This window comes from Sturnus vulgaris, chromosome 8 (genome assembly GCF_052056855.1).
Source record: "Sturnus vulgaris isolate bStuVul1 chromosome 8, bStuVul1.hap1, whole genome shotgun sequence".
NCBI lineage: Eukaryota > Metazoa > Chordata > Aves > Passeriformes > Sturnidae > Sturnus > Sturnus vulgaris.
Genome location: NC_142250.1, coordinates 33,897,320 through 34,025,354, shown reverse-complemented (window position 1 = coordinate 34,025,354; position 128,035 = coordinate 33,897,320). Strand labels below are relative to the sequence as shown.

Sequence of the window (128,035 nt, the reverse complement as noted above, 5' to 3'; positions counted from 1 at the left end):
TTACTGGAGTTAATACAAGACAATTAACAGTGGGCAGCACCACGTATCTCCCCCGCTAAAGTTCCAAAGTGACATTTCTCATCCTGGCAGAGCTATCGGGAGTGTGGCAGATATTAAATGAGTGCAGGATGTGTCCTGCCATCACACTGCACGTGGGAGAGCCTTTTATGAAGTTGTACACCCTTTTTGCACTCAAAAAGCCAAGCAATCAAAAGCCATTCCACAACACATGAAAACTACAGCAGCCTACGGTCTGATATGCCTTAACTTGCAAATATTTTCTCCAGCCTCCCACATATATGGTTTGAAGAACCACATATTCTGACAGCAGGACTTAGGAAAGGCTAAAGACATGATTACATTTAAAAGAAGGAGCATATTTTATTGGCATTTGGTAGCAAACCTCATATTTGAGGTTTCTATAGTTTCCATAGTTTCTATCATGAAACACTATGGCAACTTTGTGTTTAGGATGGCCTAATTCTCCCAATTTAGTGAGGAGACAATCAGGTATATAAGGACCTCTCTTTACTTAAACTGAGGCACAAACACTTTAATGTGACATATTCTGTCATTTGTGCTGTTCACAAAAGTATTTTCAGGAAATTCACATGTGGGGAACAAAAAGATGAAGACTTGTGAATCTTTGATGTAAAGACATAAATACAGTTATCTCTAATGCCCCAATTTAAAGCAAAACTTGCTTTCAGTAGAAAGCTTCTCATAGTTCTGGTGTCATGAATTGTGATGGTACAGAGACTACTTAAAGCTCATCGGAGCTCCCTGACTTTGAAACAACTTAATATTTTCAGTATTCCTCTCTGTGGAATGTGCAAATGCAACAGTTGGAAGTGATTGTGATGATAAACAGGTGACCCAGGGAGACTTTCCTATTCTGCATGCAGAGATTACAAAGGACAGAATCTATATTTTACCTACCCTGCCGTGTCTAAAAATATTCAAGCACAAGGTCTGCCCTGGCTTCTTCTCCGTGCAGTGTCACTGACTTCAGTGTAGGAATTGGTTCAGAGCCAGTATATTCCAGCAGAATTATGAGACAGACACTTATTTCCTCTCCAGTTGTCTCTATTCATAGTTTTCAAGAGCTGGCAGGTGTCCCCACAACAGTCTTCTTGTCTGGCAAAAAATGTTGGCAGGCTCCTGCTGTGCCAGTCCTTTACTCAGAACCTGCTTGTGATTCTTGTCACTGAAACAGGTAGGAGGGTTTGGACATCAATTCCTGCTGGGATTTCAGTTATTCAGAATACAAACTATAATAAATAGCATTTGGTGAGGAACCTGCAGCAATATGCACCCTTAAGAACAGGTGTTTATTTCACAAGGTGCAGAAAGTCCCAGTGGAACAGTAGTACCAGTGGAGCAGCATTTATTTATCCATATGAATGCAAACATACAAATAGAAATGTGCAAATCACATACATATCTTGTAAATATCCCTACACAACCTTGCATATCTTGGCAAAGAAGCAGAAATATCCAAAAATTCTGAAATACAATTTTCTAATTGTATTTTCATGATGGATAATTTTACCCAGCAGAGGAAGTTCAGCAACTTTATAGATATGCAGAAATAAAGAGCTAAGAACAAAACCTCACTTCATTGCTGTAAAGAAATTAATTCGGCCTGGGACAAAACTGTTTTGTTAAAACTAACAGTTATGTTGCCGTGGAAAACAGGAAAAAAGCCTGGCCAGTGAATTACTGAGTGCAGAGCAAAATACTGTCACTATATTCTGTTTTTATGGGTTCAGTATTGCAAATTCCATCCACATGCAGTATGCCTCCTGTGCACTATTTTAAGAGGGGTGTTGCTGACCTCAATGGGACTACTTTCCTTAGAGGCTGTGACCAGGCAGGGTCATTACTCTGCTGACACCTTCAGTGTTAGCAACCAAGGAAAGCTTTTCAGTCATTAAACTCCATCCCAGAGGATAGATGTCTGAGTTTACTGCAGTGGCATGGGGCTAATTAGGTAGTATTTATTACCTAATTAAATTGTTTGCCAAAACGGAGAGAGAGGGACCAAAAATTCTCCAGCCTGTGTGACCTGGGGAAGAACAACCCTTGCTATTTCAGGGTTTCCAGTTCTGTGACTAAAACACGTGAGAGCAAGACAGACTCTGAGAAATGAGGCTGTCCTGTCCACCTCAGGAGCAGACCCTTGCCTATGGCCGGTTTCTGAAGGTGGAGAAAATTCCTGATTCCTGAGTGAGCCTGACAGGTAATGAAGGAAAAAACATCCTCTCCATCCCTGCAGGTGATCAGCTGAAGCCCTGCAGAAGATTTTCCTCCAGTCAGTGCCTTTCAGCAGAGCTCTGCATGTGATGGGCACCTTGAGGGCAACACAGACCAAACCTCTCCGTGCCTCCCATGGGAAGGAAAGGAGCAGGAGCATTAAAATCCCTGCACGTATGAGCAGATAGTCTAATTCAAAAGCTGCTTTAAAATGCATTTTAAAGCTAAAACTTCATCTCTTCCAGTGAAATGATTTTGACAGAGCTTGGAAATTTAATCTCACGTGGAGGTTGAATTCGTTCAGCTTCAGCTGCTGGATCTTGTTATTAGTTTGATATTGAAGTAGAAAAACACCCTGATGTAGCTGCTGTGGATAAGTACCGATACACAGCGATGAAGTAATTTCCCAGTCTTTTAAATACTCTGTTTCCCTGAAAGCCATATTTAAACACTTGGAGTTCGTTAGGAGTTTAATATTCTTATGTTGCAGTTGTTTTCCTCATTCCTATGTGCATAGCATTATACTAAAATACATATGATGATTCCTTATTTTCTACCAAACAGTGAATTTTTATTTTGCTTCCTTCTTTCTAGATATAAAGTTTATTAGCAAAAAAACCAAAAAAGCCTTTTCCCCCCTTTTGTCTCTTTTAACCTAAAACCATTCCACATTAAAAAAAAAAAAAGAGAATTGTCTTTAAAATACAGCGTCCCTGCAATAAAAAGATTGAAATACTTTCATTTCATTTCAAAGCTTAAAAGATGAGAGCTTAATCTTCTTCAGAAAAGGGCGTATTCTGCACTGAAATATATGCAAAGTGCCTGGGGGGCTTTCAGCTCACACTGCTGCAGTCAGGTCAGGACAGTGCCTTGCTGCTGTCATTGGGCAGGATGGGAGGCAGAGGCTCACTATTCTGTGTGTTTTATTTGTTTAATATTTCACTATGCACTACGTTACAGAGGTAATTTACATTTATATTAGCCAGTGCAGTGCAGGGTAAAGCTGGGGGTTGAAGCTGCTCTCATTTGTGCTTTTACCGGGAGCTATAACATTATACTTTGCTGCAAGTCCCAGTCCTCAAAGGACCGAGGCTGGAGATTGTACTGGATGTGCCTTTTAAATTGTTATAAGCCATGACTGGAGTTGTATTTCACAGGAGCTGCTACAGCAGGAACAACCTGAACCAGTGGAAGAGAAGCCTTACAAGAAGCAGCTGCAGGACAGCAGTGCCCTGACCTGAGCTGGCTTTGGGGCACAGGAACTCCCTCCAGGCTCTCCTGTCCTGAGTGACCTCCACAACAGATGGAGCCCTAAGTCATGCACTAGATCCATTTCACAGACATGCTTTTACCCTTTGGATTCTCTCCCCTGTCTCTCTCGTGGGGTTTGGTTGGTGGCTGGGGTTAAACCACGACAGAGTGAAAGTAAAAAAAAAAAAAAATTATTCAGTTATAGCAAGATCCCCAAGTATGTGGCAATGCCCTGCCCTTGGCACACCCTTCTGACTTAGCTGTGGCTGATATTTCCCAGGCTGGGGAATCCCTTGGTGATGGCACTCTGGGTTTCTCAACCTGGTCAAAGCAGTGTCCCAGGTGGTGACAGTCTCATTGCTGGTGCCACCAGCCCTCAGCCCCTCTCTGGTACCCACACATGATGTATCCCATGGGGATGCCCACACAGGTGCCTAGACCAGGGTTTTTCACAGGGAGAACAGCTCTGCAGGTGGAGATCCAAGCAGCAGTGTCTAAAATGTGGTGTTTAATATCAGAGGAGGAATTACAGGGACTCTCAGTGCGAGGTAAAAACTGCCACAGGCCTGTGACACACAGGACAGCACCAGCACAACCTCAGCTGATAATTTCAGATGGGGTTAACATTTTCCCCAGCCCACTCTTGCCCTGGCAGGTGCTGTGCCAGTTCAGATATCACCTGGAAATCTGAGCTGGCACAGAGGCAGCATTCAAGCCCAAAACTCCAGAGAAAACACCTTGGCTCATCCATTGGCATGTGATTGTGTCACCCACACAACCATTAAAAAAATGTTCAAGAGCTGGAGTATGGAGGCTCTGGCTAACAGCTAGCATTGTAACTTTTATGCTCATAAAATAAAGTAGGCTATTAATAAAGATTTATTTAAAAGATAGGGATATCTCTATAGAATCCACCATATTACATTACACAACTTGAAGCAGATATCCAAAAAAACCCAACCAAACCCAAAACCCAGCTCTTTGCCTACACTCAAAACGGAAAATATAAATATTTGCTATCATTTCAGAGTATCTAGAAGGAATGCAAAAATATTTGAATGTTTAGATTTAGGAAATAAGGGAAAGAATGAGGCCCTGGAGAGATTCCCAAATTACTTTTTAGCTTGTTGGTGTCCCTTTCTCAGGTTGTTCCTTGAGTGCTGTTCTACCTCTCCTTCAGAGAAATTATTTTGTAATCTCTTAGATTGGTTTTTGAGCTGAAAAACTGAGCTCCCTTCAGCCCTGATAATTCCTATTTCTTGGGTGAAATGCCTGCCACCCTTTTTGGACAATCTACATTTTTCCTACCTCATGGTTTCTTGAAGAGCTCCCAGGAACTCCCAGCATGATATGTTTTTTACACCTCCTTGTGTACCATCTCAAAACCTCTGCTGCCTTCAGGAACATTCCTTTTTATTTACATTGGAGGAAAGATTAAAATTGATAATTGGAATTAAAACAGCTCAAAATTTGATCCCACACTTGACCAAAATTTCAGTGTTTGTAACTTCCAACTGCTCTGATTTTTAGTGAAAAGAAGGAAGCTTAGGGAAGCCACAGCCTTTGCACATGGTGCACATTACACAACAGGTTACTGCTTGTAAATCAATTGTGAATATTTTGCCATCAATAGCTACCCAAATTGAGTTTTACCAATTAAAAAACTTTTGTCTTTATTACATTCTGTCTTGTATTTATACTTTTTTTTTTAAGTCAGTGTAAGAACAAGGCTCTCTTAGTATGTTCTTATGATGATAGATGCAGTTATGACATGATCTATAAAATCCCCTGCTGCCAACAGTTCCTATCCAGAATCCACCCTGGATTTATCACTGATGGAGGGAAACCTGGAGCCAGGACCAGCTGAGGTGGGGAACAAGATTTTACATGGAGATAGCAGCCCCTGTGCCTGGGGCACAGCCAGGGCCTGCCACAGGGCATGAAGACAATCCTGGCCTCTCCTTTTGGTCCCCAAGGATGCTTTAGGAGACAACAAATTTCCTCTGGGCCCCTTTTCCCAAGCCCTGTTGCCATCAGCCAGTACACTCAGGGCTGAACACCGATGAAATTGAACTGCTGCTGAAAATTATTTCACTGACAATGCGCCCAGCGCCTCTCCAGATATTGCTCCAGCTTGTCTGGCTTTTCAGCATTTCCTTGCTCTCCACAGATTTTTCCAGCGCTGCTAAAACCAGCTCCACAGGTTGTGGCAGTAGCTCGGAGGGGTTGTGCAAACAGCAGCAGTGCCAGCTCAGCTGCAGCTCTGCTCAGCCGGTGACAGCGCTGCTCCCGGCGTCTGCCACCCCCAGGGGGACAGATGTTGACAGCTGTCCTCATGCCAAATGCTACCTTTGCCATCCAGCTGCTGTGCTCATCCAGCCAGAACATTTATCCAAGTTAGCCTGGTGGATTTGTATTTCAAAGGTAGAGACCCGTTTTCCATGGTAAGGGGGTTGGATTTTTGTTTCTCCTGATACCCGGAATGGGAACATTTCTTGGGCTGTTCTGTGGCATTTTAGAATTTTTTTATTATTATTCTGTAGATAGCTAAGCTATGAAACGCGTATTTCTTTTTTTAGTGCAATTCTGATATTAATGGTGAAAAGATTACTGCTTCTGTCAGTCCTACTTCATCTTGGGGAAAAAACCCACAGAACTGACTTATCCTTTAGATCATTCAATAGGTTAATCACACCTTAGAAACCTTTACAAGTGTCTAGAGTGGCATGAGGCATGTGCCTGACTTCATTTCTAGGAAAAATACCTCTGCAGATGTTAAATAATGTCTTATGAACCACTAACACAATGATTAATTAAGTTTAGAAAGGATAGACATAGAGCTGATTCAGCGTTAAAAAATGAAATAAATATTGATGGCAATTAAGAGGCATAGCTTCCTTTTTACAGGGATTAATTGAGTTACAGTTTTGTTAAAAGCATCCTTCAGTTTTGTTAAAAGCAATATGAACTCAATAGAAGTATCTCATTGGCCTGTTTTGAATTAATTATTAACCAGCAAGAGTAATCAAAAATCATCAAATAAATTTGTCTCTCTTCATTAAAAGCATATCAGGGTGATTTGCAGTGGCAAACCACAGTCAGACCTGACATTTCTAAGGGAAAAAAGAGTGACCAAAACAAGAACAAAATAGAGCAGCTGTGTTTTTGTGGCTGGGAGAGAACAGAACCTTTGCTATGGTGGGCACAAACCTGCCCTTTAGGGAAGAGCCCTGCAGGGTTCCCTCCTGTAGTTGCAAGTTTATCTCTGGGTCCATACATTGTTTTACAGCTTTAGGGATACAATTTTCTTTTCGTTTTAAGGATACCGTTTTTGGATAAAAATACATCCCAAAATCTTAACAGCACGCAATTCCCTTGTTTGGAGTTAAACTATAGTTTTTTTCCTTTTGCACCTTTTTCCTTTGAGACATCAGGAGTGGTATTTTCTGGAATTTCAGCATGGCTTCTCCTGGGGGAAGGCTGGGAGCAGGCTATGGAGGTGGCTCCTTGATCTGCAGGAGTGGTGGTACCCAGAGTGAGGGGAACCCCCCTGGACCAGTGCCTGTCTGCTGGGGGAGCATCCTCCTCTTGTGGGGTTATGGAGCCAGCCAAGCATTTCCTGACTCCTGTGTCCTAAATTTGAGTTCTTTAAATGAAGAGACTCCTGTGAATGCTATAAAATTGCAGTTTGAGAAATCAAGGACCTGTGGGCTATGATAGGGAGCCAATTCAGTCCACAGAATGCAAGATCTGAGATAAGGAAGAACAAAGGACAGAAGGAAAAAAAGGCAGAAATCATGGCTAACAATTCTATGAGTAACCCACTCACTCCTCTGCAATGATTAAACATTAAACTCCCACAAGCTAAGCAAACAACAGCAAAAAAATCGTCTAAATTCCCCCAAGGCTTTTGTCTTTGTAGCAAGGTTGGAACTTGAGGGTAAGCGCAGCTGCATCCTCCACTGAGCTCCCTGTGCCTGGAGGTGCTCTGGGGATGAGGTGTCTGCACAGGGGGGTCTGTACAGGGGTGTCAGTGTCAGGGTGTCCCTGGCCAGGCTGCCCTCAGGTTGGGGTGATGAGCACTCTGTGCCTAAAGCTCCCACACCATCCCTCCAGATGCAGCAGGGTGTCGGAGTTTCTGTCCCCCTGCTCCACATTGCCTGCGTGAGTTCAAGTCCAAGGAGGCTGAATTGCACCTCTTTATTTTCCCTACAAAGGAAAAATCTGTGTTTGCCTCTCCTTAGCGGTTATAACCCCAGCAGCTTGTCCTCCTTTAGCTTCACTTTATTCACCAGCAGATCCCAGGCACATGCAGACTGCCTGTAGCCCAAAATTTGCCTTTTGCTGCTTATCGCCTCTCAGCAACTTTAATTGTTCCAACTAACTTCAAAAAGCAGAAGGAGATTTTAAAATCATCCCAGCTTACAAAGCAGGGATCTCAATTTACTTTTGCAGAGCCGCCTTGCCAAAACAAAGACCACAAAAGCAGTGCTCTCCTAGGTGGACTCAACCACTGCTTTATCAAAGCAAGAACAGAGCAGCCAGCTTCCCACAGGCTCCCTGGAGCCCAGCTTCCCTGGGGAATGCAGCACAAGCAAGCACAGGCACGCCAGGGCGAGCAGCAGGCAAACAAATCTTCCTTTGCAGGGTCCCACAAAACTCTTGCTTAACGCAAAGCTCGGCTTTCCACCTCCGCTTTGCTCCGTGGTTGCGTTGCTGGAGGTAAACGGGGTCAGCAGAAATTGCTGAGGTTGGGATTCGGGGTTTTTTTTTTATCCTGTGGACAGCACAGGATGGTAGGGGATGAATTCCCAGCGAGGAAAGCTCTGAGGTGGTGTTATCCCAGGGGCAAAGGCGATTGAAATCCCCAATGTCACAATGAGATTTTCCCACTGGAGCATCTCCCCACTGTCTGAGCTGCACTGAAGCCCAGGAGGGTCTGGGGTCATAGTGAGAATCTGTGAAGGAGCTGTGATATGATTCCAATATGATTTTGGGTATGTAAAATAGCCAAACAGAGGTGCCCTGGCTGCATACTTGTTCACAAACACAGCAGCTTTGTGAAAACACCAGGATTCATCCAGACACACCAAAGTCACATGTGCAAACAGGATTCCTGTTTGCAAAATTTGAGAACATCCCTCTCCTGCAGCTCAGCTCTGTACACCTTCACCTGGAAGAGAGTGAGGCATCTGAAATCAGAATGGGAAGTATGCTATCCTAGGTGGTTATTTATTCAAAGCTCTGGCCAAAACAATAAGACACTCACAGTCTGTGTCTGGCTGAAATAAATGGGGCTTTATCCTGGTAGGGCTGCTCCTCAGCAGAACTAAAGATAAGGATGGGCAATTGCATCTGGTTGAGTTATTGTGTCTAATAAGTTAATTCAGCCATGTGAAAGGATGAAAGACTTAAAATACTTGTGAGGGCATTTTTTTTTTAATGTTTGCAATAGGCTATGGGCCTGTTTGTAGCTGGGGAATATGATACAGTGAATGAGGAGTGGCATTTTAAGCTCAGCTGCTTCAACAAATGCATGTGTAAATAACAGTGGTGGATTAAGGACTTAGCTTTAAGGAGTAGAAATGTAGAGCTCTAAGGGAGTTAGAGTTGGACAGAGGAAAGCTAAATGAAAATGGTAAAATCAGAGAGGAAAGGAGGAGAAAGGAGAAGGAAAAACAAAAAAAAAAAAAAAAAAAAAAGAAAGGAGCAGACATAAAAACAGAGGCGATCACCAGGAAGAAAACAAAAACAGAGACTGGCCTGTCCCCTCTCAGATGGTGATTGTGAAATGAGAAACTTCAGTGGAACCTAAAGCAGTCACTGGAGTTCATCTCCTGTAAGGTCAGCACAGCGTACCCAGAGATACAGAAAACGGTGAGTGCTGCTGTGTAATCTGTTTTCTTTCATTTGATGAAGGTCATGACTTTGATATTTTCCACCAGACTGGCCCCATTTGGGTGTCGGGCTGTTTGTTTGTTTACAGACGGAGAAATGTTTCCGACATCTGTCTGCATTCTCCCAGCAGCTACCTCATGTTTCTTGCAACTTCCCAGCCTTGCCCATGGCCTGTTCTTGGAAGGTTAGTTTAGTTTGTGTTGGTTAGAACACCCTTTAGCTGAACTCACTTAACACCACACTGAGGACTGTCTTAGCCTTTATGTAATGTTTTGCTAATTTTAACAAACAGGCTGAGTGGTAGGAGCCACTGGGGTTTGCTGAAGAGATTAGTCAGTCAGATATTTCTGGAAACGTCTAGATTTCTAGAAATACAGATGAAATCATACCCAGATCAGAGTACAGCTGTGCAGAGAAGAGACAACTCATTTTTCAGCTCCATTGTCAAGCCCAAATTAGTCCAGCCCTGGTTGGAGAAGTGATGTGGTCGCTCGGTTTCACAGCAGCTTGAGCAGAGAGCTGTGAGATGGACACAGGCTGGTCCTGGAGCTAGGGATTAATGAGTCCTTGAGCCCTTGGAGCATCTCCTGTCTCATCCCTGTGTGCATGACACAGCAGGGTCAACCTGCATCTCATTTCCTGGGCCATCCCTTGGGGTTACCTGGTGCAGGAAACCAAATTAGTTTGGGAAATACACAGAAACCACAAAGTCAATGCCTCAAGTGGAAATCTTGTGAAAAGCCAAGCTGTTCTCTGCACAGCTTGAGTAACAACAACAAGTAATCAGGCTTACAGAGTTTGTGTCTGGCCCTCATTCCCACCCCCTGTGGGGCTCCCATCTCCTTCCCACGTCCTCCTGGCCATCCCCTGGGGCCAGCCAGGGCTGGGGTCAGCTGCCCAGTGGGCAGGACAGCAGCCAAGGACCACGTGTCCTCTCCACCAGTGTCCAAACTCACGTCCCTCCTTCCCTACCTCTGCTGATTTTTATCATACGGGCAGGCATGTCCCTGGGTTTCCTAGGCTCTTTCAGATTTTTAGTTAGCCAGCAGGCTCTGAATTCTGACAGAATGTTCTTTAGCCTTAATTCTGTTTTAAAATTGGCTTCTGTGTAAGAAGACGAGAAAATCAATGTGTGTGAACTTGGGGGCTTATTACCTGTGCAGTTTATCTGCTAATAGCTATTCCTAAATGTTTTACAGTGCCTACAGTATATCAATGTTATAACTGTGCAGCTAATTGAATTATCTCACTGAACTATTTCACTGAACTATCCCTAGGAACAGTTTACACTTTAACACTCAACCAACCATTACTTAAAACTTTTACAGAAATGATTACCATGAAATTCCTTTCAAAACTGTGATTTAGTGCAAACACACTGCCATTTTTTTTAGCAAGCAAAAAAAATAAACTTTATGCTGTAGAAATGTGCACATGGTTATTGGCAGACTGGCTCCTGACCTCAGAATTACTATGAAACATGTATTTCAAATACTGAGAAACTAGAGAATAAATGTATTTACAGGAATGAAAGGCTGACCAGAATGATAAATGAATCAGGCTTAATCAGGAACAAACAGTGACCTATTCATAGCTCTTTCAAAAAGGCAAGGATTTTGCAGATGTTGTTGGGTCAAATTATATAAAAAGACAGTTTATAAGGAGCAGAATGTGTGTGCTAAAGTCAAGGGAAGTCTTCACAGACACATGTTTTTCCCATAGCTACGTGACTTTATTCCCCAGCGGCGTGGTTTCATTTTGATACATGCTCCTTTTCATCTCTGACCAAGGCACCATCCCCGTGGTGGAGGGATTGCTGCAGAGTGCAGTGGGAACTTGGAGAGACATGAAAAAATGAAGTTTTGGACTTAGCTCCCTTGAGACATCCCAATCCATGTCAGTGGGAGCTGTGCCCAAACCTGTGCCGGGAACCTGCGCCGTGGGCAGCACGGGGGTGGTGCTGCACTGCCCACATTTTGGGCAAGGTCAAATGTTGCTCTGACATATCCATCAGGGTCCCTGGGGTGCTCACAAGTGTGTGGGAAACACTTTCTTGGACGGCAGCTCCAGCTCCCATGGGCAAAGCTTCTCCTGGCTGCGAGGGAGGTTTTGAGAGCCCTGTGTTTAGAATCCAGCAGGACTAAGGAGCTCATCAAGAGCTGGAGCTCATTTTTCTCCCATCTCAAGTGGTGGGAGAGTCAGGCAAAAGGCTGCAATTCAGCTGGGGAAGAGCCAAGATGAGCTTTTAAAGGGCTCACAAGCTGACACTGATTTGCCTTTGAAAACCCTGAGCATCTGCACTGAAGCCCAGAAGACCAGAACCCATTCACTGGCCTGGAGCCCAACAAACGCTCCATTAAACCACATTTCATTTCTTCTAAATAAATAATCAGCCTCCTTTATGGCACCATAATATATCTGAGGTAGTGTCTCTGCTGCTATTAAAGTAGAAGAAGAGGGGAAGGAGATTGATGGCCAACATTTCATGTGATGAAAGGCAGAATTAATCATAACCCAAGTACAGGATGGCACTGCTGCATCAGTTCTGGCCCGAGCCTGCCTCTCTGTGTATCACTTTGTTGCACAATACTTCATAAAACACAGAAATGTTGAAATAGAGTCATCCTGGAAAGAACTGTTTATACCCAAATTGTGGATCTGATGGCCTTAAAGAAAATCCCTTGCTTTGAATCAGTCTGTTTTGTCCCCTCTGGGGTTACATGGGTGGCTGCAGGAGAAGTCAGACCTGCAGGGTCTAGAGGCTGTCAAGAGTTGTGCACTGAAACTTAAAGTGCAGAAGTGGTGTAGGACAAAGGAACATAGGCCAGAGGGTCAGAAAGGGCACAGAGTAGTGTGTAAGCTCAGAAGGATTTACAAAAACATCTGCACAACTGATCTAGAATAAGCTCATTCATGTTCATGTAAAATTAGAACCCACTTGGAAAATATTATTCAATCAAACAGAAATTAGAAAACATGTGTGGATCTGCAGGAAATCTGAGAGTTGAACATCCCTAAACTTTTTCTTCCTATAGTCTAGAGCTGAGTTTTGCCATCTAAGCCCATCCCTTAATACAGTGGAAATTGCCAATTTTCAGCAAGAACCTGCAGGTAATGGAAATGAGCTGCTGATTGAATTTACTCTTCCAATGAGCATGACAGGAGGAGAGGCTGCACTTGCTTATTTTCACTCTGTGGCAAACATGATTAATGGGCTAAATGGATCATTCCAGGTCCCATTTCACCATCTCCACCAGGTGCTAAAATCACTTCATCGAGATAGGAAACACCAGGACTGACTCCAGGAAGAAGAAGAGCATGTGTGGCATGGCTTTGAAGGGATGCTAGCCATGTTTCACCACCTACAGCCAGACCCGAACCAGGATCCATATTGGAGGAATCAATCTGATTTTTCGCAGTTTAAGATTCTCAGATGTCTTCTGGCTAAACATTTGGCTTGGAGGAAAATCTGCAATTTCATGGCTGTGAACTTTTAGCAAAAAGACATTTTCTTTTTTTTAATGTGGAAGGGGTAGCTCTAAGCCCTTTGTTTTCCTGCTGTGAAGCAGACAGTTTTTATCTCTACCTGAAATCTAAGCTTTGCAGACAAGTTGAAAAGAGATGTGTTTGACTCCTGTGTAACTATTCAAAAGTCCCGACACAGACGCACACAGGTGAACCACAGACATCGTCTCTTAAATAACTTCTTGCAAAAGCTGTGCAGGCGATTCACAGGTCTTCACAGGAACTCGGTGTTTTGCTGGGGAGCATAATCTTTTCTAATACTGTTAATTTTAATAAGCCCTTTCTTGTCTGGTGGTTAAACCACAGGTCTGCAAGTCACAACACAGGCGTGTCGTTCCTGCCCCTCCTCGTGTCTCACCTCCAGCGAGACACAATTGCATTGTTACGTTTTTCTGAACCTTGAGCCCTAAAAAGATATTTGCCCATCAGTATTGCTTCACTGAAATAGCATTTGCAGAGCACTTTGGGTTGTCCAAGGACAGACATTATTTATTAGTGTAATTTCTGATTTTGGCTACGCCCACGTAACCTGCTTGTTGGTGTGGAACGGCGTCATTTCTGTGACTTCCTTTCTGTGAGAAGGCTCTGTGTTATCTGCGTTAGGAAGTGTGATTAAGGAAAGAACTATGCTTCTTTTCAAAGGTTTTTTTTTTTTTAGATAGATCAACTTAACATGTGCTTTTCCCTTCACAGAAGTAATTTTGCTTTTTTTTTTCCTTTAAGCTGAAAGCCCTGCAACAGTGAGCAACGATCCTAAGATAACAATGAGCATTTTCTGTGATGACTTGAGTCCACGTGCCACCAACATTTTCCTTGAGGTGCTAAGCCTCTCCTTTCAACACCAACGTCAGTAAAATTCAAGGGAACTCCAGCAGTTCAGAACTGAACCTTGGCTGGAAAAATTCTTGTGGAGGCTGTACATGCTCAGGCATCACTTATAGGAAGGACTGGCACTGATGCACGAATATTATATTTACAGAATCTGTGCTAATGAACTCGCTAGCTAGCTGTGACCCTTGAAACACTCTGCAGCTTCCAGAAAGTGCAAACTGAGATAATTGTCATGTGTGGACGTGAAGATCAGTGGGTAAAGGCTGAAGAAATCTAGCAAAACCCCATGTCAGCAGCCTGTTGATTCAGCTCTTTAAACAAGCTGCTGGATGTTGATGTAGGGTTTTGAAGTCTTGTGTGCTGACAGGCCCTTGTATTTGCCTACTGATGGCAAAGGCATTATATTTGTCATCAACTGCACAGCAATAATTGGAGACAGCATTTTTGTCACAGGCTCAATAGGTGTTGCAACAAGCCTGGTGCGTTGCCTCTGTGTCTGTTGCCGCATTTTAAAATTCATGGATTATGCTTGTTTTTTCCCTAATATGTCACATCAGAGTCCAAGCTGGTTTATGAGCAGTAAGCATTTGCTTACCACAAATACCACATCAGCATCCAGACATAGCAAGAATAACTGTGGTTGAGTGCATCCTTTCCCAAAGGCCTGTTGCAGGAGGACTGTGTCACTCCGGATTTTGGGTGAGCTGGTCAGCACCCATCTGTGTGTCTGATTCCCTGAAGAGATAATTAATAAAATTCAGGCAAAAACCTGTGATGGATGTGGGAAAACCAATGGCCCAATATTGCTTGTGTCAACTGGTAATTGCAATTCAGGTTGGGAGACTGTAGCCACTGGTTATGCGCAGACTTTTTCAAGTATAAACAGAGAAAAAGTTCTCTGAGATTTTCAGGAAGAGTCAAAATGCTGAGTTTCATGTCAAGGTTTGTACAACACATTTGATTTCCCTCCCATTTTTTGCTGTTAGCTCAAATGAATGGGATGCTCTGGAGTTTTGACCTAAAATCATGGAGTTCTGTGAAATTGCTTGATGGAGGTTAAAGTAGGATGTGTTTCTGTGAAAAGTAAAGAGATCCCATGGTAGGGATGGCCATTCCTACAGCAGCAGTGGAAAACAGGCTGGAGAGGACCAGGCAAGCACTTCCTCTGCCATCCCAAATGAGAGATGCCTGCTTCAAAGCTAGACCGCTCACTGCTGGTTCCAGTGCTCACACCCCACCCAGGCTTGTCCTTGCAAATGCAAATTATTAAATGTTTGGGCGAGAAGGAAAATCGATTTTTCTTCAGAATATCCTCCACACTGCCTTGATGTTCAGTTCTGAGGGCACTTTCCAAGCTGCTCCTGGGCCAGCCCAGCCCTGGAAGCACAACTTTTGTCTGAGTGAGAGCTGAGGCTGAGCCTGGTGAAACACCAGCAGTTCTGGAAAGCCCCAAGCAGCAGCAGCAGCAGCCAGGCAGCACAACCTGTGTGCTGCAAAAAAACCCCTATTCACCACCATCCCCAATATTATTAATCAGCCCACGGTTTGCTCAGACAGGAAATTGTTACTGACCACTTTAATTTTACTAAACAAATGAAACCACCCCATTACTCATTCAAATCTAATAAACCGCAGCACACAGAGGAGGAAGTGAGCACTTCAAAATGGCTTGGAGAAAAGTTCTCACTTTGTTTTGCCATTTAATTAAAGCCAGGCTCTTTACAGGAAAGGGCATAATTAAATGGCAGCATGTGTACTATGATAATCTTCTTCATTGGCATCTCAACATGCAGCTTGCTACTGAAGGCAGACAAACTCTTTGTGCTGCTCTTCACACCCCCAGAGCCTCACCTGCTCCTCAGGAAGAAAATACATTGGGTACCAGCACAGCTCTGCTCTTCATACCTTGCTGGATGATACAGGGCTTCATTAGGATGGTGCCAATTAAATAAATTTCCTCATTGCTTAATGTCTGCAGATGTTCAGAAAGCAACTTCCTGAAGATGGGCCCTGCAAATCACCTGGCAGCTGTCGATTTTATCAATGCCTCCGCATTTCCCGATCATCAGGTCTTCAAAACACAAACAAAATAGTCCAGCTGTAATATTTGCAGTCCTAGCACTAGTTCAATATGTGATGTGATTTGTGTGCATATGTAAATATTGTCTTTGCAGTCAAGGCAGACAAAGCATGAATGTACTTGTACCACAGAGAGGGATTGCTGTAATTGTTTGCCTTTCTTCTCAACATCAAATTACTGCTTTAAATGAAGGGAATTTCACAAACAGGCAGAAATGCCATTTTTGCTATGGGAATTCTACTTACTCCAGCTGCATGATGAAGTTTCACCTAAAAGAAGAGCTCATAAATGGGAATTATTCCTTTGTGGTGTTTTGGCTCCTAAAAGGTGATTAAAGAAGAAAAACACAGATAATCTCAAGAAAGGGCAAATATCACAATGAAACTTAACACCCAGCATGTTTTTGTAGCACTGCAAAGGCCATGAAGGCGTTTTCAAGCACACACGAGTTTGTTCCTGTCTGTACAACACCCACTCTTTGGGACTGCTGGCGTTTGGCACCTCCACACTCAGGGGATGGACAGTGTTTGCTGGAAGCTCCTTGCCAATTTCTTTGGTGTCTCACCTGGTTTGCCCTAGACAATCCTTAATCCAATGCAAACAGGACTAAAGTCAACAGGAAGATGTATTAAAGAAGCCTGCATACTTAAATAAATCCCCTACTAGTCACCACCAGAATGAACTGGTGTGTGATAAATCCTTTTTGTCACCCTGCTCCAGTCCCATGCCTGGACCATGTTATCCACATGAAACCAGCCCCTCTTCTCTTCCCCATCACAGACGTGCTGCAGAACAGGATTCAATCTGCTCTCCTCACCATTCTTCAAAATGTTCTCCCTACCACTCTCATTAGTCTTACTTAATTTGTTTTGCTCTATGGAAGGAATTACAGATTTGCCATCCTAGAAAACAGCTGACATTTTCACAGGAAAAGAAGTACGTGATTCATAATTTTCCAGAAATCTGCACATTACATACGAAGCACATCAGCACCTTCTGAGAAGCAGGATAAATCTTGAAACTTGTACTGTATTGTTCCTGTTTGTCTGCTTTATGTACCTGTTCAAGCACCACAACAAATCTCACAGCCAGCAAGGAAAACATATCTGTGGCCTCTCATGCCATCATCATTCAGCTGAAAGGAAAGTGGTTGCACCCTGAGAAGAAAATTATTTTAAACAGTGCCATTTTGCAATGGCATTTTCCAGTGGTGCAGAGGACTGTGGAAGATCCAAGGAGGTGGAATTTTGGGAGCTGTAGGATAGACCATTTTTCTAAGCCAGAACATTCACAAGAAATTCATAATGTAATTCTGATTCAGTGTTCAATTTCAGTTGTCACTTTCTGCTTGTCTCATTGGTTGGGTTTTGTGGGGTTTTTGTCCTTTTCCCTTTAAAAAACAGCATCCTCAGCTTGTCTTATCAGGAACCATGGGGGGAAATAAATGCTGTGATGAAACCAGACTGTCACCACAAGGGTCCTGAGGAAAGCTGGCAAGAAATGCTATGGAAAGGTGCCATGGTCAAGGGGACATTCAGCTCCATCTTTCTCCTTGTCATTTTGAGAAGTGAACTTGCACATGTTGTACAGAGCAGAAAAAACTCTGAGATACTGGAAAAAATATTAATAATTCAATTCAGTGAGTGTTTTATGTCAGTGAATGCGGTCTCAGGAGGAATAGCTGGATGTTTTGAATAATGTACTCCTCAGAAATCTTCAGAAACTCAAAAAATTATTTATGAAGTGCATGTGAGGACAACAGTGGTCTATCCAGTAAGCTTAAAATGTCTTTCTATCTCTCCTCTTCTTTTTAGCATCACTCACAGGTACATTATATCCCAGAAGGTGTACCACAAAATCTATTTTTTATCTGCAGCAGGGAAGCCAAAGCTTTGCAGAGCAGAGGTTCTTTCTCACACCCTTCTGACCTTTATCAGAGCAGGGTTTCAAGGCATTCTTTAGGATGTCATACCCTGCCTGGAGTGCTGCATCCAGCTCTGGGCCCTCACCCAGGAAGGTCCTGGGCCAGAGGAGGCCACAGAGGTGACCAGAGGGATGGAGCAGCTCTGCTGTGAGGAAAGGCTGAGAAAATGGAGATTGTGCATCCTGGAGAAGGCTCCAGGGACAGCACAGAGCCCCTTCTAGTACCTAAAGGGGCTCCAAGAGAGCTGGAGAGGGACTGGGGACAAGGGATGGAGGGACAGGACACAGGGAATGGCTTCCACTGCCAGAGGGCAGTGATGGATGGGATATTGGGAAGAATTCTTCCCTGTGAGATTGGTGAGACCCTGGCACAAAGTACCCAGAGAAGCTGTGGCTGTTCCATCCCTGGAAGTGTCCAAGGCCAGGCTGGACAGTGCTTGGAAAAACCTGGAATAGTGGAAGGTGTCCCTGCCCATGCCTTGTTATTGTCCCTTCCGACCCAAACCGTTCTGTGATTACAAAAAGCAGCAATCTGAGATCCAAGGAATAGCCTCCCACATTTTCTCTTCTTGTTCTGGAAGTGATCCCTGCAGCTCCCTGCAGGCTGGGGCACTGGAAGGATTAATTCCTCAAGCCCCTCCAGCTGCAGGAGCTCTCCAGGAGCCACTTGCCCAGCCCCACGCCACCCTCAGCCCCTGTCCCCTACCCACAGCACTGTGGGGACACCGCTGTTTCCTGCCCTGGAACTGCACATTCCTGTCGCTTCCTCCGGCAGGATAATGGTGCAGTGAGCAAGCAGCAGCCTTCACAGGGAGATTGCTCTGCAGGGCCGATTCCCTTGGCTCACACAGCTCTGCAAGTCCCCGGCTGGCCGTGCCACCGAGGCGGCTCCTGGACAGCTTTTCCCTGCACATCCCACTTCCAGAGAAATGGGACAGGACCAGCCCTCCTCTCCAGGGACAATTCCCTCCACTCAGGCTTTTGTGACATCCCAGGGCTGCAGGGCTGGGCTGCAGGAGGTTTTAGGATGACAAATCCCCTGCAAGAGCTTCCCGAGCAGCACAGAGAGGCACTGGGCAGTAAAAATCTCTTTGTTATACAAGCGCTGAGATTCCTCTTTGTCCCCCAGCACCTTCCCACGAGTTATGTGAAATGGTATAACTTTATTAAACAAAAAAACCCAAAACACCGAGCTCTAACTTTCAGAGCATTTTTAGAATCCTTTCCAGTGTACATCATCCTTCATGTTTGCTCCAACCACTGTTTAAACAGTTTGTGTGTGCTTAGGCAAAACTAGATTTATATCCCAGATCAGTAAATAAACCTGTTACTGTGGGCTTTCCTACAGACACTTCTACCTGAGCACTGCAAAACACAGCAAGCAAGAGAAAATGACATGTGCACAAAGAAAATGATGTTTTTAAGGAAAAAGACCAGGAATTATAGCTCTGGTTTGATGCATGGAAACAGACACACAGGCAGTCGTGGCTGCTTAGCTCCGGGATTTAGGTTTAGAAGTGTCTCTCTAAGCAAAATGATGTCCAAGCAAAAATGTTAGGGTGGATGATAAAATATGAATCCAGAAAGTCTGTGGGTTAGATTTCACTGAGCTTTGGCTGGAGTTGCTGGATTGAGGAGCTCTGTCTCCTCTGGCTTAGACATTACATAGCAAAGCTTGTAATTTTTCATCTCCTCTGGAATGCAATATTGCAACAAATACTGATCCTAACTACTAGGTGCAGAGGAATTTTTTTTTAAAATAAACTTTTACCTTGTCCACCTGTGTTCAGAGTAGGTCAGAGTGTGGAAGGAAGGTGCCCCCCTACCCAGGAGAGAGGCCCTGAGGGGAGCTGGGCTGCACTTAGACCTGGCACTGGCACTTCAAATCCTTCCTTCTGAAAATAGGGGCTGCTAAGGTTTAAATCACAAACACACAATAAAACCCACTTGAAATGAGTCCACGTAAACGAAGGGATTGAAAAACAGCAATGTATCTCTGTCCTATTTCCCTTTCCAGGAAGGAACATCTCTTGGGTAACCTAAAAACAAAACAAAGTAGCAGAAAACTTTATTTAACCTCCAGCTAATTTCCTATCCGGGCTAAATTTAGCAGGTTGGATTTTGTTTGGTGGATGTGCCTCCCCACACAGTAAATTCAGGGGGATGTTGCCATTCCCCTAAAGCAACTGCTGTAGTGCTCTGCTTAAAACCGGCTGATTTAATTCCACATCACAGCATACATTTTTAGCACGAAATGTCACTTTCTGTTTGAACACGGGGGTCTGGTGAAGCTGGTGGCTGAATTCTGCTCCCTGGAAAAGCCCAGCCAGCCACACAGCAAACAGCTGTGCCTTCCAGTCACTGCTGCCTCTCCGAGAGCACAGGAGGATAAAAACATTGTCATGAAAGCTTCTCCACGCGTGTTTTGAAACAGACAGTCCTTAATTGAAGGAAGATCAAGTCAGGGACCAGCCCAAAACACTTAGATTATTTTTCCATGAGTCAAGGGTTATACTCAAAACAAAAATTAGCCTACAAATACCAAGGCCAGGCTGGTGCACTGAGCATTTCCCAGCACAGGTCACTGCTGCCAGCCTCCTGCGACAGAGAAAAAACCCTCTGACAAACTACTTGGAAAGTTTGTAAAACTTTATTCACTCTGTCTGCCTTTGCCTTTCTAAAACCTTTAATTTTAGGGCTTGCAATTATTTGCACTGCCGTCAGCTAGAGGTGTAGAAATTGTGGAAAGAGCATAAAGGGATAACAAATACATTTAGAAACGCTCTAAAACTGAGAGCAGGAGTTTCTGCTGTGTGTTTTGGGGAAGCTGGAGACCAGAACGAGGTGCTTCTCTTACCTAACTGAGAATTGCATTGTCTTTGTGGTGAAAATCTTTCCAGGGTAAGGAGACACCAGGTTACCAAACTGTCACAGAAATTATGACTAAGAAGTGTCTGCTGCTCACCTCAATCCTGAGATACTGGAGGAAGAAGAGGAAAGGAAGAAATAATTTTTAAGCAAGTGAATAAAAAAAAAAAACCACAAGAACTTGTACAAATAAAAAGCAACACCTTTATTGAAGTAGTGCTTGAAGTTAATGTTTGAGCAGAAACTGTCTTTGATCCCATCAAAGTGAAATGATTGAAAGGGAATGACAAATGCACCACAGACTGGCTGGAAAAGGTGATTTCAGGATACTTCCCTGCTCCACATCCCCCCAAGGCCCACGAGAGCCCCTGGTCCAGCCCCTGCCCAGCCTCAGCCCTGGGCATGCAGAGCTTCTGTGGCTGATTGCTTTTCCAGCCTGGCATCCAAGGTCCCTGTTTTGTTACAAGCCAGAATCTGAATGCCTGAAATGACACGAGGAACCTTGGTGTGCTCATAAATGCAGTGGCAGAGGCTGCAGCCCTGTTCTCCTGCTCTGCTGGGAGGAGCAGCACCTGGCACTGGGAAGGGGCATCTTGCTCTTGACACATCTGTGGTGTTTTATTTTATTTTATTTTTTTTTCCCCCTCTTGTTTGCGGGCAGAAAGTAAAATTAAATTGCATAACCCACCCTTGTTAAATTGGACCCTTATTTTCTTCATGAACTAAAAGGTACATTTGAGATCTTACTACTCACACTAATGAACTGGAGGTAAATGAAAAGAAAGCTGGCTTGCACGTAATTTAGCCTTCTGTAACCATTAACACTCTTTTCTATGCCCATAGTTGATTCACTGTGACATTTTTTGTGGGATTTACAAAACCATTTAGCCTCTGTTGGACAAATGAGACAGTGCCAGATGCAAGCCAGGGCTGAAGATGATTTAAGATTGTTTCCACTCTTACAGCAGCAGTTTCTCCTTCTGTCTCTAGCATTAACAAATAAACACAATTTCAGGCAAGGCAAGAAAAAGAAGTTGCTTACTGTACCAAACAAAGCAGCGAACCTTTAGGAAGAAAAAAGGAAAAAAATAGTTTTGTTTGTATTTTTCATCTGATGACACTCAGCTCTGGCAGAGATCTGTGAAAGCTGATTCAGGTTTGCAAAGTTCAGTGCAGGTGGTGTCAACGACTTCTTAAAAAAATAAAAATCTATGAATAATGAATAATACATAACCAAGCTTTTGTTGAGTAATTATTAATAGGAAGCACACCATTTGAGATAAAGGGGACTCTCAGCTGGCAGAACATTGTAGGGATCACCATAACACTAAGTGGCCATCCATGGGGTTTGCTTGGCACTTAGCAGAAAAGGAAATGTATTTTCCCTGCTATTTCCCAGAATAGTTGAGAGTGGAGCAAATCACCATCCGCAGAAAGCAGGAGAAAAAAAAATCTGTTTCTGATGCAACTTCCCATGTTTTCAATCAGCATTTTCCATAAGTTGCCTTTTGGTGATGCATTTGAAAGTGATGTAAATGCTCTGATTGCAAAGAGTAGACACATATAAAGAATGCACAAATAAATATAAATATAAATATAAATATAAATATAAATATAAATATAAATATAAATATAAATATAAATATAAATATAAATATAAATATAAATATAAATATAAATATAAATATAAATATAAATATAAATATAAATATAAATATAAATATAAATATGAATATAAATATAAATAGTTGGTTGAACAGAGCCACTGTCATGGCTTCTGGATGAAATGGAAGAGAAAGATTAATTGTTTGCTTCTTCAAGTATTTGTGAGCATTTGTGGGCCCTGGAAACCCAGGTACTATTTTGCAAAGGGCTCATTGCAAATGAGAAATGAGCTCCAACTCCATCCTATCTCCTCCCCCATGCTGTGAAAGGTCACAGTTGGCTGAGCTCCTTTGTAGCTCCCCTCAGAAAGTGGTGAAGGAATTCAGAAGTGGTTTTTCCCACCAAAAATGAAAAAGAAAAAGAAAGAAAAAAAGAACAATTGTACACCATTTCCATTTTCTGAAGAGGAAATGGTGATTTGTCTCAGCCATGCTATTGCCTGGGAATTCAGCAGCCTTTGGTATTAAAGGAGTTAAACTGCAGGTTTGCCTTAAATCTTGAGGAAAACATGTTGTTTGAATTGCTTTTTTTCATGGTAAATAAACATGAATTCTTGCTAGCACCTTCTCTGTTTGAGGTGCACCCTGCCTCTGGCTTGGCTGGATTTATTGAATCCCACCTCAGGTCTCACACAAATAATGTGCCACACCTGAAAGATGCTGGAAAAATCTCAGTGAAGGAAAACGAGTAAGAAATGCACTGAAATGCTCTGAAATTCCATCTCCTGAGCAGACATGAATTCCAAGGCACCAATGAATTGTGTTCTGTGGGCTCCATCACCCTGTGGGTCATGGTGGAAAGCCAGATGAGGATCCAGCAAATGGATTTCTCACTGTGACCTTTTAAATCATCTCAACAGCGTGGCTGCCACTGGAAAAGCCCCAGATCCTCTTTTGTTGTGAGCCAGCCCCTCCAAACCATGCTGCAAAATTTCCCTCCGGGTCTCATGTCCAAACACAAACCCTTTCTGTCTCCTCAGCATGAAATTCTGTGCTCTGGGTGAATCTTGGCCATATTTTTTATTTTTTTTGTACATGACACCTGCGTGTTCCCCTCCCTGCAGAGGATGGACCTTGTCTGGGCACGACCCAGCCTGTGACACTGGGATGATTTGGGCTAATCAATTCCTCACACAGGCACCAGTTATTAATGGGCTGCTTTCTGGAGAGCTCGGATTTCACGGCTCCAGAGCTGTCAATAACTCATCCTAATCAGGTCAGCTAAGGTTGCGTGTCAAATAAACAAATTTGATGTTCAGAGGCAAAAAAATGCCTCTGAATCCTCTGAGAGAAACCCAAGTCCAAGCAGCATCTGAGCAGAACAGGGAGGCGCTTCTGATCTTCATTTCCCTGTCCTTCTTCTCCAAGGGGGTAATTTAGAGGAGCTGTATTTTCACACCTTGAATTCATATAAAAATAAATTATTAATAAATTATGTTCACTGGCTAAGAGTGAGATGAGAATCATGACAAACCTGATGGTGACATTCAGTATCACAACTTTGAAAAGCTGTTTTCAACAGAACATTGCAAGATGCAGCTGCCAACAAGAAGACAGAACATGCAGACACCTCATTTTTGCATGGTTTTCCACTCTGCATCAACGATGTGATGACAGAAATGGTTCTTATAACTATTTATTTAAGGCTTTATTATAATGCTCATGCCAGAGGGCCCTGGATTAAGATGAATTGGAAGTTTTAATCCTGTCATTTCATTGTTTTTGTGGACCTGACTTGGCGTTTGCTCCTGGGCAAGCGCCGGCTTTACAAAGAAAACTGTGTGAAAAGTCTGTATTTTTCACTGCCCTAACAATGGACAAAAACCCCAGCTCACAGAGGCAATATGTATCTACTGTTCTGCACATTGTTCATGCTCTGCAAAGGAAGAGGAACGGGGCTGGGCTCCTCCAGAAATGAGACAGAAATGCCATTGAGGTCTCATTTCCTGCGCAGGGGCTTGCGAGAGCTCCGGCCGGGCAGAGTTGTGTCATGGCTTGTGAGAGCTGCTGCATCCTCCTGAGATCACTCACCCAGGGTGAAAAAGGCTAAGAATGGGTCTGCTTCTCATCAAGGTAAGAGCCCAAAGAGCTGGGGACAGTCCCTTTGAGTGGGGAGCAGAGATCCCCCCATCCCCACGCCGAGAAGAATGGGAGCAAAGCCTCAGGACATCCCAGAGACCTTCCCTGGCGTGCCCAGTGATGGCCAACACGCTCCTGGCCACCAGCAGCACGGCATATGCCCAGCTGGGCTTCAACCCTGCTGAAGTAATTGTTTAAAGTAGCCACAGCCAAGCAGAAACTGGAAAATGTTAGAGCAGTTTTAGGTGCTGGTTGTACACACTGCCACTCACACTCATTAATCAGGCTCCGAAAGTGATGGATGGCTTCAAATGTTGTTGCTTGTAAGTGGAAGTTTAGGGGCTCTGGTTGTTTGACACTGGCTTTGTGCCATCTGAGGTTTTTTAGGGTGGTACACACCGATCCAGCTGCTTCCAGGGTGTGAGGCTTTCAAACTCATTCTTCTTCCCAACTAAAAATCATGCATTTGTGAAAAAAAATATTGCAGTTTGGCAACACTGGGTGTATATTGGGTGGCTTTTATGGGACAAAAAAGCATTGGTAGCTTCTCCTTCCCCCTGTGTGCTTGAATGGAGCATGGAGAGGCAGCTTCATCTCAGTGGTTGCAAGAATATCAGTGAAATAGGAAACACCAGCTGCACTGGAAAACCCCTCCTCATTTCCAGAAGCTATCCTGGGACAACAGCATGGATGATGTTCATTGCAACCTAAAGAAGACATTCTGAACAATATTTTAGTTTATACATATATTTTAAAATATATTGTGGCCTTTTCTGGGAAGTCACTTTCCTCAACTCATCTTCTTCCTCCTTCCCTTTCACCTGAAGTGATGGACATCATAACAGACATTTCTTGATGCCAGATGTGTTCCATTTCCTGCAGCTGAAATTGAAATCATTGCTTTCTTCATAAATATCTGCCAGGAATGGAGATGCACTACTTAAGAACTTTCTGCAACTGCTTTGGTTCGAAACAAATAAATCAGAAGGATTTGAGGAGGTAGACAGCATTTTCTAATTTGTTTCTACTGGCAAAAGTGAGGTTACATCCAAACAAATTTGGTGGCAGCATCTGCTTTATAATGACCTAAATGTCTAAATCTAACTTAAGAAAGTGACTTGCAGCAGGTTCAAACAAGGCTTTCAGAGTTTTATTTTCACTCCTGTAAGTGAAGAGCTGGTCCGTGGGGTTTCTGTGATCCCTGATCACTCAAACCTGATTTTGGGAACCCTGGAGGGATCCTAAGCCCAGCAGAGCTGCTGTGAGTGGACCAAGACCCTCACATGTCCAGAGGAGCACATCAGGGCTGCTTGTGCTGGACCACAAAGGGTTGGATACAACAAGAGATGGCCCTGGAGAGAGAGAGGATCTGTTTCAATATCCCCCCTGACAGCACTGGATTGAAATGAGCAAAATTTATATATATATATATATATATATATATATATATATATATATATATATATATCTAGATAGATACATATATACATATATATATATACTATAAATATATATTTTGCAGACCTTTAGCTCCTGTATGGTCCAGATCCTGCCTCTGGGCAGTGACTGGGCTTTAGTGCAGACTGCTCTGTTTTTATACATATATATATATATATATATATATATTATTTTTGCATCCTGGCTAAGTAGATGTTGTAAAGAATGTTTTATTATGTTGTATCACACACACATTAAAAAATATGAATGTATAAACAATACCACCTTTCTGAGCTACACAAGAAAATATGCTCTTTAGGGGTATTTTAAATATTTAAGATGCCACTCTGGAATAAAATTAGTCACATTAATAATCCTAATAAAATGTAAGATCAATGTCCAGAGATGTGAGGGATTATTACTGTATTTGATGTAAAGAAACAATTAGAGTATGTAAATGCCTTCTGTCTCATGTAGCTTTGGCCTTTTAGGTATTTTATTGCAGGATTTTCTTTTCTCTTAAAGTTAGTGGTAAAAACACATCTCAGGTCAAAATAGTAAATAGTGAATCACCCACAAATTCAGCTCATTTCCTATCTCTCACTGAAAAAATGTTGATTCCAGGCATGGGAGCAGAACTTTGAGCCAAACAGTAATTTCTTTATGGTGTGGATGACTCATAGGAAAGAATGCCTCATGGGGATAGCAGAAGAAAAAACTAAAGAAGAAAAAAAAAAAAAAAAGTAAACTTTCTTTAAAGAAACAGGCAATCAAGTAAAGGGCAGAAGGTCAGAAAAAGCCTTCAGCTGTTTTTGTGATGCTCCTGTGATCCTCTCCGTGCCCTCCAGCTGCTCTGCCCTGAAATGCCATGGTTTGTCCCCAGGAGCTCCGGGCAGGGGGCAGATCTGGAGAGGAAAGGTGTGAGAGCCAGGGGCAGACAGGGCCAGGCTGAGCCCATCCCCACATCGGGATTAAAGCTCATTTCTCACCATTTATCACACACTGGGAGTTTTCTTCTAAAGCTGCTCCTGGTGGGAATGCTGGGAGCTGATCCTGCACATTTTGTGATCCCTGGTGGGAGAATGATGCAGAGCCAGCCAGGTACCTCAATTTTGGGGGGGTTTTAAGGTTTTTAATGTTCAATCCCTCTGTAGGTATTCTACTTAAATGTCTCTTTTGCTTATCACGTTTTCCTTGTTCACAAATGTGAATAAAAGCAGTTTAACCTCCTCCATAAGTTGCTTTGTGATCTCTTGATGGGCCTTTAATTATTACAAATATTCCTTACCCTCCCAGGGAAGTGTCTCCTCCCTCAGGCAGATTTATCCAGTGGGGTGAATCGATATTCATCAAGCACATTTCATGAAGGCTGATTGAGAAATGAAACAGAATTTCAGCTCAGCTTTCAGCAGCAGTATCTCACCTCATTGCCATTCTTTTTTTTTTCCCACAGTGATAATGAATGATTAATTTCAACAAGCATTGCTATCTACATTTACATAATTATTTATGTGCAATTAAAAGCATCTTGCCTCCTGTTTCAGAGTCAATATCACGTGGCCAGGAGTACAAAACAAGATAATGGTGCAACATTAAAGTGCAGGGTAGCTCGTTCCTGTGGGGTAACCATGTGCTTCTTTAATGTCACAAATTTAAAGCCACGCTTAGGACCAATTAATTTCAGTCTGTGAAGACTAAGAAAATGATTTGTGTTATCTCAGTACAGATCATTACCCTCTCCCACGCATTTTAGGAGCTTTCAAAAAAATGTGATTCAGGTTCCAGCAAGATATAATTTGAGGCCTGAGGCAAATTTCCTCTTCAGCACCTCTCTTTCATAGGGATGCTACAGCAAATGGACTGACAGTTATGTAATGTGATTGCTGTAAGAAATAAACCAGATTTTCCATGGACACCTAAAATATGAAAAAGAAACGTGCCCTTTGGAAGAATTATTTAAGAGCTAATTCTTGGCTGTGTAGGAAAATGCATTACAAAATTGAAGTTTCTATTAAAAAAAATAAAAAGCTTTAATTGGAATTGAATTCATTTCTTTCCACTCCAATTCACTTCTTCAGCTACTAAAACATAGTAGAACTGTTTCAGGAGTCAGATTTATCCCTAGGAGCTGTTTCCAGAAGGTAAAATTCACAGAGTGTAAATAATCTGCAGGAAGAAAAGAGTTGTTAACAACAGATTGGCATAAATTATTTATTCCGTATTCCCAGGCCAGGGAGAGCTCGGCCCTGTGACAGTTTCCAACCACGTTGGGAAGCACCAGGTGGGGAGTCAGAGCTTCCACAAACATTTGGGAAATAATGAGACTGTAAATCCGGAGTGACCTTTGCTGTTGGGATGGAGAGGAGATCAAAGGGCTGATTTGCCTCTGCCTGCTCCCAGCTCAGGGCTGAGCCCTCTGAGCTGCACTGGGTGCTGGGCACGATGCTCCCCAGCCCTGAGCAGCTCCCCACAGTCCACAGGGGAGAGCCAAGTGCTTTCCCGGGCTCTGGGTTGTCCTGTTTTTATTTGGGTTTGGGGTGGTGATGCCTGCTGGAGCAGGATAACAAAGCTCTCATTTCAGAGAGCACTGCAGCCCTGCCACTTGCACCACCCCTTGGTGCTCCCAGCAGCTCTGGCAGCTCACTGCCCCTGTCCTGCACTGGAGCTTGCAGAGGACTAAAATGAGTCCAGAATCCTGTTTGTCAAATGTCTTTATCAAAATGATAAGTGCAATAGGTCTATGCTGGGCCTTCCTAACTACAAACACACCGACCTTCCTCACTTAATGTGTTTTCTTTCAACGTAAGAAATAATTACTCTTTTGTACAGATCTGCCTGATTAACAGGGAGGGAAGAAAGGGCAGATTATTTACTCATTACTAATACAGCTGGAGTAGGGATGCTCACACCATGGCTTCCTATGGGGTGTGAGGATGTTGGATCAGCCAGGGACCAACAGCTGGAGGATGAGTTCAGGCCGTGGGTCATCCATTTTGGCATGGATAGGATAGAGGGAATTGCAGAACAGAGGTTCTGAAACAATCTTGGGCTGCAGGACATGGAAAACCAGGAGCCCCGTGCTCCAAAACCAGCCCTCACCAGAGAGGCAGAGCCCAGGACCTCACCTGAACCTGAACAGCTTCTCCAAGACAGCAGCCCCAAGCCAGAGGATGGAAATTGTCCCTGGGAAAACCCCTGCCAGGGACAAGGAACGTGTTGAGGAGGCTCTGAAGGTGATCAGACGTGTGGAGGGATCCACTGCCACGGGTGTTTGTGATGACAGCTGGTGGGAAGGAAAAGTCCTGGTTTTGCAGTGGAAAAGGCGATGTCAGAAGTCAGGAAAGCACACTCTGTAGTGCAGGAGCCCAACAGGAACAGCTGTGATTTTCTGGTTTTGCTCAACACTTGACATGGAAATTGAAAAACTCGGTTTGGGAATGACAAGACAATCAGTGTGACTGGTAACGAACACCCCAAGAACCCAAAATAAATGGCAACCCCTGCAGAGGGAGGCCTGGGAGGTGCACAGCAGGCTGGGGGTGATGGTACAGATGTGTCCTGCTGAATTAAACATCTGTACTGGGTTTGCCTGTGATTACAGCAACCCACACTCGGTGCCTGTGGGACACCCACACCCCCAAACACAGCAAAACAACACAGCAAGGAGAGATGGGATGGGTGAAGGATCCAACTCTGCCCCAGCATCAGCCCTCACTGAGGTACCACCGAGACATCAATGGGCATCTCTACTACAGCTCTGTTAAAGTTTTGCAGCCTACTCTTTCATTTCGAGTTAATTAACAGCAATGAGAATATTACATGGATTAGGGGGTGGCTCTTGTTTAGCAGAGCATCGACTTTGTTTGTCTAACAGGACTATTCTCATTTTACTGACTTTCAGATCCTCATTAGATATTAAAAGCAGGAACCTGCAGGGGAAAAGCCCTTCATCACATTTCTACTAAGTCAGTGTTTGTGTGTGTGTAGGCTATGGTACTCTCTAATTATTCCTAACTTTCATTAAATTTGAGGTTTCTTTCTTATTAAAACATAATTAACTGGATGGGATTGGAGAGAAACTATGCTTAATATCAAAAAATTGCAATGCAGCTAGTGGTGGAAGAGCTTAGGAACAAAAGTGGGGAGGTGAGACTGTCAATATTTTGAACCTTCTGACAAATCCCCAGACTGTTTCATTTTAAAAGGGCAGCAACAACAAACCTTCCAGAAAATTTGCTTTCATGTTTTCGTGCCCATCGTCATTTCTTTGCTGTTTGTTTGTTTTAAAATGCTCTGCTCCACTGGTGGCCATGGTATGCTGGGTTACAACACAGTGTTTCCAGACACGGAAGAATGTTTATATATCTGTGGGGAAACATTTAGCTATCTTTTAAAAATAAGCTATTTATGTATCTGGGTGTCAAAGACTGATGTTCAGTTCAGAGCCTCGTCCCATCAGCCTTCCTTCTGCTCTGGTCACTGTGATCATATTTACAGGGTAGATCTGGAGTTATTTTTTTATGGTTGTCCCTGTGGCTGGAAGACACCACCATGAACTGCAGAGTCTCCATAACAAGTAAACTCTTAACGATGCCAATATCACACACAATATTAGCAGAGTTTGAAATAGATCTGGATAAAATAGCTGAGCAAAAAGAGGTTTTAATATTCTTTTTTCTAGGTGATTTTATTGCAATCTGTGTTTAGTGTAAGAATTCTTACTTAGTGCACAATGCATTACACCGGTCTTACATATTGATTTTTGGGTTTTTTTGTCATTTCACAGTGTAATTGCCTGATTCTGCTCTGTGCATTGGCATAAAGATGAAGTCATTCTGTGTAAGTGAAAAACTAGAGCTTAACTAGTCCAGACACCAGCCTGGTGTCTCTGCAGAAAACAGAAATTCCAAAAAGGAGCAGGACAAAGCTCACAGGTCTGTACTCATCCCGCGGGAAAGGCTGGTGCGTGCTCCCAGCGCTGCTCCGGAGCTTCCCGACTGCATCCCCAGGGAATCGCTGTCCTGCCTGTCCTGGGGGCAGGGAATGGGGGCTGGCAGAGCCAGGCTTTGCACACAGGGAGAACTGGCAGGGGAGCAGCTTTTCACCTTTGCAGAGACTGACAGCACAAGGGGAAATACCTTTAAACCAGAAGAGAAGGTGTTTAGGTTGGATGTTAGGAAGGAATTGTTCCCTGTGAGGGTGGGCAGACCTGGCACAGGGTGCCCAGAGCAGCTGTGGCTGCCCCTGGATCCCTGGGAATGTCCCAGGCCAGGCTGGATGGGGCTTGGAGCAGCCTGGGACAGTGGAAGGTGTCCCTGCGCTTGCCAGTAGGTTGGAAAAAGACGATCTTTAAGGTCCCTTCCAGCCCAAACCATTCTCTGATTCTATGAATAAAAACAAATCTGCAGGTGCATGGTTTAGGAAACAGATTTTGATTTAACTTTCACAAGGGTGCTTGTAAGGTGACCCAGGGACAGCACAAAATGGTTTGTGATGTTATTTTCATTGTTAATGTTATCACCATCCTCCTAAAAAAGGCGTGAACCCCTACAATTTATTTTAGGATTTATTTTCATTTAGTGTAGAAATGCAGCGTACATGGGGGTGTATGTCCCTCATTCAGCCCAGGTTTGAACTGGAGGCTTTTTCACGGCTCCCCTCGGGCTGGCCATGGCTGCGATGATTCCTCAGCCCAAATTTCGCTTTTGCGGGACTCACAGGTGCGGTGGATGCAGCAGGAAGCACTTTTGGGAGGTCGGTAAAATAATGTCACACCTAAAGTAGGGGGTCCTGCCATCCTGTCCCAGCTGGGCACGGAGCACTCGGGGCTCTGAGGAGGGGATGGAGCTGCCTTTGGGACGGGCTGTTCGCTGCTCAAACACAGCGGAGCTGTTCGTAAACGCCGGGTACCATCTGCTGGCGGGCGGGAGCAGTGCGGGATGGAGCGGGGATGGAGCGGGGAGAGGGATGGGGCGGGAATGGGGATAGGGAAGGAGAGGGGATGGGAATAGGGATGGAGCGGGGATGGGGATGGAACGGGGATGGGGATAGCGATGGAGCGGGGAGAGGGATAGAGCGGGGAGAGGGATGGAGAGAGGAGAGGGATGGAGAGAGGAGAGGGATGGAGCGGGGACGGGGATGGAGCAGGGAGAGGGATGGAGCAGGGAGAGGGATGGAGCAGGGAGAGGGATGGAGCGGGGACGGGGATGGAGCAGGGAGAGGGATGGAGCAGGGAGAGGGATGGAGCAGGGAGAGGGATGGAATGGGGAGAGGGATGGAGCAGGGAGAGAGATGGAGAGGGGACGGGGAATGGGGATAGAATGGAGGGAGGGAGGGATGGAGCAGGGACAGGGACGGAGCAGGGACAGGGACGGAGCAGGGAGAGGGATGGGACATCATCTGGGACTGGAGCAGGGACAGAGGCTGGGAGCATCATTAGGGATGGAGCAGGGACAGGGATGGGGCAGGGACAGGGATGGGGCAGGGGCTGGGATCATTACCCTGGTTTCAGAGCATTGCCCACTGACAGTGGGAGCTTAACAAACAGAGTCCTGGTGTCAGGCTGTCATCATTCATGCCCATAGAATTCAAACCCCACAGAGAGTAAATTAATTGTCTGAAAAATTCTGCAAGAGAGCTGGAGCCCTTTTTGCAAGGGTGTGGAATGACAGGACAAGACGAAAGGCTTTAAAGTGACAGAGGGCAAAGTTAGATGGATTTTGGGAAGGAATTCTCCCTGTGAGGATGGAGAGGCCCTGGCACAGGGTGCCCAGAGCAGCTGTGGCTGCCCCTGGATCCCTGGAAGTGTCCAGGCCAGGTTGGATGGGGCTTGGAGCAGCCTGGGACAGTGGAAGGTGTCCCTGGGGCTGGAACAAGGTGAGTGCCAGGTCCCTTCCAACCCAAACCATTCTACGATTCTATGACCTCATAAATTGACCTAAATCAATGGGCAAATTAATCAGCATCTTAACTTTGTGTAGGTGCCAGAGTTCACCAATTTCAAGCCTGGTTTTTATCAACTAACAGAATAAAAGCCACGTACAGAGATGTTTTATACAACCCAATGCAAACATGTTTTTTCCAAGAGCTCAGGGGTGTCCATCAGCAGTTTGGATGTTTCTGAACCAGTCCTCAGTTTAGTCACTTTGAGACCTCCTACCCCAGGGAAAGTGCCCAGGCCTCAGAGCAGTCTCTAGCTACAGATTCAGCTTGGCAAATTCCAGATTTGTTGAAACTTGTGATGCAGAGAAAAATATTTTTAAAGCATATAGAAATATCTCGATTTTGTAAAAGTCAAAAGAAGTGAGTCTAAAAGGCCAATTAGTTTCAACAGTTAAACTGGAGTGGGGTGAGGACTGGTTGCTAACAGCTGTTTGCCAACAGAACATTCGCTGTTTTCTTTGAGGAAAGCTCAAAAGATCTTTTCACATTAACAGTCCCCAGAATGGGTGTTAAGTTTCCTATTATTGTAAGAACAGCCTGGGAATCTCGGTGCCCTGCGTGGGAGCCAGATGCCCGGCCAAGCACAGGCAGCAGCTGGGGAACAGTTGAGAAGTGCCCAAGAACTGCTGCCAATTGGAAGGAAGAAAAAATTCCCAAGGAAAAAGGAGTTTTGAGAAGGAATTTGGAGTTGAGTTGGGGTGACAGAAACATGAATAAGAGATTATTTTAGTACATGGAGGGGTGGAAAAAAAAGGGGGAAAATATGTTTTAGTGATTCTGAAGTGACCAGAGCCAGCAGGGATAGCAAGAGAGGAGCTGGGGAGAGGGAAGAGCTGCAGTGCTCCAGGACAGGACAGCTGCTAATGCCCTCCATAATCCCTGGGAAAACAGGAGGTCTGAGCTGGGAGTGAGGTCTGGATGGATCCCAAATCCTCAGACGAAAGGGTCTTTGATTTTTGTATAACCTTGTTTCAAAAAAAAATTTGATTTTGATATCGTCGGTACTTATTCCCTCAATTTCATTTTGATCAGTAAGAGGAGGAGCACACTCCAGGTCTGTTGGGTGATACCAGCTTGGAGAACATCAGGCAGCTGTGAAGGAACTTAATGAGCCAAAAAAAGTGACTCTGATCATCCTAATCAGCCAGTTCTCTACTGCTCTTTGATATCTTGCTCCATCAAAGGAACAAATCACATGCACAAATTAAATGCAATTTAAGGACGCTTAAATATTAACAGAAGGGGGCTGCAGATGAAATTGTAGTGGCTTTGAATCTTAATTTTCAACATTACTGTCAATCACTGTCATTGCTGTCATTACTTTGGATGTGGAAAACCAAGTTTTTCAAACATGTAAGATGAATAAATTGTATACAAATACAGGTGTATATTCCTGTCTGTAAGAGGAGTTTGTCTGCTTGCTGCTTTCCAAGACATTTTTGTATTCTGATAAGTCAAGAAGAACTAAAAGTTTAAATATTTCAGCTTTGCTTTTAGTTTAAATAGCTAACCAAGAGGACTTTCTTCATGCCTGTGGCTAATATTTGTTTTCATGTGCTGCCCAAGATAATAGAGACAAATTTTTGCTGTTCTCTCACTCTGGAGATGCTGTGGAGGAAAGGAAAGGAAAGGAAAGGAAAGGAAAGGAAAGGAAAGGAAAGGAAAGGAAAGGAAAGGAAAGGAAAGGAAAGGAAAGGAAAGGAAAGGAAAGGAAAGGAAAGGAAAGGAAAGGAAAGGAAAGGAAAGGAAAGGAAAGGAAAGGAAAGGAAAGGAAAGGAAAGGAAAGGAAAGGAAAGGAAAGGAAAGGAAAGGAAAGGAAAGGCTACAGAGGATTGAGTGTGATGGTGACCAAATTTTGCAGCCTCCTGGCTGTATTTCAGTTGGAGAAGCTGTGACAACTCAAAAATGAGATAAATACTGCTCACACTCACTTGGATTTATGTGGTTATGCTGAAAAACCTCCCCACTCCTGTGACAGATTCCTTCCTCGATGGCCCTGCTGTTCTTCAGCCCAGCAAGGAGTTCTGCAGATGCTCTCATGGTAAGCTATGCAAAAATAGGCTCATTCTCAAACGAATTCAGGCATTAAGATAAGCTGAGAGTCTAAAGCTTTATCTGAATCTGCTCACTGCATTCAGAGTGCACAGGAGCAGTTTCCACTGATACCTGCACACTACAGATCAGCTCATCCCTGCCTTGTGCTTGACATAATTACCTTAAATCAAATGACTGACAAGATGCAGATTCTCCTTCTAGTGCTGCCACTTATTATCAAACTTAAGTTGTAATTACGTTTTTTTTTTAAATTCAAAAGATTCCCCATCTTTCAGAAACAAGATATTTCATCCCTACAATTCAGGAAATGAGAAGCTGAGAGGAGCAGACATTATGGCAGAGGTTTCTTTTCCTGCCTGTGATGTAGTTCTGTACACTGCTCTTGTTCCTGGGATAGCTTAAACCACACAGCAGGGATGGATGGGATTTTGGGATGGAATTGTTCCCTGGGAGGGTGGGCAGGCCCTGGCACAGGGTGCCCAGAGCAGCTGTGGCTGCCCCTGGATCCCTGGCAGTGCCCAAGGCCAGGTTGGATGGGGCTTGGAGAAGTCTGGGACAGTGGAAGGTGAAATTATGCAGCAAAGAAATGAAGGTGATTTTTCTGCAGAAACAATAAAGAACAAGAGCACTGATGCTCAACAAAAACTCCTTAAATGAGCCCCTGATTTGGCTCTGCAGCCTCTTCAGGCTTTTCGTGCAGAACTAGGGGAGTCTAATCTGATTTAAAATGCATCCAAATTCCCAGCAGCAACCAGCAGGGAAGCAGGACTAAGCTGACATCCAGAGAGGCAGCTCTGAGAGGGGACCTGGAGCTGGGACAGGCTGGGACACCTGAGGGTCAGTGTCTGTCTGCAGGCACCTCACTCCAGCCAGGGCAACCTTCCAGTGCCACCAGCATTGTCCCTCTCCCAGCCACTGGCTCCAGTCCCATCTCCTCTGCCTGTCTGGGGCTCGTGGCCACCTTGATCTCAGTTTCCCAGGTATGGAAATAACAGGAATTAAAACGCTTCTGTAGGTGCTGGGCGATTCTAGAGCAAAAGTGGTTAAAAAAATAAAATTTAAAAAGAGAACTATTTTAAGCCTGTGACTGACTGTGTTTCTTGGGACCAGTGCAGCCCACAGGCCATCTGTCTCCTGGAGAACTGGTCTCTGAGACTGGGCACAGACAGATCCCCGAGCACAACTTGGCTTAGAAATCAGCTCCAAGATGGGCAGCAGTGTTTTATTTGCTGGCTCAGGACACTCACCCATGGGCAGTAATCCCCTCCTCATCCTCCTGAGGAGAGCCAGCTGAAGGAGAGGTCACCAGGATTTGCCCTGAATAGCTGGGTGCACAGTGCAGGCTGGAGCCAAGGTTTGGATAAGCATAAAAAGCTTTGGATAAGCCATATTAAAGCAAAGGTCAGATGAGATCACTCGACTCCTGATCATTCATGAGCAAAGTATTGTTTTCAGTTTCCACAAGGGATCCAGGCTTTGGAGGAGATGGGTTTTCCAGGGACTGCTTCTCTCTGATGTTAACAGGATGTGTCAAATCAAAGCAGGTTTTCCCCCCACCCCCTGCTTGTCATCATCCTCAGAAGGGTCCCATCGAGGCCAGCTCTGAAAAACTTCCAGGCTTGCACAGTCCCTCATTTATCACAGCTGAAATCACCAGCAACTGATGAAACTCTGCAAACCCTTCCTCATTTAAAGAGCACCAGACATACCTAAGCTGGCATTCAGGAGAAAAATCTCCTCAATCTAGCAAAAATGGGTTGGAAGTTGTTGGGAAGATGCTTTAGGAGAAGCTCCTCCTTTCCTAAGCCTCGGGATGAGTGAACCCAAACCAACCCAGGGACAAACCTCTCCTTCTCATCTGCTGCATAAAACAACCCAAAGGAGCCTGGTAGATCTCTCCTGCTCACACCCCTGATTACAGGAATGCTGATAAACCTCTGCCCGTGCCCCCCAGGCACAGCCCTGCTCGGATGATTTCCCCATGAACATTTTTTCCTGGCCCAGTTCACTGCCCCACTCGTGGATTTGCTTCATCTCAGTAACTGATTTGCTCTTTCCAGAGTCCTAATCACTGAAACAGAATATTTAACAAAACCAGACGTGTTTATCCAATATGAGGAGTCATAGTTGGCTGGGAGAATGTGGAAACAAGTGATGGAGACTGCCAAGTACTCATGAGCACTGTTAATGGTACAGTGCAAGAGAGATGTCCAAAAGGACAGCTCCAAAAAGTGAAAATTAACCCTTAAGGACTAAATGAGATGAGGGTAGGGCTTGTCCCTGGCTGCTGTCCCCACCCATCTGACAGATGCAGTGCTTCAGAAGGGAGACTCCAAAAATCTCTGAGGCCACTGGATACTGCAGAGGTGCTCATTTTCCTTCTGTGACAGCAGATTTCTTCGGAAGTGTGTCCTGACCCCCAGCCCTGCAGCCCCAATTGTGATTTGGATGGATCCTGGTCCCTGGCAGACACCAGTGGGGCAGGAACTTTCCTCTGGAGCTGGCTTATATGAGCTTTGGCCACTGAGTCTCCAAATGCTCAGCATAAACCAAAATTAGAGCAAAACTTACCCTGTAGAAAAAGGCTGGTGATCACCAGAGTGTGAAAAGGAAATTCAGATTAGCCTCCTATCAGAAATGTCATTCCAGTGACACGTGAGGATGAGAACGTGAATTTAATAACTACACATTTGTGGAGATTTTACTTACATTGGAAAGCCCTACAAAAATTGTAAAAGGGGTTAAAGAAAGGTTGCTAAAAGGAGATGAATATCCTCAGGATCTCAAGAATATGTTGCAAAAGCTCTCTTAAGGTTGGGAGACCACAGGAGCAAATCCAGAAATCAAGTTTCTTTAGGGAAAATCGGGCTCTGATCTGGATGAAGAGGCTCAGCCAGTCCCTCTGAGCTCCAGATCTACAGACACTGACTTTTTTTTCACTGAAAATCAGAAACTGAGGATGACTGACATTGCTTAAAACACACCATTGAATGTCTCCAATGAAGGCAGTAGCAATCAGTGATTTGGATACCAGTCTTATTTTTTTTGGCTGAGTCACTGCCAGTATCCAAATATGTTCCCCCCTTGAGCATTCAGAAGAAAAAAAACCATTTTGGTGAGGATGAAAGGCAGGAAGTCCTCAGAGAAGGGGAATGGCTTCAAGAGAAAAATTCTTCTTCACCTGTCAAACATTATTTCATACTTGGAAATCCTTTGGGTCTGCAGCTACAAGGGTTGTTTTAAGAGAAATATTGCCTGTGGGGCTAAGTCAGGCTGCTATAAAAGATGTAAGGAATTTTAGGAAAAGTGCACTCCTTAAGGGATTGCTAGTGCTAAGTGTGGAAGAAAGGACGGTAGGGTGGCTAAAATATCGGGCAGGGTTAGATGGGATATTGGGAAGGAATTGTTCCCTGGAGGGTGGGCAGACCTGGCACAGGGTGCCCAGATTTGCTGTGGATCCCCTGGATCCCTGGCAGTGCCCAAGGCCGGGTTGGACATTGGGGTTGGAGCAGCCTGGGACAGTGGGAGGTGTCCCTGCCATGGCAGGGGTGGCACTGGATGGGATTTAAGGTCCCTTTCAACCCAAACCATCCTGGGATTCTGTGATAAAATGCTCAGCCCCATCCTCCCACCCTCATTCCTCTGCTTTAGTTTTGTTCCAGAAAAATGCATCCATCACCTGTCTCCCTTGGAAACCCGTCCCTATGGCAACATGCAGGAATATCTCCATGCAGATAAAGTGTCAGAGCTTTGACAGCCCCTTCTTTTTGTGACACTTCTCATGGCACCGTCCCGAGGTTGTCGGGGAGATGATGGGAGCTCGCCTGTGTCAAGACACCACTTGGAAAGATTTTCCACTGAGAACTTGTTTTTGCAGTCTTTCACTCTCCTGGCTCTTGAACTCTCAGTCTGTGTATCACGACTGTGATTTTATCTGAAATGTGTTGCAAAATCCATGTATTTGCCTTTATCAGCAAAAACCCAAGCGAGATGTTTTTGACAAGTCCTACTTTCCATGAAGCCACCCTGCCAAGCACCACGAGCTGCTTCTGTGGTTCTCTCCAATCTCAATCCCACGCTGGCTTTTCACTTGTGGGGTTTTTTTTTTCTCAGATGCTAAGAAAGTACACCTGTACCTACACCACCAACACAGCGAATTTCTCACTACACTCTTTATGGGATTAACACTGCTATCATTTTTCCCCTCTGTTGGGAGTAAATAATCCACATCTGAGCATGTCACAAATTAACCAATTAAAAATACCCCGTGCACTGCTGGCTGTGGGTGATAAGAGGGAGTGTATGTGCATGCAGAGTGATAACCTTGGGCTCCAGGAACTGCCACCAGGAATTCTGATTTCAGAAGCATAAAACTCCTCCCCAAGGGCATGTTAGCAACCACAGCCAACAGTACAGGGCTGTGTCCTAAACATCTGCAGGTCCAGAAAGGTCAAGACTCTTTGGAGTGATGCTCACAATGAAATCTGTCACAGTTGGGCTTTCTTTGCACACAATGCATGGTAACACAGGCTGCAAGCATGATTTTTTTGTTTAATCCCTAGTGGACAGAAACGCATGACTAAAATTTCACATGAGGGAAAAAGGTTAAAAAATAAACTGTGGTTTGTGATACCAAGATGTACTTTAAACTTTCATCAAATTGCACAGCCAGTATTGAGCTGATTGTGTCTGACCTAGATTTTAAAGGCCATAAAAATTGCTTCTTCCTCGCCAAGAACAAGGGAAACTTGGTGCCTTGTAGTCACTGTGGAAAAGCCAGGTGTGGATGAACACTGGCACAAATTAAATGGCAAATTCTCACTCTTACAGAGCTCAAGGCACTCTGCTCAGCTGTGCCCTCCTGAGAAGTTCCAGAGGCTCTTGCTGCCCTTGAGAAGACCAGGAAAACAAAGGAATGCTATTTGCACAGCAAAAACCGAGAATATTAAGGATCAATACCAATTATAATTTGGGGCTGTAGTTACAACTGAGATTTTCTCTCACTTAGAAGTCATGAATCTCTTTGGAGGGCCTTCCTTAGAGGTGAGAGAGCAGAGTTACACTTAAATCCAGCACTTACCCCACTGAGCCACTACATAAATCCAGCTACTACAAGAGCTGAAAAAGAAGTCCTGTCATTCTGAGTTGCAGCAGAAAGCATTTCGGTATCAGCCTCTCTGCTGTTGACATTAAGGAAGGGAGGAGCTTGTGGCTGCAGCAGGAATTACCCTCAGAACAACCAACTTTCTGTTGCACCTGTGACTGGGAATAGCTCTGCACAGTCATGGCAATAAAAACTTTAAAATGTTTTCTGCATTTTAAGTGGAGTTTGAAAAATATTCCTTCTATTTTATTTCTTTTTTCTCTGTGCTTGTCTTCCCGTCAATGCTTATGCCAAGAACCATCATGAAACTGCTCTGAAAACACCAATCCACAAAAGTGGTTTATCCTTCCTCGATATCCACAGGCAGGCACACTTCAGGGTCATAACTGGGCAGGAAAAATATATTTTTTTTTGCTGTAAAAAGCAAAGCAGGGCCCGTGATGAGCTGGGAGGCAGAGCTGGATGGAGGCGGTGGGAGCTGCCCCAGGATCCCAGTCCTGGCTGCCGTCAGGAATGACAGATGGTGTTTGTCAAGAGGATAGAGATTTACCTTCTTACTTTACCATGGAGATGTAGCAGCAAGAGCACTACCAACATCCACTATTTTATCCAACAGATTTAAGAAATATATCTCACATCAAAAAAAACAAAACCTAACAATGAAGCACAACAGGATTCCTGCAGGAAAACAGAGCGCCAGATGCAGCTGGAAATCCCAATTAAAAGAAGCAGTTTTGTTTACCAAGAGACAATGTCAGCCATTGCATGTAATTTATTTTCTCATTAAGGAAATGCAGTGAGCATATATAGAGATTACATTCAATACAGATTTATCATTACAGAACCATACAAAGATAAAGATACAATCAATACCTGTTTCCTGTAGCAGAAGGGATTGAAGGAACTGCTTCAAGCTGAGAATGAAATGAAAAATACTGACACCAATTTAAGTGTTTTTTATACAGATGAGACGCTGGAGTCCAAATTAACATTCTCAGCCAAGATCTGCTGCATTGTTGCAATCTTTCTATTCAACAGCTTTATCAGACTGGTGCCTAGAGACTAAAAATAGACCAAACTGCCTTGCCTAGAACTGATTTTTCAAAGAATTATACTGAAAAAAGTCACAACACAAAGCTAGGGGAAAAACTACTTTGCCACATATTTTGTGAGTTCCATAGATTTGATGACCTAACCTTTTTCCTACTAGGCAACTAAAACTAGAACTGGAAAGACCACTTCTACTTCAGTTACACCAGCTGGACTTTAAGCCAATCCTGTGCATGTTGTGTGCCAGGGGTTGGACCAGATCATCACAGCTGGACATTAAAATCTACAAATACCACTCATCTCCTTGCCTGGTGCTCTGAGTTTTGGATCAAAGGAGGTAGTGATGCACAATGCCTTCTACTATTTGATCCTTTCTGGATCATTTACTTGGTAAAACTGCCATGAATGGCTTTATTAAAAATATTGACTTAGTCCCTTATGCCTCTGAAGACCTCCAAGTAATTGCATTCACTTTGCAAAATGAAAAGGATACATAAACCATCTCAACTCAATCACATCACTGAAGGGGGAGGTATATATAGATACATACACTCTTACTCCCAAAGACTGCACTTTTGGACAGTGGAGAATTATCTACACAACTGAAACATCAACAAGAATTATAAACTCAAGTTATAATTTGCCTACAAGACAGGGATTAATCACTTGCTTTTAAAACCAGCAGGGGAGATAGGGGAGCCAATCTTTGGATGGAGTTCAAAAACAACTTCCAAACTCTTCTTTTTGCTTCTTCTGATGCTGTGGTAAGATTCTCAAAGGATCAGAAAAAAGAAGACTGGAAGGTGTTTTTTTTTCCCAGGGAAATACACACAAGCATAGACCCATGGAATGGTTTGGGTTGGAAGGGACCTTAAAGACCATCCAGTTCCAGCCCCCCTGCCAGGAACACATCCTATAAAATACAATGTACCTCCATGCATTATTCTCTTCATGACCTTCTCTTACCAGTTTGCATTAATACTAAATTATCTGTATTTCAAGTTTCCTGGTTTCCAGTATGCCAATGCTCTCTCTAAGATTAACTTGCTTGCTAGAATTTTCAGTCACTTTGTGCTTGAAAATTTTAGCTTGCTTTTGAATGTCTGCCTACAGTAAACAGCATTTGGCAGACATTTTCCCTTTACCTCACTACCAGGCTACCTGCAGCAAAGATTTCTCCTTATCTAAATTGCAGGAAAATGTTATATATTCGCACAATCAACCCCTCAGGATAAACAACAGGGCACCATTTCTTACACAGAGACCAAGACCTATTTAGCAGATGAAACAATTTTTATCTAAACATCTGTCAGGTCTTCCTACAGCTTTTTGCCTAGTGAGATATATGGTACATGGAGCACGATTAGGAGATATCACCATCCCTTGCTAAGAAGGCAGAGTTGTTGCTTCAGGATACTCTTATTTTTTATTTTTGTTTTCATTTTGCCCCTCATGTCAGCTTCAACAAGGGGTGCCAGAGCAGTGTGAAGATGAGGAGGGAGCAGTAGCTGCTGGAGCTGGTGACCCTGGGAGCCAGGCTCTTGGCGTTGCAGTTGTTGGAGTAGCAGCAGTGGACGCTCACTCCGGGCGCCCTCGACCCGTCCCTCCGGGCGCGCTCGCAGAAGGACCTGAACGAGCAGGACTTCATGATGCCACCTGCAACAGAGCCACAGTGAGCCCAGAGGGGCTGCAAATGGCCACCTGCTCCCACCTGCACCCCCTCAGCACCAGCACTGAGCCTTGGCTTTGGCTGATCTTCACAAGTAAATGAATACGGCCACCACACACGGCAGCACACCAAGCTCCCGCTTAAATAACTCTGATTTTTCTTAGAGGCAACTGGTGCAGCTTAAATGTCTTTGGATGTGCCCAAGTGCAGGGGCTTCTTTTCCATTCTAATTTCCAGCTCAGTCATTTAAGTAAGAAGTGGGCACTACTTAAAATGTTTCCTCCCAGTTTTCACAAAGAATGGGTGCAGCTCATTGTGGCACACCAACAAATCATTGCCAGTGGGATTTTGTGTCAGCAAAACCAGGATTGAGATTTATTAATGGGGTTTATTTTGAGAGGAGACATTTACTCTCGGTTTTCCTCTTACCTTACTATGGAGACTAAGTTATCTTTCCAACACTGGTTATTTATTTTTTTTGTGACAAATGTAACGAGTCTGACACATTTGTGACACTTACTTGCTTGTCCTCTAATGACTGCACAAGCATCTGCATGGCCTGGACACTGCTGACTTCCTTGTCTGTTGCAGTCGTCATCACTAGAACCTACACAGGTGTAACACTGCAGTGCTTCACCTGGATGGAGGGAGAAGAGACCACTTAGAGTTCACAAGAAATATTTTAAAATACCAATCTTTCTAATATGGTTTCGAGCACGCATCAAAAAATTGCAAGAAATTTTGGGAAAATCCAAAGAGTCTGCAAATCTTAACAATACTTCTTTTTAGAAATGGTTCAGATACTGATTAAAAAAAATAGAATCAACCACAGATTATTTAGTTGTTATAATCTGCACTTAAAATAATAGAAGAAACATTTGATGTTCTGTAACTGCATCCATATCTTCGTGTAACATTTTCAGAGCAGAGCCCACACATTGTTTTTTTCCCCCTCCATCATGATCTTTGGTCGACAGTACCATGAAAAAGCACATTGTATACACATAAAATCTTACAATCCAATTTTCCTTTTCTCCTAAAGTATCAATTCAGTTGGAAAGTACAACAGTGTATCTTGAGTTTTACTCTTGCTTAAACATTACAACCACACCTCAATCCTCTTTCTTTTCCTTGCCTCAAACTACACTGACTACACTGCACTACACTATTTTTAAAGGTAAGCATGAATTAGAAAGATATTTAGAATACCACACTTGAAGCTTGCAGAGCAGAAATCCCACCCTTGCTATCAGTGGGAACATTTGAATCTGTTAGTACACATATTTATCTTTACAGAGGTGCAGTTCTTTGCTGCTAACCACACACACAAATTGATCTGAAACCAACCCAACCCAGGAGAGGACCCCAGAACAGCAAAGAGGCTCAGCCATGCCTGAGGTAGGAAAAGCAAATGAAGTAAAAAAGAAAAGAAAAAGGAGTTGACTTACTTTTGAGGACAAAAAGGGAGCTGACAAGAACCAGGCTGAAGACTGTCCACATCATGGAGATCCAAGAGATGCACCATTAGCCAGAGAAAGCAGTTTGTTTGCTATTAGAGCCTTAATGCTTCTCCTACATCCCTAATCCTGTGCAGAGGATAATTTACAGGATAAAGAGGTGTTCGAGAGTGCTACTTATGGAGCTTGTTCCGGCTGCACCTCTGATCACACCAACCTCAGCTCCACCAGCAAATTCTTCCAGGAGCAGGAAATGCATTCACCTTCCAGTGCCAGACATGCTTAAAAACCATCCTGTCACCACATGCCACAGCCTCCGACTCCTCCAACAGCCTCATTACATTTGCCCATGGGATTTGCTGGATCAGGGTCAGAGCATTAAATATTTTGGAGGATTAAGCCTATGCTTGAGACTTGAGTGGTCCAAATCCAACACTTATACACACATATATATATTTAGAGAGACAGTAAGATATAGACCTAGATATGTGCACATAAGCAGCAGACTCTTGTGACCCACAAAGTGTTCCAGGCAGTGACCCATGAAGTGCTTTCTGTGGAGGAATTAATTCCCAAGAGCATCTGGTGATGAAATAAGCAAGTGAAGGACAAAAAACAGAGCCATACTTAGCTTCAACTTTCAACGAAAAAAATTTATTTACAATAGAGAATTTCATTTGTGACATGCATTTTCCTTTTTTTTTTTTTTTAGATTTTTATTTTACAAATCAGCAAATGCAGATAAAGTTTACATTCCTTAAGGCAAGAGTCCCCATGCAAGTAATACATGTTTATATTAAATCCAAAAGACATCCAACATGGGAACTCATGTACAAAGGGAAGGCTAGGATCAGCAATTTGTAATTTCTTAGAGAACTTGACAATCTCCCTGATACAGGAACTTTGAGATCAACTTGCTATGAATTATACTATGAAAATGCAAACAATAGCAAGAAATTCTGATAGTCATCTTAGTACTGCATACAATTAAATCAACTTTATTTAGAAAGAAAATACAGTAGTGCATACGAAAAAGTGAAAATATAACCTGTCCACATAAATGTATGGACATCAGTGTGCCAATGGTCATATTGCACTCAATAGCGAAGTCCAGAAATTTGGTTAAAAGTTAGCTTTTCCCCATTTTGGCAATCAGTTCATCACAAATCTTTGTTAACTCTTCAATCTCTTTATTCTGGAAAATAAAATATGAAGTATTATGAAAAGGATTGCTGCATTAAGGTGAGGGCTTTTAAAAATTTTAGTATTATCTAACTAGTGGGAGAGGTGTGGGAAAATTAGCTTTTCTGCAATGCTAAGAACAGGAGATCTATACATACAGATATATGTGATATATAGTACAACCAAGTGCTCATACTCATGGTACTGCTGCATGCATTCAAACAAATGCTTCCTTTTTTCCAAATACAGCTCCTCCAGTTTTAATAAATCAAATTTAGCACCAAAGCAGACAGCTTCATAGCAGTCATTCCCAGCACACCACAAGAATACATAGTGGAAATTTGTTTCTAGGCTGCACTTTTCTATTTTTTCCATTATTTTCACCCTGCCTTGCAGAGCTGCAAGCAAGGACGAGCTGTTCTGTGCCAAAGCAAGCTCCCTTGGCTGAGCTGGAGAACAGAGAGATATAAATAGGCATTTCCTACAGACACTTTGGAATTAGCACTGGAATTACAGCTAGCACTAAAAAGGGAAACAGAACCTGAGAGAAAAGCTAAAGCAAGTTCTGAAACCTAAGAACTGAAGCAAACCAAGGCCTGGGCTGAGCCAGCCCCAAACACCTGGGCTCAAATCAAACCCGGGTCCAGCTGGTGCACACGGGGGTTTTGCCTTAAAATTTGGGGAGTGCTGCTGTCCCCAGGGCCAGTGAGCTGCAGGACAATCCTCAGGCAGAGCTTGGCTCTGGGAGGAGCAGATTCCTGATTTACCTTTTGTTCCAGTGTTCTCTCCAAGGCATCCACTTTGAGCTGCTCCTTCCGAAGGCTGGCCTGGTACGCTGCCTGCTCCTGCTGGGCCTTGCCTCTCACTTGTGCAATTTCAGCATTGGCTCTGCAAAACACGCAGGGTTTGGTCACATCAGGCTCTCTACAGGGAAGGGCAGAGGGTGCCCAAGGGTGGACAGCACTTCAACAAATGGGGGAGAGGGCAGGGCTGGCTTCTGCACATCTTGGGTATATTCTAACACTTGTCCCTAGAGGCTTCACAACTCCCCCTCTTGCTCAGCAGGGGCTGCAGATTCTTTTCTTACTGTCTGTGCTGCTCCCTTCATGCTTCTCTCAGATATCTCTGCTGGGGTCACAATTATGACTCAGGTAGAAGTGTTTTATGGCAGTTTCCAAACCTGATCTCCAGTTCAGGGAACTGTACTATGAATCCTGAACATGACTCCTAGAAATGTTTAATTGGTCATTACATCGAAATCTAGAAAAAAGAAACTGATTAATGGCTTCCTTCTTGATCCTCCCATGAAAATACAAACATAAAGACATTAGTTAAATATAGAAATTTAAGGCGTTCTGTATGGTCAGGAGCTCAAAGAAACACCAGCACATTGCAGAAATTCTTATCATTGCATTTCCATCACAGAGCAGCCTGTGCTTTACATATTGCAGGAGCAGTTTGGGATGTGAGGTCTAGCCACGGGAATCCACCTGCACCATGAACTCCTGAAAAAATATGTGTACAATCCATGCACCAGCCTGCAAGTGTCCAAGGCCTGGCTGGGCAGGGCTTCAGACAACTTGGCTTAGTGGAAGGTATCCCTGCCCATGGCAGGGGGTGAACAAGATGGTTTTAAGATCCCTTCAAACCCAAACCATTCTGTGAATCCATGACTGAATTACCTGTCCAGTTTTTCCTCAGCGTGAATTTTGAGTGCCTGATACCTCTGCTCTTCCTTCTTTACTCGTGACAAATATTCCTGCGCGCATTTCTTCAACACTTCTTCATTCTTAAAAGAGAAGATGACATCAAATTTAATCCAAGAGGTTAAAATGCAGGACAGGCACTTGTTTGTGCGAGTCACACACAGCTGTTTGAAGGGCTTCAGTCCAACACTGACACCCCAACAGAGGCCACCTGAAGGAGAATATCACACAATGCAAAGAGTTTTACAATTTTTCTGTTTGCATTTGACAGCTGGCTGCAATCCTTCACCTGAGGATTATGGTTTGTAGTGCAGGACATCAGAATCAGCTGGAAACACAAGTCCTGCCTTCTGTTCAGCAGCACAGCACTACTTCCTGGTACACAGAATCTGCTCAACTCTGCTCTTCAAAGATGTTAACGTGACTCACCTTCCGAAACCCTTCCAGGACTTCTTTCATCTTCTCATATCTCCTGAAAAGATCTGCCAGGGATTTCTCCACTGAGTTCAGATCGGCCAGAGCTTGCTCCTTCTCCACTATGAGCTGCTGAACAGTGTGGTGGGAGACAGATTTCTCTCTCTGTTCATCCTCTGAAAGAAGAGAGGGGTAGGGAAAAGAGAGGTTTTCAGAAGGGTAACAGCAGTAAGTCCACTGATTTCACTATTATCTACAGTTTCTACTATACTCTGCTTTATTTGTGTATTAGTAAGTTTACAAGATCCAGAAAAGTCAGATTATATAAAGACACAAGCCTGTTTTGGAAAACAGTTGCTAAATACAGTGACATTTAAATATTTTGATGTTGGGGGAAAATGTGAATGTATCTCTGTACAGATGATTTCTTCACTCTGAACTCAGCCATGAAAAGGCAGGTGTTGGATTATCCCTGTTTGTCTGAAGATGCACTAGCTGAAGGAAAGGACATTTATGGACATTCCTAGCACTGGCCACAAATTATTTGCTATTGCTGATAAATGCCTCTCATCTCCTGGCATCTTCTAATCCTGAACAAACAAGGCACTTTGTTCAGTGGAATTCAACTTCAATTCTTCCCTTGGAAAAGCAGTGTTTTACCAGCTCTCAGGATTACTGGAACAAGTGGCAGAAAGGAAACCTAACAGTAGACAGACTTCTTAAGTGTAAAAAAACTGCAAAAAACATCTGCCAAGCTCCTCCTGTGTATAGTTAAATTTGAGCCAGGAATGGTGGGAAGAACGTAACAGGAATACAAATCCATATGGAGAAGGAATTTTCAAGGGAATTGACCTTATAATAAGTTGGAATATCCACATAACACTGGAAGAAAAGGTCTGGCATTGTCTTCCAAAATGCTGCATTGTTTCCTTCACATCCTAAACTATGATTCTTTTGTCTGTGTTTTAAGGGCTACTTTGAATGACACTGAAAGGAAAACCCACCCACAAAACACAGCAGTTTCATATTACCATTTCCTTGATTTATGATAGAAACTAAAAGAAGGTAAAAAGTTCTCCTGTGGAAAAAGCATGGGGCATTTCACAATATACAACTTTTCATTTGGGCCTTTATATTTGGAAACATAAAGAACGAAACAAGTTTGGGGTTTTTATTTGAATAGAAGATTTCATCTGAATCCTTTATAGTGCTGGTCAGCTCCAAAGTGCCAAAGCTGAAACTGTCAATTCCCAAACTGAGATTCATCTCTTCCTTTTGCATATTCCATTCAAAAAATACACATTTTTGCTGGCCTGACCAAGGCCAGAGCAGGGATGATGCCACACTGTGCATCAGCTCCTGGGCTCCTCTGCTCACCCCTGACAGCACCTGGCTGGGGCAGAGCCTGTCCTGAGCTTATTTTGGTCTGTGTGATACAGAAGATCAAAAGAATCAGAGAAGTTCTCAGGACCTGCTGGTAACACCTTTATTTTACTGGTGAACAAACACCTTTGACATGGCAGAGAAACCCAGAGTCCGGTAATACATCATCACTTGGATATATTTGACATATATTTTTTGTTAAAAATAAACCTTCTTTTCTATTTTGCTTTCTTAGAGACACTCTGTATTCCTCTGTAATGTCAAAATTAATGTGTTCTCAATTAAAACAAAAAAAAAAGTTGTCTTTTGCTTATTTTTCTAAACCTCAGAGGCTGTCTCCTTGTGTTCCAGCACTGGATTTGTTTAATCATGCTGGAGATTACATCTTGCCTAGATAATTCCAAACCCCTTCCTGGCAGGATCCTCTTCTCTGGCAACACTTCTGTCACTGCAGCTCCAGGCAGTGTGAGAGATCCCTTCGTATGATCATCCAAAATAATGTGTTTAACGTCACATCCCTACTTTTTGTGAGACCTTTGTCTGAGGTATTTTAGCAACATCCTTATTTGTTTCCAGGGTGATCAGGAAGTTAGTAATTCATGTCACACTCCCTCAGAACTACTGAGCTCCTCCTCTTCCTCCAGCACATCGAGGGCTCTCCTCTATCAGCTGGATCAGCTCCTCCAGCACTCGATCCCCAGCACCATTAAAACTCACTCATGGGAAACTGGGGCAAATGCTACATAATCACACAATGGTTTGGGTTGGAAGGTACCTTAAAGCTCATTTGGTTCCACCACCCTGCCATGGGCAGAGACACTCCCACTAGACCAGATTGCTCTAAGACCTGTCCAAGTGATGCTCCCAAACCAAAGTGGTTAAATACAACAAAATGAAGAAACTTGGCTGGAGGGGGACTGGAGTTTTATGTGGTATTTTTATGAAATGATAGAATGGTTGGGATTGGAAGGGACCTCCTATGTTCTAGGACTATGATTTAGTTTCCATAAAATATGCTGGTAATAGTCTGCCAGTCAAATCTTAGATAAGCGGTTACACATCCTTAATTCCAAATATGTGTACGAGGATCTGTGATCAAAGTATTTGAATTAAATTACTTCCATGTCTGCAACAGACCCTGCCCAGGGCTCACCAACAATAACAGCAGTATGCTCAGGACTAGCACTACCCAAATTGACAGAATCAGAGCAGCACCACGCAGATCCGCTTTCAGGCTCAGCTCACTACTACTCACATGACTTAATGGGAATGCAGCAAACAGAGAACAAAAGCAAAAGAAACTAAAGATGCAAAATGCTGGTGTGAAAGTTGGTGAAAAGCTTTACTTACCAGGCTTGCCTGTTTTGTTTTTGCAAGCAAATAGCAAGAAGCAACGAAAACGGAAGCAAAATAGAAAAATCGGGAATTGTTAGGAAAGCAGCAAATAAGTAATGCAACAACCTGTAATGCACAAAGCATAGTATCTGTCTTCCACAAGAATTTCATAATGTATTTAAATGTAAAGAATAAGGATACATTTTTAACAAGGTAAAGAAAAAAAACCCAAACCAACATTAGAAAGCTGTCAGTGAAAAGGAACTGGAAAGCCTGGTCTTTCCTCTCCCCCACTCCTCAGTGTAAACCAAAATGTGTTAGGGGTTGAGGCAAGTGTTAGAAAAAAAGGAAAAAAAATATAAAGCACCAGTAAAAAAAATATGTCAAGTGACACTAAACAGGGATCTCCACACTGACAGCTTGCAAGCTCTGGCTGCACAGAGTGTGGCATGAAGTAACCTAAGTTGGGTAATTCTGGGTTCCATATATGTATAACAGCAAATATTAAACCTTCCACAGGCCTTGGAATCAAAAACAATCACTGTTTGCAATGCACATTTTTCAGTGCCTTTAGAAACAAACACAGGCAGTCATATGCTGTTAATATGGGATATTTTCTGTATTTATTATGCACACACCAGCCTACAAAAAGCTCAGCAGGACCTATCAACGTCACTGCATACTCATCTAAGGGATTGGTGAAATTGGTTTATGTGCAGTGCCCTTCTAACAGGGCTGTATAAATAGTTCAGAAGGGTTAAATGATAAACAGAAACAGCACAGGCACTTCTTTTGTTAAGATGCATATTTGCTTTAGCACTGAGGCATTACTGGGGTAACAGGTCACTGAAGTACATGCAAATAACAAACACACACACATTTTCCTCCACATGTGGCATTGGGATGAGTGAATTCCTTTACTGGAAGGGACAGCAATTTACAAGAAATGGCATGACAAAGTGGGACAATTAGATCAAAAATTTACATTAAATGCAGGGAGAAACCTCACATTTAACGTATCACCATGCTGTAAGATTTGCATACTGCTCTAATTAACACAGAAAGGATGTTCTCTGGGTCACATTTGCAAATGGACAGCAAATTAAATTACCTATAGCCACAGCCCCTAAAAACTCACTATAGAGCATCTGAGAGGCTCTGATACTCTGAACCTGAAGTTTAAAGGTATATTTACTCCTAGTCAATGACACAATACTAATCTAACCTTAATTTCTTTGCAACAAGAGGAGGTGGCAATGGTGGAATGTACCAGGTACATCAAGGCTGTGCCTCTGCCTCAGGATTCCTATTCTGTGTCTTACTGTTGCACTGCAGTCTCAAAATTTGATTTAAAAAAAAAATCTGTTTCTCAAAAATAGAATTTGAATTTCTTTGTTGTTAACTGTGTGCACAGCTTGGGGAAAATAGGACAGGTTCTTTGTGTGTCCATAGCACCGGCCAGGTTCAGGGTGGAAGCCACACCAGGGTATGTTTACTGAAAACCTAAATGAAATAAGTTCTTTGCATACTCTGGTCACTCCCACTTGAACATTTGCATGATGACAATGACAGACATGCCAGAAGGCAGCACATTGGCTCAGCTGTACATTCAAAAGGCAATGGAGGCATAACAGCAGAGAGAATGAAGCCCAGTATATTATTAGTGTTATTAATTAATATATCTATTTCATTAATTACTTTATTTATCATAGCTGTCATTCTGTTAAAATTTATTTGTAGGTCCATTTTACTCTTCACTTATAAGGAAGCTGGGATGTGTCCCAATGGCCAAGAAATCCAGGAAGGCAGCAAAAGCACCAGACAATGGTGCTCTTCTGAGCAACTCTAGCCTTGGAGATCCCAAAATTCCACTCAGCCTTTCTGGGAAACAGCTCAGGCTGAAGCAGTACAAGGCAGCACAAGCCACTGGTGCTTTCTATAGCCAGACTAATAAAAAGAGCTTTAGAAATCTTACAGGAGGCTTTAAAATCACATCCCAGGGGCCAGACCTCCTGCAGCGAGGAACCACACGAGCCCTGCAACCTTTGGGTTTGAAGAGCTACTGAGAGTAGACTTTTTTATCTGTGAGATATGCTGTTAGCAAAGGAGTTTTTTAATTACTGAGAGGCAAAACTTGTTATAATTTAGACAAAAAAAGGAGAGCCCTGTGTCAGTAAGTAACTGGGGGGGTGGATTGGGCACTTGCAACCTCCCAGCTGGGATTGGAGTTAATCTCGGTTTTGGTCTGATCGATGCATTTAGAGCAGATAATCCCTGTTGTTGTGAAGAGCTAAGTTTGTATCTGCCATTAAACAGCTGTGAGCACATGCCTAAGGGGTTTTTAGGTCACTGAAAGTCTCTCCTGGAGAAACCCATGAATTTGAACCTGTTTCCTATGGGCCAGTTTGCTCTGCTGCAGAAGGGAAAGCCCTGAGCTTTCCGTGTTACCTGAACTGCCCGGGGGCTGCTGGCTGTGAAACGAGGCCCTGACTTTTCCTTTTCTGGTGTCCTCAGATGCATTCACAATTCCCTGCAGCATCAGCAGATGCAGCCAGCATCAAAATGAAGCCCACAGACTCCAACCAGGGAGCATCTTTCACAGTAGGAACACCTACCTATCATCTGAGCAATCGTCTTCTCATATTCCGAAACTATTTTTCTGTAAGAGGGGGAAAAAAAAAGAAAAACTTTTGGCAAACAACATCATTGCTTATGCTTACTTAGCAAATAACACTACCAGAAACTGAACTGTGGTGTTTTTAAGAGCTACAGAACCCCATCACACTTATTTATTGTCCAAATAACAAATAAAGCTGACAATTTTAACACTGTACCTGATTTTAAATTCTCCATAGAAATAATAAAGGCGAGGGGAGGAAGGAGAGATTGCTTTGAAACAGATTCTGTTTTCTGAAACATCACTCGTCATGATTACAAACATCATCACACTGGCCTAACTCAAGAATTACAAAGAGCCTGATTTTTCCATTACTTTCCACCCTCTTCTCCAAATTTGTGTTGGTTTATTTTTAATATAAACTTTAAGTAAACTTATAATTGGTAGCAAGCAAATCTAACAAGAGTAGTGTTGGCTATCATCCAAAATGTATCTCATCTTCTAAATTAATCTTCTCATGATTAAATGATTCACTACCACTTAAAAGAACAAGATCAAAATATTCAACAATGTAGCACAAAATCCATCATGTCCCATTTCTCAAATCTGTTTTTGAAGCAGAGGTAGCAAAATGCTACTTTTAAGAGTGTTTTATTTCATATACTCACGGTAGGCTTTGAATTTCCTTCTTGAAAAGAGGTTAGCCAAAATAAGCAGATTAAATGTGATTTAGAAAGATGATCCATCCCTTCCCAGAGCCAAATAAAGCTAATGAAATGAGACTAGCTTGATCTGTGCTTTGATTCATGAGCCACGCAGGACCGTCTACAAAAAACAAAATTACCCCACACTTCATCTGAAGTGGATATTCAAAACAGCTCACTGGGGCTGGATACACCTCTTTTGAACTTCACTTTCACTTGCTCCATTTTTAGAGCTCTGCTGCAGTTGGTGAGGTTACAGAAAGGATGTGGCAAAATCCTGAGATAAAAGTCAGTAAGGAAAGGAGAAACTTGCAGAGCTCCCAAAATCTACTACAGTAACTCCAGAACTGCCTCAAATCTGAATCACAGACAGAGCCCACAGCCCTGAGAAGGCCACCTGGCCCTAAGGACAGCAGCATCTCCCCTGTCCTGGTCCTGCAGAGCACTCACAGAGCAGGGGCTCTGCCCCGAGCACTGGAATTTTTCCTTTCAACCATAAATGATACTTTGGAGAGCAAAGATAACAGAACAGGATTTTGCCCTGAAAGGAAGGGTTTGGTTTCATGTCCAAAGCAGATTACCTCAAAAGCCTGCTGTAAGCAATGAGGGTTTCAAAGCTTTGTCATATCCTTGTGACACAAGGCACCTTTAGAAGTTTTATCATCCAAGAAAAGGAAACCAAGGACTCAGGGTACTTGGGGTAAGGAACACAACACTACAACAGTGCAGCACTTCTCAGGGAAGAATCTGCTCCAGATTCTTGTCAAAGGCCTCTTTCAGTCAAGCAGCCTAAATAATGGTCATTACAGCTGGGGAGCCAAAGGATGCTGCCACATCATTCCTCTTTGGGAGGGCACATCCTAACCCCAGGCTGACACATTACATGTGTACATTACCCCAGGCTTAAATGTTGGTATTTGAGACACTCAGCCTGTTCACTGACTGCACATTTGTAAGGCAAAAAAACCACCAGAATCCGGGGCTACAAAGGGTCTCAGAGGTCATCTGCTTGACTCCCCTTACAGAGTCATAATCAACCAGTCCTCCAAATAACCATAATTAAATATTTCTTGCCTGTCTCTGCTTAGACTCTTGGATTATGGTACAGCCCACTGTGGTTCAGCTCTTCAATAGCTACCTCATTTTGGCTTCTGTTCTCTGGAGTGGAATTTCCTTCAACTGATCTTTTCCTGGAAATTTAGATGAATTCAGGATATTCCAGCTACAGTATGCAGGACATGGGTACAGGAGCATTGCTTCTCCTTCTCTGGGAAGTGATGCTTTTGTGCTTGCAACTGTAAATAATCCCTTCACTCCCTGTTTATCATTATGTCATATCTCATTGCTGCATCTCTAGTTTACCACACATGGACTGCTTGAATATTTAAACTTTCAAGACAAATCTTTCTTTGTGCACATATGTGTATTTATCATTTTGTGACAATATTAGCCAGATTTTTTCCTTTCATCCACACATGCCAGGCACGTGCCTGTGGGAAATCTGGCTCAGTTATTGTGTTTTGTTTCTTTTTTCAAATCAGACTTTATGGAGGGTGGAGACACACACAAAATTACTGTGTGGAAGACGAAGGTGCAGATCTACAGTGTGCCAGCTGCTCTGTGTCACCCCTGGCTCTCCTTCCACGAGGGAAAAGGCTGGCAGTGCCTGCTGGCAGCCAGCAGACACGTGCACCCCGACACAGAACAGACCAAGCACCACACTTGAGTGTGAGCTGCACACTGAGACATTCCTTACAAACCCTCATTTTGTTCCCTCCTTGTTTTGCTCCCTGGGTTTGACTGCTTGCAGCCACTCTGTTCTGTTTCTCCTCATTAAGCATTTCAGGGCTTTGTTCTCCATCCCAACAGAGCACAAGGGAGGTGAGAGAACTCAGCTGGGCACTGGGAGGTGGCAAAAAAGAAATAAAGAGGCTGCTCTTGCCTTTTGCAGATGCTTCTCTTAAGATGCTTTGGCTCAGAGCCCTGTGCTGCCACTATTCCAATCTGCCATGTGCAATTCCTGGCATCCATGCAAGTGTTTGTGGAGCTCTGCACTGCAGTTCCCTTCTACTCTCCCTCCTAAGCACAGTTTTCCTGGATATAAGCAATTGCACATGTAGGTCATCACTAGATACAGAGTTTAGCTTTAAATCACTGAAACCCTTTATTCTGGGAAGAAGCTGGTGCTAGAACAGAAGGGATTTTAAAGAAAATTCAGTCTCAGAAGCAATTGTATAAATTATTACTCAAAGGAGGGATGCTAAAAGACAGTTTCCTTCTATTTATGAGTTAAGAGAGGGGACCATTTTTCTTTGGTTTTTGAAAGTAGAAAATAATAAGCTTTAAAGACTCCATGAAGTATTTTACACATTCTCTTTTGCAACTGATGGCTTTCCCAGATTCAGATCACTGAGCAGGCCAAGCTCATGGCTTTGCCCTTCTTATGGTCCTACAAACTGAAAAAAAAGCAAAGCTGAACCTTTCAGCTGACTGAATGGGAGGCATCAGTGCTTCTTTGAGCAGCACTGCTCACATCATCCACTACAGGGATTTTGTTGTCATCCTTGCAAGCTGGTAGGAGCTGGGCTGGAAAGGAAGGTCAAACCATGTTCCAGTAGACAGATATTTAATGTAATAGAAGCAGGTTGGCATAGAAATAGAACAGATACAACCAGAACAAACTGAAAAGCTTCGAGTCCTTCTGTCAGCTCTCAAATGGAACAAGAGAGCAAAAGCCAAGAGAACTATTGCTTAACTAAAATCAACCTTAGGGTGTGCAGTAATTTAAAAACCATCTTAGTTCAAAGAAAAGGGTGTAGAATCTCCTTAGAAGCCAACATCCATAGTCCATAATGGTTCCTTTACAAGAAATGCTTTTCTACTGACACTGGTTTGATTTCTGCTGTTGAACAACTGTTTACAATGATGTCCTGGAGGCAGCCTATACTACTCATAACTATCTGCAAACCTGCACGTTCTTCCCTACATTCTTTCCTTTTTCCAAGAACAACTTCTTGAGGAGAGTGAATTCAACACTGGCATGTGCATCCCCCTGCCAGCTCTGCAGGCAAGTCATCCAGTCTGCAACAGGAACCTCACTATGCAATCCTAGTGAGAATTCACACACAAACCAGAGGAAATCCTTCCCTGACATTAACCTGCAGTAAAACCTCCCTCACCTCAGTATTCTGAGGGTGGGAAACGAGATTAGCAACACAGAAGTTTTCAATGATTACCCTGAACAGCAGTGCCCATCATACAGAGAAAAGACAAAGTATCAGTTCAGGATCAATGCAAAGCCTGAAGTTAAAAATAATGAAGCAAATTCAGCTAAGCAAAACAATTGTATGAGCATGGTACTCTGTGTACTACCCACAGGCTGAGATGAGCCTCTCTGACAGAGTGATCAAATTAATAACCCACCTCATTTCCATCACTTCCCTTCTGCTTTCTTCATATTTCTCTTTCCACTCAGATACTTCCCTTTCCTTGGCCACAATCTGAAACAGAAAACAAAGGGGAAAAACCCCATTGGATCATACCCATTTTTTCATTGCTACTTCTAACTAGACTAATATGATACACAGCTTTGTAAAATACATCATTTTATTCCTATGTCAAGCAGCTTACAATTTTTATATAATTATACAGCAATGTCAAGATGCACTGCGTACATCTGATGTTTAAGAACACAAGGATTTAATTTTATATCCTATCTGCCTTTCACATATATAAAACAAGCAAAACTTGCAGTGTAGCACCTTTTGCTTCAGCGCTGAGGCTGAGGATGGTTCCAAGAACAGACCAAGTGATCACAACACAAAGCATTCGGGAGAAAACAGGCAAGAAGGGAACAATGAAGGGCAGGTTTTCCCTTTCCCAGTTTGTGGGAACAGTTACCTCTGCTCTGGCGAGCCGGAGTGCAGAGTCCAAGTCCTGCTGGGGGTAGAGCAGAGCCGTGGTGGTCTCTGCGTCCGAGGCGCCAATGCGGGAGTACAGTGCACTTTTGGAGATGGAAACATCTGCTGGGATAGCAGGTTCTCTCTGTGTGTTTGTTTTTATAAATACAAAGAAACGAACCATTAAATAGGTGTTTAGCTTGTGGGTTTTCTGGGTAGAGATCTGTGCACCTCTAAATTAAAACAGCAGTAACACTGACATGGAGCTCTGAATTCAGCAATCATAAAATATACATTTAAGATCCATAAGAAGCAACAGGAGAGTCATATTACCTTTATAGAGAGAAAATAAAGATAGCACTTTGACATCAATATTTTAAGGTTTTATCTTACTAAATGTACTGCTTTTCACCACAACATCCACAAGAAATGCACATCAGCAGAAGGAATCAGGTTTGAAGGCAGAAAGCTTGTTAAAGGGAATTCTGCTTCCATAGAAATGAATCAAGAAACCAGAAGCAAGAGGACAGCTCACCCTCTTAGGTCAGGCCTGTCAATACATGGTATCTGTCATAAAGAATACCACATAAAAAGTGTGACTATGCAGGTGACACTTCTGCCCCACTGGTGTCCAGCATGCGATTAGTCAGTTAAATGAGGCTTTTTTTGCAGCTGTCAGTTTTGCTCATGTCAGAAGCCCAGATTAAATAGGGGAGAGCAGAATGTGAAATGAGGAGAGCAAAGAACAGGACACTGAGATGCAGGACATGTCTCACAAACAACTCTGGATGCAAACAACCCAAGCTACATCACATTAGAACTGACATTACAAAGGATAGTTCACAGAACCCAGAATGGTTTCAGCTGGAAGAGAACCTAAATCCCATCCCGTGGCACCCCCTACCATGGGCAGGGACACCTTCCACTGTCCTAGGTGGCTCCAAGCCCTGTCCAGCCTGGCCTTGGACACTTCCAGGGATCCAGGGGCAGACACAGCTGCTCTGGGCACTGTCAAGTCCCCACCACAAGGGCTGGACCATGAGTGGGGAGGAAAGTCAGGTTGATCAATGCCTTTTTCCACTCTTTGATGGAAATGGATATTCACATCCTGTTTTCCTGGTGTAGCATTCCTTGCTGCTGAAAAGGGGATATTGTATTTTTCCAGTTCACTTGTTAACTTTTTGCATAAAACAATGTATTCTGTTCCTTCAAGTTCACTAATTCTGTACCTAACCCTTTAGGCTTTATCTGCAATAATTAAGAGTAATAATCAAGATTATTCCATTATTTTTTTATCTAAAAGAGAAAATAATTATTTTCTTGTATTTTATAGTAAAAGAGAGTGGTGTGGTTTCGTTTTAGTTGTTTTGTTTGTATTTTTTTTTTTTAAATAGCAGAGTCACGCTCTAGTGACTGAAGCACAGGAATGTGAAAGGGAGTAGATAATGTCTGGATCAAGGTTCAGCCCTCATTAATTTCAACATCACATATTCTTGTCTCAACACTGGTAAAGGAATTTTTGCCAGATGCTATCCCATAAAACATTCACTTCCTCACAGTTCTTCTCACAATGCCCTGGATCACAGAAAGCATCCAAACCCACTGTTATTCTTGTTGTAATCCCTTGTGAGTTCTCATATCACACCTGACTGAAGAAGCTCTATTAAAAATTGTACACAATACACACAGGACCAGATGTTCTGGATTTCACATCTGTGGAGAACATGAAGAAACACTAACAACATTAAAAGACTAGGCAAGAAAATTTAATTAGAGCACGAAGAACCTAAACAGTATTTACAGAACATCTCACTGCATCTTCATTTACAGGAAAATCTCAGTAATTTGCTTGGTATTTTTTGTTTTTAAACCTGGGAGTCAACTGACTCTTACTTCTAGGATTTATGGAGCAGGCTATCCCTTCTCTGTTTTTGCTGCCTTTAACATGAACACCCCAAATAAGGATCAATTCCAGCAGAAATAGGAGATGCAAGCTCAAATTTGATGGATTTTCCCACCAGAAGAAAAAGCATTCCAAGATCTGTCAAAAGTGCACAGCCTGTGCTCTTGAAAGTATTTCCCAACAACTACATAGGAAAAAAATACACCTGGGATACAAGCTCAGACACCTCTGTAAATGCATAAATACAAGAAAAAAAAGTACTTTAGTCCCTCCTTAATCACAAGGCAGGAATAACTGAGAGATAAAAAAGAGCCATTAGATCATCAAAGCTGTCCTCCAAGGAAAGGCCACCCCTCAGATCGATCTGTTGAACTGCATCTGTCACATTTCAAAAGCCTCCTGCAGCTTAATTTGCTGGATCTCATAAAGAGATTGCTGGAAAATATTCATTGTGCCAAGAAGAAACACAAATTTTTTCCAAGCTTATATAAAACCATGTCAAAGTAACTGCTGGGAGGATGACAATTTCTAAAGAAAAAGATATTTAGAGCATTAAATACATACTTATAGGTATTTTTATATAGTTACAACAGCTCATTAATACTGTTATGTTTTCTCTAGTTCTCTTTGCATTTGAGTAAATTGTACAAAAGAGCAGCAATAATGACATGCAGGATAACTTAAAATTTCCAAAAATGACCACAAAATCTCTTGGAATTTTATCATTGAGTAGAAATGAATGTGGTAGTGGTCCAACCAGTGTTGCCCTAACTCTGGAAACACCCTGCACAAGTCACTGGGCTCTCTGGAGGAGTAACCAGTAAAAGTCATCATGGTTTTATTTCAAAAGCCAATTTTACACAGCTCCTAACTGATACATCACTCAGTAACTGTTATCTGCTGCCTGAAAAATATTCCTACCAGGAGTAAATAACAGCACCTGACCACCAGGATGATGGTATTACCCAGAATAACCTAATAATAATTCTTTAGCACCTAATTGCTGAGAAGGTAAGCAGTTAATTGGGGTAATAATCAGTGCAGGGATTTGTAAGTCACTAAACCTTGCACAGAAAGATTAGAGTCTTCAGGGGAATTACTACAAAATGTAGGTCACTGCAATCTTAGTGTAAATATTTGAGAGCTCAACACACTTCTCTTCCCAGCACCTTTCACAGAAACCAGATATCTGATCAGAAGGGAAACAAATGCACATCTATTAATCAGCTGCAGTTATCTCACTTCCAGGGGGTCAGAGAGGAAGGAAATAGAGAAATGGAATGAAAATGAGAACTAGTTTTTATCATAGCAGTTAGAGGAATGTGGGTTTAGCCCTGCTGAAAATGAGGCTGCCCTTTCCAAGCCCTTGAAATGCTGCCTGGGTGTGCATGGAATGATGGACTCTTTCAATTAATGTGTGAGCAGACAGGTCAATGCAGGCAAAGTGAAACTTAATTGTGCTTGCAAATACATGGAAAGGCAAGGAAAACCCAAGCAGAAGTCTTCTGCCTAGAAGTTTTGCTAAAATCAGTGGCATTGCTGTTTGAAGGAAATGCACCTCCTCCTCCACCATGAGAGCCCCATAAAGCTGTCATGCACTAATCCCTTTTTTGCTCACGCCCTTCCTTTCAGTTTGTATTTTTCTTGGATCCTATCTCAGCACCCAACTCTCCATCACCTCATCTCCACAAGGTGCTGGACACAAACCCTACTCAAGCTGCACCTACTAAAAAATTACCTCACAACATCCAAGTGGAGATTGTTCAAAAGAAAAGCATTAACTCACCTCAACACTGGAGGACAGAAATACTTGGCAATGCAAAAGCAAGTGACTGGTCCAGCTGTTATTTAAGTCTGTGACAAGAAACTTGGGAGTGGCCAAATAACTCCCCTCTGCCTAAGAACAATAAACTGCACATCCTTATTCTCACTCCTAGTGCTAGCACAAAATGCTTATATTTAATCTTTATTTTAGGTAACTTAATTTGTCATAACAAGTGCTTCTGTCTTTATTTACCATCCTATTCTTGTTACCCATCCAGTCATCATTTAGCAAATGTTAAATGTAATTATACAGCATTCAGAAAAGAACTGAGGCCAGCCATCCAGAAGGGAATTCTGCCAGGAGCATCCAAATTTAAGTCACTGCAGTCATCTGCTGGTTTCTGTTCTACTTAATCCAGGCCATCAGTCACTGCAGGTCACAAGGGGTGTCATCATAGGCTAATTTAACACCAGCAACCTCCCACTGAAATAGCAAAGCCATGCAAGGACAGAAGTCCTCCCCAGCCTAACATGACACCCATGGTATTGGTCTACAAGCACTGCTGTGCCTGGACCAACGTGGGGCTTTGTAACCATCAATAACTGCTGCCAGTTCTCTGTAAGAGGGGGGAGTTTTGCCTGTTTTTTTCTCCTCACCTCTCCTTACCATTTTGTTGTCTTTGTTACACAGATTAATGACATTTTCTAAAAAGTCGTATGAAATTCATTCTCCATTTCTAAGTTCTAAGGAGTTCAAAACTTATTCCAGCAAAACAAGATGCTGTGATGATGCTGAATAGCATCTTTAAAATGTAACCCCACATTCTATAAAACTTCTGCAGCTCAGAATCCCCCCGAGTAACTCACAAGTATTCACAAACACACAAATGCATTCTCTTCAGTCTAAAAAAAAAAAGTAGAAATTGTGAGTTTTGAACAGTTGGCTGGTTGCAGAAATGTAGATTTTAAACAGAAGTTTTCTGTATAACCCATGAAGAGCATCTATGTAATATTATGTGTTTCATCTCAGGTGTTTCCTGATGCTGGAGGGTCTGTATCCTGCATGTTCCAGCAAAGTGTTGGGAGGACAAGGAATCTGAGAGAGAATAAGGAGGTAGAGAGGATCTAGAGAGGACTCCACCTCCTTCTCTTCCAACACCTGACACTCAGGGCAGCAGAGCAAGGGGACACAGTCATACACAGGAAAATGATTTTTTGTTTTTCCTCCTTTGTTCTTTATGTTCCTCATTAGAGGCTTCAGCTTGGTTAGTCCTTCTAATGAAGACAACAGCATGTTTTTCTCAATTAAATAAAAGATTGTAACCACATACTCTAAAATACTCTTAAATCTGTGAGGAATGTGTTTACCTTAGTAAATGTATGTGCACAACAGAAAAAAGGTGGCTTGAGAGCTATTTAAGGTATGTGAAACAAATCAAATATCATCGTTGTTTTTTCAGAAAAGTACAGTTAACCTTAAAAAAAACCCTTTACTTTTATGAAGTAAAACTTAATAAATACTTAACATAAACTACTTAATAACTGATCTTTAAAGCACCATTAAATTCTACCCTGTAACCAGCCCAAATGTTGTGATGCAATGAACTCCAGACGATTTAGGATTGGGCAAAAGACTTTCTGCTGGCTTATTAATGGACACTACAAAAGGAGGAAAGTCACTGGAAAAGGACATGTCAGAAGCATATTCTCCTCATTTGGAATGAAATGTCACTGCAGCAGGACACTGCCATCCCCTCAGCATCCCATCCAGCTGATACCCTTTCCCAAGAAAGCCACTAACATTTACAGAATGACTTTTTTGGCTTTCCAAACACAGTGAGTTCCACGTGCATCCCTACAGCAGTGCAAAGCATCACTCTGAGGCATAACTAGCCAGCACGACCTGGAAGTAGTAATGAAAAAAATAAGATTTAGATCTTTATGAATAAAGACACATTGTGTTGTGAAGCATTTTTTCCTTGGGAGTTCTGTAGCCCTTCCAACCCTGCTGCAATCCCTTTCTTCAGATGCCTGAGGGCAAGGTCGACTGAATTCCTCAGTTTCAAACATTGAGGGTCAAAGGTGTCTGACTTCAAGATGAAAATACCAGCAGAAGACAAAATTTCCTTGTGGCCAAAGTAGGCCTGGTATTCTTCACCACCAAATATTTGATGACAAATCTTGCTTCAGAGAAATGACAAACAGCTACCTGGACTGCAGAATCCATCTCCTGCAGAAGGAACGCTGCTGCTGCTGCTTCTTGCCTGTTGTTAATCGGGGTGTGAGTGGGGTGACAGCATTTCTGTGTCAGCTCTGCTGCCAGCATGCTCCTGGTGTCCCCCAGGGAGCCCCAGGACAAGCAGCACTCGGCTCCCCAGGCTGTGCACACTCACACACACAGGGCAGGCACAAAGCAGGTACCTTGGAGCGCAAAGAGGAGAGGGCAATCTGCCTGGCTAACTTCAGCGCTTCTATCCTCATGGCAGCAAACTCTAGCTCCTCCTGTCCAAGGGTTTGGTGGGGGAGTCCCCCCACAGGGAAAAAAAATGCGGTAAGAACATGGTAAAAATGGTCGACATACTCAAAAATGGATTGTTATATTTTAAGGTGTAATTCGAACAATGCCTGGGTGACAAACACTCCAAATTCCTCTCATGGTGATACCAATCTCCAGGGCTTGCTTAGTTTTGAGGTAGCTGTACAAATAATTTTTGCTAGGTGATCAGTGTAAACAATACTTCATGTGAAAGAAATTTTTCTGAAGCTAAAGCTGTTTTATCACAGACTCCTCTCCTTTCATTTCCATTTTATATGAATTTATACCACATGCTGGTCTCAGTTCAACCCTTGCTATTTTAAAATTTGACTGTAAGTATTCCAGAAAATATATTCTGATATACAGAACTGCTCTGCAGATCCATTTGCTTTTCTAGAAGAAACCATGCCAAATTAGAGAAATTACAAGGAAAACAAAGCCTGATTTTCATTTCAGCAGAATTAGGTCCTGAATCTCAAAAATGAATCTATACATACAGACTTACTAAGGCCAGGTGTCAAGACAACTCTCCACACATCAAGTCCTGTGTTCAAGATTGAAAAAGTTTGCTTTGAAAAGACTCCTGGGAAATACATACAGTAGAGGTACAGGATAGGTGTTGATGAAGTTTAAGGTTATGTATTATATGAATTATACGAGTTAAATGAAAATATCTTTGTTCCTCAAGTCTTTGAAAGGGGAGAGTTACTTTGGAAAGAATTAAATAATTATTTTAATTCTTTCCCACATCCCCTCCAAGCCTCCTGCCACCACTTTCAGATGAGGCAAAGCATTCCCTTGCCTGTGTATGAACAAACAGAAAGAAAAATTATATTTATATTTCTGCTACAAACCTGAAGTTTCTGAGCAAATACTGGGGGGTTCTTTTCTGCTAGGTCAGGATCTAGGTATTCAGGCTGATCACATATTGAGGCTTTCTTAGATATCCTATTGAGAAGAGCATCAGCAGAGACAAAGGAATCTTCAGGAGATGTCTGAAGGGTAAAGAGAAGGCTGCATAAGCAACAGAGATTTTGCCCAAGTTGTTTGGGCCAAAAGAAAATTGCAAAATTTCTGGAGGAAAATGATTCCCAAACTCTTATCATACAGGACTTACAATTTCAATAGCCTCTGGGGTTGTTCCCAGAGTCATGGGCTCCAGGTCTTTCTGCTTGGCTTTGTCAGGGGATTGTAAATGTGCCTCTTGGCTGGCAGCTAGCACTCGAGAAGCTGGGTGTGGTATTTTCATGCCAGAGGACTGCTGGGCTTCAGGGTCTTCAAAACTTGACCTGGAAAAAGATTGTGTACATGCTTTCAGGGTGGAGCACAAGGCCTTCACAATTCTGCTTCTGGTAACAGCTGAGCAAGTTCTCTTCATCACTTCCATGTGTATGTGTGTATATATATAAATATATTTATACACACTTTGTTTCAACTCCATTTTACATCATTGTATCTCGTAACACTTTGCAATATCCTTTAAAAGCAATGCACTGGAGACATCAAAATAAAACCAGTTCCATCAGAAATGTCACATTTCTTCAGTATTTCTCACTTGCCTTTTTACCCCTTTCTCATTGTGACCTACCTCTCTCCCAAAACACAACTCTTACTAACAAGAACAGATGTCCTTGACAAGCAAAATTATTGGAAGTAAACACAACTCCCACATCCTGGTCTTAGGAACAAGAGCCCTTGTTGAGAAAATGTATCCAGGAAAAGCCAAGTGAAAACCTGCAATTAACAGATTTCTAGATTAACGTGAAAATTACCTCAGCACCTGAGGAAAAACCTTTAAGCAGGAGGCCATTGCCCAGTAAAACAATTGCCACTGTGACTATTTAGTCAGAATGTGAAGGAGAAATGCATGTCCTTATTCCATCATGAAACTTGTGTATCTTTGCCCTCTGTTCTCTATCATATGTGTACACAGATGGGAATCTATTTTTACACAAATAACTTGGCAGCACAGAGGCAGAGAGAGGAAGAAGTGCCTGTGTTCGTGCTCTGAGGGTCACCCACTCCCCTGACACCCTCTTGCATTGCTCACAGTGACCTACCCTGAGCAGGGAGATGTGGAGTCAGACAATCTGATGGGAGGGGATTTCACTGGGCTCTCCTGCTGTGCATCAAACATCAGGTACAAGGACTGCTTCTTCGGGGTGCTATCATCCTGCTGGCAACAGGGAAAGAGAAACTCATTAAGCAATTCAACCATTCTCCATTAAAGCTAATTCAGGTCACTGAAGCCTTTAGTGAGCAAATGAGTTGACAGAAACCAATAATACTGGGTTGTAATGCTGATACTGAGATGGACCCTTCCAGGAACAAACTGTTAAAGAAAAAACCTAAGCAGTTCACTCTTTGCAGTGGCTCTTCTTCTCCCAGTTTGGGGTTAATCAGATGTCTGATTCTGTCAGGCAGGAGGCATCCCTTGGCTGAGGGTGTTACTAAAATATCCATTGAATATTCTCATTGGTTTAAGCACCACATGCCTGATATTCCTCATGTCTCCAGTAGATATCCCCTCACGGGATCCAGTCAAGCTCTCAAATCCATGATTAAAAAGAAGGTGAAACAAGTAATAACGTATAGCACTGCATTCCAGACTTCACACTAATTCTGTTTCTCTCCTGATTCCCTCCAGCTTCTTCAACATTTTACTCCCAGTTTCTTAAACAGTTCAGCAGCTGGTGAACACAGCTCTGCACTGTGCACTGCTGGAAATGCTGATTGGCTTTGAATCTCCAGAAATAACTATGATACTAGCTTAGAAATAGAATCATACAATGGAAGAAGCTTTACAGGACACAGGACAACAAAGCACAGGCAATTTACCCCAGTTATGCCAATTTCAAGGAATTGGTTTTGCAAATCTGCTGCAGGCACATTATAATTAATGTAAAGGGTGGTGAGGCTGAGGGCATTATCAGGATAGTATATTATGACAAGGGAATGCAAATGAATGGAAATGGAGGTGAGAACTTACAGGCACAGAGGAACCTATTTTCTCCATATATTCTATTTCATATGAGTTGCCATATTCCAATTCTGTAACAGAAACAAAGAAAAAGAGGTGTTAATACATGCCATGACATGATTTTTTTTCAAAAGTAAATGAGAGCTCCTCTCACTGACAAAGGCCACTCCCACTCTGCTCAATACTTTCCAATGACATATTAAAAATAGAATATACAGAGAGAAAGTAAAGGTGCATTAATATTCACTAATTCTCAACAATAAACCTGACACATTTCAGGCAAATCAGCTTGCCAGAAAAAAATTCAGCTTTTTAATTTGCCCCAGGGACCAGAATATTAAGAAAGTTTCAGAGCAATTTCAGAGCACAGACAACTTTCTCCTATAATGTTATCTTATCACAGAAAACAGATTTTTTAATAAATGGAAATGCTGATGCCAATTTATTTTAAAAAACATTTTAACAGCTGTTGAGAAAATTTAATTTATATTTTTTCATGTTTATCACACTCTTAATTCAGAACACCTACTGTGCTATCACCAAAGAAAAAGATAACTAAAATACCTGAATGCTCATGAACCAGGGATGAGATACCAGCCCAGCTACTGGGCTGTTCTCATATTTTATTTTCAGGGAAAGAGTCTAAGGCAGGAGGATTTACAAAGAACCCTAAGTGTAAAATTTAACAAAATGCAAATCTTTGCTGCTTCTCTGCTTCTAATCTCCCAGTTACACTGGAGGGAATAACCAGCATTTCTTCCCAGACCATGGTCACCCAGTTGCTGCTACAGAAGCAGAGAAATCTAACACAGGAAAAGAGATCATACCTTCCTGCACTCAAATTAAAGCAAACTTCCTACAATGACAACTTAATTTAACAATTAAAAGCATAATTAATTTGTCCAAATGCCGTACTTTGCTCTGTTTCTATGACTTAACTCAATAAACCACTTGCATAATTTGATTTCCACTATAAATAAATCCTAAGGAAAATCACACTAGCATTTGCATTATGATAAAGTCATGCACTAAAATCCTTCTAGATTTGGGCAGCTTTTGAAAAGTAGGGCTTGCATTAGGAAGATGATAACCACCATTAAAATGTTTGATGTTTAAAAACAAACAACCCTGAAGATAATCTCTTGCCTGTTTTGTTGATTAAAAGAGTTTTAGGTGTGATTTTACAATTCTTTTACAAATATTTTTACAATTTTACAATTTTTTACAATTTTTTTTTTAGCAATAAAAAGCACTGAACAAGGACTGTAATTCCCTAAGTTACATATTTGGTGAACCAACCACTGAAGAGGAAGAGCCACAAACCCTCACTACTGGCTAGGGATATTCACAGTAAAACCTGTGAGAGAAGAGAAAGCTGTAATAGCAGGCTCCTTGTGTTTAAATTCCTAGCACCATGTGTTTTTAATGGTAATAGGGAGCAAGACAAGATGGACAACCTCCTGGTGTCAGATGCCAGCAATATCCTTTCTCATTTACTTCTCTTCCTGGTGAAAGCAAAACCCAAAGGACGTGAACTGCAGGAGAAAGGCTGAAATCCCAGGTAAGAGCAGCAAGTGTTTACAAACTGCCTCTCAGTATCCCACATATCCACAGAGAGCCCAGTGAGTGCATCAGGAGCGTTTATGGAGCAGCTTTGTGCTCCAGAGAGCAATCCCTGAGTGTTCAGGCAGGCTCAGGGGCAGCAGACGTTCCAGCACTGTCCTCTGCTGGCACAGCCACAGGGATCCTCCACCTGCCTGCAGCACTGCCAGCAGCTCTGCAATCCCAATCCAAACCGACTGCTGGGACAACACAGATTTAACTTTACTGCTGACAAAAACAAAAAAAAAAAATAAAGGCAGGACACAGATGGAAACAGTCCAAGTAGAAACAAAAGGAATAACACGGCTGGCTAAACGCAGTTTGTTTCGTCTCACTGCTCTCAGGAGTCTCCAGCTTAATTCCTCTCTCTCCTCTCCTCTCAGACATCATCTCCCCTCCAAAACCTTAGGCTCTGGTTATCTCTCGACATTCAAAATCAGAAAAACCCAGGATATCCCACGAAGCAAATAATTATCTTTTATAAACACATAGAGCAGACTTACTAAGTGATGTCCTCCAACTCCTCCTACAAATAGCTGCAAGATTACATCAGAATTTTCTGCTAATAATTACGGCTTATTTCGGGTCTGTGCAACAGGAAAATGGCAGCAGCTATAGGCAGTGCCTGAAACAGATGAGGGCTGGATGCACTGGCTGACTCAGGAGCTGAGCTGTATCTGTACAGAAGCAGTGTTAGGTTACAGGGTAACACAAGGGTGTCTGGGAGAGGTAAAAATATCTACACTGAGAAGCAGCCCTCAAATTACTCAGAAATTTCTCAAAGCTGCAGGAGCAAGACTGTGAAGGGGAAAAAAATTATTATTTTTAAGAGACGTGAAAAGCAGAAGCATTGTTGATTATAATGAGTGTGTAATCTGAAACCCCGACTGTACCATGCAGCACACATGAGACAAGACAATTACCATTTAATTAGGAGCTTTGCTCACTTTCTCCTACCCACTTTGAAAGCTAAAATGATTGTTTCAGAATGTCTCTCACTCTTCTTTTGTTCCATTTTCTTTCATATAGTTTCTATTTTCCCACATTTAGGGGGGCTTATATTCTAAAAAGTGTTTCTTTAAGTTACTTTCTAAAATACAAATACAGGGAAGTGAATGTCTAACATTTATGATTAGACGATAAAGCCAAGTGAATTCATCCAGAGCGAAATACTTATCTGTTTAGAATACTCAACAGATTTCCAAAAAGCCCAGGGCACACATGCATATGAACAAAAGCACTGTGATTGTTGTTGCTTTTTTATGTCAAACACCTTGACCTAAAAGTTTAGCAGTTCTTGATCAGGCATAAATTTAGAACCAGCCTAAAATTGCATAAAGTAGATGTAATGGTAGACTGGGTCAGGGACTGAAAGGTGGGGGGGGGGGGGGGGAGGAAATTTGAATTCAGATCAAGAAGAAGAAGTTTAAGCCAAGTTAAACTCAAACATGCTTCCCACCCACAAAGCTGAACATCTGCCTTTGGAGCAGATGTTGCAAAGCAGAATTCCCTCTGGTAGCCCCAAGGAAGGCCACACACAAATTTTCTTAATTCTGTCTCTTTCAAATTTCACAGACCTGGAATGACAGTTCTCTAAACAGAAACTTCCAGCTTTAGCTCTCAACTGCTCATAGGAAGGTATGGCAGGAAAAGCTTTAATAAGTTGATCTAGTAGGGAATTTTATCTGGAAATATGAATGGTAACTATCTTATAGAGGGGATATCCTGGATACTTTTATGCATGAAGATACTTGGAGCCCAGGAAGCTGGAAGAAAGATGGCATGGTATATGGGCATTAATGCAATACAGAAAATAGGAGCAGAATTTTAACATGGGACCTTTCCCTCTGCAGGTTAAGGAACAGGCCTCAGGCAGAATCAGTAGTTCAGTGACTCTGGAGCAGTATCAGACCTCATTCTCCTGTGAAAGCACTGAGAGAACACACTGCTCACAGAGAAGAACAACTGATCACACAAAGAAAGCAAATGCCTTTCTCTGAAGGTCCCTCTCATTTCCCTTTAAGCATCTTTTCTTTCCTGAAAACTCAAGGCTGGACTGTTGGGGTCTGACATTCAGCTCCCTGTAATTGTCCTGTTTCCCAGAAAGCAGAAGGGGAGAGCACCATTTTTAGGGCTCCCTAATAAGGTCTGCATTCAGCAGAGCACAGGCCAGCATCCCCAGCCAAACCAAACCCCTTGTCTCAGTAAGCAGCCCCTGGCTGGAGCAGGCAGTACCCTCTGTGGGAGAGCTGAACTTGGTCTCGTTGACGAAGGTGGACAGGTCAGAGGGCTGTGGGTAGTCCTGCTTGTCCGTGTTCAGGTCCACAGTCATGCAGGTCCACTTCTGACCTGTCACAGAGGACGCCAGCTTCTCCTCATCCGTGGCGTGAACCACCGTGGAGATGACAGGAGGCGTTTCTGGAGTTGGCAGTGGAGTAGGATCCTGCAGCAAACAAGAGCCAATTAATTCCATTATCTACCACTAACACATGGAACAGCTCAACCTCTGAATTCCTTTGCACTGCCAGAGCCATCTTTTTAATTCTGTAATCTCTGCTGCAGTGCTGTGTAAAATACTTAATGGAAAATAACTAACTCTACTAGCAGCAAGTTTTCCCAGTACAGCTAAGCTCTTTGATGATAAACACTTGCATTGCAAAGCTGCTTTGATAACAGGGAAGAAAGAAGATCCAGAGCTGTTGAAATCTGTTAGGCACTTGACACAAGTGGCACACATCACCCACCACTGAAGTCTCTGACTTTTCAGGCTTTTCTCATAGGAGCAAACCCTCGTAGGTCCACAAGGTCATGAACCCTTTCCCCCTTCTTCACTTCTACGTTGTCAAGCAGCACAAACAGAAGGGCAGGATGGATAACAGGAACAGCAGCATGGAAGGAGCTGTGCCACATCAAAGCAGTCAGGCCTTTGTGGAAGAGCAGCTTTTGTTAACTTCTCTTCCAAGAAAACCACCTGCCAGCAGTTTACAACAGGGAACCAAACTATCCAAGCACATGTTCCTGGTAGATCAGCCCACTTGGTTTATTTCTATTTCCCTTCCAGCCCACCAATTTGGTGCATTTAGTTTCTAATCTAAAAATTCCAGGGTGGATAGTGATAATCTTGTTTTTCATACAACTTACTGAAGATATTCATATTCTTGCTCCATCTTAACACAGGGCTTTCTAAAGTACATTTGCTAATACTCTAACTAGAATTCCCAGAGAAAATACCAGATCTACTATATATTGTGTACACACTTTTAGAGGACAAAAGGTTAATATTTTATGGTAATAGCCAAATGTGCTATACTTGGACACATGCATATATTCTTTACAAAAATCTCCTCTATTATTAAAAGTTCAAGTCTACAACAGAAATATCTTCTATTATTAAACATACAATTCCACAATTAAATTAATCAAATTTCCTTCTTTTTACCCCTTCAAGAACACTAATTACATGCATCAAAATAAGGCAGCACTTTACCTGAGAAGGAGGATCTGATAATGGGGATCTTTTTGGTGATTTTTTCACCCTAAATGTATCACTGAAAATAAAGTTCAGACTGTTAATATGGTAATAGCAGCAAGAATCAGGTCATTTCACACTCAGCAAGAGACAGCCACAGACAATGCAACCTCTGTAAGCCCTTCTGCATTAAAATCCCATCCATTAGGCAGAAGCACCACAGAGAAACATGCCATGGGTACATATTTTTGTCATGCACTTGGAACAGGCCTCCATCCCCCAAAAGCTGAGAACAGCAGGATTGCCATATTTTTCCTGCTAACTCCTGACACATTCACAGAGCAGAGTTACTGCTCAGCTGCAATTCAAATCCCTGCTCCACCACAGGCACCCTCCGGGGCCCTGTGGAAATGATTCAGCTTCTGTCTGCTTCAGTTTCACATCCCAAAATTAGGTCTAACCCACACCTTTACCTGAGGATTAAAACTGTGATAAACTTAGGCTTCAATGACCCCAAAAACCAGGAAGAAAAACCTGGTTTGCTTTAGATGAACTAAACAGAACCATCTGAGGCAGATGCTGCTCCCCAGATGCCAGAATGAGCCGTGGCATTACAAATGGGCACAACAGACCTTTCTAAAAACAAATACAACAAGAAATATGGCAATTCTGCTTCCAGTTCCCCTGACACCTCACAGTGCAGACTGGCAGCATGGATACTGTAGCCCTCCAAAATCCCACAGGTTTCAATCAAGCAAAAGGAATGAAGAATATACATTGTGTCATGATGATGTATAATTATGAATGTTGCCTTTATTAACAATTGGCTAAAAATATTTCCTAACCAGGAATAAACTAATTATCTGTCTGTTCTCTTGATGCACACTGCCAGAGTTATTCAAAACCATTGATGTTACTAGCTACAAAAAGGAGAAAAATACCACAGCAAACTCACTGATAAAGACTTTATGTTTGAACTGAGATGCAGTGGCAAAAATTACTGCCCACCAGCTCATCCCTGATCAATGATGGCAAGGTTGATACCAGAAATTCTAATGGTGGGTTTCAATCTGCAGAGGGTAAATCAATACCACATCTAGAGGGGAAAATAAATTGGGCAGCTGAATATTGGTGTGTTCAATGTCATTAATTATCCAGTTATGATGACAGAATTAATTAGGATAACTTTTTCCTTCAAGAAAGACAAGCACTTTATGCAGTATTTACAAAGAATTGATTCTACAATGTTGTTCAGTGGTAGAAATAAAACTTTTGTATTTTAGCTCAAGGATACAAAATCTTTATAGTTTTTAAATGAGGATCTTCTTTGATAGGCAACAGATAATGAAGCAAACTCATTCACAGTCAGGCATCTTACTTAAAATAGCTTTCATATGTGCAAGTGAAGTGAAATCATTAACATAAAAGCTTCATGCTGAATAATAACTGATCATGCTGCAAAATAAATAAGTAAAATTAAAAAGCCCATAAATCAAAGAGGAAATTTGAATTGTTAGCTTAGAATTACTTACAACAGAGAACATACAGACATCACATCTTCTACCATCCTAAGACAAATAAGACAAAGAAAAGAGAGACAGACAGAAGGAACTGACAAAAAAGATTAACCTACAAATACTCTGTTAAGGTTAATGTGTTAAGGCAATCTGATCATGCATATTTTCGACCTGTATCATCTTAACCCCTACTTTTAATTGTGAAACACACAAGGAGAAAAAAATAATCATCAAGTCCTTCAATGTTTTCTATTCAATGTTATACTTTTTACACACTTTCATCTTACAAAACACATTTTTCAAAGCTGACACTTTCAAGTTAAGTTCCTTTCAACACACTAACTGTCCTGGCCTGCCCTGATGGAGGCCACCTGCTTGCTTTTCAAAACACAGTATTTGTTATTATATGAAATGCAAAACTGTTCTTGAATGGCAGCTAAGCTTAAGGAGAGGGCACAGTTATTCCAGGTTTTGTGATGTTTGCTGATGTGTTGTGACAGCACAGAAAAAGCTACTTGACCACTTCAAAACATTTACCCAGGTCAGGATAGAAAATGGCATTTCTTTAAATAACAGCTGGTCTGCTCCTCTCCAAAACCTAACCTGACGTTCTAACAGATCAAACTGGTTTCCCCCAAAGCAGAACCAAACCCTGCCAAACAGCTTAGGCTAAGAGAAGTTTTCATTTACTCATGAGCTTGGCAGCCTCTGCTCGTCTCTCCTCTCGTGCAATGCTCCTGACAGCTGGCACCTTCCATTTCTAAGCAGCCTCCAGGGCAATGCCTGCACAAGCAGTGTCTCTATAAACCATGATTTTAACTCATCACTGTGAGCTGGCACTGGGGAGGCATCAGCTGCTCTTTGCTCAGCATCACCTGAGCAATGTGATTGTGTCCAAGCAGCTCAGCACTCGGGTAGGGGACCAGAGATCAATTTGTGTCAAGCTCACATCTCATAAAAACCTCATCTTTTCACAGGGGGGTCAATATGCAGACTGCTGCAGTTTCATTCAAGAACAAAAATGGCTGATTTTTATTAATTTAACACATGTTAGATTGAGCACATGGCTCAGATTCTAAGTAGGACAAGCTCAGCAAAGGCTTAAACTCATGCCTGGCTTCTTCACCTCTAATCTAGAATCACTGCCTTTCCACATGAGGGGCTCATTTTCAAACTGGTCCATAGGGTTTGATTTCTGCACCCTAAACAGTGTTAATAAAACCTCCTGCCACTGCCTACCCCGGCATCCCCTCTCAAGCCTTAAGGTAATTTTCTTCTAGAAAGTACCACAGCTGCAGGCTGCAATGGGTTATTAACATGCAGAGTCTTATCTTTGTTTAAAAAAAAAACCAAACAAACACTTGCAAAAGTAGGTTATGGGGCTGCAGTGAGCAATACACAGCATAACCCAGTGAAAGCAGTGCCAAGCACAGGCTGGGAGTTCCTGCAACCCTCCTGACCCAAGAACTTGTGAGCCCTGACCTGGGGAAGCTTCACTTCCCCACCCTGAAAAACACCAGCAGTGAACTTTGTGATTCCAGGATAGAGTTCTCCTGTGATGGATTTTCTCAAGGACAAATGTGCCTTTAGCAAACTCTCTGTAAACTAATTTTGCCCCTAAATTAATAACTTTGGAATACTTTCCAATATTCAAAGCAGATGGGAGAACCCAAGAGGCCCACTCTGGGGGTCTGTCAGCTCCAGCTACTGGAAGACACAAGGAATGTCTGGTGGGCTGCAAAAACTTAAAGATCTGGTGATATTAAAATTCCCCTCTGCACTTCCCCAGTAAGATTCAAATTGTTCCTCTCTTGCTGTCAGACTTTTAATCTTCTTGGTTTGGACCAAATCAGTTTGGACTGCAGGCTTGGAAAAACGTGTCATTTACCACTATGTTACAGGTAAACCTCAAAAAGTAGCAACACCAGAAAAACCAGGCTCCTCTTCCAAAGAAAATAACCCAGCTACACAGTGATCTAAACTATCCACAAGTCTGAAACACTCCTAGAAAGAAAATAAAGCACAAGCTTCCTCAAATCTGACAAGGGACTTGAATTAGAAGCTTAGAAGGCAGGAGGCTGCTCAGAAAAATCTGAATAATCTCCATCTCACCCTGTACAGATCAGCTTTTGTACTACTTTACATTAACCATGTTACCTTCTTATCTTAAACAGGCATTTAAAGTTTTGCTCCCATTTTTGTTAGCCAGCTGGAACATTTAAAGCATAAAGGAACATGAACTGAGATACTTTCTTATAGATACACACAGGAGATCAATTTCAGATATTCACAAACTTAGTGGTCACCAACTCAAAATAACCATATCTGAACAGACAAAGCAACATGAAAATCAGCAACTAGTCACAGAGATTTTTAACCAAATATCTAAATACAGCAACATAGAAAATTTAACCTGGAATTTGTCACCTGTGTCTAAAAGCTGGATATTTCTCCAACATATACTAGCTTTGGAGATTTTAAACCTTCTGTACAATTGTAAGCTCTTTCATAAAAAGGATTTTTTTCACATTTCTTAGTCGTGTAGATACATTAAAAAAATATATTTCAATACTGCACTCTTCTGCTTCAGGTTATTTTCTTTTAAATATCATAAGCCACAGGATGAAACCATCTTCCTGCTGTTTGCAATATGAGATTTGTCACTGCCTTACTATTTCACATCCCACGCTCAAAAACAATGATTCATAAAATAGTTGTGCTGGTGTGATTACTCTGATCATCTTAAACAGCATCAACTTCCCAGAATGAGGTACAGAAAATTGGGTACATAACTGATAAAATTCCAATATAACCAGGTTCAGCACTACCATGAGCCCAAAGACTTTAAAAATGCAGTTGCTTGGTAGTTCTGGAAATATCAAATTATTGAGGAAGCGGGTTGAGAGGAGGAACAGCCCCCCAGTGTGACTCCAGCTGTGGCCACCAACACCCGAGGTCAGCTCCCTCTCTCTATGCAGATATAAACCCTGTGGAACTGTGCTAAGGGAATGTGCTGCTTCTATTCTAGAAACGTCTCTGCCCTTTAACTTACGTTTTTAGTGGCGTCTTCTTCTTCTTGGCAGGTTTGTTCAGGCTGTCTCCTTCCGTTCCGTTCGTTTCGTTGGCACTGGCTGGGATCTCGAAGGAAGCTGGAGATTTGGAAGGCGAGCTGCCTATCTTAGAAGAAGACTTGAAAGGGTCAATGGAGTCCTCACACACGTCCGGCTCGAAGCTGTACGTCTGTTGAGGCAGTTTGGGCGATTCCTGCATTTTTGTACTGGATGAGAAGGGGTTAAAATTGGGATCATCCCACTTGTCGATATCAAAAGTGTAAGAGCCTTTTGTGATGGGGATCTCGTTTGGATCAGTGGGTGACTTGGTCGGGGTGGTTGGAGCATTGTCAAGCTTCTCCACCGGTTTTTTAGTCTTTGGCCTCCGCAGCGGCATTTTAGCACCAGGCTTTTTCCCTGCTTTTTTGGGAGGAGGAGCGCTCTCCTGCTGCTCTTCGCTCCCCCCTCTCTCCTCAGAATAATCAAACTCCAGCCTGACTGCAATGCCTTTGGCGGGAGGGTCCTCCTGTCCCCCGGTGTCCGGCGGAGTCACCTCCACAGCCTCGGGGGCCGTTGTTGGAGGCAGCGTTTTCCTGCTGGCAGGGGGAGAGTTCTGCACTTTGCTGCCTCCGGAGCTAAATGCACTAATCCCTTCAAAACGGTCTGGATCCGAAGGCTCGGGTCCTTCAGGCACAGGTGGGGCCTCCTCTTTCTCAGCAGAGATTTTGGAAGGTTCAGTACATTCGGGCTTTGCTGAGTCAGCCTTCACCTCAGGTGCTTTATCCTCACAAGCCGCTTGGTCAAGCTCAGGAGGTTCTTGGGGGGTTTCCTTCACCAGTGGAGCATCCAGAGGTTTTTTGGCTGACTGCTTCTTTTTTAAGGAAGCTGGTCTGGTTTTTTTTGTTCTCTTGAGGGTACTGGAAGCGCTGCTGGAACCAGTACCATACACATCTGCTGATGGTGCTAATGTCTCGCTGTTGCCAAGGTGAGATGCTCCATCAAAATCGCTGGCCTGCAGGCTGAGGGATCGAGACAACGTGGATTTGGAAACTGGGAGCGAATCCGTGGATTTCCTGCGGACATTTGCTTTGGGGTCACGGTTCTTGGGCTCTGCAGAGCTCGGTCCTAAGGCATGGAGAGAATCGACCAGCTCAATGTTATCAAAGTCCAAGTTGTAGGTTCCACTGCTGGCTATGGGCTTGTCCTCGTCAAAGACAGTGGAGAAGGAATGGCAAGGGGGACGGAAAGGGCTCTCTTGGACTGGCTCACTGTGTGACACATCGGTGACAGCTTCAGCTTCTGAACACGGTCCTGTGGGAACAAACACAAAACTCCGTGAGTGCACCCCAAACACATTTTTAGAACAGGGCCTTAGGAGGTTGTATTATAATCCAATATTACTGCAAGTAAAAGAAAACGGCATTGAAATAATACAAATTGACTAAGCAAACCAAAGTGACTTTTCCAATATATAAACAAGATTAGGGGGGAAAATAGATCTGTTCTCCCCAGAACAGGATTCAAGGCAAGTTTCATGAAAAGATAAAATATGTATCTGCAATAGCCTATAAAGCACCTCTTCTAAACTATCACTTACAGAAGATGGATATTACCATAATACACTAAATATTGCAAATACTAGAAAAACTGCACATAAAGCACTTTTTTACTCCTATTTTCTACTACCAGAAAGAGTTCACACAATTGTGTCAGAGCTCTTATGAATTAAATCTCCAGAAAATTGACTGGTGCTTCAGTAATTACATGTTGACCTTAAGTTTTGTTTCTCTTGTGTTATTTTTACCAATTTACCCAGAGGAAAATGGCTTCCTCTCCCCAGCCCATCAATGCTGCTCCTCTATCTGCCCCAAGCAGTCAATAATTACAAGTTTATAATAAGACATGAATAATTGAGAACTTAATACGAAATAAATTATGGTAAAGATTAAAAAAAATCATTTAGAGAACCCAACAAATATTTTCAGTTGAAAAATCTTCCCTTAAAAAGCTAGAAGCTCCCTACTGATTATTTAAACCAGGATTTTCCAAGTGTAGTTCTAACTTGTTGATGACAATTTTGTAGAGAGATTTATGTTAAAACTCTTAATCCAAGCAGCTTTTCACTGCAATTAAAGGTTTTCTTATTGAATGGAATCCTAAAATGATTCATAGAATTCTCTTCACTTGGGATATAACAACTCTATTAGACCAAGTAGAAAAAGACAGAGTGCATAACAAAAAAGTCAGAAAATACAGAGGTAGAAAAGCATGAAGGTGATGGTCCTTGCTGCCTTCTAGCTCATTAGGTCGATTATTCAAATGTTCTACAAGTCCTGCATATGGTTTGCTCCTGCTGGGTCTGCACTACTCTGATCTGAATGCACCACGGGTCACCTCTGTCCCTTTGTGTCCCTGTGTGGTACCTGAATCCCAGGACAGCTCCCAGTTCAGGCTGGGCTGAGCCAGCTGCTCACTGCTCTCACAGAGGAGCAAAATGCCCCCGTGTTTCCTGCTGAAGCAGCACAGCCTTCTTCACATTGTCTTTTTTTTCTTTTAATTATGCAATTATAAAGAAAAACAGTCAAACAAAATTGAATGCTTTGCTCAGCCCTAAACGATTTCAGAGACATTTCTGCTCATCCTTTTCATTCCAATCCTGACATGTTTTGCAGAATAACTCTCATTTTGCCCTGCTACATTCATTAACACTGTTCATAAAAGCAATACAGACAATCAATTATTATTTTAGTGAGAAGCTATGAATGAATTAAGAAAAGGGAAAAAAATTTCCTTTGTTTCAGAAGAAATTGTATGTCTGCACAGAGACTGCAAGGATTATTATTTATGGATGTAGAGGACAGAAAAGGATTTAAGGGAATTGGACACATCTCCCAAAGTGGCACCATGTACTTCCAGAGACTGTCAAAGGGATGACAGCTATGCAGTTTCTCTTTTAAGACTGTGGAAATTCACTAGGATACCAATTAAAATAATATTCTAATGTGTTTTTCTGCTAAATGAATGCTAATAGCGTGGCAGAATGTTGAAACAGTTCCTTTTTTTCCTTAATCCCTGCTGGTTTGGGTTTGGTTTCAGCCTGGCTGAGGGGTCATTAATTAGGCTTAGTTTGCCAGCCGAGCTGGTGCTCACTTCACACACACACACACACACACACATCACTTGGTGACACTGATGGGACTCCTGTTCAGGGCACTCAGAGAGTGCCATAAACCTCCAGCATTAGCCTAATCTGTCCCTTTCACCCTGGAAAGAGAATGGAAGGCACTTCAGGGGAATGCATCACAATAAACACCGGGGTGTCAGCAGAGTACAAATGTAGGTTAGCATGAAATGAAAGTGGGATCTGAACAAGGAATTATCTACAGTTATGCACTGTTTTCATTCCAGCCTATGTCAAAGACCTCAACAGCATCGAGGCCCTTGCTCAAAGTAATATACACATGCATTAAAACAAAGTAAAATAAAATAAAATAAACCATTGCTCTGCAGGACTTGGACTGTAAGTAAGAGGCTGAAGTTTGGGATGCATCACGCAAAGGGAGCGTGCAAAGCTTTGCAGCTACTCCCAACAAATTTCAATTCTGTGTGCTCCACACAGTGCAAGGCTTTAATCTTCTTTAACTGCTTATTTCACGACTTCCTCGTCATCAAATCCTTTTTACTCAAGAGTACAAATTTCTGCAGAGCCTTGCTCGGTATTTTTATTGTTTCTTTATGAAATAAGATGTGAAACTGTCTCAGCAAACACGGCTCTTGGCAGAAGTGAAATGCTGCTGTCAGCCTCTTCTGGCTTTACGACAGCACTGGCTCACTCCTGGAAACAGCAGAATTACTGGGGCAGGAGGTATAAATGGTACTCAAGGCTTTATTACTACAAAGAGACATGAAAAACGTACTTTCCTGGCATTAACAGCCTATTCAGAGAGCAGTGACATTTGTCCTTTTACAACACAAAATGAAGCCAATCAGTATCACTACAGTATTTTATTAAAATGCAGTTTGATCACAAAAGAACATAGTACAACAGCAGCTATGGGAATTAAGGCAGGGCTTACTTGCTCTCTTCTAGAGAGCGACCAGCACAAGGTTTTAAATCAGTTTTACACCTTTTATTGGCATTGAGTCACCCACAATTTATACTGGTAAGAGCTGCCCATAAGAAAATATTAAGGAGAATATTATTATCCTCCAAGAACATGGAGGATAGCTGGGGAACCTACACGGCAATAAAAAGCCAGGCAAGCTCCTCAAAACCCCTCATTTTATTCATTAAAAAAGAAGGTCCAAGTCCTGCTCCTTTCACTAGGAAATTCCTCTGATTCCAGCCAAATTTTGACTAGATCAACTACCAAAAAAAAATCCCAAGCCCAAATTCAACAACATAAAACTCAGACTTCTTGTATATCTAGGTGATGAGACCTAAATATTAGAGTTACATGGCATATTTAACACTTGGCATTTTCACCTGGTATCTGCTATGGAAGAACCAGAAGTTGCTAGGGAGTCAAAAAATATCCTGAGTTAGAAGGGACACACAAAGAACACTGATCAGCTCTTGGCCCTGCACAGGACAGACCCAAGAATCCAACCCTGTGCATGACAGCATTAATAAGATATTTTAAGACTGTGTGCATTAATAAACAGAATAAATTTCTGTTGCTTTTTTACAGAAGCAGCCAAGGCTAGAGGCTACTTCACTGAAGCATCTCTAAAGCAGAGGGAGCCTCAATAAACTGAAAATAGGCCTTAACACTGCTGAGCCTGAAACAAAATGAAACACTCTTCTGACAGGCTTAGCAATAACATTTAAACAGATGTAATAAGCAAACACAGAAGAAACTGAGTATCAGTTCTGTTTTCCAGAGAAAAAGCAAACAAAGTTAAACCTCTGGAAAATGCATGCAACATGCACCCAGTTGCTATGTTATGAGGAAAATTGCCAAAAGCATATAGGAACTGGAATTACCGTACAATAGAAATTCGGAACAGTTTATTTCAAGTCCCTTCTTGTTATGAAAACCCTTTGATGTCAGGAAATCAATTAGTATCACTTTTAAAAAGTTCTGTAAAAATACTTTTGTCATTTATTCTAAGACATATTCTAACACTGTATATAAACGTTTCTTTTCAAATTTTCCACATAAGGCTTCAAGATGAAAAAAACTGAAGAAGAATGCTGTCCATACCAAAAAGTTAGTTTGTTTTTGTCTAGACCATAATGTCTCTGTTAGAAAGCCTGACCTCAAATTTCCCTGGCACCAGAAAGACTCAAATATAGGTGCCCCATATCCTGATTGTTGGGCTGTAATGCACAGAGGGGACTCCAGCTCACACTCTCCCCTGTGAATACAATCTGAATTCAGTAACCATCTGGGGAAGGCAGTGGGGGTGACAGAAAATTCCTAGGCAGGAATTCCTGGCCAAAATCACGGTATTTGGGAGAATGGGCTTGGGAGACATTCTGGTGCTCAGACAGATGAAATAAAGGACAAGAGGACACTGCTATGGGAAGCTGAGAAGACAAGGAACAATAATTTAAAATAATGACAAAGAATAGTAACTGCAACCTCAAACTCTCCAATTTGCCTCAAGACCCACGTTTCCCAGAATTTATTTAGGGAGGAAAGGAAGGGCTCACTGGTGGCACTTCCTGGGGCTCAGAATAGTTTCTATACTTGCTCTGCTGCTCCTCTTCTCCTCCAGACCTGCCCTCAGACTGACTCCCCTCCTCTGCTCTGCTGCTGATGGACCAGAGCCATGCAGCAGCTTTTACCCCACCAGGAGCTGGCACAAACCCAGCACGAGTCCAGCTTAGCTCACTTTCATCATATTTATTAAACAACCACTGAAGTCAACCTAATTAAAAACTCTCCCCTTGCCTTTCCAGCAGTGGGGTCCAGCTGCTGTGCTAATGATATCAGGCAACACAACTGCAGCCATCTGCAGAAGTCATTATTGTCAGCTATAGATGAAACAATCCTTTAAACACTTACTGTGCTCCCTCCTTCCACCCAAACACACGCTCTGTCACCCATCCCATGTGAAGACAAAGCCATGTGGCTGCTGAACAAGGAGCCCAGCAGGACAGTGCTCCCTGTGCCAGGCTCTCCAGCTGCCCATATTCAACACTCCTCCTCCAGTGAAACCTGCTTTTTTAGCTGTATGGTGCCATCCAGGAACTCTGCTTCAATGCCCCCGAGCCCTGAGGAAGGAACTCGTTCTCTTTGTGTGCGGTCACATGCATAACTTATGACATAAATTACAAGACACTCAAGTGGTTTACAAAGTACAAAATGTTTAACTTTTCTAATTTCTAAATACCTAAACTATAGTCTTACTATTATTTATTTCTTCTAAAGATTTCCAAAACGAATGAATGCTTTGTGTTGCCCTCCTACATTTGGATTTTTTCTGCATTACGCATCTTCTTCCCCTCCAATAAATTCCCCTGTTGTATAACTGTGTTTTGCATAATTTTGGAACACTGAAGAGATCTCTGTCCCTTTGCTGTAACTTGCCTCCCATGGACAATCTGATTTGCAAATGAAGTGGTTTCCCCTCTGCCATCCAATGGCCTTCAATAAAGTTCACACTGGCTGTGAATAGCTATATTCAGTTTCCCACTTTTCTTCAGAAAGATCTGAAAAAAAAGGAGGGGGAGAACTGGGATGGAAGCAGACAAGAATCACATGTGCCAGGGAAGCACATGTGTAATCAAGGGCTTGAAGATAATCTACTGCAGTAATTAAAAGCACACTCCAATCCTGTTCAGCATGTGTGTTCTTTTGTTCTCTGAGCACTTATTTTGTAATCATTGGATTGCCAAAGATTTAAAACAAGGAAAGAAGACACAGAATGAGTAACTTTTGCTACAACGACAAGGGAACTCTAACAGCAGAAAGGAAAAAACATCAGGGTGCCTCAGTATTACCTTTTATTTTGTGAAATCAGTTTGTAGAAAATCCTGGAAGCTTCTGATAAACCTGTATCATAAATCAAAATCCCAAACAGCATTGCTTAATGAGAAACTCCCAGAAATGTTTTAGGTGGCTTGAGACCTTTGGTGGGATGCTACAACTCTTTCCAAACACAATACAAGTGAGCTTTAGACTGCTGGGAGAAATATTATCTGCATACAATTTAGCCAGGTGATCAAGATGACTTGACTTTCAGATGGAAAAAAGACAGCATAATGGGGAATTCAGTCTCAAACTGTTGAGCTGTCATCCGACAGCCCAAACAAAGCTATTTTGGGCTAATAGCATGCTTTCTGCTCCCTCATATTCCATTACTCAATTTGGAGAACAAAGAACACTTTTGGGGAAAGAATTTCTTTGGGTTTTAAACACAACTCTCCCTTTTTAAAGATTTTATTTTCCCAGTATGTATCAATTTTCACATATGTATACCATACATACATTCATACATGGCTCCCTGTTCCTCCTATAAAATCAGTATTTCTGGTTTCTGACAGGCTTTTTGACCACCTCCTGTTTCAGTAACACATTTGCAAATGGCATTTTGTGAACTGCCACAGTTAACAGTGATCACAGTTGCATCTGCAACTCAGCTCACATCTCCTTTTCCTATTCATCTCACTCTGTAAAGATCCTACAAAAAGAAGCTTGGTTCAAAAGAAAGAAAGTTTTTTTCTAGAGAGCTCCTCTTTTCTTTAATATTTTTCAAATGTTATGGACAGATTCTCCATTACTTTATTATTCCAGGAGGCAACAGAGGTTTTTTCTTTCTGCATGGGTAATTAACTAATATTCCAGATGCCAATTTATTAGCATTAATTCCTTGCTTGTGCTTAGAGAAACAGCTCCCTGTATATTCACCTCCCTCAGTAACATGTCCCACTCATTACCTGTATCTTCCACGGGCAGCTGAGGTTTTATTTCTTGCTCTGCTACGTCTGCAACCACTGCTGCTGCTGCTGCTGCTGCTTCAGGGGGTGGCTGAGGAGGTGAAGGTGGTGCCTTGACTGGTGTAGTGGACTCCGGGGTCTCAAATGCTTCTTCAGAGTCGGAGCTCCTGGGGAAAATCAAAGCAGACACTGGTGAGCACAGGGAGGATTCACGTTTGCAGGTCAGGCTTGGCAAGGCTGGGCTCCCTGAGCTGGGGCACAGACCTCAGCTCCCAGGCTACCTCTGTGTTTCCCAGAGGAGATTTGACATTCCAATACGATTTCCAGAGCAGGATCTCATGGCTGTGGTCTTCTCCCCAGACAAGTATTTATGTCATTCTTGTAACAGAAGTGAACACACACTTGGAAATGAATCCATCCTACAAAGCCTGCTTGCAGTGTGAGAGTGGCTCAGCCACACAGACCAACACCTCTGTGCTACTCCTTTGCACAACCACACCTAAATTAACTAAAAATATTTAAAAAAGACTTCTGAAGAGAATTTCCTAGCTTCATTTAAAAAACCCAAACATCTAAAACAGCACTAAATTTCTTTGTGTGCTCTCAAGGATGAGAGAGCAGACATGAAGATATCTGAGGTGCAGCAAACTCTTGAGCATCCTCCTCCTTTGGAAATAATACATTCTATTTTCAGCAGAATTTTACCAGAGACCTTTTCAAACAGACCTTATGACACAAGGAACACAGCCTGTAAAATACATGGAATCCTGGTATTATCAATAATCCTTTTGTGGCACCATGTGCTCACAGGGACACAAAAACATAGGGACCACCACAGGTTGGTGACAGCCCAGGAGATAGCAGCACTCAAATTGGAATCATTCAAGTGAAACACAAGCTTGAAAGGGAGCAACTCTACAAAATGAGGAATAACATAAACATTAAGTAAGATCTAAACCATTCAAGGACACACCACGTGCTCTCAGAGGTGTATACAGCCATAAGAAACTGTCCTTCTAGGTCTGGAAACTATAGATCATGTGTTCTCAAACTGAGCCCAAATTATAAACATTTCATCCTTTGTTTGGGAGCAAGGAATGCAGCAACAATGGTGTCATATTCAATATGCACAGAACATATGTTCAATACACATTCAATAAGCATTTCTGTTGGTCAGATGCAGTTTTGGACTGTTGGTCTGTAATGAAGTAAACTGAACACAGCAATTTGCTAAAGGACAGGACTGATTTGCCTCTTCCAAGTGGTTCTGTGTTGCCATAAAATGAGAAGCCATTTCATCCCCCAGAAGCATTCCACAAGCCACCCCAAATCAAGGACTCCTCTCATTTGGCTGAATTAGAAGATAACTCTGAGCTGCCAGATTCTGTTTGGTTTCCCGAGACTTGTGATTATTTTAAGCAGCTCCATGTCAAGAGAAGTACAAATACAGAATTTGCATTCATTTGCCTAAATCTATCACAGCATAAAGCCTTAGGAGAGTTGGGGAAGAAGAGACACCAGTGTCACCCCTAATACACCTCAGGGTCCCATTTTTCCCTCTCCCTCTTCTCTGCAGAATCCCAGAGAGAGCTCCCACCTCTTCCCACCCTGTCATGACCCTGTGCCAACCAAATCCTGGCTCATCATCCCTACTCCTGAAGCAAAAGGAGTTCTACCAGGTCTGGATGTCTGGAGATTTCTTTTTTTCCTCCCCAAACTTACACAGCTCAAAAACACTGTGTGTGGTTTTCCATTATATCTGCTGTTCCAGCTCCTCAAAAAGCCTTCGTGCAACTTCTTTAACCATCCCCATTCCTCAGGCCACAGAACAGTTAAACTGGAACAGTTGGGATCACTGCATCATTTTAAATCATATTCCTACAAAGATGCACCATGTTTTGAGTTCTACATATTTTAAGCTCAAAGAACAGCTGCAAACAAAGGGCTTCTGTAAATAAAGCTTCACAATAGGTATTCAACAACAAAAAAGCTTTCTCCTCCCTCCATGGAGCTGGTTCAGGAAACTTTAAAGTTGAAGAATCAAAGAGAAACAGACTTCTGTGATATTTTCCCAGTGTCATAAAAATAAACCCAGGAAGTTATCATCTAAACCAACAAAATGAGAACTAATTCATATCTCTCAGGCTTTTACATAGTTTTTCATTGTGCTGCACTTAATTAATGTTTCACCCTCTACAATTTGAACTCAAAGTCCAGCTCTGGAATACTCAAACAATAATGTTTAGACTCCTTTTTCCCAAACTGTCTGTACAGCCCATGTAACATATACAGTAACTGGAATGGAAAAAAACTCTCTATTTTCATATCGTACTCAAAGGAGTTAAACTGCCTTGATGGAGCAGTTCTGTGTCCTGTTCTGTAGTTAAATTATGGAGAGAATTGGTGCCTGTTTATCTACCTTCTAAAGGAGCTCCCTTTGTTTACTTGGTCTCTTCCTTGGATGAATTGGGCATAACCATTTGAAGTAAATAAAAATACTTGTTCTTTTTTGTTCACTGCATGAGTTTCCACTCTGGAAAACCTCTTGACTCCGTGGACAGTTGAGGTGCCTGAGCTCCAGAAAAGCCTTTGTTTTGCTGAATTTAGTAATTCCCAAAAGATTGTGATGCAACGCTCCTGATTTTCAGCTAGTACAATCAAGTAAGAACTGTCTTAACCATAACTCAAATCCTGATGTGATTGTTATGAGAAGTAATTGTGCTCACAAAGAAAATTCTCTTTAACAAAGTAACATGAAGGGAAACTTAATACCAGAAAAACCTTCTTTATCACGGCCTGGGATCTGGGCATAAAGCCTGGAAGCACATTCCAGTACTATGCTCCAAAGTCAACATGCATCCTGGAAATATTAAATCTTGTGTTCAGTTTTCCTTAGTTAAAATACGGATGATCTCTCTTACGTGAGATATTTTTTTAAGACTACAGTCCCACGTCAAAAGCAGTAAGAAAAGATTTTCCCAGAACAGGATTTTCTGTGAAAAGGAAATTACATATTTCAGCCAGTTCAACTCACAATGCCTTTTCTCTGAGAAATTCAGAGAATACATGGAACAAAAAGAAATCATGTTGCTGCTGTACAGTTAGTTCTTGGTGCAAAACAAGATTGCCAAATTGTGATATACCCTGAGAGTCAGCACCAACTCAGAGCTGCACAAGGAGCAGCCACCACAGTCCAGCTGTGGGCATGTTCTCAGCAAAGGAAGAGTCCTGTACCATTGAGAATATGATTCTGAAGCTCCAGCCAAGGAGGGAGCAGAGTGTGAGCCTGCAGGACTTGTTTGTGGGGCAGTGATGGAGTGGGAGCTACAGGAAGGAGCACACATTCGTGCATGTGTTTAGCCTGCCTGGGAAATTAGAGGGAGCTTACTTTCACAACATGTCATACCTATCTTCCCATCTCTAGCCTTTGGCTTTTGTACATAACAGACGAAAAAAGTGAGACTGTAGAAGTCACAAAACTTTATTTCAGTCTGTGTCTTTCATGTCCCTTTTTTCGAAAGACAGCTGTAAACAGTAAATACAACACATACAGATGGGGTCCTGCAGCAGGGGAGAACAGGGAAATCCAAGAATCAGAGTAGACCAACCAAATCTGGCATCAGTGCATCAACTTGTGGAGCCTGAGCACTCCCACTCTCATCTGGGAAGTCCGAGCTCTTGCCAGCCTGTCACATAAATCTCTGGAGGAAATACTGAAGGCAGTCACCAGGGTTGACCTCTCTTCCTCACCTCTGGCTGTGTGGAAACCCAGCCTCCTAAGTTACATTACGTTTTTTTATAAACCACAGGTTCTTACAATTCAAATCCTCCCCAACTTCAGAATGAAAAATTGCCTTTTTGTCAGTGTAGCTGGAAAGCAGTCAGGAAGCAAGAATGAGATTTCTTCATTCCCCTGCCTGTCCTCACTGCCTGCCCTGGTCAGGCAGACACAGCTCCTGAAGTGAGTGAGGTCACCCCAGTTCCACCCAGAAACTCAATTCATTAAAAAGTAGCTTTCCACAGAGCTGTGGCCTTGGGCCGTGGTGGGAATGCTGCCATCTGCCTCCAGTTCCTCCAATATTGACACTGCAGCAGCACAGCCAGCACCACCAGGCTCCCTGGTTCCATTTCACAGCAGGGAAAGAGAATAAAAAAGAAACTTAAAAGCAGGACTTTGACATGAGGACTGAGCTCAGCAGCATCACCTCCTACAGAGGTGCTCAAGGGAGCAAAACTGGAACTGGGATGTGCCAAGGGAGCTGCATAAGGGGCTTTTGTAGAGTTATTTCATTTAATACTAAATCTATATAGAATTTTTATTTAGTGTATAGCCTACTTCAGGAAAAAAGACAAACAAATACGCCTGACTATTTTATGGAGTATTGATCTATTGATGTGCAACATGAACAATATAGAGAGGAAATGGGGGGGTGATCTTATGAATTTTTGAAGCCAGGAGCTGGAGTTGCATTACTGAGAAGTGCTGCCTATGTTGGGAGTGGGGAGAGGGGGATGGAGCCAAAGGAGCTGCTCTCCATCAGCCAGGGCTGTGGAATCACAGGTAACAAGACTGGCTTCAGGAGAATCTGCTCCACAAAAGGTAAGGTGAAGAGCCTCTATTTCAATTTGTACATGTTCTTTCAAACTTTGCACTTAGAAGAAAGGATAGTTTATTTCCCTAATTAGTGGAACATGTCCTGGATTAACTGAGGTCTCTCCTACGTGTCAGCAGTATCACTGATGCCCTGCCAGCACTCCATAAACTCAACATTCTCTCTGCTACTCAAAAAACTGTTCACCAATTGTTTTGTCTCTACATTTTATTGACATGACAACTTCATTCTCGTGGTGTATTTAGAAATAGGACATATTGGGAGGAAATAAACCAGGCAATCTTACAACACACCCACAACAACAAAACCAAACTGTGCTCCCAACTCCAAACTCCACTGCCACCCAAGAGTGCTCAGGGGGTAATGCAATGAAAGCAAGGGCTGCAAAGGTTCACTGGAGAGCTGCTGTTTGCAAATTGCCCTCTAATTGTAGTGTGAGCAACACTGCAGAGAAACTGAGGACTCAGAAGATGAGTGATTCCTCCCTGACCAGTTTTAACTGGTGATAACTCCTACAGTCTTCTCCTGAGGTACAGCTGGACTCCCTGAAGGGGAAGAGACAGAAATGAGTATTTTTGTCTTTTTTTTCCCCCATCCCATCTTTATATCCACGTGTTCTTTACAACTGGCTAGAGCTGCAGCTCAAGGCGAAAACGTCTGTCCAAGTGCATCCATTGCCTCTAGGAAACATAAACCCACATTAAAGTCCTCTGCAGATCTGTTTCCCCGAGCCTCATGACTCAAACAAGGAATCTGTCACCAGGGGATCAGTTCCTGTACCAGGTACTGGCAGGGATCTGAGGCAAACACAGAGACCAAGGCCATGGCATGAAGGACCCAAATGAGCAAACTGCAGTGCTAATGCAAAAGCACCATCTGTGGCAAGACCTAATAGAAACAGATCCCATCAGGCTTGGCCCTCCAAAGCATTTGCAGCTGTTATAGCATAAATTCAAGGTATAAATTTCACAAGAGTATTTACTGAACAATTTATCATGCACCATGAGAGGAAACTCAATCAGAGAGAAAAGGAGAAAAAAAAACCCAACCAACTTTTTAGATTGTTCAATTTAGTGTTGAAGATTAATTTTGGCTTTCATTCTTGGTATCTCCCACTGGGAGATGAGCTGGAAATAAAAAGGAGGAATGAGTTCTGTAGTTTCACCTCCATCGATCATTTTCAGAGATGATCCTCATAAAGCCTGCATGAATAATTCAGGTGTGGTTTACTGAAGAGCCCAGAACCAAGGATACAGGAGTGGCTGTTTCCTTCTGAGGTCAATCTGGTTGTGTGTTACTTAAGCAGGCACTTTTACTGCAGTGGCAAGGGCCACACAGGCTGACAGATTTGGAAAGACACTCAATAACTCCAAGCTTTAGAGTTTCTAAAGCCAGAGAGACAAGGCAGTCAGAGATATGCATTAATTTCAGTCAAAGCTCATTCACTGTAAAAATCTGATAACACCTTTTCAGATTTCCAGGTGTCATTTTCAATGGTTGAACTGATTTTCTCTTCAAAATCCCCCAAACCCAAGTAAGCTACAACAAAAAAAGAACACTGTGGAAGGATGTTACAGCAATACATCTCTCCAATTGAAGATCAATCCTGCTCTCAACTCTGCCTCTGAACTGCTGTACATACACAGAATCATAAAATAGACTGGGTTGGAAGGGACCTTTGAAGTTCATTAAGTTCAGTGCTCTTGGTCACTTCAGCTCAAATCTGCCTTTTCCACTCTGGCTGGGACCTTTAAACAGCATGAGCAGCTTCTTGTAAATGTATGCAGAGTCCAGAGGGGGGAAATGACTGCTCATTACATTTTACATTTGAGGGCTTTTTCCTTTGGTTTATATAAAATTAAATAACGACAATCTCTCATAATTCATCTTGTGGTATCACCTGTGGTACAGTTACACAAATCTAATACAGTCTTGCCTCTTTTTTTTTTTTTTTTTTTCCTTCAGACTCTTATAAAGACAGCCCTGCATCACAATTCAAAAACATCAGGAGAGCCCAAATGGTAATTCCTTTCCTGGAGATCAAGTTACCACTTCAGGCCAGCAGCCATTAGCTGACCCAAGGGCCCACTCATAACAACCAAGAATGTTCTACAGCTACAACAAAAGGTCATTTTCTTAATCCCAGCACTAGGTTAGGATAATATCAAAGATGTGCCAACTTTGTATGCTGTGATTTTTACACAGTATTTGCCTACACAGTGACTTCTAGCTAACATGACATCCCCCAATAATTAGCTTCTTTTAACATGATGATTGTTTCTATTACACGTTTTGAATATGAAACATCCCTACAGATTATAAATTTTGATGTTAAATTTGTACAGCAACCCACAGAAAACAGAGATGCAATGGCAGAGTTATCTGGTTATTTTAGGTATGAATATTTGGCATCTACCAAATTGGAATTAGTCTACCTATCAAACCTAGCACCCATGGATCTGCTGAATACATGGTTTTAGAAAACAATGCAAATATATGTGGTGAGTGGCATAAACCTCACAAACTTTCTATTATGTTCTAGAGGCATAAACCTCACAAACTATTTCCCTTTCTATAATAAAACATACCTTTGAAATTAGAGGGTGTCTCAAAAGAATTCAGTGCCCTCTCTGAGGGTTGGAGCACATGATTCCCAGAGGTCCCTTCCAACGCCAGCCACTCTGATTCTGTGAAAACCTTCTGCCCAGAGAAGAGCAAAGTCAGCAACCTCAGCCCAACCTGCCAGAGCTGAAAGATGGGTGACACTTCAGGGACCATGGAAAGCCATCTGTGCTGCTGCCTCTGCCCCTGGGGACAGTTCTCAGTGCTGGATCTGATGCTTATATTGAGGCAGGAGCTGGGGGAGGTACCAACATGTCACTTACGTGTCACCACACTCCATTTACAAGACAGTTCCTTTAGGGACACATTTCTGACCATTAACTATTAATGAACCTCTCTCACACTATTGTAGGGGAAAGTGACAAGATCATCCATCCTAGGATTAAATAAATTCACAACGAACCCATACTGTGAGGAGACCAACCTCAAAAGGGGTCACAAGAAGATGATGTTGGGAAGGAAAAAGATCACCAAGTTTTCCTTCAGCTCACATCCTGCTCCCACAGGCGTGACACCATTGTCCCACAGGAACACTATTACTGATGTGCACATACAGGATGAGAAAAAAGCCTTGAGAATGTAATAAAACTGTGTTTGGTACCTGCAAGGTGGACATAGGAAAATCACAGGGTACTGGTCTCTGAGGGTCTGCTCCAGTAATGTGCAAAATACCCCTGAAGTCAGTGGGAATTCAGAGATTTCTAGTGCTGAGTCTGCACTGAAGAAGAGCATCCCCTTACAGGGAAATCCTTCAGTCTGCTTGCTGGTGTGATTGGCACACCATATACAGAATATATATCATACATGCACAGAAAATGTAATCACACCTTCAGCTACTCACCTGCAACACTCGTGCCATATTCTATGGGTTTCTGCCTTGCAAAGTCTGACCATCAAAATAAAACCATAATTTCATCACAAGATTATTTAATCTTAAACAATAACACTGGAGAGTAATTTTAGACCCACTTTATGACAGTCACCACTGCTGAGTTACCAGATCTCTTTCATTTTTACGTTAAAAGTGGATCTGGCTCAATGAAAAATACAAGTCCAGCTTCTTTAATCACAGCAATTTCAAGTAATTGTATAGAAGAAATCCATCAACTGGGATCAGTTTCATTTCCTTGGTATCTTCGTTCTTTATCCTAACATCTTTCTGACGCATTAAAACACTAATTAAAAACAATACTGTAGGACAGAGAAAGTGAGGGCCATTTTTAAAAAAGGTTTTTGTAAAAGAACACAATCAAAGCTGGAAGGTTTAAACAGAATCATGTTTTGCATTCTGAGTAATATTCCACAAAATCATCTGCAGTTCCTTCCTCAGCAGAAGCTTTCTGCTCAACCCAAAAGCAGGATAACATCACAGGTTCATTTTATGGCCTGAACTATGAAGCAGCAGAGAAGCATCCTTTTCAATTCTCACTAAAAATGAGAATGCAATTCTCACTTAAAATGTCAAATAAATCCCATTCCACCGGAACAACAAGTGCACAAGAGCTCATATTGACAGGGATGTGTGCAGAAAGCAGGGCAGGAGCTCCTCTCCAGAGGAAGATTTTAATATTATTTCAGCACAGATATTCCTACAGAAAACACAGTTCCCTAGAAAAATAACCACCATTACAACAAAGGTGGCACTGGCCAGCCCACAAGGATGTGTTGTGAGAGGCACAAAGCTGAATTTTGGGACACAAGGAGGAAGGTGACCCTGCAGCCAGAGTCATTCCCCTGCCCTGAGCAGTTCTGTGCCTGCCCTCACCCTGAGCCCAAGGGGTGTCAAGTCCTCTGCTGCTGCCCCAGAACACCTCACAGCTCAGCTGAGCTGTCAGTGATTGACACCAGGGTAAATTTGATGTGAGTGGGTGAATATGGTCACACACAGCTGCTGATCTGATGCCACTGAGTCACTTCTCAGCTCTTCCAGCAGTGGGGCTTCCCAGCTGAAGTCCTGGGATAACTCAGTGTCTGAGCTCAGAGACTAGAATCTGGATTTTCTTTTTTTACATAGGGGAGATAACAGAAATAAAATGCAATGGCTTCCCCTTCTGGATAATTATGTGGGACTTGAGCAACGGAAAATAATACCTTGTATGTTATCCAAGCCACACAGATCAGTTTGGAAATGTGTCTTCTATAATAGATTGCAAAAAGAAAACTATGAATACCTTAGACATTAATCACTTGCTATAAAAAGGCCAGTTTTTCCTCACAGGATGGCTATATTTAGAGAACAGGGTAAGAACTGCAGTGGAGGAGAACTAAAAGGGCATAATCATCATAAAAATAATGTTGAATTTTGGGTTTTAGCCTATTGTCTTACAAGCAATCTTCCTACCATAACTGAAATGGGAAGAAGGAATTATTTTTTCCTGCTTTTCCTCCTTGTTTATTCAGCGATTTTGAGCACATTCTGTGCAGAAGCCAAATTCCCACTCCCCCAACAAAAGCCATTTCCTGCTTTCACACAGCAATGCTGGAGAAATGTCTCAAGCTGTGGGAAACCACATCTGAAGGAAAAAAGACTGCGGGATATAACATGGCACACTTACAGCAGCACTTCAATCCACTTAAATCATTTTTCTAACTGATTAGCAAGAAGTTCCCATATTGCTTTAAATCATGTTAATTTTTTCCTTTTTATTGCTTTTCCTGAGATCTAGTAGGGTATATTTTTCAACACCACTGATACAAATGAATAATAAAACAATCCTCCATCCTTTCTGGCCTGCCTGCTTTCTCTTTTACTGGCTTCAGCCTGAATAATGAAAATATCTACACCACAGAAACAGGACTCAGAATTGAAATTGTTTTTTAAATCCCTATGCTCTTCTCAGGCAGATGCTTTATTCTCAGAGGTACAACAGGAAAAGGCAATTTAATTAGAGGCACTCTTCTTCAGACATCACAACTGCAAATATACTAACGTGTCCCTAAATCACCAGAGGCTGCTGAATGTTCAACCACAGAAATCTTTTAAGAAAGATGCAGTTTACCCCAATATCAAAGGTGGGAAACATTTAAAACAAATATAATCAGTTAATATATAATAATCCCAGCCAGTGATGCACTTGGCTCACCCTAGTGGGTTAGGGGTTGGTGTTTGAATCAGTGGTGGATGTTCAAATATTTAATGCCCCTGGTAGGTATCTGTCCTCTTCATTTAGTCCCAAATTCTCAAATTTGAATCCAGGAAACATCATTGTGTGAACTGTCCCCTCATGAAGAAGCATCCTGTGCTCCTGCTACACATCAATGGGAAACCAATCAATAATTCACTGGGAGCCAGAGCCACAGGTTTGGAATTGCTTTGTTTACTGGAACCACCTTTTAAATGCAACAAGGCTTTGTAGAGCCACAACCCAGCTCTGCCATGCAGCTCAAAAGCAGGACCCAGGGACAAAACAGCAGCTGTGAAGAGGACAAATGTGTGACACCTGCCATTGCTGGGGACCAGCTCATCCTGGGAGCACAGAGATGGCTGAAAACACTGAGATGGGGAAACAAGGCTGTGCTCCTGCAGTGCCTGTGGATGGCCCTGCCTTTCAGAAAGGAGACAAGGATTACACGGAGGTGGAGAAGAGAGGCGGGGAGAACCTTCACTAAAAAGAAAACAGAGGAGGAGAGACCCCCTGCCTTCAACCTGCTCCATGTTCTACCTTTCTGGCCCCTGCACAGCCTCCCTAAAGAACTTTTGCAAGATCCTCTCTGACCCTTATTCCTCTACTTCAACACAAAAAGCAGCTGCATGGGCAGAAACACGGCCAGCGAGCAGCAGGAGCAAAGAACAAAAAAAAAATATATTGCAACCTATTAACAACAGCAACAAAAAAATCTCTGCTTGGGCTCTGCTCATCGGGGTGGGTGAGGTCCCTCTGCTGCTGCTCCAGCCCAGTGCAGCTCTGGAAGATTTCCCACTGCCTTCATTCACCTCTCACATGAGCACACTTGGTGCTGCTCCAGCTCTCAGGGAAACCATCCTTTTCCTTTTCCTTTCCTTCCTGGAGGTGCTGCAGGAACGCCCAGCTCAGGAAGCGCTGACTCAGCACCACAGCATGATGGAAAGAACAAATCCCTGATCTCTGCTGGCATTTCACCAGCTGGAACCCAGCTGGAATGCCCACAGCTCAGCCAGGTGAGGAGCAAGGTGCTGAACCTTCCCTTCCCAAGCTCCTGCTCTGGTCCTGCACTTGGGAACTTAAACAAAGGGATCTGAATTCCTTGCTCATCTTTCCTCTCCTTTAGCAACCAAACCCTTTTCCCAGCACAATGCTGGACTCATTTCTAAGGACAGCAAAGGGCTGTTATTAACAAGACCAATAAATGCAGGGTTTTATGCTGAAGGAAATCAAAGCTCTAAAGGAGCAGGAGTTTATGTGATGGTAACTGTACCCTGTGTCAGATACAACCTGGTTTACATTAAGCCTTATAAAAAAATCTGCTTTTGTTTAGGAAAACCCTATCGTGTAAATCTGGTCATAACTCTAAGGATTCCAATTAATCAAAATCAAATAAGCTTAGAATGGAAAGACACAGATTTTCTCCAAGTTCACATATTTGCCCCAATAGAACCAACAGCCCCAGCTCTTCCCCTCAAAGAAGTTTCCCAAGCTTCCATTCACCCCTTGAATGACTCCTTGCAGCAGAGGGAGAGGAGCAGCAGCAAACCAGACTGCAGGGCAGCAAGAGACAAGAAATAGAGTTCTACAGTTCCCCAGAGGTCTGGCTCAGATATATCCACAGTTGCTTCAACCAAAATTCAGTTCACATGCAAACTCCAATTTGGTTTCCAGAGCCAAGGGAGGATCTCACTATCTTGTCTAGTGTCACCATCAATGAAAGCTCCCAGGCCAAAACCTGCCTTACAAGAAAATTTAAGACTGGGGGGAAAAGGAAACTAATTCAATTTTTTCCCATTAAGCTGGTTCTAATGGGAATACAAAACATGATATCTATAGCCAGCTACTAAATTCAGATGGTTGCTTCAGAGCATTTAAGGATCTGAAGAGAAATTATACTTTTCTTAGCTTTTTCCATAGTAAAAAATACATTTGCTTGTTTGCTTCTTACAGCAAACCCGCCCACTTTCTCCAAAAGAATGAAAACTGCTTTGAATTTCTAGCTGTAATTACAACTCTGCCTCTTGCCCCTCAAGAGCCTGTTTACCTGGACTACATAAGAAGCTTGGTACACAGCTAAATTCTTACAAAGCATCAGAGATGGATAAGAAAATGGTATCCAAGACATAAGCAAATATAAAAACTATAGCTGTATGGTCTTAAAACAAAGGAAATGTTATTGTAGGAGACAGAACTGCTTTTCTGGGTGCTGTAATCATGTTACAGAAACATTAAAAGCACCCAGACTATTACCCTCTTGAAACACACAGTGCTGAAGAGCATCTTTGATTTAAATCTAACAATCAGTTCCTCTGACTGCTGGGTCAAGGCAAGCAAAAAGCAAAAAAGCAAAGGCAGCCAGGGAAACCAGCTCTGCTGGTAAATGACAGCCACAATGCATGTGCAGGAAATGCCTTTTCATTCATGTTTTTACCACCTCGCATCAGTTTGTATTTTCCAATTTGCCTGCATGTCATAATACATAATAGATGACAGCAGCTCCATTACACATGGCACAGGGCACCCCAGTCTGTATGGAGAGCTTTAGAGCACACATGGCTTTGCCAGATGTGTGCTGTGCCTTGTTAATAGAGGGGTGAGGGAGGCTGGGGTCTTTTCACTTTGTTTTCAAGTCTGAACGTGACCTGCCTACTCCCAGTGACAGAAGAAGTGGTTGATGTAACCACCTCTCATATCAAAGGGAGCGCTGTCATTGACTTCAGAGATGAGATCCTTTGGGCTCAAATAAGAGAGGCTGGAATGAAAGACAGGGAAGCTTGACAGAAGAATCTCCTCGTTACTCCTGGTACATCTTAAGTAAAACACCCCCATGGCTTCCAGCAATTCACCCTATTTAGCAGACAAACCCAGCAGATACAGCATCCTCTAATTACTGATGGGGATGCTCACTGAAGGCTGTCAGTAAGAGGAAGAAGAAAACAAATTTATGTTTCTACATAATAAGCTGACAATAGGCAGAAATGTCTGTCAAGGGATTAACTCAGAACTAAATATCAATTCAGTAACAGCAGCTTCCCCTCCTCCCAAGACCCAAATTCTTTCAATATTTTCCAATTATATATATATATATCTATCCTACTCTTCCATGTATATATACATTTAGTTGGACCATTATCCTAAGCATATAATACTGTGCAAATATTTCACCAGACTAATTTCTTCCAAACTTTTAAGAACCACACAATGGATTCTTCCAGATTTGAGTGATAAAATTATGTAGTGGCAAGCAAGGGCTGTTGTTCTACCCATATGGAGTGATGACTTTTATAAATACATGTGTATATAGACCCTTACACAAAGAAAACTGCTCATATCTCCTGTGCAGAAGGCTGAGACTATCCAGTTTAAATTTTTCTGAGTCTCTCCAGTAACCAACAAACAAAAGATCTTGCAGCAGAAGAAATACTGAGAAACAACCTACCAGGACACCAACATCTTGGCCTGCTACCAATGATCAGTGACATTCAATTTCTTTCTTGGAGCCTGCTCCAGCTCCAACTGAAGTCAGTGGGCATTTCACTATCAACTTCAGTGGGAGCTGGCTCAGGCTTCAGTCATTTTCCTCTTGGATTGGCAAGGGAGGCAAACGTTAGAGACGCAGCACGCAGAGCCCCTGATGGGAGGAAATAACACATCAGCAGCCCTTTGGCTGATCAAGAAATGGGCAATGAATGTAAATCCTGCCCAGTTGCTGCAAGGGCAGCAGCCATAATGCAACCAGAAAAGCAAGGTGTGGTTCGTGCTCAGGAGAAAGAAACCCTTTCCCCTTAAAAAGAAATACAATTCAGGGATGACAAGCGCCTAAGAGCTCCCAGCATTTAAAACCCTAGCAATGTTTCCAGTTGGCTAATACTTAAAAAACATTACCAAGAGATAGAAATATACTGCTCTTACAAATAACAGCACTAAAGATGAAGGTGGTGGCACTTGGCAAGCTGATTTCTGCTCACACCCTGAGCAGGGCAGCACTGGCATCTCAGTGCATGCAAGGACGCTGTCATCAGATGTGTGCGTGCACCCAACAAATCCATGCACTCTGAACATCATCTCACTGTCACTGGCTTTTATTTCAGCAGAGCCCACTCCTATTATCTGATGGAAACTGCCCCTGATTGAGCTCCATCTGTGACCACCAGGGTGCCTGCTGCGATTTGCAAAGCACATGACAGCGCTCCTAACGTCAGCAGCGAGGTCTGAACCACCCCACTTTCATCTGCACTTAACTTTTATTGTCAGGGGCTTCCCTTGGGCTTTCCCTTTTTTATCATTCCAAATTGACTTTTCTTTTTTCTTTAAATAGAAGGGCAACTGTCTGCTGCCAGTGAGTGCTAACAATCCACAATGAGCAACAGAACACCCCGGGCTATTGGTACCAATAGTGGGTTTGTTAAAAATACTTTTATCCTGAAACAAATTTACATTAAAATTGGGAATTTGGCATGGGCATGCAAAAAGGGTATATTTAACCATAGATACACTCTAAAATCTTAACCTAAACCCTTTTCCAGCGTGGATTCTAACACCAATTTATTTCTACAACTTTTCCTAACGTTTGATCAAGAAGTTCATCATAGGATACTTTGGAGGAACTCCTAAAGCAGCAGCTACTTAAGGAATTTGTTTGCCTCTGTAGTTTTTTTGATGCTATTCTACCCCAGTAATGATTCCTGACTGACACCTCCCTACTCTACTCAGCTCAGAGCAGCCAAACCCAACCCTGCTCTCCCTTTGTGGAGCAGCTCTCCTTAGGGCAATCAGCCTCTGCTGATGGCAGAAATGATGACTTCAGGGATGCTGGAGCTGCGTGGGCAGCTGCCCAACTTGCCTGGGACATGGCCAGATGTTTCTGCCTCTGAGCCATCATTGCCATTAAGGAATTTGCTTATGTGTGCAAAGCAAGTCAAATGCAACCTCATTTAAAAAGCATTGGTAAAAGTTACAGTGCTAAGGGTATAAAGTCAAAACCTCACGCCAGAACTGATGACACGACATCCTATGAGTATGAGTATTCTTGTTTTATAAACAGCCCTATGTTTTGTCAAGGATAAAGAAACACCTCCATTCTTATCTCCTTTTGAAGAGTATTTCGTTGAAGAAAGCAGCAGAGTCTCTTGGTGATTTATTTAACACAAGATTAGTAATACCTTCCACAAACTCTTCCCAAAGACATCAACAGTTATTGAATGATGCCTGTGCTAAAAGTGTCTCTGTTGATTATGTCAGGCTTTAAAAGACCATCTTGAAACCCCACAGGAATGACTTAATGCAATATGTTTATATATAAAAGGAGTCATTGAGAGAGATGACAATATAGTTTACTCAAGTGCCCCCCAAATGTATAAATATATACATATACACCTTGATCAATATGTTCATCCAACAGAATGCATTCATAAAAGGCTGTGACAATTGGGAGTTAAAAATCTTGAATCCTGTTTTAGCAATATGTCTTTTATTGTCCAGTCCTTGGACCACTGGTAAAAATCAACAGCAGTGTATGTAGATGAAAATGTAATTTATAGTGCTTTAAGGACAATGAGGCATCCATTTATTCCACCACATTATTAAAATATATGCTTTTTATAGGAACGTCAGATGGAACTACAGGGGAAAAAAATATTAATTGCTGAAGCTACACATCAAAAGAACAAAGGATGCAGAAATGCTGTTAGGCCTGTATGTTACTGATATAACAAGACACTGTCAAGCAAAGCTATCTGCTGATATACTGGAATATGACAATAGGGAGCAGATACCTACTTGTAAGGCCTATTACAGAGGCAAAACTATCAGTTACTGCTCTATCATTCCCCAATGGCTCTGAAGCACTTATCTCAAACACACAAATGATGCCTCAACCATAATCAGAGCTACATTAACAAGCATACATTACATTAAAAAAGAAAATTTATAGGCACCTATATGAGGTTAGTTTGTAGACTAGCCCTAATGGATAAATACCTAAAACACTACCAAAATACATATTCACTAATGAACACGATAGTCAGACATGTTAAGATAAATGTGATTTATATAACTGTAATGACAAAAGGAGACAAGGCAGTCCTTCTAAAATCCATTCAGAGGCAAGGTACACAGTCCAGCATGCCAGCTTACTAGCCTGGGGTGGAAGGTTAAGGAGAAAAGACTGTTGCCCAAGTAAACTGATAAATCCTCTACCAATGAACTACAAAATCCTATTTACAAATGGGAAATGATGCTGCTATTCCTGCATGCACATACACATTTCTACACTTTCATATACAATTTAGCCACCCAGAAAAGTGCTAACTCGCCCTGAACAAGCACAAATTCTGTTTTTTCCTCCCTCCCCCAGCGAATCTTTCCGAGCAGGCCTTCAGTGAGGAGAGACCTAAGGACACCTTGCTTATGCTTCATCAGAGGATACAACACCATGGCACGGATGGATGTGACAACGTTGATGCGACTTGAAAAAACAGTATCCGTGCAGAGAAAAGCAGCAAGAAGCCCTGAAAAAAGCACAGCGAAACGGAGCTCCACGCTGTGCATTTTAAACCCAAACCATGGGTGGTGGTGATGGGCTTGGGAAGGGGGAAGGGGCTGGGTTTTTGTTCGCCGGTCATGGTGTTTGATCGATCATGCACCCGAAACGCGGAAAGACGGAATGTAGGGCTCTGCACACACGCAGACCGAGGTGCCCTGGCACCGGGCAGCGGCACCAACCTCACCCCCAGCCCGCCCGAGCCCAGCTCTGCCCCGGCCCCGAGCGCCATCAGCGCCGAACAAAGGCCTCGGCCACCCCGGGCAGCCCCGAGCGCGGCGCCCGGGCTGGGCACGGCCAAGGCACCCGCACTTACATGGCCTCAGACGGCTCCCGGACCAGGCCACCTGTCTGTGCCTGCTGCAGGGACTGCGAGCCTCCCATCCTCAGCGTGCCCTGGGCTCGGGGCTAGGCGACAGCAAGGCCGGCTTCCTCCGGAATCCCCCCGGCGAGCAGCCCCGGCAGCTCCGGCGCTGTGGAGGCTGCGGTGCTGCAGTGCAGATGGAAACAGCTGCTCGCATCAGTGGCAGCACAGGCAGCAGCACTTCGGCAGCTTCTCCTCTCTGAACTGTTGCCAGTTTTGGTGGTGGGCTGTTGCTTTGTTTTGTTTTTATTCTGTCCAGATGAACGGTGTTTATAAAACAGAACGAAATCGCGGCCGCTGTGACAGGGTAATCATCAGCTAAACAACAGCGGTCCCAGCAGCTCCGGTGCAGGCGCCTGGAACGGCACTATTGGCTATGGAAACCGGCTTGGAAAAAAAAAAAAAAAAAAAAAAAAAGAAGACGAAGAAAAGCAGACCCTCCCTTTAAGCACACATTGTCAGCTACCGTGGCTCTCTAAGGACCGACAGGCAGGACCATTATATTGTGTTGACTCAGCTGATCTGAAATGCAAATGCACGCGTGTGTGCACTGGGTGCACGCACTCCCCCCCAGCACCGAGCTGTGCTCATCGGGACGCCGGCACACGGGATTCATAAACAGAACGGCTGATTTCTTTTTCCTTTCACAAACGAGCTCATCCCTCTTGCGAGAAAAAAAATGGAATCTTCCGTGAGGAACGTAGGGAGAATATCATGGGCAGCCAAGGTAAACAAGCCAAAGTGGGAGCAGCTCCATCCAACGCTGGGGCACTTTAACCACTCTGCTCCTGCCTGCACACACCCCCTTGCTGGACAGTCAGCTGGAGATGCTTAATATAGGTGGGGAAGATCTTTAAGACCAGTATTCCAAACCCTATAAATCAGCTTATCCTTTCACCAATTCAGGAGGTAACAGGGCACTGGGAATTCTAAAGGATGGGCACCATCGCTCTCCACATCCCTGCCGTTAGCAAATAACAGATGATTCACATACAAGCCCTGTTTCACATCATGAAAGGAGCAAAAGAAAAAAGAAAAAAATCAGTTGCACTGCTGCCTGCACCAGGAGCTAAACTCTAGGGATACAAATGGCTGGAAGCTATGTAACAATTCTGGATACATCACAGGGTGGAGGGGTCAAAAGGATCAGATAAATTCAACAAAAATATTAAAACGAACTGACTTCCAAGCACCTATCACAGCACAGCTTTCAGGCTCTAGTGGAGGCCTCATTAAGCTCACACTTTCAACAGTTTCAGGGGTTTTTTTCTCTGCTTGCATAAATGGAAATCCAGTTGGGTTTGACTGCTGAATGCACGTGTAAAGTTCTGACCATCTGGGTGCACCCACAATATATTGTTCTTAAGATAAGAGGAAACAAGGAAACACGTTTAGCAAAGATTAAGAACTTTTCATTTCCAGAGGCTGCCTACAATTTAATTCTGTTTTATGATCAAGATAAATTACATTTTTCTTTTCCCTACTTTTTTTAAGCTATGGAGGAAAGCCTGTGAGCCAGCACTTTGTTCAGCCACAAGCTTCCAAGCAAGTTAAAATTTTGGGGTTGTTTTGTTTCTGATAAAAGCCAAACCCTCATTTCTAGCATCTCATTGCTCAAGACTCATCCTAAGTCCCCCAGAGAAGCAGCAGCACTGCCTCAGTCAGGGACTGAGCTCCAGAACTCCTGGAGCAGAGCTGGGTGCCTGAACCACAAGTGACCCCCAAACTCTGCAGCAGAGCCCAGCTCTCATCTTCCTTTGCCAAGGTGGTGGCAGCTCACTACACCCTCTGAATTTGCCATTCACAAATAAGGAACACACAGAAAGTGAATCAAGTGTATGGAAATGTTCTATATACTCTTTGGCAGTAGATTGGAAATGGTTAGTAACTCCAGGACTTCCATCCAGTATGGGAAATCAATGGTACTGGCCAATATAAAATTACATGTCTGTATCCAGAGTCCCTGTTAGGCTGAGGTTAGAGCTCAGCTTCACCTTAGTGTGTGGTAGCTCTGCCTAGTCTTCGAATATCATAATAGCTCCCTGCTGGATTTAATTTGTTACAGAGAAAAGGAGGACTCAGAGAAAAGAAAAACCCCTAGAAAGGCAAACACCAAATTCAGTAAAGCCCTACCAGGTACCTGAAGCCAAGAGGGAGAACACAGGCACTGTTTGTCCTGGAAGTAAAGAAAACAGGGATGCTGTCCTGACAGTGAGAAAAACAGGGATCCTCCTAACAAGTGCAAAGCATACACTTCAAATGCCTGTGTCAACTCCTTCAAGTTTCACATGTACATTTATTAAATAAACAAAGCCCTAGTAAAAGAAGACTGGGATTGAATTCTATTCTGTGGCAGCACGAAAATAGCAGCTGTGCAGTGGAGAAGGTGATGTATTTTTTTCCATTCTCCAACGTTTCTATGCAACAAACATTCAAATGGCACTAGAAATGCAGGTCTTGGCAAATCTACAGAACGAAGGGCTTCAGCCTCTGGAGCCCAGCTGTGGCCCTGGTCACTTTGCACATTCTGTCTGAGTTACAGAAGGCTCTGGGTTATGGTGAGGGGTGTCACATGCAAGGCATTGCCTCCTTCTCCCCTCCCTCCCACCCCAGTTCTTGTGCACAGTTCGTGGCACAACTCAGAGATTCACCAGAGGACAGCTCACAGCCTTCAGAGCTTTGTAAAGAGGACAGGATTTCACTCTTCCCTTTGAAAAACAACCATCCAAGCAGCTCAGCTACAGCAAGGTGAACTCCTGATGGCCATAGTCTTCCACAAAAACGTGTGCTTTGACCCAGCCCTGGACTGGAGAGAGTTTGTTGCCTAAGGATGCAATAACAAATATTAAACTGATATCTCTGGCCAACCCGTGCAAGAAGCCAAAATATAGATTTACTTCTGATTTGGCCATATAATCTGTTACACTACAAAGCTGCAGCCCATCCTGACTGGTTAGAAATACCTCAGATGAGAGAAGCTCTACCTCTCCTGCCTGGCCCCACTTCACCCTTTAGGCCTGCCAAGAAGCATCAACTTAGCACTAAATTTAGTGCGGGCTTTTAAAAATACAAGAACTGTGTTGACACTCTGAGTACATTTTTTAAGAACTTCTCTGGAACCTTAAAACCACACAGATGTAGCTCAAAAAGAAAAAAAATCCCATTGTAGCTTCAAAGGATTTAAAGATGCCCTAGGCACTTCAGCCTAGGGATTAAAAGCCATGTAACAACTTATTGTGATCCTACTGCTGAAAAGCCTATTTAAGTATTCAGCACCATGCTTTAAAATTAATCTTTTTCTCTTTCTGCCTCTTTCACCCATTTAAGCAAGAGGCATATTTTGGCCTCTCCTAAACTAATGTTTTATTGAAAATGGATGCCCACTGATTAGTTGTTTAAAACAGTCTACAGACTCCTAAATATTTGGTCTTATTCTATTTCATGTTTATATATAAATTCAAACTTTGGTCACTTGCACCCAATTTGAAATTTTTGGCTTCCATCAAAAAACAATGCTGAGCAGGACTGTGATAACGTTTGAGATACTGAAATTTATGTTCTGTTTCTCTGCTCTTGGCTTCAGTGTCCTTCATGCCAGGAATTTGCACAAGTTATAAACATGACCACACATACACGCACACAGAACATCAAAGAGCCTGCTGAAAGAAAAGCCTCCCTCACACATCTATTCCCTAGGGAAGGAGTGGTGAATATTAAGCTGTACCTCCTAGCAGGAATGCATTATTGAGGTACTGTGCAGAAACAAGCACCATATAAAAGAAAATGCAAAGACAGAGCAAAACCAAACATCCCAAGCAAAAAGGGATTTCTTTGGTATCTGAATGCTGCTGCCACAGCTCTACAGAATGGTACTTTCAAAAAAAAAAAAAATCAAAAGATAGGGAACTGTTTTAAAAAACATTACTGCTTAAACATAATTGTTCCCCTCGATAATTTTTATGTATATATATATATATACACACATACATATATATTTACATGACACTGCCTTTGGACCCCAAAGCCTTGAATGCAGCTTGAGAAGAAGCTTTCACCCCAAAACCTCTCTTATTTGTAGGCTGCCCAGAATCAAAGGGTTCATGGCAAGGCTGGCCACAATATTCAGACTGCTAAGGAACAGCAACATCTTTCCTAAAGGACTAAAAGGACCAAACTGCTTGAAAAAATTGCCTCAGTATGGACAGAGTAGCACAGCAAACTGTGCCTGGGGAGGCTGGCTGTGTTAGAGAGCACATTAGCACATAAAAGCACTGCCATCTTTTGAAGCACAGTGGTGACAGCCCTTTTAGAACACCCAAGGCTGGAGACTCCCGTGCTCTCCAAGCCCTGCAGGAGCACCAGCCCTCCCCGGCCTCTGCCAAGTCCTTCCAGAAATCCAGGTCTCCCAGGACCAGAGTTGATCTCTGTGTTCCAGGGAAGGTCAAGCAGGCTGTTTTCAGCCATGTGGGCACTCAGGTTTGGAGTTCATCTTTCTAAGGGTCATAGAGCAGACAGCTGACAGGCTTTGAAAGAATTCAAGCATTTTTCATTACAGGCTGCACAAAAATAGGGAAGTCCAGACATATTGTGCACAGTTCTGTGCTTCATTGTTCACCATGCATTTTGTCAGTCCTAGGACACCTTTATTTCCTTTTCCTTTGTTTTTATTCTGAAAAATCAGACTTTCTTGCTCCTGTAGTCAGACTTTTGCTCCTTAGTCTCTCCCTCTCTTAGAGAGCAAGAGAGGATGTATCTTTTAATTTCCACTTCCCTAGAAAAGAGTCACTTAAAATTCCTTCTCAAGATGCTGAAGCTGCTGCTGGAACACTACAAGGCATTTACTGCCCTTCCTTTGGTTCTCCCCATTTTCTTGTTGACTCCAACTCTACATCTTGCTCAGAAATGTGCCACAAGGAATCTCTGTGAGACCACAATAATCATGTTTTGGCTTTTTTTCCAGCCAGGTCACTCCATGCTCCATCTCACCACCTGCACTGCTGTGGGACAGGCACAACATTTAACACTGGTGCTGTCATTACCTCCCTCACAAAGTCACAGCTAAACCCAACCAAACCCATTTTCAATCTTTATCTCCAGAGGTGTGATTCTATTTTTTTTTTTCCTTTCAGGTAATAGAAGAAAATTAACTCTATCCAAGCCAAAACCAGGACACCACAGTATTGTATGCAAGTAGACCATAATATAGCACTAAAAATCTTTATTATTTTGAAAGATGATAACCCAAATTACCTCCTGGAGGGCCAAGCTGTGACCTCTTGCTGCTATCAGCAAGCAAGAGCAGTGAAAAAAAAAGCTAATTGCTTCCTTTCTCTCCCTTAATTTTATGAGTGTCTTTGTGCTACAAATAAAGGAACAAATACAAAAAAGTTTGCTGGAATGTGTGACAAATTTATCCCATTTTGGTATGCTGGCAAAAACCAGTGAAAGGTTAACAGAAATTGTAACGTGTGCTTTAGCACTGCCTAATAAATAGACATGTAATGCAGTTTATGGCTATGGTATAGTTAAGATACTATTATAGTCTATAATAAGCCATTTAAAGATACATTTATTGCTATCCTTCTAAAATCTAGTTATCCTTAGCTTAATTCCATTCCAGTACAGATAAATCAGAAATTCAGCCCTACATGGAGAATGACAGAACCTTCAGATTGAAACCATGCGTTTGCTGGTGTTTTTTCATTAGCTGTAGGTTCTGGATTAGTTTTTTTCTTAGCATTTATGTTTTAATGGTCTAAGAGTGGGGCACTGATTCACAACTGGAGATTGTAAATGAAATCTGAGCAGTGAAATAATTGCAGAGTGTTAAATCAGTGGGATATTTTTCAATACAACTTTCAAGAAAAACAAGCAATTTGTCCAATTGCCTCTGTACATCACCTGGCACAACACAGCCCTATCCATGTCATCATGGTACAAAATTATACACCACCAACAGCACAAGGAGATCCTAGGTGTAAAGCTTCACAGACTTAACTTGTTCTTCCAGATCAAATACTTTGATAGACACATTATCTGCTCCAACACTTATTTAGATTAACAGAGAGTGAGTGCTTTATTTGCATTGATACACTCTTCATCAAAACACACAATGTCCCAGAGATTTAAGCCTGAGCACACTGACAGAATTCCTATCTGCTAATTCCAAGGAAACAGGAGTGACCAGTGATGATGCAGCCAGGATGGACACTGAAGCTGACAAGAAACAAGCATGAGAGTGGGTTTCAAATAAAAATAAAAATCTAAAATAAAACATAAATAATTGTGCCCCCTCCCCACTACTTGGTTGCTAGGGTCACTGCTTAATCTAAACTGCAAGTGAGATTAATGGCATTAAGAGTTATGAATAAGCAAGATGCCTGTTTAGTTATTGAAATTTCCAGCATGGGAATCTCAGAGGAAGGATAACAAAGGGGCCCCTTTTGCACGGGACGCCGGGGGGGCTCCAGGCTTTCAGAGGCCGGCAGTGAATTACGATCAGCAACGTGAGAATTGCACACCCCGCAAGATTCCACGTTCCACAGCCTCCCATGAAATGAAGGAGGCACACAAAGTGGGAGATGAGCCACATATTAGTGGCTAAATTCTTTTTTTTTTCTTTGCTTTTTCTTTACAGAGTTGGGATTGAAGCACGAGAGACAGGATTTCCATGTTTGGACTCAGTTGTTTATTAATTCTTATCTCAAGTATGGTGACTTTTACAGTACCTTTAGCTAACAAGATAAAAGCGAAAAAATGGAGCTGTATCTCGCTTGTTACAAGGTCTTTTAAGGCCTAACTGCCCAATTAAAAGCTAACATCTATATTATTTATATTTTTGACCCAATGACCAAACACCTGCGACCCACAGTGCAGTACTTTCTATCCAACCAAAAACTACTACTTGAAACCAAGAAGAAGAAGGAATAAGAAGGAAGAAGAAGCTAATTCCTAAGAACTTCCATCTTGTCCCATACCTATTACTATATTCCTAAATTCCAAACCCTTCACCATGTGATATCACACACTTCTACACACCAGTGATTCCAACTGTATCACTCAAATTTGGAAGCTTTCTCCAAGGCCTCAAGTCAAAAGCAGTGTTCTTTTGGGGTCAGTGCCAGAAAGCACAGAAAGCTCAGAACTCCCAGGCTTCAGGGTCCCAACATCCCAAGAGCTGAGCACATCCCAGGTGTGGGTGCTCCCCTCCTGCCTTCCCCTGGCTGTGGCATGTGGTGAAGGAGCCAGAGTTAGGGCTCAGGGCTGCCAAACCCCTGTGCAGAGCTCACACCTCACTTTGTGCATCCTCTGGTCTCTCATTTGCTCCTTTGCTTTCCCCTCCTGCCAAGGAACAGACACTTCAGTTTTGGATTTTGGGCTCTACCATGCTACTGAATTCCTTGGATGACAAACAAAACTTTAAACTCCTATTTACCAAATTTATGGCCTGGGCTTCAGACTGGAACCACAAGTATCACCACACCAAAGGAGGGAGCCTGTTTTGCTGCTGAATATGCTTCTGCAGACCATGTCCACAAGCCCAAATTCTGTTGGCATTTCCAAACACCAGAATTGCAGAAACACCACCACAAGACAACAGGAGCTCTTCTTGCTTCCATGCTTCTTTCTAAGTCTCTGAACATCCTGAGGTGTAAGATCCCTACAGCAGGCTTGTTAGGAAAGGAGCTGCCTAATGCCAGGACATTTTTAATGGCTTTCATTTCATGCACCTGCCCTCAGCTGACAAGATCCCTGCTGATAAAGCTCTCCAGGAGCACCTTGTTGCAGGCGATTTCAGCAACCAGAATCCAAAGGCCTGCTGGCCTCAGGGCTAAAGTAAAAGATTAGATTATGAAAATGCAGGATGAAGAAACCAGACAAGAACAGTATTCCTCTCTGGTGCAATGCTTTGCTCCATAGCTGCTAAGGATGGGTGGTCAAATTACTGCCTTAAAGTCAGCTTACAGCTCCAATCTGATTTCATGAGAGTTAACAAAAAATTGGTCTGAAGTATGTCTAGTATGTTTCAATGGTTTCTTTAAGCTTTTGTTTTTAGAGGATTTAGCATTAGAGGTAGAATACCCCAAAAGCACATGCCATATTTTAGCATTACAGTGATTACTGAGAAATACAAAATACACCTGACAACAGTTTTAGCCCATGTATTAACTGCTCTAGGACAAGAGGTGATCCCATACAAATCCTCCACCCTCCTGGCAGTGTCAGGAGCTGTCACTGTGTGTGCCACAGTGCCAAGGAACAGCATCCCAAGCCAGGTGTGTAATTTCTGAATATGTACTGCCATGGTTTTTGTAGGATGCAGAATGATCAATGCTGCTCTAAAACTCCTAGTGGATGGATTAATTAGTGTAACGACATACTCATTTTCATGCTGCTGAACCTGTTCTAGCAGCAAGGAAATTACCATAAATTGCCTGAGGGAACCTGTAAAATACACAGGAATAACAGGCAAACAGAGGGCTACCATCACCCTTTTGTCCACCACCTCAGACTGAGAGCAGCTTTACATGACACACAAATAATTGCTCTCTTTGAGAAAACCTGCAGCCAAAACACCCCAGAGAGCCCAAATTCCCAACCAGCATGTGGTTAGAAAACAGGTGATATCTCCCACTTGTCTCAAGCACCCATTAATGCTTTGCCTTTTAAAGATGGAGCTGCTGGCAGCTATTTGCTGAATTGCTGCTGGCTGATGGAGCTGTCTGTGCCAGCACACACCATGGGGGTCTCTGGGCACCCTGCCCAGCAAACACACAGGACTGTCCCCCACACCATGGGTTCACCCAGGTAACTCCACCACACCAGTCCCACACCCAGCTACAAGAAAATGCAGCTAATCCACAACGTTTTGGGCTTGAAACACAGCAGACACCCCAGAATTTGATGCTATTATTAATAAGTTGAAGACATCTACACAAAGCATCCTGCCTGGGGCTGAGCAGTACTAAACACACCAGTCAGGAGACAATCTCCTTTAAAAACCTGGAATGGTGGAAATGGATGAAGAGCAGCAGTGTGGCTCGTTTTTTACAGGCTGGTTGGTTATGTGGAAGGTATCTATTTTTAATGCTGTTTTTAAGGAGATGGCAAATGCTTTTCATGGTATCAGCCACAAAGCCTCGACAAACATCCTTGGGTTTGGTTTACAAGAATTAAACAACTTCATTTCAATGCCTTCTATCTGTCCCTATCCTAAAAAAAGCATCACTTCATTTGTGCACTAGACAGTCCAGACACACACTACTACTATCCAATTCACATGACAAACATAAACCCCACAAAACTACACCTTCCTTCCACCCCAGAAAATTCTCAAACCCAAAAAATCTGCAAACTCCCACATTTTGGAAAGAAAGAAGCATTTGTATCCCTCACTTGTACTTCTCATCTCTTCCTTGCTCAGTGCACTTGTAAACTTAAATGTTGTCATACATTCCTTTCAAAAAGGTTAAATTCACTCAAGGGAAAAAAATCTTGAGTTTTTGAATCCCATTTAATCCCTTCTTGGTTTGGAATGCATTATTAAAAGCAACTCAGTTTAGGATTATCAGTGATGGTCCAAAATGAAGACAACACATTGGTTTTTATTTCCATAGTTTTACACCAAGCCTCTCTGAAGGTGGGTAAAAGGAGAAAATTTGTTTTCAACATATAGTCAAGCAAATAAAACCCAGAAGTCATAAAGCTTCTCCTGTTTTTCTGCCTGACACCAATTATTCAGCTTTGCTTCCTCCCAAGGAAGCATTATGAAACATTTTGGAAACCAACAACACAGAAAGTAGAGCTTTGTGTAAACACTGCTGTGACTTTCTGCTTTCAGAGAGATTTGTTGCTGTGCTTCCAATTGGTTCCAGGCTCATTTCAGGAAAATTAGGTAAGACAGAAATGTGTATTTAATTTCAGAGATCAACAGACATTCCCTGTCCATCCAAAGTCGTTCAAAATGTTCAGACTCCAGTCTGCTTTAGCTTTTGAAAGAAAACTGACCTGGTATCTGACAACAAGGAGGATCCAGCTCCCCACTCCCATCAGTCACACAGAATATCACAGGGATAATTTTTCAAAGAAGTAGTGAGGCTACAGGAGAGGCCATGTTCAAAACCAGCACTCGGTTTTTGTTCTCCAGAACAAATCACATCCATCTCTCTTCCTCACAGGACAAAGAGATGGATCTGCTCCTCAGAGACTTTCCAGCTCCGTCCATAGAGCTTCCATAAAGAATCAGCTACTCTCTAGCAATATTTCAGCACTTCTCTCCAATTATGAAGCATCTGTGACACAGTTCATAATGTGACCATCATAATCACAGAGGAGACTGCAATGCCTCAAGGATCCATTTTGCAGAAAATCACACAGTGGCCCAGCAGTTGCACAAGTTCAGCACCTTGCCAGGCACTTGCCATCAATGTGACAAAGTGAAACAACCCAATTTGCAGGCTATCATTTTCTATGGCTGATTTGACTTGAAACACAGGAATCACATAAAAATGCAAGGTAGTCTCAGAAGTATTTACAAAAGGAGCTGATTATAACAGCAGACAGCTATTTGCACAATAATATTTCTGCTTTTCAAGAGGGTGCAAGAAAGATCTTTTATCAACAGACAACTCTAATTCTCACCTTTATGTGCATCCTAATTTCCATTAAGATACAAACACACCAGTTCAGCTTTGGAGGAAGCAGCTGTGGGTGACAGGATCACTATTCTCAAGGCATAATGAGAATGCTGGGAGTGCACATTTGGGCTGCTGACATCCCAGGCTGGATTTTGATTCTGCATTAAGGACTTCTACTAATACAACATGTCACCCAAAGAGGCTGTGGACATTCCATCTCTGCAAGTGTCCAAGGCCAAGAGTTTCTTATGCATACACAGGCATTCACATTATTAAACACACTACATCAATATCAAAACAAAACAGAAACTTCAGAGGCACAAGCCAGTCTAAATATGTAAGCACAGCAGCTCAGCTTGCCTGCAGAGTTCTAAAGTTATTTCTCCTGTCATTGAAGCTGAATTCTAGTGAAAAGGAACAGAAAATCCCAATGTTTTAGTGGTTCCAATTTGGATTTGTAAACAATAGTCATTTGTGACTACATTACAGCACTCCCAGAATGTGAAATTCAGGGTATCCATAGAGTTCAAACAATTCTGGATGATTGCTGGAAAGAGCCAATATCTCAGGGTGAGCATTTTCCAACTTAAAATCTCACCTGCCCATTTTTCTCCGTTTTTAGAGGATAACCACTGTATCTACACTTCAATTCAGAAAAATCCTCTCTAGATGACAGAAATTGCACACTGGTGCAAAAGACTTCTGTTCTCCATCAATGGTACACAGGTTGGTGCAGTGCAGTGTCATGGAGGAAAACCACAAAGACTTGGCTTTACTGTGCTTCAGCATCACATACACTAAAGGTGAAGACACCATTTTTTTGATCAAAACAATCAGGTGTTTAGAAGAAATAATTAATCAACGTTTCCTAGATATTGTAGCCAATAGCTTTTTCAGCAGCATTTGCTAATAGCTATTTGTGCAGTGTTCTACAGCAAAACACATTTATTGTGTACATTTTCATTTGTAATTCAGAGTATCCTCCTGCTGAGAGCAGCATCTTTTGACATTTCTGAACAGAGCTGTAGCAGCATAACTGCATTTCCTGTGGTGTCTCCTGCCTTGTATCCCACTTGTCACAAGCTGCCAATGTGTATTGGTGGGGTGGAGAATGCTGCTCTCCAGGGAGTGCCCATTTCATATTCTCAGCTGTGCTGTGACCTTTTCCATTAATAGATGTCACAATAAGGGCAGGCCTCGACTGCTGAGCCACAAGATCAGACGGGTTAATCACCCTCAGACTGGCACCAGCTGAAGCTCTGACAGGAATATCCAAGCACATGTCTTCACTATATTTGAGATGGGATGGCTGGGACATGATCTCTAAGGTTCCTTCCAACACAAATCATTCTATGAGCTTGACTCAGTTCAGGGGTTTCCAAAGCAAAAAATGTGCTGGACCACCCATCAAACACTATGGCAACAGTCAACGTAAATGTGAGGCAGTGAAACATTTAACTTTGAAATCAAGGTAACATTCATTCAACACGAATGAAACGAAGCTGAAAAACTTCTTCCTTCACTGCTGACAGTGACAATGCAAATCAGCTGTGGAGTGGGGAAGCTGCTGGCACCATCTGAACATGAATGAGCAGAACAGTCCTCTTAAATAGAACCTGATCTTGCACAGTTTCACACCCAGAAACAAAACAAAACAACAAACTTTAACTTCAAGAAAGGAAAATACTGGGGAAAAAAACTAAAAAAATAATAGTTTAAAAATAGAAGGAAAGCTCAGCATAGTAATAACCAGTGTAGCCTAAGCTCCCTCTTCTGGTATTTTGGAGTGAATACACTGGATTAGCAAGGTCTTAATAAGTCTAACATTTGGATTCAAAATCTAGCAGCAAAGTGTTGATATAACTTAGACAAATCACCTGTCAAACTCAGTCAGCCTCTTTCACACTAGTAACATTTCTTAAGCAAAAGATGCAAAGACATGGAAAAATATTGTAACAATTGAAATCACACGTACCTTTTTTTTTCCCTTGTGAAACCTTTGGTTTCTTGAGTGGGCAGCTCTACACCATCACCAGGGGCCACAGCCAAAGGTACATCCTCAGAAGCGTGGTTATCAACTCCTTTGCAGCTGTCAGGCTTGGAAGTGCTGCAAAACAATTATTAAAAATAAGCTGACAAATTTCAGAAATGGCCATGAAGCTTTAATGAAGTCTCTTTACAGGATGAACTTTGGCTGGATCTGCAAGGAACTATAAGAAGCACATCATCCCCTCCCAAATTCCCTCTCTCTCCCACCTCCCACAAATTTCTTCTTCCTACAAACATTATTTCACTTAACTTCTCAGCTGACCACATAATCAGTAATATTGCAGTCTTGACAGCTCTTATAGACCATAACATTAAGTGCCAGAAGAATTTAACTGTATGTGAAATCAGTATAGTAAATAAATCACTAATGACTGCTTTGCTGTTCTCACACAGCCCTTTCTCCTCACTGTACAATATAAACATTCAATTAAGCGATTTGTGTTTTAGGAAAAAAAAACCTAAAATCTGAGACTAAAACATTCTCTTACTTTAACAGCTCTCCCTAGGCTGTAAAGCTAAACACAGTAATCCCAGAACTCATTACTTGGATGTTAAGTCGCTCTGCTCAGCAAAGCCCCACGCTCAGGAGCAGGGCAGTAACCACACACCTCCCCCTGCTCTCTGCCACACTCATTAAAGCACTGACAGAAAAGGAACTAAATAACCAATGACTTCATGTCTCAAAAGAAGGAGCAGTTCAAGGTCTTGTCACACCACACTGTCCCTTCCAGGGCACCTCAGGCACACGAGAGGGACACAAATGTCCTGGGGTAGCAGCCACACACAAATGTTGGAAATGTTGATGGAAACAGGATGTGGCTGAGAGGCTTCTTACAGGTTTCCTGAACTAAATATAAACAGCTATCTTAGTCATTCTTTTTAAAATCTTCTCTCCTCTTCCCTCAGTAATTACACTGGAATTGTAAGCAGCAGATTAAACTGTGTTACTGATGAAGAGTTAGTAAGGTCCAGGGACAAGCTGTTCCCTTCTTTGGTGCACAGAAAAACCACATCCCTAACTTCAGTCATAACACACAGGAGCAGGAGAACAGACACTTCCCAAAGTGCTTTCCACTCAGTTACTAAGATCACCAAAGCTCTTTGTGAGTGCAGTTTACCTTGATTGGCTTATATCCACCAAGCTGCTTTGTACCATATGGGACAACTACCCAGCTATTTCTTCTAAGAAATTACCTCTGCTTTCCTCAATCCTTCCTTCCTTTCTCTTTGTCCAAACCGGCCTGATGTTGACACAGACACCCGAAATTTACAGCCTCATCAAGTTAATGCAAATAAATAAATAAACAATGATTTAAAAGCAGGCTGTTTCCTTTTTTATGCAAAGGCCTTTGTCCTTGGCTAAAAATGTCTCTGTACTAATATAGTAACAGCATCCCCTCTATACCAAGGCACTGTGACTATATAGGGGCACAGTGAAAGTGAGATTTTTAAAGCAGAAAAAAGTGAACTGCTAAAAATAAGTGAATGCTGAACATCTGTTTGGAGAGCAAACAAAGAGTTGCAAAACCTAAACAATTCACAAGAGGGCCCGGCCAAACAAGAGCACCAAAGGCACATAAATTATGGCCCTGGTGTTATGGACACATAAAGCTGTCCCAGTCTGCAGAAACACCTGTTTCACCCACACTCTTCACACAGGCCCAAATGATCATCTGCAGCTCTCCAGCTTCCCGCCCTTAAGCCTTTCCACATCAAATGAAACAATTTTCAGACATACTTTGACTAATGAGTGCCATTCCCAACACTAAAGCAAAGCTTGCCATCAACAAGGATTTCCAGAAAAGCTCTGCTCCCCATCCTTCACAAAGCCTCCACTGCTCCTCCTGCTCTGACAGACTACACAAATTGAGGCAGGGGAGCACAGAACAGCAACCCAATCCAAAATACAAAATTCCTGTCCACTCTGAACTGTCCAGCCTAGAACTGCATCAACAGGGGTCCATGTGTTAACTCATGATACTTTTATCACCTCAGACATGAAGAGGCTACATTAAAACCTCTCCACAGCTCTTATTAAAACAAAACTTTCCATTAAACTTTTTTCTCAACTAGTAATATGTTAATGGTTGCAGGAAGAATACTACCAAAAGGCCCAAGTCTTCTCAGTGCACAATGAACTATACATTGAGCAGTATTTATCCTGTGGAGTCGAGCTGATTAGAAAACAAGCATTTTCAAGCCCCATCTCTTTTAGGAAACCTCAGAAATAATTTTCTGACTATCTGTGTGCAAAGACAAACGTGGGTACTTCTTGTGCTGCCAACACTAAGAAGTACAGCCTTAAACACATGCAGCAAGTGCCTTCTAAGCTGTCATTTTTTCCTGGGCACTTGTAGGTTTGGGGTTTTTTTTCACTACAAGCCAGGAAGGAAGTCACAGGGAACAGACAGACACTGCTCACAAGTGTTTCACACCTCTAACCTGGAGCCTAGCTATGCTGCACAGACAGAGCTCTTATTTGACTTCTCTACCTTTCCAATCCAAACATTCCTCATACAACACAGAAGTCCTGTTGCAGAGCTCTGCACCTGCAGAATAAAGAGAAAGCTGTGTCTGGCCAAAGCTTCTCCTAGTGCAACATGTACTGGCAAATCAGAGTGAACTTGGCCTTTCATTGCTCAACAAAAATGCTTGGCAGAACCGGCGGTGAACTTTTTACCTAATTCTTTTCAGGGCACTTCTCTGTAGATAAATAAAATCTTCCTGAGCAGATGATAGCAGGTTGTCCCTGATCAATATGTTATCAGCAGGAGAGAGACAGTCAGTCACCCTCAAGAAGCAAAACAAAGATACAGTTTCCTGAGTGGACAGATGGAAAGACAACCTGATCTCTCACTCTGCCCTGCCATCTGGAAGCCATTTAGCACAAGCTGACCCCCATCATATATGCACCATTATTTTTCCCTGACAAAGTGCCTGCATTATGTGACACCCCTGATGGGGAAACACATAGAAACAAAAGCAAATTTAGTACATAACTGAGTATTTTGGAGGAAAACACTTTATGATTGCACCTTGCTGCAGGGAGACTGGAATAACACCATGGCATTCAGGAGCTCCTGTAACATCTCCATTTTGCACAGGTACCCAGTAGGCATCACAGAGGTGTCACATGTGTGTGCATTAGAGAATTGTATCCAGTCACACTGAAATGCAGTGGTGCAGTGATTCTACATAAAATGCCAAAAAAACAGAGACTTTACCAATATTATCTTACTTATATCGGCAAGAATCTGTTCCAGGACAGAGGTGAATTGTTGATGACAGATAAGACAATGACATGAAAGAAAAAAACATCACTGAGGCTCTTCCTTTGGGTAAGAAAAGCCCCAATCCTGCTGTTACTGATCCCAGCTGTGACCATAATCCCATGTGTTTTAATACTTCGATTTGCTACCAACATCATGTTATGAGCTCAGGACCAAACCCCAGGGAAGTCAGTAGAGCTGCTACTGCAGGAGGAACTGCACCATGACTGAACACACAGGAGTTAAAGCAGGGGTGCAGCTGAACTGATTTAACCCCTCTTCTGCCAACAAGCTGCCACCTGGGGGTGGGCACAGTGGTAGCCTCTGGGTTTTCTACTGCTGGGACAGCAGAAAACCTCCCTGCAAGGCTCACAGAGAAACTGGCAAGTAACAACAACCTGGGCAAGAAAGACAGGTGAAGGAGAATGGGTAGGCTTTTATATCCAAAGCTGCATATGGATGCAAAATAAAGGAGTAAGGAAAAACAACACTGACAAGAGTTAACTTGTGCAGCATTTAAAAAAACAAACAAAAGAGTTAAAATCAACAAACACAGAAGAACCACTGACAATCAGCTTCACTCCAGTTGACCACAATGTATTTCTCTGTCAGTTTCCTCTGCTTCAGGACCTGGAAAACTACCTACATCCAGTGTGAAATACCCCTGGTTTGCCACTTTTTAGTGCTGAACCCTTCCAAAAATCCTTGCAGCTCCCTCAAAGCCAGGATTGGGAAACAAGAACCAGATCCTGTGGGTGCTGCACAGTCTGTGTGCCCTTACCCCTACTGGGCTCAGCAGCAGCACAGCCTGGGCAACTGGGCTGGAGCAAGGAACCCTTCAGACATTAACAAGAAAACATTCCAAAGGCACAAGCTATGAAGCAGATCAAAAGAAAAGGTATAATATAATTAACTCGAAATTACAGATTCATATGAGAATGCAAACAGAGTGAATTCATGAGGTTTACAAGAAACGGTGAATTAAAGCACTCTGAGACTGCTCTCCCTAAATGTTTAATCATAGACAGCTTGTGTGCCTTTTTCACTGCAAACAGCAAATTATCACCCTAAGGCCACACAATCTTCTGCTCCAGACTGTAGTCCAAAGACCATATACAAATCTTCCTGGCACTTTTGGTGTTAGTCTTTTTTACATGCTTACACATTCAGAAAGTAGTTCACAGCTCCACCTCAATTAATGCTCACTCTTTTCTAACTGCCTCACTACTGTGGCCAACAATCCATTAGCAAGAAAAACAGAATCCACAAAAAACCCATCAGTAACCCAATTACAATTGTTAAAAACAAAAGAAACACAACTCTGAGTAAAAACTTACAAGAACTGAAAGAAATCCACATCATTAGCTTCCCAAGATCATCTTTCTCTGACTGTAGGAAAAAGTTTGTTTCTCACAGACTGTCTCAGCCAGCATTGGTGACTAACCAGCTTGGGGACTGGTGGCAGACCAGGACGGGCTAAACAGCAAAGTCACCCAGTTTTTAAGGTGGATTGAACAAACCACACAAGGTCCCTTCAGCCTCTGATGGTGTACCACTGTGACTTCAACTAACAAATTTAATGCTAGCTTAAATACACTGTGCATGTTTACACTCCACTGAACGCCCGGTGATTGAAGGGTACACACACCCTACAAGGCTTCCTCTATTGTTAAGATAAATTTATATGCCCAGAGATCCTGACAACCCCACTACCACCAGCACAAAGAAAGCAAGTTTCCCTTCTCAGTGCAAGCAAAGGCAGACAAAAAGGCCAGAGTTCAACAGAGATACCTGAATGTTTTATAATCAACATTATACTGTTAAAGTACTTCTCAAAGAAAATGCTCCAAGGATTAGTTACCTTGTACAAAAAAAAAAAAAAAAAGAAAAAAAAAGTATAAGCACCTATAAAATTATAGGGCATGTATTGCACCTTCACATGTCACAACCCTCCTATGTGCTGAAGTGATAGAATCTCAGGGAAAGGTAAAACAGCATTTTCTTTTGAAGGTTTTGACAAGGGGAGATTTAAACGCTGGTACAGATCTCTGCTGACAGACAAACTCAGCAAACCCATCAGCAGCTGGCCCCAGCAGACATTTATCCATCCAAGAAGGGTGAGAGCAGTTGCACAGGCAGTGCTCAGCTCCCGGTGCCCTGCCCCAGGGCACAGCTCTGGACAGTACCTGGCCGCAGTCAGCTCAGCAGCTCCCACCGGGACAGCATTTCCAAAGGCTGCAGACACAGCTAAGGGATGCTCACAGGGATCGAGGGGACAAGCCAAAGGATTATCATCACCTGGCCCAGGAGGGCTGTGGAGAGAAAAGACAGAGAGAAAGGCAGCCTTAAATGTCTCAGTTATTGCAGAATTACTGTTGTTTATCCTTCTGAATCCCCGGACTTGAGCACGAATGAGCTAACTTGTGTGCTAGGGAACACAGAGGAAGTTGGCATTTTTAATCTAAGTTGCTTTTGTTCCCACAGAACTGAAGCCTCTGGATTTTTGTCTGACTTACAACTGCAGGAGCAATGAGACAGTACAACCCAGCAGCAAACGAACCCCACTGTGCTTCTGATTAGGGAAAGCAAACAAGAAACGGAGCTGCTGCTTGAACAGGAGAAATTACAAGATTTCCTCACTCAGAAACCACACAAAATACAAGATCAATGTTCGTTTTCACCTGAGCTGGGGGGCTCATCAGTGGGGGCACAGAGTCAAAGGTGTCCAGGTGCTGTGGGGAACACACACAGAAAGACATCCAGCCTTGTCCCCATTCCTGAGAAAAGCAGAGTGCCACTGAGTACCAGCAGCTCATGACTAAAGAAAACAATTTGAAAACACACTGCTGAAACAATAAGGAAAGGAGCCTTGCTGAAAAGGGGAGTTTGCTTATTTTTAACAGACACCAAACCCTGAGAACTCCCTGAAAACAATGTTTTTGCTGCCCACTTCAACCTGACTTTGCCATGTGACCACCCAGAGATCAGGATCCTGTTTTCCCTAAAATTCACCAAAATTCTCACGTTATTTGTAAACCATAAAGTGTGACCTTAAACTGCTGATGCAATTTCACACTGCCCTGGACCCCTTCTGTCCATATTGTTTTCTGTACTATTTAGTGAATACAACACTGAACACAAAGGGATGGTGCCATACGCAGATGGATTTAAGGTGCATAAACTCAAAACTGTCACTCAGCATTTGCAATTCCAACTTATAAATAAACAGCTCTAAATCAGAGAAATCAGCTTTAACTCTAAATTATTACATCCTTACCTAATTTCAAATCCAGAGATGCTGGGTGATTCCCTGCTGTAATTTAATTTTGAATCAAAAAACATAACAAACAGCTAAACTTTGCTATAACAATGTCAATGTTATTCTGGTAATGACTGACAGCTGCCATCTGAATATACTCCCTTCCCATATTTTATCTAAAGGATTCTGTAACATGTTGTGGGAAAAACAATTACAGCTCTGAGCAATTGACTGCCCACAGGTTTAACCACACCTGAGGGCTGTTGTAGGGAACTTTGAGCCAAGGTGGTTACAGGTTCTAAAGTCCTCTGGCTTATTATCATAAAGGGACCGGTTTTCATTCATTGCTGAGTTGCAACTGGGATGTCCTCTCTGCCTTAAAGTGAGTGTTTAGAAAGTAGATTTTGACAACAGCATTTTACAATTTATTTTTATGTACATAATGAGTAAACTGAGGAGATAGGCAGGTTTTCTTCTTGCTGTGACAGAGCACTAAGGCTATTCCCTGCAAACAAGTAGAAAGCACAGCACAAGCCTAAAGTGCAATTGAAATTGCTGTGCCCCAACCTGGTGAGAAGTGTTTGCTCCTCACCACTCATGTTTCCTGCACAACCAACTCCTGGACAGGGATTTTCATAGTTTATGGACAAAGCAACCTGAAACTCAGGCTTGGGGAGGTGATGGAGAAGCTGCTCCTTGCCAAGCCACCCTGCTCTGTGCAGCACAAACAATGAAGCCATCCACAAGCTGCTCAAACGAGTTCCACAAGTGACATTCCCGGGCATCTCAACTGCCTTTGGCTCCCCAGGTCCCTGCTCTCAGCCCTCTGCAGCCACCAGCCTTTAAGGCCCATTTGTTTCAAGAACTGAGCTCCATAAAAAGGCTACAGAGCTTTTTCCATTCTGCTGCTTCAGTTCTGGGTCGAGCCTGGAAGAGGATCTACATAAAACTGCTTCCAAATTCTGCTTATGACAAGCATGACTGAAATAGCTTGCAAAGGAAAATACCTCATAGTTTACCAAGCAGTTGCTTACCAACAGCTGCAGTGAGCACACTAAATTCAGCCCAAAGACCACGAGGTTCAGTCTGTTATTAGTGTGTCACAGGAGAAAGACACTGCCCATCAAGCGTCCTTAGGCTCTTGAGTTTCACAATTTCACTTTTAAGGCCTCTACTTAGCCTTGAAAAGAGATTTTCCAAGGCACTGTTAGAAGGCAGGTATGCAAATAACATGTTTCAGGCAAAGCTGGGCCCACAGTATTCATTATATATCAATGAACGAATGAGAAATAACTTCATAAACCCATCTAATTCCTTCTTAAACACAGCAGGTCTGACTCTGTCTATGTAAGAAGGCTTTAAACTAAGGCAGAAAATTAAGATACATACAGGGAAACAACTTGGCATACATGGACACAGAGGCAGCAAGTGCTGGGTGCTCCCGTGGGTCTGTTGGCTGTTCTCCTCCTGACATCCCTGAGATGCAGACCTTAAACTCCTAATTTCATAGGAAAGTTATAAAAATGCTTTGATACTGGTGCTGGAGACAGAAGGCAGCTATGGGTCTTGGCATTTACTCCCTGTCCATGTTTTTCCAATCAGGAGAGCTGGATGTGGCTCCCTTTGAACAGTCAACAACAGCTCCAAGTTTACTCCAAAGGAAACCAATGAGCATTTCAAACTCTGCTATCTCCCAAACATTTGGCTGCTTTTAATGAGATAAAGGCAAGATTTATGGATCCTGTTCTTTCTCCAGAAATCTCTGGAAAATGGCACCAACAACCACAAGGCAGGACTGAGCTCTCAGTGCTTTCATCACCCACTGTTTTATTTCCTTCAGGACACAAGATGTTCTTACCGGGTACAGCAAGGCTGGCAAACAAAATCCTTTAGATTTCATACTTGGCTTTCTAATATCTTGGGCCAAAGAATCAAATTTTTGAGCCTCAGTTAACCCATACATAAGAAAATGTATTAACCAATCCCAGAAAAATACTGAGAGAGTTTGCTATTTCTGCTAAGTTCTTACACTGCAATTCTTTGGAAAGGAAAAAGATGCAGCAGCACCTACTTCAGTTTCAAATTCATTCATTCAAACACGCTGCACCTCATAAAATTTGATCCATTTTATTAATTCCTCCATAATATTAGTTTTATCTTCTCACAGTTTAGTTTGTAGCTTATCTCTTACATTAACCATATTCACTGAAATGAACTTGGTGTCTAGAAAATCCAACAATAACCTGTTACATTAACCCCTTTGGTATTTCTGTTCTTTAAAAGTATTTCCATGATTACTGGGACTCCTGTCAATGATTCAGCAGAGAAGGAGGTACAAAGTTATTTCTAATATTAGAAACCAACATTACAGGTATCACTAACTAAAATTAAACTTGTTTAGGGAATAGCTCAGAATTGCTGCATGAGATACAAGCAAAACATTAAAAACAAACAAACCCCTCTTTTTTGTTTTTCCCTCCTGCACTACTACTTATGAACTAATTTAAAACCCATTTAAATATCAACAGCATTTCAGGAAAAATATGAGATTCTAAGATTTAAATGTAAAGTGTGGCTTTATTTCCCAAGGAACTAAGGCAACATCCATCCCCACAGGATGAGTCCATGCACCAGCAATAGCTTAAAAGCTCAGACACAGCAATGACTGGGGGCCACTTTTCCTGGTCACTGTGCTTAGATTTAGCCAAGGTTTTACCTCTAGCAGCTAAAAACCCACTCACAGTCAAAAGTTTAAGTTTTGGGCAATACACTGCCTTTTGTAAACCCAACAAAAGAGCTACTTATGCATTTAAATATGTGATTTTGGAAAAATCCCTCAAATTCCATACTCTGAAGAAGAAACTATGCCTTAAGTGCCCTGCAGCAGGACTTTGTATTTAGGCTCAGCCTGAGCCAGGCTGACCCCTGCTGAGCTGGAGCTGTGCAAACACAGTAATGAAGGTATCCAAGAGATGAACTGGCATGTGTTAATTAAAAGCAAATAAAACCCCTGTCACACAGGGGAAACATGAGTTTGATGCCCAGTGCATGGCAGCTACGCTTAAGGAAAAAAGGCACTGTCACCAAGACACCAGAACTGGCTCCTGGGGGAATTATTCCAGATTTCCACAGTGTTCCTCTAAGCGGGACTCGAGGAATCAGCAGAACAGGTCTGGGTGCTGGGTGATGGTGCCTGGAGCAGCCAGGGAGAGCCAGCCCAGCCCAGTGTGGCTGGGGCAGCACCTGAGTCACACCTGTCCCCAAGGGAAGGACCTGCCATCACCCTGGCTGGCCACAGTCCATGTGGGAACACGTGGCTGCCCAGCTCCGGACACGAGGCTGTGCTTCCAGCAGCAGGGAACAGTCAAACAGGGAACAGTCCTTTCCCTTCCCTTCCCACACAATTCCATCCCAACAGCACAAAGAAGGCAAACCAACGGGGGAGCTGGTTCTGGAGACATTAGAACATTTTTTAACAAGATCTCCTGAAGGCAATGCCCCACCTGTGGGAAGCAGCCCCAGCTGTGCAGCAGCTGGCAATGCCTGCAGGTAACTCAGGATGTTCAGCAGGAGCAGAGCGCTGCCGCTGTCAGGGACCCTGCAGAGGCATTCTCAGAAAGTGGATTTTTCTGGCACTCGTTGTGGAAAGCCTGACAAGATAGAGGAGTTATCTTGGCAGGGGATGGTGTTTAGTCACACACTACCTGACGGCCTGCACTTCCTCTCTCACTCAATCCTCCTTGCTTTGAAATCCCTTAATTTCTGTAACATGTGCACCCAGATTGATCACTTGTTTGATTAGCTGTAACAAGAAACCAGAATTTGTTGCTTTTTTTTTTTTTTGGAGTATTCTACATTACTGTGGTCGCATTAAAACTTAGGGTGAGCTACTACATTAAACAAGCACAACTACATCAGATTCAAACACTTTAAGGGACTGAAACATGCGTTACAGCACTACTTCCTTTGCAAGCTAAAAGAAGGACAGCAGAAAGCCACATAAAAGTATAAATCACGCCTGCACAGGATGAATAAGCACATTTGCTGTAATAACTGTCAAGCATTAAAAAAAGTCCATCACGTCAGCACGGAGCAGCTTTTAGAGCCTCGGAAGGGCTCTCGGTCACGTCCTGATGTCACTGGAGCCGGATTTCAAACTTCCCAAATCCCCAAAGTTCCCAGCCAGCAAACCTGAAGCAGAAGTCCCTCAATGCAAACAACACACACAGAAACCCCATACCCGGACAGAAACCAGGGCAGGAACTACAAAACCATCCAATCTTTTTTTTTTTTTTTTTTTTTTTAGAAGGGGTGGGAGGAGGAGAGTTAAGTCTGACCCAGAGCTGCAGCGCTGTGGGAGCGGGAAAAAGAGTTTCCAAAAGTTAAAAAAAAAAAAAAAAAAAAAAAAATAATTAAAAAGGAGGGAAAAGAAAGAAGAAAAAGAAAAAACTTCCCCAATCACAAGTGTCTACCTACCAAGGCCAGGAAATAATCACCAGCGCTCCTGGCCGCAGTCATCCCGGCCGGCAGCACAGCCCCTCGTCCCCACCGCGCTCCCCGGCGCTGCCCCCATCGCGGCCGGGCCGGGCACCGCCGAGCCCCGTTCGCCCTGCTCAGCTCCGGGAGCTCACAAAAGGCCGAGCACGACGATCCCGGAGCCGCCGGAGCTGCTGCTCGCAGGCTCCTCCCATGAGGCTCCCTGAGGAGAGGCCGGAGCGGCCGCGGAGCCGCGCCCGGGTCCTCCCCCGCGGGGCACGGCCGAGCTCCGCCACAAAACACCCCGGGAACGCACGAAACTCCCGAAAACAGCCTCCAGCCTCGCTAACCGCCTCGCCTTCTTTTTGGTTAAGTTTTTTGGGGGTTGTGTTGGTTTTTTTTCCCCTCCTCTCCTCGGTTTTACCATGGAATTTCTGCGTTTCCATGCGCTGGAGGTGGAGTGGGGTGTGTGTGTGTATGGGGAGATTAAATTACGGTGTGTGTAACGCTTAAAGCACACACGCACAGCTCCCAGTTCTTTAAAAGCCGCTTAAGAAGAGCCTGGTTTAATTGATGGCGTTAGGAAACTTTTTTTTTTTTTTTAAGTTTCAGGCGGTGTTTATAAGGTTAAAGCTAAAATCTCAGGTTAAAGTTTGAGGAATGGTGTTTTGCCCAAATTCAATCAGGACTTTAAAAAATGTTTTCAGGATGCAGACTTAAAGTTTTTAACAACTTTCACTGAAGCATTGTGTGTTTATAGCTAAGCAAATAACATTTTAAAAAATTCTAAACCAAACCATTTTTAATCCTAGTATAGTTGTTGGGTTAAATTCTGGCTCCTAAAGTCACACAGGTTTTCTCATAGGTTCCTTTACCTGCTTTCTTATGAGTCCCTTTCTTTCCATAGGTTTTTACCTGTTTGCTTACAGGTTTCTTTACCTCTAAGAAAATGGAGCAGTTTTAATTAGTTACCTGCCCTTATTAATCTCTTGGGTTTCCTATGGGTTTATTACAACACAAAAGAAGGGCTTTGCAGGTAATTAAGTCTGCATGGAGATACACCAAATTGCATATACGAGCTGCCTGCACCCAAGGAATTAATTGAGTGTCTGCCCAGAGAGATCATTATCATTTTTATAACATGCCATACAATAACCATAAGCTGTATGATATCTCTCCCACAGCAAGAGAGTTGGTAGATTGGGCATTTGGTAAGCAATTAGATATTTTGGATAAAATGCTGGGGCTACAGATACTCAATTTAGCTGAGTTAGTTTCCCAGCTGACTCTGTGTCTCCTAACTTTCCAGCTGTGGTGCCACGCACATCTTGGGTGACAAAACCAACACTTCAGAGCTCAGAACAGCCCCTAGCATGACTGTGCATCTCTTTTTAATAATGATACCTCATGGACTTCTCAAAGCATCAATTCAGAACTAGGGTGCAGGGGAAAATATATTATTCAATTTTAATTTTTTTAACTCTTTTGTGAAAAAAAGTTAACTGTTTATACTTCTAGCCCTTGTCTGATCTTCTATAAGCAAAAGGAGGCAACAGATTTTTGTTCAGGTAAGTTTTGTGTTTGAGGAAAACTTTCCCATCTAGTCTGAAAGCAGAAGACAGGGATTTCCCTTCCACGTGCTCATTGCTGCTTTTAACAATTCAGATACCTGTACAGGAAATAGAATACTATACCAAATGATCCCCAGACACCAAATCAGACACTGGGATGGCTTAAAATGCTGGAAGACATGTAGAGTGCCAGCATTATCTGCAGGGCATGGCTTTTCCTGGGGCAAACGCTGTGCATGGTATGGGGAGAGCTCACGTGGGTGCAGCAATGGGAGCCAGTAGCACCCACTCTGACAGCAAGAATGAGGATGAGTCTCAGAGTTACAACTCTCGGGGGAGAGCATCTCTATCATATCCTGCTTCCCAAGCAGTAGGGAACCAGCCACGGAAAAATTTACTGTGATTTTTGATACAGGTACAAGGATCCAGTCCCCCTCTCATTTTGGGGGGAAATTAACCTCTTTTGCCATCTGGAAGCTATTTCACAAATAGCTTCTGCAGGTATAACTGCCCTGAGGGGGAGGGAAGCCCTGGAAAGAGGACGATTCATTAAAATAAATTTTTATTTTCTTTGCGAGGAGCAGTCTGGCACAAAGCCATGGCCACAGACAAGGCACGTTCCTGCTAACGGAACCAAACCAAGCATTTTTGGAATAAATGCTCATTTTTCTCAAACAACATGCCTCTACCTGTTTATTCCTTAGCCTTTTGCTGTGCCAAAACCCTTTGACCTACTGTGAAGCAATTTCAAGCCACCTTTGTCACAGAAACGTTTTCCATTGTCTCCCAGTGCCCTGTGCTATTTAAAGGTGGGAACCTGATAGGCTGGAACTGCAAGAGCAGCTGCTCAGGTGTGCCTGAGCTACCTGAACAGAGGGCTTGGGGAGCACAGAGGGAACCAGCTGAAAACCAACAGGGAAACCAGAGATAAGCTCCCAGCAGACAGTGAGAGGGCAGGGGTGGCTGGGACAGGTCAAAGAGCTGCCAAGAAAAGCCTTGCAGAAAGTTTATTTAGAGGCCAGAGCTGGGCCAGAGCATGAGAGGGACTGGGAGCATCCCACAGGATGGTTCCCAGGGAACTGCTGCAAGGAAAGTTCAGAAAGCATCAGGGTGGTGCACGTTGTTGGGGACACTTGTGCACAATGTACATCATGGAATCACAGAATGGTTTGGGCTGGAAGGGACAGGAGCCACCCCCCTACCATGGGCAGGGACAATTCCATTGTCCCAGGTTGCTCCAAGCCCTGTCCAACCTGGACACTTCTGGGGATCCACAGCTTGTCTGGGCACCCTGTGCCAGGATCTCACCACCCTCCCAGGGAGGAATTTCTTCCCTATACTCAATCCAGCCCTGCTCTTTCTCATTTTAAAGCCATTCTCCCTTGGCCTATCTCTACATGCTCTTTCAAAAATATATATTTGTGATTTTAAGTTGTTCTTTGTGAAAATGTGGTGGCCATTTAAAAACCCT

The 128,035-nt window shown here is 42.7% G+C and overlaps 2 protein-coding genes across 8 annotated transcripts; both read right to left on the bottom strand.

The window, feature by feature from the left end:
* Positions 1 to 42,265: 42,265 nt before the first annotated feature.
* LYPD5 (LY6/PLAUR domain containing 5) lies at positions 42,266 to 44,264 on the bottom strand. Its single transcript, XM_014886763.2, has 3 exons — positions 44,081 to 44,264; positions 43,153 to 43,269; positions 42,266 to 42,619 (listed from the first exon to the last, which is right to left on the bottom strand). Exons 1-3 carry the CDS (start codon positions 44,133 to 44,135, stop codon positions 42,414 to 42,416), a joined length of 378 nt encoding a protein of 125 aa, XP_014742249.2. The 5' UTR covers positions 44,136 to 44,264; the 3' UTR covers positions 42,266 to 42,413.
* Positions 44,265 to 44,721: 457 nt separating this feature from the next.
* Positions 44,722 to 125,022, bottom strand: TACC2 (transforming acidic coiled-coil containing protein 2). Of its 7 annotated transcripts, XM_088169413.1 has the most exons (18): positions 124,994 to 125,022; positions 119,445 to 119,570; positions 113,916 to 114,047; positions 84,039 to 84,205; positions 76,153 to 77,461; positions 71,602 to 71,662; positions 70,350 to 70,557; positions 66,522 to 66,583; positions 65,593 to 65,708; positions 64,650 to 64,821; positions 64,387 to 64,527; positions 57,331 to 57,474; positions 56,854 to 56,930; positions 52,725 to 52,768; positions 47,407 to 47,567; positions 46,954 to 47,060; positions 46,039 to 46,159; positions 44,722 to 45,284 (listed from the first exon to the last, which is right to left on the bottom strand). In XM_088169413.1, the coding sequence occupies exons 5-18, from the start codon at positions 76,545 to 76,547 to the stop codon at positions 45,219 to 45,221; spliced, it is 1,875 nt and encodes a 624-aa protein (XP_088025539.1). In that variant the 5' UTR covers positions 76,548 to 77,461; positions 84,039 to 84,205; positions 113,916 to 114,047; positions 119,445 to 119,570; positions 124,994 to 125,022; the 3' UTR covers positions 44,722 to 45,218. The 7 variants fall into 7 exon arrangements, with proteins under 7 accessions (XP_088025539.1, XP_088025533.1, XP_088025534.1 ...); XM_088169407.1 differs by lacking the exons at positions 113,916 to 114,047; positions 119,445 to 119,570; positions 124,994 to 125,022 and adding exons at positions 73,116 to 73,151; positions 101,256 to 101,919; XM_088169408.1 differs by lacking the exons at positions 113,916 to 114,047; positions 119,445 to 119,570; positions 124,994 to 125,022 and adding exons at positions 73,116 to 73,151; positions 101,256 to 101,919 and having other exon boundaries at positions 65,593 to 65,705.
* Between the last annotated feature and the right edge of the window lie 3,013 nt (positions 125,023 to 128,035).

Excerpts from the sequence above, each read along its gene's own strand:
- LYPD5 (XM_014886763.2), bottom strand. The coding sequence starts at position 44,135 with ATGATGTGGACAGTCTTCAGCCTGGTTCTTGTCAGCTCCCTTTTTGTC. Across the intron at positions 43,270-44,080 it reads CTCCCTTTTTGTCCTCAAAA|GTGAAGCACTGCAGTGTTAC; the intron begins GTAAGTCAACTC and ends CCCTCCATCCAG. Across the intron at positions 42,620-43,152 it reads AGTCATTAGAGGACAAGCAA|GTGGCATCATGAAGTCCTGC; the intron begins GTAAGTGTCACA and ends GCTCTGTTGCAG.
- TACC2 (XM_088169407.1), bottom strand. The coding sequence starts at position 101,323 with ATGGGAGGCTCGCAGTCCCTGCAGCAGGCACAGACAGGTGGCCTGGTC. Across the intron at positions 65,709-66,521 it reads AAATAGGTTCCTCTGTGCCT|CAGGATGATAGCACCCCGAA; the intron begins GTAAGTTCTCAC and ends CCCTGTTGCCAG. Across the intron at positions 46,160-46,953 it reads GCTGAGGAAAAACTGGACAG|AGCCAATGCTGAAATTGCAC; the intron begins GTAATTCAGTCA and ends CGTGTTTTGCAG.